The 144179-nt window shown below is 46.3% G+C and overlaps 2 protein-coding genes, 1 long non-coding RNA gene and 1 other non-coding gene across 4 annotated transcripts; 1 reads left to right on the forward strand and 3 right to left on the reverse strand.

Moving 5' to 3' along the window:
* The first annotated feature begins 9694 nt into the window (after positions 1 to 9694).
* On the forward strand, positions 9695 to 11420 carry LOC144165729 (homocysteine S-methyltransferase YbgG-like). The gene has a single exon (XM_077695525.1). It carries the CDS (start codon positions 9898 to 9900, stop codon positions 10846 to 10848), a length of 951 nt encoding a protein of 316 aa, XP_077551651.1. The 5' UTR covers positions 9695 to 9897; the 3' UTR covers positions 10849 to 11420.
* A 5815-nt stretch (positions 11421 to 17235) lies between these two features.
* LOC144165776 (signal recognition particle subunit SRP54) lies at positions 17236 to 77705 on the reverse strand. Its single transcript, XM_077695546.1, has 14 exons — positions 77542 to 77705; positions 76835 to 76926; positions 71859 to 71943; positions 68320 to 68424; positions 62904 to 63028; positions 58739 to 58889; positions 42116 to 42175; positions 38747 to 38835; positions 37673 to 37773; positions 34805 to 34965; positions 23946 to 24054; positions 21752 to 21922; positions 19445 to 19540; positions 17236 to 18169 (listed from the first exon to the last, which is right to left on the reverse strand). The coding sequence occupies exons 1-14, from the start codon at positions 77617 to 77619 to the stop codon at positions 18081 to 18083; spliced, it is 1512 nt and encodes a 503-aa protein (XP_077551672.1). The 5' UTR covers positions 77620 to 77705; the 3' UTR covers positions 17236 to 18080.
* A 4142-nt stretch (positions 77706 to 81847) lies between these two features.
* Positions 81848 to 88277, reverse strand: LOC144165730 (uncharacterized). The gene is made up of 4 exons (XR_013321492.1): positions 87692 to 88277; positions 85610 to 85680; positions 82502 to 82570; positions 81848 to 82435 (listed from the first exon to the last, which is right to left on the reverse strand). It is a non-coding gene; the product is annotated as an uncharacterized LOC144165730 (long non-coding RNA).
* Positions 88278 to 140493: 52216 nt separating this feature from the next.
* Positions 140494 to 140566, reverse strand: Trnan-auu (transfer RNA asparagine (anticodon AUU)). The gene has a single exon. It is a non-coding gene; the product is annotated as a tRNA-Asn (tRNA).
* Between the last annotated feature and the right edge of the window lie 3613 nt (positions 140567 to 144179).

The raw sequence follows: 144179 nt of genomic DNA on the forward strand, positions 1-144179 counted from the left end.
CCTTAATCGCTTCAGGCTGTAAGCAAGTAAATATTGTTGAATAAGGCGGACTTAGCCTTGCATAGCTAGCCGCAATTGCTCCGCCTAATCGTCCCCAATACCATATCAAAACTCTCAAATTCATCACATCTCACTTAGTTCTAAAATAACCTACACACAATGTCTGTGTGTCCCCATGCGTTGTATACTGTATATCCCATGCTGTGTACCCCATGCATTGCATATGCATGAGTATACATCCTGCTAATGCATATAGAAAACGGCATCAGCGCAGTTTCTAGTGAACGGTTGGTGAAATACAGTAGTTCAATAAATTAACTACAGCGTAATGAATCACGGAATCAATTATTTATGATACGTAGACCAGTCACTTCTATCGATAGCTAATCTCAATAATTAAACAGCGAGTTGAATGTATCTTTAAGGGATACTTCAGATTTTGCTAGTATTCAACACAGTATTCAAACAGCATTCAACCCCAGTGTGCAAACGTTGCCAGTATTAAACATGTTTATAAGCGTATCATTGCACAACCTGATAAAAGAGTAAGCCCTCATCTTCGTTCCAAAACAACTGTCTGCTTCACACATCAACACGTCTGGCATCACCTCTCAAGTGTAAGCAGTGAAACCTCGAAGTTTGCCTCATCCCTCAAGGTGACACGAGGCACAATCACGGGTTCCTGCAGCAGGAAAATAACTGAATTCTACGATTTTTTTAGTTCCATTCACCTTTATTTTTTAACACCTCTGCGGGATTGTAGTCCTTCAATCATTTTTGCGGTTGTTCTGGGGGATCACTGAGCAAAAAAGTCTGTACCCTATACACCTCCAATTGTTCAATTATTCTCATTAAATTGTAAACCTGCGTTTTCGAACGTGGCACAAAATGCCCAAAGAAAATCAAATTTGGTTATCCTCTGCGTTTCTTTCTTGTCTGGGCGTACAAGTTTGCTTGCTTCTTCTGCATCTGATCCCGCTTCATCAACCTGGCTGTTTTTCACCCTTATTAAAGCGAAGCTGTCTATTCTTCAGTGATGCTGTGGACACCAAAGCAAAGCGCCCTGCAGGAAAGCCCACTTTACGTACTAGTTTTCACAACACCATGATGGAGATAAACGAATCTTTCTTCAATGTTCCACTGATGGCACTGTCCCCTGTTAAGACGCTGTTAAGACCAGGGAACGCCAACTTCCACACCAGGTTTCCTCAAAGACACATGAAGCGCCTCGGGGAAAAAACGCTTCCCGGGGTCGGAATTGAACCTAGGTGCCTCGCGGTATGAAGCCGACGTATATGCGATTATGGCATTCCGACAGGTCAGAGAACTTTGGAGTTCCGACTTTTGCTTTGCGTCAGGGAACATAAAAGAGAGCATCGCGTTTTAACCTTCTTTCTTTTTAGAAGGGGGCATTGATTTTTTGCGAAAATACAGATTCTGATTTCCAACCAACGTCAAAAACATTTAAGCCGATATTATCAGATGAAGCTCCAGGTGTATGCACGACGCAACCTCTTTCTTCCCGAACAACCAAAGAACTTGACGAGCAGTTCTTTTGTACCGCTCGGTGACCGTGATAGCATAACTGTATAATTTATTTTCTTACAATGCGGACGGAAGCGTTCAAATTACTGCCCTTGTTACTATTGCAAGTTTAAGCTCTCAGTAACGGCCGGCTTCCTCTGGCTGAGACGCAAACGATAATCGTTCACGTAATCCTGCTTCACACAACACTCGAAGAAGAAAAGGCAGTGAAAAAAGGAGATCGCTTTTCCCACCTTTTCGGAGCGCTTGAATTGCCTCCACACCAAACAAAAAGGTTTTAAGCCAAACAGACTGCGACCTGGATGCGAATCTAAAGTGCCCTCATCATTTGCAAAATTGCACAGACAGCTTGGAAGCGTCTTGCACAGACGCTATCGATGCATTTCTCTCTGGTACACCGCGTGGCTATCAATCATTGCATGAAAACACGCCTCGCTGACATTAATCGCCATGGCAGGAGGCAATTCCGCAAGAAGTTTTTAGAGAGGATAGTCTTTCTTGGGGTTCTTACACCCGAAATATTTTTCCTGTTTCTGTCTGCCTGCCTGCACCGCGCATCAGCCGGTTGGCTAAAGGTTACAGGAATTTTTGAACGAGAAATCCACATATGCAAAACCTTTCCAAACCACTGCATTGGCTACCATATTTCATACTTGTCAAAAATGTTGAGCACAAAAAAAAACATTCCATATATTTGAGACAAACCTATAAACTGTACTACCAGTTTTCGTTCAATTAAATATTTATATGCCGTTCATATTCCAAATACCAATAAAAATACGCTGAAAAGAATATTTCTACTCAGAAATACAGAAAGAGCTTGCGCCCAGGCTAGGACCTATCGAAGCCCTTTCAATCAAACAGCAACGAAAGTTTCCAACAAAGAGCGCGTGTCATTGCGACTTCAGCCAAATTTAAGTGCTTTTATCAAACTTACGCAGTGTTTATCTCATAACAGCGGAGCAAGGTGCGATACGAAGAGCATTAGAAGTAAGTAGGAGCGAAAAGAGGGGCATTAGCGTGTCTGCGCCGGGAGGAGACCATCGTCTCAATATATTTGCAAAAATGTGAGAATACGCACGGCCAATATTTTACAGAAGATATGATCTTGACGAACCCTTTTTTAAGTGTCTGCGATTAGCATCGACTATTCAAGAAACCAACGCAACAAACTCTGCAAGAACCAATATTCCAATTTTTTCCCATGGATTCAATTGTACGGCCTCTCTGCCTTCCAAGGCTAATCAAACTTGTCCAAGGTTTTGTTGGCGGGTGGCTTTCCAGAAGGGTCCGCACTTGCCTGATACCCTGTAGTGCGCGCACGGGCTTGAGGCTCAGCGGGATCCACGTCGTTGCTCGCTGATGTCATAAGTTCCTCCTCGTATTCACCGCCCAGAGGCACGGACAGTGGTAGATCGGTGCTACCCTTTGGAAGTTCTTCTGCACCGAGCTTCTTCCGGTCGTCATGGAAGTAAAATTTTCTCGTATCGATGACGGTCGTGTTTAGGACGGTCACGTTAGCGTCGGGTGTAGTCGTGGAGTGACGTCGGCCGCGCCCGGAGATCTTGGTGATGATCGCGGCGAGAAGAACGAGGATTATAACCGCGGAAAAAGCAATTAAGACCTTCATGACGCAGACATCGCGCCTCTGTGCTCGAGCCTTCTCCAGATACTCCTTATCAAGACACTTATCCTCGTCGACCATCTGGTCATAGCGTCGCTGGACGCTTGCCATGGTGTCGTGAGCGGGCGGCACCGCTTCTTTCGTCGGGCTGGGGGAAACCATCGTCTTTGGTTCGGTGGGGAGAGAACGTTTGCTTGGGTGGTCGTCGTACTACGCCGACGCTGTTACCGTTGTTGTTGTTGTCTTCTTCAGCTCGTGGATTCAATGCACGTGGGGTTATTGGCTAAGAAAAGCGAGGCTTGAGAGGCTAATGGAGACGTTTCAATCCTAATGTTAAAACGAGTGCATAATAACACGCGATACTTGGAAAAAAAACCTTCCGTGACACAGGTTAGAAAAACATCAATGCAAACATTTTGGTACAGGCATATATGTACACTAGAGAAGTGGCTATCGGGATAAGCGCATGGCCTCAAAAACATACGCGTCAGGGGCTGCTGCCACGCATCTGGGAGATAATCCTGTGATTGTGGCCTCAAACGACCGCACGAGTGGCATGATAAGACTGTGTGTATAAGTAGTTATTTTAGAGCGGAATGCTAGCCTCGTCTCAAAGAGATAATCGTTGGAGATGCAAGAAAACTTTACCTATCTTTTAGTATGCACAACAAAAGAGAGCACGAAAGCAGTGGTAGGCAGCATTACGACAGTTTTGTTTAACCCAATGGGTAGCGTGGAGATATTCACACTTTAGGGTGGTTGGACGTCGCATTGCCTGCATTTAGAACTGACACTTCGAAAGTGCGGTGACGCTGTCAATGTAGAATCAGTGGTCAGCCGCGCGGGAAGCCCGATGAAACAAAGCGTTAGAACTTCAACCCATATTTTTAGGAGTCATGTATCTATCCCCAAGCCATCAACGCACTGCGACCCATACAGAAGCTGCCCTCTATCTACATCTTGTGGACACTACGCCACGCCAACCTATCAAGGAATGAGGCGCGCGCACGCCGCAGCAAAAGAATTACTATCAGGGCATTCCCAGAAGCCACAGAAGGCCAACCGGAACCCTTCAACGACCCCCCAATCCCACATCGTTGCAGTGACATACCACTACCGACGATATCGTCTCTTCTACCCCTTGCCTCATCCAACTCTCAACAGAAACGACCCACGGCTTTGGCGATGACTACACATCCAGACATGCCACAACAGAAAAATTCTACACAACGTATTACAAACCCTGTACCTCTACCAATGTCCATCCTATAAAACCCCAACACCACATACCCACATAGTAGGGGCTTTCCACTGCTATCCAAACCCTATCCCTTCCCCTTCCTTCTAGTAGTGGGAGTGCGAGCTGACAAGCTGTCCGCTACAGACGAACGTTAACCTTGGGTCTTGGACAAGAACGGCTGCCACGACTCGCGGCACCACGTACTAGGTAATCCACTCACAACAGCATTTCCCACTCCAACATACTTGTCTTTCCCCGTCCTTTTCTTCCTGAAAGAAATGCCATGAACCGCCATTCGTAACCTAAAGTTTTGTAATTTCGTCCATCCATCTCTGGATACACCTCTTCTGCAAGACTGTTTTGCATTCACAAATAAAAAACTTTGTTACCATACCATGAGCTTTGTTTGTTGCCATGAACTCAAGTATAATCAAATAAGAAGGTAAAACTGGGCCGAGGTAAGAAGTGGACCTACAGTAAACCTGGGGGAAGTTCCACCAATGTCCCATCCCTTTTCGCAAGCATGTTCCTCTTTACAGGGGATGTCACATACATCATTATAATCAGCACTTCCGTTCTTAAGGGAGTCTTTTGCAGATCGCTCACTGTTCCTGGAAGTGTACAGCGAAAGAAATTCGAGAAAATTCAATGCCCTCCGACTATATAAAGCAGGATGACCAGTGAACCTGAGCGCAGCATCAGGAGTGCACGAAATGAAACACGTTGCTTTGTAATTTGCAAATAACAATACGTCTGCTCCGGTTACCAATCACTCCTCCCCAATCTGCTGAACGCCGTACCCAATCCAAGTGAGATACACCCACTACACTAAACGAACCCAATTTTCTCGTTGCACTTGGGAGCTTTACTCTCAAGAATTGCCTCGCAAAGGTAATTTTGCCGGGGTCTACAACCCTATCTGTGCACTCAGGAACTCGTTATTCCTATTTAGGTTGTTCAAGCGACTACTGACCGCATGTCGCTCCCTCTTTTCCTTCGTCTCCCTCTTCCGGGCCCCAGGCACTCCTGGTGTTAATAAAGGACTTTTATTTACTTCTCGACAGTCAGTTCAATGAAACTTGGTTGGGCTGGAGCTTTATTCCACCGGGCAAACATTGGGATTAGCGTTTCCCATCCGTGTAATCGTAGGCATTTTGCTGTCTGAGTAACCCACCAACCCAAACCGTCGACCACGGAGGGCACCAGTGCTGGACAAATTGACTCGGGAGCTACAACGTTTAAATCTTCCACCAGCACAACGGGAATGTCACCGGTGAGGACATGAAGCCGAGCTGCGCGTACATACCCCCCTCCCCGCTTCGTCTACCCCGCCCATGGTGCATAAGCTGGCAATCGGTGCACGTGAGTGCTCAGACCTGGAAGCCAAAGGCGAAAATATTGCTCCGAAAGCCCTTCAAGCTGAACAAAGAATATTTGTCAAGACGGCGTTCCAATCGGCAAGTTCCTGTTCGTCCGGGAGGGATTCGCAGGTACCCGACGAGGTTAAACTTGAGGTGGCAACGGTGGCGGCTGCCCATTCTGCGTCAGCGGATTTCTATTGTTTTCGCACCCATTCGCGCTTCTGTGCGCACCGACAGTCCTTCAATGTCCAGTCTTTCCTCCGGCGGCAAAATACATGAGTCCGTCCCATTCGAGTTAATAGGGCAACTGCTGATAGCGGCGCCAGCGTGATATTCGAGTGATTGCGTAATTTGTGGAAGATGCGTACGCGTTGGCGAAGGTGAGCGGGAAAGCATTATGAGTAAACCAGCTTCACCGAAAGGAAAACGGGAGCGCTATACAATAAAGGTTCCCTGCAAAAAGTCGACGGAGTAGTTCATATTCGGCTACGCTTAGGGTGTTTTTAAGTTTGGTTTAGGTTTTGTATAGTTGATTATTTAGAGTGCTCACGCAGGAGCCCTGAAGAGGTACACCAGGCTGCGAGGTTAGATTTATTTATTTATTTATAGTTTTTATTTATTTATTTATTTATTTATTTATTTATTTATTTATTTATTTATTTATTTATTTATTTATTTATTTATTTATTTATTTATTTTAAATGCTGCCACTACATTTTAGAGACCAGAGAAGGTGGCCTACATGACTTTATAGGGACAATAACAGTAAAAATAATTCGGTAGGTAAAATAACAGTGGTGTTCAAGCATTCTCTATCTGATCGATATAAAACATGCAGGTTTTCTTTACACAGCTAGGTGTTCAATGACGAAAAGAAAATGAAAGTGCACGACGCATGTTTCAACACAACTATGATATAGCAGCACAAAAATGTTTTCACATATGTGAGTGGAGTGTTCAGAATAAATCCAAGAAGCAAAGATCAAGCAGGCGTGCCCAGCTAGTTATACGAAGTTGGATGTTAAAGAGAAATAAAATTAGATAAGTATTGTTAAAGAAGCATTAATAAACAGTCAAATACCTTGCAAAATCATATTGTGCAGATCAGGGACTGTACAGTGTGCAGAATGATGCAGCGTAACTTTCCGAACTATGCGTTGTGTCCAACTCTTCCGTAAGTTTGATTTCGAGCTTTCTAACTGCGTGGTGTTTTCGTGTTAGGCACTGATATTCGCGATTCTCGATAAGAATTCGGATAATGATTCCAATGACAGGCTTTGGCGGTTACACTCCTGAAAAGCGAGCGGGAAATGAAACAAGTCAGGATACGTGGACACAGCATTTTCAAACGCACGCTTTTTTCGTGAAACCGGTGGAGTACTCTCCACAAAACTAATGCATTTCTCCATAGACGGGTTGGTCGACCGAAGAGCTCTGATAAGATCTTTGAAGACCCGGCGCGGCCTATAAAACCGGGATTCCATTCTTTCAAGACGGTTACTTGAAAATCGAGGGTAATGGTTCTGGATAAGACAATGCAGGAATCGGTCATAAAGAGGAGCACAGCAGTATAGTTTTTTTCCCATAAATCACGTATCAGTATACATTTAGATCGTTCGCACATGCGTTCGCACATGCGTCTTTGAACATTTGACGATCGATTGGACGTACTTTCAGGGAACGTTGCACGCACTCTTAGCTTTCGCGCTTATCTCAGCTTTTTTAAAGAAGTTATGGTAAATTTATAGGTAGGTGGAATGACCTGAAAAAAGACTGCCCGATAGGGACGCACTTCTAGCTTTCGCGCTTCCCTAAACTTTTTTTTAGGAAGTGGTGGTAGGTAGGGGGAATGGCCTCAAATATGACTCTTCCAATAGGGATGCACTTTTACTTTAGCGCTTGTTTTAACTTTTTGGGGGGGAAGGGATGGTAATTTTACAGCTTGGGGGAATGAGATGAAAACAGACTGCCCGATTATGACGCACTTTTAGCTTTCCCGCTTTAGCTTTGCCGAAGTGGTCAGCATTGCGACCACTTCGCCATTATCTAAAACTTATCACAGGTAAATTGAGAATGGAGGCTAATGGAAGTAACATCGCAATGCCGAGACTCACAATCGGCACTTTGGAAGTACGCTCGCGCTGGAGATGTGGATTCAATAGTCAGCCTCGCGTGAAGCACAATGAAAAAAAGAGTGTTTCTACATGAACACATAATTTAGCGTGGTAATTTAGGCAAGCGTGGTAGAGGGCTGCATATAGTTAGATGGGCAGATGAGATCAAGAAGTTTGCGGGGATAAACTGGTCGCAGTTAGCACAGGACCTGGATAATTAGAGATCCATGGGAGAGGCTTTTGCCCTGCAGTGGGCGTAGATAGGCTGATGATGACGATGATGATGTCGAAAAAAATTCCACTGAAATTGGCCGCTCTGATAGCTGTCCAATGAAGCCGAGTTTTATTTCATCATCATCATCAACGACAGCCTATTTAGGCCCACTGCAGGACGAAGGCCTCACCATTGACCTCCACCCTTCGAAGCGAGCCCTGGGCATAACTATTGCTTTATCCAAACTATGTAAGAGAATTGGCGTAAAGACGAGTAACATTAAGCGGCCGAGTTTCATCTATATGCTATTCATAATTACGTATATTTCGCAATAGTGTTGTAAACCTGATGGAATTCTGAGCTGTCAATACATGAAACTGTCCTTGTTTTAGAGGAACCTGGGTGTTCTTGAAACATGTTTTGTTTTGTGAACACCTTTGACTGCGCCCCGTTAACGCATATTTTTTTATATGCGCCATTTTGCCACAGGGCATAGGTAACAGGAAAACAATGAACAAAACAGGACAGGGGTACGACACAGAATGAAAGCAAAAAAAAAAAAGAAAGACACACAATGTGAGGTGGGCGCACTACAGAAAACTATATATAGAGTCCAGTTTCGGAAATGAATTCCAACGCATATCTTTGCTCGAGCTTCACTTCTCATCCTTGATTATTTTTTTTTACATTACCTTAAAACGAATTGAGAAACCGAATGCGGTTTGTTCCGTTTAAGCGTTTGATCCGTTATCACTGGAAAATTTTGTGGCAAGAAAAAATACATATTGTGCCTTTTCTGTTCTCTGTGTTGTCTGCTCGACCGGGAAGTTAAATAAACGCGAATAATTTCTTCAAAACACCGCACGAGTGAATTTCTGCAAGCTTTCTCTGTCAGCAGGCGCTTATTTCCCCCGCCTTAGGCAGGCAAGAGTCGCCTGACACCCTCTTGACACTTTCAAGCCTGTCACAACGCGGCTTTTACTTCGATTTTCACTTGAACATCGGAAGAATTGATCCTTCAACTGTGCTATTATTTGTTGTTACTTTTCGTTCCCGTGTGCGTTAAAATGGTAATTGAAAGATACGAGCGATAAATCGTGATCGTCTGCAACCCATTGCAGACGATCACGCGGGTGCGTACGGTATGTTATTTTGCCACATGAACTTCGGTTGAGTTATACGAATCCATTCGGGTTTCATTTGGCCTTTTTCTTTGTTTTTCATTCGTGTACTTGTTAAATTCTAGATTGAAAGAAGCGAGCGATAATTACTTCAAATTGAACCGTTCGCAGACGATCATGGTTTCAGAGATCCCCGCGCGTATTTCAGTTTTTCTGCTCGAACTTCGGCCGATTGACGATTTCGTCCGTGCTTCGTTTAGTTTTGTTGTTGTTGTTGTTGTTGTTGTTTGCGTGTATGTTAAATAATTAATTGAAGGAACCGAACGATACTCACGTATACTTAAGCCGATCAATAGGGATCATGGTCGCAGAAGATTCGGGGGCGGGCGAGGAGGAATATCCAGGCTGCAGGCACCTAAGTTTTGTACTTGAACTTCGGCAGAATTAGATCCATTTTTGTTTCATTTCGCTTTTTTGTTTGTATATTCTTGTGTGTGCGTTAAATAATTGAAAGAATCGAGATAAATCGCTCGAACTGAAACCCATCGCAGACGATTTCGGCCGCGCACTATCCCGGTGCGCCTCTGACTTGACCAACTGCACGACCGCCAGGTAGGCATTCGTGCGGATATATTTCCCTGCAAACGTGAGAAATACGGTTCAGCTAGTCTTGACGAAATGGTGGCGACGGCATTCAGCAAACTTCCTGTTCACGGACTTGTGCTCGATGGTGGCGTCGGTTCCGAGCTCGAGAAGAAAGGTTTGATTTCGTCAGGCGATTCCCTCTGGAGTGCTCGTGTACTGCGCACCGGCTTTGCGGCGCTCGTGGATGTCCACAGGGAGTACATAACCAGCGGCGCGGACGTCATCATCACCTGCAGTTACCAGGCGAACGTCGACAACCTTCAGAGGAGCATGGGTATCAGCGCTAGCGATGCAGAGAGCCTGATCGCGCGTAGCTGCGAAGCCGCCATGAGAGCCCGCGAAGAGAGCCGTAGACCTAGCGTGCTTGTGGCTGGCTCCGTTGGATCCTACGGCGCCGCACGGTCGGACTTCTCTGAGTACACCGGTGCGTACGCCGACGAAATGAGCTTCGAGGAGTTCGTGGACTGGCACCGACCCCGCGTTCGCTGTCTCGTCGACGCCGGCGTCGACCTGCTCGCCTTCGAGACCATACCGGCGGCCCGAGAAGGTATGGCGCTGGTCCGTCTCATGCGCGAGTTCCCCGGCACCAGTGCGTGGTTGAGTTTTACCACTTCGAGAGACGCACCCGACTGCACGGCCAAGGGAGAATGCCTCGCCACGGTCATGAGCGCCTGCCACGCTGCTGACTCGTCTGGACAGATCTGCGCTGTCGGCGCCAACTGCTGCCCTCCCGAATCGCTAGAGGCGATATTCGAGAAGACTGGGCCGTTGCCCATTCCCTTCGTCGCCTATCCGAACAGTGGCGAAGTGTACAGCACCGTCTCCGGCTGGATGCCCGGCCTGCAGTCCCGGAAGCCACTTGCTGCGTACGTCTCCGACTGGATGAAGCTGAACGTCGGACTCATTGGGGGCTGCTGCAGGACCGGACCTGACGACATAAGGGACATCGCTGGGGTTATGAAGCGTAGTGACGTGGAGCCCTGAAGATAAGGTTCTCTTTAAGGAGACTGCTCTTGAGCGTTGTGTCGTTGCAATAGTCTGCTTTATAAACCCTGAGGTGGTAACCGCCGTTACCGAGAGTTCACTGCTGTTGGAATCGCCTGTCCTAGCGCAGCAGGACAGTGACGTCCGACGTTGTCTTTACGAAGGAGTTTAGTTTGCCGGTTTCGCAGAATTCTTATTTGTGCTTTGCGCATTGCTGTTATATTACCAAGTTTGCCGCCGTGTGCAGTTCTTGTACGTTCATGGCTCAATAAAAGTATTTCGTTGAAATCGTATAGAAATATATCAGGAGTACAATACAGTAACGTGATTATACAAGACAGAGGTGCCATGGTACGAAAATCTTAAGTACTTCAGGATTCAGTTAGAGCGGGTCGTTTGCTGTAATTTATTGGAGTGATGTAAGTGAGGCAGAACTTTGATTCGCCTCTTCCCTCGACCATAAGCCTATCTGGCACGAGGCAGAGCGCCGGTGTTAGTATAGTGGAGACAGGGCCGTACCCAGAGGGGGGTTTGGGGGTTCGAACTCCTCCCGAAATCTTTTCCAGGCAGCACGTAAGCAATACTTACTGTTGCTTTCAACAAAACTACCCCCTTCAGAAAATCCATAACCCCCCCGCCCAAAAAAAAAAAAAAAATTCTGGCTACGGCCCTGAGTGGAGACTATAGGGTTATGCATGGGACAATCGTGGCAGAGGGAAATGCGACGCAAGACAACTGAGGGCGTTGACGGGCGCAGTACGGAAAGCTGATGTTCAAAAGACGTCACATATGTTACGCTGCAACCATGAGGCAATAGTGCACGGGCGCCAGCTTCAAGGTCAACATCAAAACAGGGCTCAAGCATACTCGGGGGGACGGGGAGTGCACGAATAACGTCGAAAAGAGACGGAGGAGAACACCCGTCTTTACGGCCGGCGGAGCCCGACCACGTGACTGGTTCTAAGCCCCGCCCCCCGGCGCGGACGCACCGCGCTGAAAATGCGGACCTCTTTTCTCGCGCGCGTTCTTGTTTCGGAGCAAGGGCAGGAGAGCTACCCCACGGCGGCAGGATCGTCGTCGCCTCCCGATGGCCTGTTACGGGGCGGCGGCGGGAAAATTTCAAAATATACACCATCTTCCCGCGAGGGGAACCATGGGGTACGTGATGCGACGCATCGGGGGTTGCCGTTGCGTTTCCGTTATGTTAGCGTGTGGATTGCTGTTGTTGTGTGTCCTATTTACGCAGCATGTTCACCCCCGATGCGTCGCATCTACCGCATGGTTCCTCTCGCGGGAAGATGGTGTAAATTTTACGGTTGCGCCGATCGATATCAGGCCTGTTAGTCTCCATTTCAAATCATCGGCGTACCGGAGGATGTCATCGGAGGAGCGCCGGCGGAACGACTGAGCGGAGCGGCGCAGTTACCGCGTTTATATCTACGGTGAGGGGAATGAGAGAGATAGCAGCGCAGAGCAGCGCATGCGCATGTGTTAACCCGCACCCACGCACAGCTGGCACGACGACGGAGCGAGCGCAGCCGAGCGCTAATATCCCTGTATTTAAGCGCTAACACGCAGATGGCGCGGCAAGGTGAATGGGGGAGGGATGCGGACGCCGCCGGACTACGCCGAAGGGACAAGGCGGGTGAAAGAGATGCGTTGCATCTAAAACATTTCAAACAATTTTTAAAGCTGGAATCCCAAAATGTTGCATGTCCTTCATCGATAAGCATGATCGACTGGTTCGGTAGTTTTCTTAACGTCAATTGCTACATAAACGAACCATAAACTTAAAGCAAAAAAAATGTACATTGTTGCTAACATTTGTGACCACACAGATGCTGAAGAAAGTCAATTCAGAGTGACTATAACTTTGAAAAGTCAGGATTCACAGCTCCCCAGTTAGCCAGTGAAAGGGGAAAAAATGGCAGCGGCTTAGCTCGGCTAGACCAAGCGAACGTAGCCGAAGCAAATTTTTGCAACCGAACAATACGGCTAGTCGGATGTTCCGTACTGCGAGCACTCACTCCCGTCATTTCGTCCGAATGTCGAAGGCGAAGCATCGATTGCCGCCTCTAAAGCTCATCGCTACCGTCTTTCTGCATCCTTCTTCCGACGCTTAGCTCACCGCAGTTCCCGTTTTCCACTCGTTTCAGCCTGCCGCTTTGCACGCTCGTACTTATGCTTCCATTTTAACTCATTAGCAAGACGAGCGACGTCTGCAGGATGGTCCAACTAAAGCAACCTCTTTAGGTCTGACGCAGCCTGCCGCTTTCACCTGTGCGGCCACGCAGACAACACAAGTTCGGCACAGCTGGACCAGCGTCCTCACTCCCTTCTTCACGCCATGGCTGTACTGGCCCTCTTCCATTACGCCCTCCTCCTACCCTCCTTCCTACCATGGCGGCGTGAAGGGGGGGCGCCAAGTCACGTCTTATCACTTCAAGGTCAAAACGCTCACGCACAGCGAAACTTGGACTAGACCAATATTGCTTTCGCAATAAAATTCGCCACGGATTCTCCGTGGTTAAGGCGTTGCGCCCCTGAGCCTAAAGTGACAGGTTTAATGCCAGCCGCCGTAGCCATTTTCTGATGGAAGCAAAAAACGAAGACACCCAGAGATTTCGATGCAGGCTAAAGATTCCCTAATTGTCCACATCTGTGGCTGTCCAACATGCCGTGACTTACAGTCAAAGTATAGCTTCGGCCCAAAAAGCATCTCAAAGTTGGGCCTCACATTTTGCAAGTTGATTCTTTGCTCGCCACTGATACGGCGTCTGTGACTGGAAGTTGGTGTTCCTGGTTGTGATTGGTGTCCGCACAAGTGGTGGCGTTGCCTCAGCGTTGCCCAACACTCGCTGTTCCAGTGTGTTGCAGCGGTAATTTTGTTCTCTGACAGAAGATTTCTTCCTGACCAAATAATTGAATTTCAATTGATTGATTGTAGGGTTTGATGTGCCAACACAACACAGGCGATGAGGCACACCGGAGTGGAGGGATCGGGATTGATTTTGACCCCCTGGGGATCTGCAACGTGCAGCGAAATCTTGTATACAAGCGTTTTTGCTTTTCGCCTCCATCCGAAAAGCGACCTCCGTGGCCAGGAATCAAACCCGCGACTTCGTGCTCAGCAGCGCTACGCCTTAGCCGCTGAGCCACCACGGCGGGTAAATAATTGAACTAAAAACACACCTAATGCAACCGATACTGTTTCTTACCTAAATTCAAAAAAATAAAATTGGGAAATATTTTTGAGTTAACAATTTTCTATCACCCACACATCAACACCTGGCAAAAATGCAGGAACAAACATCAGTGAAAGTAACGTCTCAACGCTTTGTAGTGTTACCCCAACAGGTCGTTCATCACAGAGGGTTGAAGGCACAAAGAACGCTGAAAAACAAATGAGGCCATGTGGGTTTAATTAAGGCATCTTTTCAGTGTTGCAGGAAGGCGTTGCTGCTGGGAATGCCTGCAGTTATTCTTTTTGAAGGGCTGCTGGGACAAGTCTTGCCAGTGTCGTCGCGTTGGGTCGTACAGCCACGCCTCTCCGTGAGGCAATAGATAAGAACCCCTGGGAGTTTCTTAGTTTCTTCTTCTTTGAATGGTTCACTAGGCTGGCCTCAGTTTTCATTTCAAGGCATTTACTAGGTCCCCAAGTTTCTGCCACTTAAAGGGGCCATGCAGACAAAATACAAGTTTGTTTTATTCGAGAGGTTTTGTGTTTTACGGTGCCCCCAGTGCTTGTGCGGCAGCAAACGATGCCGTACTCACTGAGAAATTAATCAATTTAGGTTAAAATGTCCATTCTCCCACCCAATCGTGTGTTTTTGTGACGTCTGCCATGAAGTCATGAGGGCCGGTATTCAAACGAACTTCCAGTGCATCATTAGGCTCTGCAGCCTTGCTTATCGCCAGCCCTCCCAGATGGCGCTACCACAGTCGGCCATAGACCGTCGTCCGCCGCTGCTTTGTTTTTAGATGCGACGCATCTCTTGCTCTCGGGTATGTCCATCCGTTGTCGCGGCGTCCGCACGCTCACTGCACATGTGCAACTCTCCTCCGTTCTTCCCTCCGACAGCTGTGAGCAGCGCTCTTGCTCCGTCTCATTATCATAACAACAGCTGGTGTGCGCGCGCTTCACCTACGTTCGCGTCTGCTCCCGCGCGCAAGCGTGCGCGCGACTCTTCCCCCACCCCGGCTCCTCTCCTTTCCAAAGCGGGAATATAAGCGGGGGAGCGCACGGCGCCAGATCAGTCAATCGCTCCCTCTCACCCTTGACTTGACTTTGCTTGACGATACCTCCGTGCTTGACTTGAAGAAGATCTTCCGATGAAGACGTGATGGAAGCGGCAGTCCCTTCAGCGAGTGGACTGACGCAATCCAATACCAGCGATGGGTGGCCAGTGCCGCTGAAACACGTGTACTCTCTCATGTCGCGCATGCATGTGCATGAAAAGTAAACTAACGCCCATCTTCCCGTGTATGAGAACACCCGCATGTGATGGAAATGCACCATACCCGTTCACAACACGTTTCACGCGATTTAGATAATCAAGCCAAAGGAAACGCCAATTGAACCCCCCCGATGCGCCGCATCACATCAGGGTTCCCTCGCGGGAAGATGGGCGTAATTTTTTTTACTGTATTTGCACCTGGCTTGTTTTTGTTACGGTAGAAAGCAGTACCCTCGTGAAACATGGTGATTGCTCGACAAATATGGTCACGTAAGACAACGTCGCTGGCACCAATCGGCCAATGTCGTGTAAGACAACTCCAAAGCGCCGCAGTGCTGTGCAGCTAAACAAGCATAGTTGCGCCCTGTACCAAAAGCAGTATGCATTGGTATTTCTATGTCTACGAGTATTTTCGTGACTTTCATTGTTTGCCCCACCACTCTTACTGCTGCAAGATGAATATGCATTACATTTAAGCACAAATACCTCGTCGGGCAAACTTACAAGCCCTGCCTAATTTGCCTTTGCTTTTTCCGGCCTCCGCCAATCTCAGAGCAGTCTGGTACGACATCATAGGTTCTGTTGCAGGAGATGAGCCAGCGGGTCGCATGGCCATTCCCTTTTTTCCTAATTATGTGGCTTATTTGAGCGGCGTGCACGTTAAAAGTGGTGTCAGTACGATCCTAATGACGCAATCTTTCGAATGAACCAAACTTGAGTTTTGTCCACATGGCTAATTGAAGGAATCACTGGTACTACACACAAGTTCTGCACCTTCCCCTTTTAGTGACAAAGGTAACCTACAGTTCTTCACTTCGAAGTCCTAGCCGAATGCACCCCCATAGTCTCGATTTCCTTCTCATGTTTAGATTGGCACAAACAACTTGTCCAAGGCTGTTAAATTCATCGAGCTCTTGACTATTTCATGACAGCCAAGGCCCAAGGCGGCACTATCAGTACACCTAGCTAACATTCGCTTACATGGATCTTTGTCAAAGCTAAGCTTTCCCGGTAGATCAAATGTGTATGAGTGCATGCGTATCACACTATACATAAACAGTTGGACCCGCAACAACGTTCACTTACAGATTGGCCAAGAACTGACCTCTCATGATAGTCAGTCCCTGGTCTTAATAATCATTCATCAGTGCATGTCAACTTGCACAGCAGAAAGGAACCTTTGTATCGAACTGGCCAAACTGAAACCGGATAACTTAGTAACCCAAGCAAGTCACTTTTTCCTAATGTATCGCCGTTTAAAAGTAAAATCAGAGTCCTTCAATGCTTCTCTGGTCATGAAACTCCCGGCCAAGTTTCGTACGGGGACAAAGGCGACCGCGAGGGGCGCCACTGCAGATCGGAGGGCATCGGGCGGCCGCCGCTGCTCTGTAGCCAGACCGGCAGTCAGGAACACAGTAGCAGCATGCCCGTTCGCACCAAATTTTTTCGCCACTCACAAAATGACAAGTCAATTTGAGCAGCCCATGACACGTAAAGCGAAAGCGCACTGCTGATAAGGCGGCGAGCATCTGTTTTATCTTACTCCGTGGTCCGTTCCCTGCCAAACGCGCTCTGGCCACGCCCCCGGTTGCCCTCCGATCAACACCAGCGCCGCAGCGCGACCTTCCGGGGCAGCGTATGAAGCTTTCCCATAGCGTGACGGCGACATTTCATGACCAGAAAGGCATTGAAGGACTCTGGTAAAATGTTTGGATGTCCATGTTGCCAATTCTTTCCTAGAGGTTAACTGTGATTACCAAAACAGGTTTTCCCAGTCCTTTCGAGTTCGTTCTTACAGAATCTTACTGTATACAAATTGCTTCACGTACCTAATAAAGTGCAAACGATGCGGAAATTCTCACATTTCTATTTTACTTATTGTGACCTTCTTTCTCCAAACCTTTAGGATGCATCAAACGAAATGCACAGGTTTCAACCAGTAACCTTTATTTCACTTTTCTTCAAAAAAATTGTTCACGTCAGAGCAAAATTCGAATGTTTTTTGTACACGTCGAATGCACAAAAAAAAAAGAGAAAGAAAACCATCACTGAGCTTTCCACTGACGAGAGATAGGATCACGTTCCTGTACAAAAAGGTCCTTCCACCCCTCTCACCGCCGACAGTAACGCAAAGCACGAGGCAACATAAACGCTACGAGAATCGATGCCACAGAAACGGCGCGAGCCGACCAAAAAGACACTCGGCAGAACTAGAGCTCTCTCACAAACACTCTGACCCTTCAAACCCAATTTCGGGCAGTGGAGTTGGACCTCTGACAGGGTGCCAACAAACCCAGAAATTCATTCGTTGCACAAACCCGTACACATTGCTTGACTCCCTTTTCTCATAAACATACCAGAGTTAAGAGTACTCAAAAGTGACAGGCCTTTGAATTCATTGGCAGAATCCTCCATTTCCTCTCGCACTTCCGACAGTAGAATTGTATTAAAAATACAACGGTAAGAGGAACCTTATTAACGAGATATATAAATGGGGCTCAAACCCTCTTTCACGCACTCGAGCACATAGAAAGAAAGTAAACGGTCGGCTAGCGTTTTCTTTTTGTCGTCCGTAAGCCGCTCCTACAAAGTGGTCCGGACATCAACAATTCGAAGAAAGAAATCAAAAAGAATGAAAGGCAGCCCACAAGGAAAAAAAGCAGGGCGCGAGAACGGGCTGTACAGTCCTTCGCGCAGAGTGGGCGTGCTGCTCTTCCGTGGCTTTTGGACGCTCGTCGTTACAAAAAGGAGTTCCAGCTGCAGGGTCGCGCGACTTCATTTGCCCATGTTCATTAGGTTGTTGACGTTCCCGCTGGCCGCGCCCTGAAGCTGTCGCATCATGTTCTGCAGGCCGGAGAACCCACCTGCACCGCGGAAGATAACGTCATTGCAGTCGTTAAAAAAGTGCACCCCAAGGTGTGACTTTAATCACAGGGGTGGGACAGCTGAATCACATTTTGGGAGCAGTTTTTGGAGCAGCGAAATCTCGATTTTGGAGCAGAATAACCTTGATTTGGAGCAGAAGAACGGCATTTATTATGTCACCTTAGGAGCCTAAAAAAATCACATTTTTGGCAACTCACGGGGGAAAACTGCACTTTCTAATCGGTTTCGAACATACCGTATAATGCGGAATATAGGTCGAGATTTTTTACAGAAAAATTTGCCAAAAAGTAACCCCTCGACCTATATTGCAGTCACTGGCAGTTGTCATCTGTCGACCGGGCAGCCCATCGAGCCCATCCAAACCCCAAAGGCACCATCGCCACCACCATCAATCGGACGCGACGCCATCTTTGTTTTGTTGCTTCTCTCGCTAGCGGCGCATGTGTGCGAGCTATTTTCTTCTTGCTCAAAATGAGTTTAGGCACTTGGTGCCAGTTCACAGCAGCATTTAAAAGAAAAGTTGGGGGTTTTCCAACGCCAATGACGTGTCCGCCTTGCGCCAGTTCGGTATCGCCAAAAGAAGTGTTGCTAGCGGCGTTAGCTGAAGGGGCAGCTCTCGGTATGCAACGCTCGGAAGGCCTCATTTCATGGGCACTGCTCTGTGCACCTGTGCTGCTGTACAAAGGGGCGAATTTTGTCCGCTAGCGCCGTGCGGTGTCTCTACGAATGGATACCCCAAGATGTTTGCTGACCGCCTGCACAGACTGGCTGTCGCTCCGGTCTGCACACGAGTGTCCCATGCTTTGCGCTCGCTTCACGATGACATGGTCTTGCTGCATAAGCAATTTTCTGGACTGCACCGAGGACGACCTGCTGTGTGGGCGACAGCGAGCCAGAAGCAGTCGTCCGACGATACTCAGACAGTTTTAAATGAGTAATCTGAGACGAAAGAAGTTATAGTCTCAATAAAACGATGGTTGGTACCTAATTATTTTTTTTTGCATTTTTCGGCTACAAGGTAAGGGGGTCGACCTATATTCCGCCTCGACCTATATTCCGCATTATACGGTACACAACACTAAAACAGCCCTTTATTAATTACAGTTTTTTCTACCAGAGTATCACGAGGTACAAACTACACTACTTTTTTACACACCATTTTTAAATTTTTATGCTTTATACGGCGACATCCAAGACGCCAGCCACAACCCCATCTTTTCCCTTTCCCCCTCCCTTTCCCCAAGCTCTCTTACCCATCTGGTGGAGGACGCGGGGGTCCATCATCTTGGCCATCTGCTGGTTCAGCTTGTTCATCTGCGCCTGGTTCACGTTCTTCGCCATGTCCCCGCCTGCACCAGAAGCCGCCAAGGAAAAAGAACCGGGGGAGCATTACACGGGTCACATGTGCGCGTAGAAAGCACAGGGCGGCAGTATGGGAACACAAAACAGTGCTCCGAAACTTGGCAGTAGTACCGTAATTACCCGATTCTAACGCGCCCCCGAATGTAGTGCGCACCCGATTTTCCTGAACTTGTCCTCCGATTGTAACGCGCACGGAACTTTGTGAGCAAGAAAAACGAATGCGAGAGAAACCAGCGATTTATTTCCCGAAGTAATCTCACTCCTCGTCGCTCTCCGCTGACCACAACAACTCGTCCTTGGTGTCGTCAAGCGCGTTCGCGATGCCACACTTCTGAACGAACGTTCAACCATTGTCGATGGGATCGTAGCCCACGCTTCGCACACCCATCCCGCGAGCTTCTCCAGAGGTGCACGCTTCAGCCGACCGCTTGTTTTGAACGCGTGGGAGCCGCTGCTGCCATTGCTGTTATCAAGTGCGCAAGTGGAACGATTTGACAATTTGTGTGAACCCCGATAGAAAAGCCTAGGCGCCTATGCTTCCTGCGACCAAAAAATCGTTGCTAAAAGCTTTGGCGCCATCTTGAGATAGCGATGGGTGGGACAAAATTTCCGCTGTTTCGGCAGTTTTGATTCCGTATCCAATTCTGACGCGCATGTGATTTTTTGACCTATTTTTCCAGAAAAAAAGTGCACCTTAGAATCCGGTAATTACGGTAGCCTGCAAGTTCTGCATACTGCTGTAGAGCGTGCAGGTGGTGTAACAAAAATGCCCGCACACTGTCTACATCTTTCGCTTCTCAATGAACCACCAGCAAAACCCAGAAAAAAGAAAAAAAGGAAGATGAAGAAATGCAGTATTGCCACTCAGTCAGCAGTAAGCAGAAACAATTTCAACCATCTTCTCGAAGATTGTGGTGAAGCAGTCCGATTTATTCCCATTTTTCGATTACTTAAAGCGCATGCAAGAAATAATAGGCTACATTCTCCTCCATTGCTTTCTCTTTCCGGTAACAGCACAAGTTTGAGAGAGACGTGAACCAGGCTTTATCAACCTTTCCCCAGAAACCATTCTCATTTTTATATTAGCAGCATTACAAATAAAACTAAAATTTTGAAAAAAAAAAAAAAAAAAGTTAGAGAATGTATTTTAAGGGAGAGGTGAAAGAAATAAGTAAAAAGAATTTAGATTTGACAGGCATAAGGTTCTATGCAAAGAAATGCGGCATCTTTATTTAAAAAAAAAAAATGGACACAGGGCTTTTGTTATGCATGCAGTGAATAAGAATTGGGAATTAGGGCTTGTTGGATGAACACAGAACACATAGCAAGCAGTTAACAATGTCAAAAAAAGCATGGGGGAAGTAGTCAATCATTTTTTTCGAGCGAAAATGGCAAGGCTCTCAGTTCTGCCGCTTTTGGTGCCACATCCAGCAAAAGAGAGTTACCTGCTAGTCGACTACTGCTGATGAGTAGCAGCCACAGATTAGAAAGATGGTCCCGAGTTGTCAGAGTGGCGCTGGCTAACACCCCCCAAGCGCAGCAAACCATTACATCCTCACAAATGCCCAAGAAAGCGGAAGGGAGTCCAGCCTCCCTGGTAGTCTAGATAGTGTGGCATTGCAGCTGTTTGCGAAGGCCGTGGGTTACGGTCCCACTTGGGAAGCGTGTTTTTCTGCAATTTCGGTATCTTTCAAACTTATACAACATAGCATGAACTCCCGTTCTTTTGGTTCTTAGTTTTGTGTCAACTGCCTTCATTTTAGCGCATGTATGTAATTTATTGTCTTTAGACTCAGCTGTATAAAGTTTGCTGCTCTATTTTATATCAATGTAATGAGCCCAGTTTTAAACTAGCTCTGGCTACTGGCCCAATAGTTTATGCTACTTATTTTTGGAAAATTGGTGGTCAATAAAAACAAAAGAAAAACATGTCACTAAAATATAGCTACTTCGAGACAATAAGGGAAAATTTAGATTCATAGGTCAGGAGGAAAATTATTATTGCTTGCTGCAAAATAAACGTTTCTATCATTTGTCCAAGAATCGCACTTGGACGATTCCCCCCCTCCCGCAAATTATATAAAAAAAAAAAAAAAAGAAAAGAAAAGAAACAAGTGTGGCGCTAGAGCAGATTTTTGTGGACGTGCGATTCGAGTCGAACCCCCCTTCCAAGTGGCCAGTGCTCCAGTGCTGCTCACCCTTGAAGAGGCCCTTGATGCCGCCCATCTTCTTGACCATGGCGGCAAACTTGGTGTACTGGGCCAGCAGCTCCTGCACCTCCCGGGTGGTCACCCCGGCACCCCGGGCCACCCGCGTCACCCGGCCCGTCTGGCGCGAGAACAGCTTGGCCCCCTCCCGGTGGTCCAGCTCTGCGGGTGGACACACGACAGGGTCAGTCATCCGAAGCGGCCGTGCAACTTCAGCTCATGCAGGAGACCAGCGTGTTTCGAGCAACGACTGGGCTGGTTTTTAATCAATACAGTTTCTATGCTAAATACATACGATACCCTAAAAAAGCCTCACACTTATGTTTGCACGAGTTGCGTAGCATCGCGAACCACTAAAAACACACTGTTGGGCAAGTTGATGCAATGTAATGTGACTTTGTACTTTTTGTGGTGATGTGTTTGAGAAAATGTTATTGCTTGCCTTTTCTATACTTATAATTTGATTTTGTTAGCACCCATTCATGTTTTGTTTGTTTGATGTATCTGAATGCTCCCCGACCCCCTATGTAATACCCTCCTGCGGAGGGCCTTTAGGGGTACCTGAATAAAAAAAAAAAAAAATATTGGCCAAACGTTGTGCAAGTTGGACAAAGATGAGCACTTGTGTTTGTCATCTTTCTGTTGTCCTTGTTGAGTCGCGCTCTGACTTTTACCAAAAAAAAGTGTTACTTGGCATGGCTTGCAAGCAAGCTCAAAAGATGCCCGTAGCTGCGAAAACTGAAACTACGGTTCTCAAAATTAACGAGACCTCAAGTAAAGCTTTCTTGGTCACTGATGCCGGTGTTCCAACGAAAACGCACTGCAGGAAAGATAACTTTACACAATGCAATGCCACATGATGACGATGATGATGAAACAAGGGAAAAAAAAAAAAAACTTCCCACAGTCGGAATCAAACCTCAGTCCCTCTGCTTTGCACAGACACCAGCCGAAGCAAGCCCATTTCGACTCAGTTCACCACAAAAGGAACTGTGCAGCAGAATCAGCCTCTTTCAAGGTACGCGAACATGAACTAGCCTACAGAACTGGAGAAAAGAAAGGAAAAAAAAAAATCCCTCAGAACGGCGGTTTCGGACCTTAGCTGTCAGCAAGCACCCCCAAAAAAATCTACCTTTCAAGAACATCACTGTCAGAAAGTAGGGCATACTTTCCCTTGGCCAAACAGGCTGCGTTTACAAGTAGCAGATAATTGGAGTCACAATATCAACTTACAGCATTGACTACAGCTAAAATCTTTGTATCAATGAAAGATAGGGCCTCTAGTTTCAATTCCCTGCCAGAACTGCTACGTTTTCCCAATGCCCGTTAAAAGCGAAAAACTCGTTTTGGCTTCTTCTGCTCCTACTTCTCAGACTTTCTCATGCTTGTCTGTTTCACTTTCCCTTCATTGTCTTTCGGCACGAGTTACACTTCAACAGGCAGAGTGGCGCCAGTTGATGCCGCAGCTTCTAGGCTGCGCCTGTTCCATTCATCACGTTCAGCTGTCATCATGCAGCATGCACTAAGTTCACTTTTGTTCCACCGCTGACAACATGCAGGGATACCGCAATTTCATGCGTATAACCCGCACCAAAAATGCGAAAATTTTAGCGGTGAAGTAGATGTGTGGATTGTATGCGCAATGTGCGTTGGGCCGTGGTGCGCGCACACCAGTGATAGCAACTAAGCCACTGTTATCCTACTGACAGTGCTTATTTTGTACACACGGCTCAAGCTGCAAAAATGTATGCGGCAAGCCGTCTAGTTACGTAGTCAGCCAGGTGTGTTCTTTTGCATAAACAGATGCGCAATGTTGCTTGAGTAGTAGCTTTGGTTGATCCCTTTATGTATAAAATGTGCGGGCAATACGCGGGGATCTATTTTTCTGTTTTATTCGTCGATGCAAAGTGGGGGTGTGGGTTACATGCCGGGGCGGGTTATATGCACGAAAATACGGTAAATGCACTGGGCTTTTGCGCGTTTTGTTACGTACTCTGTACAATTTCAGCCATACCTTGTACCAGACAACACCAATGACAACGCTGGATGGGCTTCCGTCCCATGAGGCACTCTGGGAACAACTCCTCCCTCTAAGCTCGCACAGTGGTCAGAGAGAGAGGGAGGGAGAGAGGGGGGGAGAGAGAGAGAGAGAGGGAGGAAGGGAGGATGAGAGAGGCAAACGCACCGTGGTCGTTCATGCTGTCCATGATGGTCATGAGCTTCTTGAGCCTGCCCATGGACTCCTGCTCGTTGCCCTTGGTCATGAAGTCGCTGCTGAAGCCCGGAATCATGCCCTGCATACACCCGTGAGGAAGGAAGGAGCTCGGTCTCTAAATGCTGTCATCTTGAGGTGACCCAGACCCTTTTGAACATGCAGGTCAAAACAGCAAAACGAATGGTTTATATACAGTGCTGCAACGCGATCCACACACTCACTAATGCACCGGGCCTCACTTTACGGCCTCTCCTGCGAAGCAAAGCAGAGACTTGGTGAGTGAGGCGCACCAAACGAGCCCACCAAGTGCTTAATTAACAAAGTTTGTTTGCCAGTTTGCCCTTCAGGCTGGGCCTCAGTACAAACACTGCGTGTAAGACTGAAATGTAAAATTTGCAATTATCAACAACTGAACAAGTGCCGGTAAGATATAAGGAGCGATTTATTTTAAACAGCTGCTAACTTATAGAAGAAAGCAATAGCAGTAGCCCATATGGGCACACAGGCTTTACAACCTCATGGGCATTATTTCCACTGGAATACCGTATTTAGTCGAATGTAAGGCGAGGCTTTTTCCCCTAAATCCGCAGCCTCAAAGTCCTACTCCGACTTATATTCGAAACTCAGTATGTATCTATATGGCAATTTTTCTGACTCTCAGAACTGCACCCTCACCTTATAATCGTGACTGCCTTATAATCAAATAAATACGGCATGACTCGCTGCCAGAGGAATAACTTTAAACAATGCATTAACTTTTTAAATAGTGCCTTTAAGTATCCCGAAGATGCAGGCAAATAATAACCAAAAGTGGCACTGTTCTAAGAAATCCCGACCGTGGCTTGTGGTTGGGGATTCCATATCTGCAAAAGCTAGCTTCAGACAGTGGCGCGCGCAACATTGCGCGACTGAATGTAAACCCTCAAATAGGGCGCAAAACACTAACAATATCTCTAACCACAAGACAGACATCATTGAAGCGCATAGTTTTACAAGCTACTTGCCTCCACTTTCTCTTCATGAATGCGTGGCCCGAAAGTAGCAGTGAATAAAACGGTATTTATTCCTCTTTTCATGCTGGTTAAGCACTAAAAGTCACGTGTCCAAGAGCAAATATTGCCTTTCAAATGCGGGTAACAAGATTAGACTAAAACCCCATTCCTTCCCGAAATAGTTACCACTGGCAGACATTCACTATTACAACAAAATTGGGTTGTCTTCCAAAAATAGATACCCATTGAAACGTAAAATGGCCCTGAATAGGCAAAGGCTGCGTAGCATTCTCCAAGAAAGCCCAAAAAAGCATCACCGCAGCGATTCGAATAAGCAGGGAAACGCCACATGTGTTTCAATCCACGGTAAACTACAAATTAAAAAAATAATAAGACTGAGAGGACATCGAGAGAGACTTCAGAGAACTTTACCAGACATCTATCCTGCCAGTCCACAGCTGACATTATTCTCAATTAAAAATTCAAGAGGCTGTCAGCAGTGTAGGAAAAAAGGCGACTAACTTGTCCAAAATGCATGAAGAGATGGCGCAAGATTGTCCTCCTTGTTTTTTCCCTTGATGATAGTTTCGTAACATAGATTAACCCTTGCCAAGAGCTCTCTGAACCTAGGGTATTAGTGTAGGTCAGGGGTTCTCCGGCACGTTGGTACCAGGGAACCCTGCTAAGCTGCGTTAAGTGCCAAGAAACCTTCCCCCCGCCCCATTTTTCATTCCGTTCACGCTACATTCACGTGGAATAAATTCAAAAGGAAGCAAGCTTGCTTGCTTTTGAATTCATTGCACGTGAATGTTGACTTTACGCAAGCGCGTACGCTAGCAGCACCTACCTTCAAACAGGAGAAATGCGCATTGGGGTAATATAAGGCCAAGATTCAAGTGCAATAGTTTAACCATGCGGCCTGTTTTCAAAGTCTGGCTGGCTACCAGCTGCCGGCGGGATTTAGTGTGCAGCTCGTGCCTTTGTGTTATGCACTGAGATGTGCTTACTGACACTCGGGCATGAGTAATGAAGGTTCCTTAGATCGATCGCATGTAGGGTTCGCCATCTAAGTTTCTTAGCGAGTGCGGAACGAGGAAAAATTTATCAGCGCCTCGCGGAACTCCGAGGAGGGGCCTGCGGAACCCCTAGGTTCAACAGAACCCACTTTGAAAAAGAATGGTGTAGGTGAATAACATTCTTTGGTTCCCGAAAATAAAACCGATATTTCAAAAACAAAAAAGGACTTCTTAGATACTTGGAAGTGGAAGAGCAACTTGATGACCGTCCCACCAGCCCACAAGTCTAGGAAGGCTAAGCCACACGCTCGACAACAACTGGTCAATATCACTAACTTAATTACTCGGCAACATAGCAACGCTAAAAACACACTAACCCAGCCCTCAGTACAATCAGTTTAGAAAATTGAGACAGCTTAGAAACTGCTAAGAATTTTCTTATTTTTTCTTCTTTCTTTCTTTTGCTTTCCAACCAATCTTCATGACTGTACGACCTGATACTGTTCAAATATCAACTTTTGACAGAAACACCTGTGCAAACTAAGTAAAAAATGATACCTAAAAAATGCTTTTTCAAACATTTTTTTTTGGTCCCAAAGACGCATGTGCACCCTTGGCAACGATTCCCTATGGTCTGTACTGCATGGATTTATTTCTATGGTGCACGAATAGGTACGCTTTCCTGGTTGTATGTAACTAGAACTATTACTGTCTGCTTCAAACGAGGTACAGTGCAGGCGATTTACGTATAATGCTACTGGTTACACAGTGGAGCGGGATGTAATGCAGGCTTTTGTGACCCCCCCCCCCCATTTTCCTGCCACACAGGATAAATGCACAATAAGTATAACGCTTAAAACGCTGGTTCCGATTTATCGTGTGGGTTTTTTAGGCAGTTTGCTGATAGAACGAACCAGTGGGGTTGTCTATCCAGTGTTGGGAAATAAATAATGAAGGAATCGGCCGTCCAACAGAGCGTGCTCACCAGTGCCCTCTCTACCTTGGCTGTGGGAAAGAAAAAATATGGTATCCTTTCCCCAACGCCTTCCATCTGAAATCACACAATAGTGCCAACCCAGTCTTTCTTTCAGTTTGGACCTTTTTTTTCCCTAAACACTAGCCAGCCACCAAGAAAGAGTTTTCCGTACTCGGAAGCTATGTCGTTAAAGGAGTACTGACACGAAATTTCAAAGCTGAGATAACTATGTAAAACGCTTCCTTTTTATCAGGAGATATCTGCCAGCAAGTTTCAACAGCAACCGTTCAGCGAAACATAGTTAAAATCCATTTTAATCTTCGCCCACTCGAGAAAGCCCAGAGCGGGCCGACGTGACATCATCTGCTACGTGCCCCAAACTGCCGACGTCGGGGCTCCCGTGACGAAGCCGACGCGCTGGCTGTGGTTGGCGCGCGCTGCTCGGGCGTGTGTACACGTCATGGTTTTGGGACTGACGTCATGCTGCCCGGGCCTGTGGGGACGGCGAAGACCTCGGCCGGTCTGGGCGCGCGCGTGCGCTCGCTCACGCGCGCTTCCAGAGAGGCAGCGATACGGCAAGAATGGTGACGCCATGTGATACATGCTGTCATGGCGGCCGCTCGGCGTTTTTTTGTCGAAACCGAAACTGGCACGAATAAACGACGCCGTAAATGAATGTTTACAATGCGCTCGACCGTCTAATCTGTCATTCTATGATTAGTGGGCTGGTAGGCACGCATAGCAGCGAAAAAAACGTAACATAAAAATTTTGTGTCAGTGCTCCTTTAAGCAACCACCCCTCACATTGTGAATGAACGAGGGAGGGTGAAAAAGAAAGGGAGTTCATGTTCTTATCACATTGCGTGAAGGTACTGGCCAGGTTCTGGACGCCCAAAATTTGGCAAAAACAAAAAAATCAAGCTTAAACCGTGTCTGCAACTCACAAAACACTGTGCAGCAGCTGATGCAGAAGAAAAAAAAAAACCATTATGAACATTATGCCCAGTGTTTTTGAGCAGCATTTCTTTGAGCAGTGGTCAACGAAGAATGCTTCAATGGTAGGTTCCAATTTGGCTTGGTTTGCACACATTTTGGTTACAGCAAGGCACTGCTTACACTATAGTGTTGATTCTTGCATCTCCCTTCAGATACGTGATAAGTAGGGATGGGCCAATATTCGGTGTTGTCGAATATTCGATTGAATTGCTTTCTATTCGTTATTCGCTTCGATCCGAATGCGGGTACGGTATTTGATATTGTCGAGTTATTCGGCGCTCACGAACAGGCAGCCAAAAGTCAAGCTTTTCTGTCAAGCCTTTAGAGATGCCATACCAAGCTTGTCAGAAGGCCTCGCCAACGTGGACATTTCTATCATCAGTGCCAAGTTGTTGCCTTGCATACAGGTTTGATGACCTCTAGCTGCCATCACACTTTTCGTTCAAAGGCGGCAGTGAAACGACACTGCTACCAACATAGTGGCAGCAAGCCGGCGCACTTGTACTGCCGACTTGATGCGGAATTAGCGAGCACTGTTCAAAATGCAGCCTGTGACTCGAGCTTCGGCTCGCTACGGCCGGGGACACCACTGGCTACAATACTCTTTTTTTAGTGGAGCTTCTAGGTGGCAAATATGCAATGATGGAGAGGTTGGTCAAAGAACTCCGTGCCCCGATAGCGTTCAGTGGTGCCACTGATGAACGGTGATTTGGAGCAATTTTTGTATCAGCAAATTATTAATTTTGGAGCAATTTGGAGCACCTAAATGCCAGTTTTGGAGCACCTTGGAGCAACTAAACATCAACTGCTAGATGTGTCCAAAGCATCTCTCAACACTAAAGATTGACCAGTATCGTCCAGTAATTGACGTGTAGGTCGTCATGGAATGCGCTTCAAGGTGCTTTTCCCACATGCGATCACAAATGGACGGCACAGCTCAAGAATAATGGTCTTCTTGTCCCTACTAGGGGAAGTCTTTTTCAAGGAGTCACTGCAAACGCTTCATAGTTGGCAGGATCGAACATGCATTAAAAATAGCTTTCACAGTCAGCTCTCCCAATAGCCCAAGAATAGCGAAATAGCCAATAAAGAAAAGTTATACAACCACAAGAAAAAGTAGCCATATTTGGCTCTTTATAGCCCGAAATGTCATTCCTGGGGCAATGGGATTTTTTTTCCCACTTATTTCGAAACAGTTGCTAGAAGTCGCCAGAAGTTTGATGCAATTAAATCCCCAAGTATCCACGCAATAGCAAAAATGCAACAAAACATAATTTGCAAGGTATTTAGTTCCTTTCTGGTGTGGATAAAAGACAACATGCAACACGATAATGAATATTGAAATGGTTCGACAAACCTGCCTAGCAAAAAAAACAACGCGCCTCTTTTCTAGTTTATTCATTGTTGAGGCAAGCCCTCGTGTTTTACTTTTTCATTTTATTGGATGCAGGCGCTTGCTATCAGTCCCCGTGGGCATTTCCAAGCTAGCTGGAAATGTGCACGAGAAATGCGCATGGAGCACTTTTGCATGCGATTCGTGCGCGTCGGCGTTGCGCATGCGATTTTTTCACGCCTGCACGCGGCAGTTTCTACCACGCTCAGAAAATGACGTGCGCCGCGCGCACCAGAGGGAGGACCCTGGCGACTTGCGCCAATGGGGAGGCACGTGCCTCATGGCGGCGGTTTTGAAGCCCTCGAGACGGCCCGGTCACGGCCGGCTGGCTCTGTCGGCGGTTTTTAGGCTTACTAACCCGGCAGGTATTGCATGGACGTTTTCACTAGCGACGCGGATGATGTTTTATAGTAACTTCGTGCACGCCTTGAGCGGTGTTTTAGAGAGCACTTAAAAGTGGTCGCTCGAGCTCCCCACACCACTTCGCGGCCGAAGCCGCCGCCATGTTGTCACGCCGCGCGCAGAGTGCGGGTGCTTACGCGGCGCGTTTTCGCAAGCAGAAAACGCTCCATGAGGTTCGTGCTTTAGAGAGACTGGCTGTTTTTCACGGCCCGCTTCACTTGCGGCGGTCCCCTCCGCGAGCCCAACAAGCGAAGCGAGAGCTTGCAGCCGACCGCGTCACGCATGCCGCGAAACGGCGCTCCCGCTGGCTCTCAGAGCGGAGAGGGCCGGGGATAAACGCCACCTAAAACTACCTATTGTTATAGCAGGAATTATTGGAAACTACGACAAGAAGGAAAGTTTTTAACCGCGGTACGCCAGCGCTGCAATGACTTGCTAGAAAAAAACACTGTATCGGCGGTAGTGACGGCGCCAACCAAACTCACCGCGGAAAACACGATTACGGGTGCGAGGGAGTTCAAGTTATCAACCCGATTTAGTTATAGTACATGTCTAGAGACCACTGCGAAGTAGTGCTTGTAACAGGCTGCACGCGATTGGCGCGACACAAATTTTGGCGCACTTTTGGCGCACTTGCTTGCAAAATCGTGGTTTTTTATCAGGATGGTGCAGGATACCTCATTTGGCGCAAATTGGCGCATTTGGCGCAGGAGTGGCAGCACTGAGCGTTTGAACTGTGCGAGCCCGACATAGACGGCTAGTGCAGAAGAGTGGAAACTAATGGCTGCAGCTGTAAAAGTATTGCAGCCCCTGCAGCAAGCAATGACTGAGCCATGCACAGACCGGCACTCAACACTTTCCGAAGTAGCACCTCTCATCCATTCCACAGAAGTAATTCTGTGTGAGCACATTTCTGAACGGGATAAGGCAGCATCGTTCGCAAGGAGTCTTCTGTGGAGCCTGGCAACACGGTTTCCTGACCTCAAAACGGCGCGCCTGTTTTGGCAAAGGCCATTCTAGTTGACGCTCGATCCAAAGATGCGTGTTTCAGCGAACAAAGTTAAAACCAGTGGGCAAAAGCCACGCTTGTAGCTGCAGCGGATGCACTGGTGGCTGCCTCAGACAATTGCACCGGAACATCTGCTTGGCCAGATGTGGAGGAGCCTCAGGGTAACCCTCTGTGGGGCGTTTTAGGTGCGGAGCACCTTAGGACCGCACAATGTATGTCCCCGTCCGTGCGCACAGCATTTACAATCGCAAAGAATCACACAGGCACCGGCAGGATTCGAGCCTGCGTCTGGTAGACCAGACAGAGTTTGTGTCAGCCGTCTTACCCATTGGGCTACGACCACGAGTTAGTACGTGAGAGTCAAACGGCTTACCCCTCGCCTGTACGGGTGCGGAGTACCTTAGGACCTCCCAATGTCCGTCCGCGTCCATCTGTGCGCACACCACCATCAAGCGAAATTCGATTTCAGCTGTGAGTTGCAGTTTCGTTTAGGCAATAATCAAGGTGCAACTCACGGCTCAAATCGAATGACGGTTGGGGCGCAACTTGGGTGTCATTTCGAGTCCCCGTACTCCACACCCTCACCATCATCCATGCAGTGGAGATGCTGCGATTTTTTCCTTCCCGAGTTCCAATGCAAGGCAGCAGAGTGCACATGACAGCGTTCTTTGACAAGTGACAGACTACTGGACGCCCCTATCTCACAACACTCTTTACTGCTGGAGGAACCATGGCAGCCGGCTTTACCCAGCACTGCCAAAGGTGGCACGAAAGTACCTTTCAATTCCTGCCATGCAAACGAGGACTGAGAGGCCGTTCTCAACAGCAGAAAATGTTGTCAGCAGCCGGCGGGAGTTGCTTCTTTCAGAGCATGTGGAGCAACTAGCATTTCTTCACAAAAATTTGCGAATACAGTGAAGGAAAGCTGTGCTCGTAATTTCTTAACAAATACTCGACTGGTAACAGTTTCACAAAATGCTGTGACTAGCTAAGTTGTACTTCTTAGTCGGGCCACGGTTTGCTCATTTTTTCATTGTAGTTTGATTTGTGCACTAGTCGAAGCATTGGATTGGAAATTATTTGACCAAATCACTATTCGCTTTGGATTTAAAATTCACTATTCACCCATTGCTAGTGTACTGTGCTATCACAGAGCAGTTAGAGGGGTGGAAGCAGGGTCTAGCTTTTTGGAGCAGGCACGGGAGCAGCAAAAGTCTTATTTTGGAGCAGCTTTGGAGCAGCAAAAATCCCATTTTGGAGCAGGTTTGGAGCAATTTAGGGGCTACTTCGGAGCACTTTTGGAGCACACTGACGGCCTTATATAATGCGACTGAGCGCACTTTTAAGAGCAACTAATCCAAAAACTGCATGAAAAATAAGAATTGCCAGAATTATTTAGGAGCACAATAAATCGAAAAATGTTTTGCTCAACTTCATGAAATAAAAATGAAATGGCAGATACTAGAAAAAGTAGTTGCCTTAGATGGGCTAATACCGTAAAAGCCTGCGTATAATACAAGATTTTTTCCAAATTTTACTATGTAAAATTTGTGCCTCGTATTATATGTGGATCCCGAAGTTTTCAGACAAAAATTTGCACTTTCGGTTTTGGTTTCAGCGGAGGGTGCGCCATCTTGCGGTGGCGTCAGCTGGCTGCTGCTTCTCTCAGCCGGCAACATTTTGATTGTTTTGACCCCGCGAAGGATCGGCACGTTCACCGCAAGTCTATCACGATGTTGGGTGCACAAAAACAGTATTCGGCTGCAATTAAAAGAAACTTTGTTTTATGTGCCGAGACCATCAGGAATTGCGCCGCAGGACGGCAGTTCGGCGTCACCGAAGGCAGCATTCGCAGGTGGAGATAGCAACTGGTGCTTGACTGGATAAAATCTGTGTGGTGTCGGCGGCCTGGAGCACTGTTGGGGGTTCCCGTCAGTGCTCGTGTTGGATGCCTTTCGCTGCCACCTGGCTGATTCTGTGAAGAAGTTTTTGCGCGAACCCTGCACCAAACTCATTGTCATTCCAGGAGGAATGACATCCCAGCTGCAACCGCTAGACGTTTGCATCAACAAGCCTTTCAAAGACTGCATCAGGTCCTGCTACCAAGAGTGGATGAGGTCAGGAGACCCGTAAGTGACAGCTACCAGATGGCTGACGCGGGCTTCTCCAGCAGTGTCTTGTGGCTGGATCGCGGATGCGTGGGCCAGCATCCCAGAGGAGCTCGTCAGTTGCCCTATTAAGAAATGCGGCATCTCGAACGCCTTTGATGGCACTGAGGACCACTTCCTGTGGGAAGACATTTCCGACAAGGCGACTTCAGGAGACAGCGGCAGCGAACCTGACGATGACTGAACGGACGTCGGGAGACAGTGCCAGCGAAAACTGACAATGACTGAACGGTAACTGCAGTGCAAATAAATGTTTTCTGTGCTCTTTACCTCGCATTATATGCGGATTAAAATTTTTGTTCTGATTTTGATGTCCCCGAATTACACCTCGTATTATACGCGGGTTATTACGGTAATTTCAGTTGAAAACAGATGGAAAGCACAACATAACGGGGGAAAAGCTTTATGTGTATTAACCAAGCTGTTGCACTTCACTGCAACACCACTTACATAGATCACTACGACAATGTGCAAGAGTAAACACCAGTGCCAAAAGAACCGCAGGTGGCGATTGGCTTGCAGCACCTTGCCGCTAAGCACAAAAACACAACACAACCACGTAATGAGATCTGCACACAAACACCACTTTAAAAAGGATTCAGTCCGCCTTCATAGACTGAAGAGCCAAGTCAACTGTTTTGATTCGCTCAAGCACAGAGGGCAGTTTAGAGTTTACATCCCCCAGCAAAATATTGCCACTCTCCACTTTGTTCATGTCTTTGGCCGCCAGACCTTTGCTTATAAGCTCTTGTGAACTTGCAAGTAGAGCTTTGAGAGACGACAGTCAGTTTTTGAGGCTAGACTTCTCGATGATCAGCCATGAGGGAACCATAAGCGCACCGAACTGCCGTGGCTATGGATACGGCTGCGTCTATTGTGTAGCCAGCGCTCAGTGTTGCCCGGACGACGACAAGACTCAGCTAGATGGGCGTTGTATGCTCTCAATGGACAATAATAGCGCAAATTGCCGTTTCTGCGCAGCTTGGCGCAGCAGGGCAAATTGGCACACAATGGCGCAATCGGCGCAGCAGTTCCACCCCTGAGTTAGCATTGCTGTATTCTAGGACTAATTGCCCTCTTCTAGCTGTTTTCTTGTACGAAACTGGCAGTATCGTACATGAATAATACCCGTGCAACACATACCTGGAAGGTGACATTAAGTGCTTAATGCCTTTACTATTAATGCATTTAATTCACTGTACATGCAAAAATCAATTGCCATTCGGCAGAATGTCATTTTTGGTTTAAGGAGTTTCACACAACTCACTTGCCAACACAATGACCTGAAATCTGCCTACTGTCAAACACGATGAGCACCAAATAAAACCAACGAAACTCTCAGCACCAGAGTGTTGACGCAGAAACGTAGCTGAACTTCGAAATCAGACAATTTTTTGTGCACTTTTGGTGGCGAAGTTGTCGAGAAGACGGAATTCGCTAAAACAGCGGCAAGAGGGAAAACATTGTGTTACTCGATGTTTTGAATTTTTCGGATTTGGCTACCGCTGGCAGGCGACGGCTGGCAGTTGCTGAAACCACTTTTACAAACAGCTCACACCATATTTTAAAAGAAAAACGCCTTCTCTCATAACACTTTCATCCACAAGAAACATTTTTAACCCTTTTGAGACGTTTTCCTGAATAGTAAAAAACGCTAAAATATGCTTGCATTCCTCTTTTTGGTCATTATCCCCATCATGCCTAACACATTTAACGTCTCCGCGTTTTCACGTGTAGTGCGGCCCGCCCAAATAATGTCTTGCGGTATCTTAAGGCCTTAATAAGCCTCTAATGTCATCTTTCATGTACGTGTGGCCCGGGTACAAGTCCCCCCCGCCCCGTTCAACAAGCACAAGCAGCAGCAGTGGAGCGCCCACCATGATCTGGCTGAAGGGCCCCATCTTCATGATGTTCTGGAACTGCTCGTACATGTCGCGCAGCGTGAACTCGCCGTGCTTCAGCTTCTCAATCAGCTCCTCGTTGTCGTCCAGCTTCAGCTCGTTCACCTTGTCGATCAGGCCTTCGATGTCGCCCATGCCTGGCGTTGTTAGGACGAGACACCGTTGAACAACTCCCACACAGCGGAAGAAAACTCGTCTCATAACAGAGTTTTGCCACTTTCTTCATTCCTTTCGGAATTGATTTGTCCACGAACAGCATTGGAACCAAGTTGGGTGAGTGAGGGGTACCAAAGGCTACTTCTTTCAAGCCAAACAAGGGTGCACTATGTCTTCAGGGCCACGTTAAGGGGGAACATGGGTCTTAAACCAAAAAAGTTAATTTTTACAATTATGATAGTGAAAATTGGCGGCCATTAGTAGTTTTTCATTCTGACTGCAGACATAAAATTTATTTTTGTGTAAAACAACTGCACTCAAAGTTATTCGGGTTTTGATATTTTATTTTGTTACAGCCTTTGTAAAAAAACTGGTGGAGGAAACGGGCGCCAGCTGAAAAAGGTGCCAGTGAGCTGTGCACAAATCAAAAAGTGCAGTAAGACTAACAGTATCATTCTATCTGGTCTGTAGAAGAAGTTACAGCCATTTCAAGTTTGGGCGTGGAGGGCAAAATCAGTTTCTCTGGTTGCCACCGTTCGACGGCATTTCAGACAACCCAAACTAGTAACCTGAGACGAAACAAGTTATACAGTCTTTCGGTTACAACAGACCATTTCTGTTGGTTTGTCTGGTCCCCATGCATTTTAAATGGAGTCCACTCCGCTCACAACGGACCCAGCTAGAGCAGACTATCGGCCACAACAGACTAAATTTTAGGCGAAAATTGTTTCGACTGAACGTTTACAGCGGACTTCCGCGGGGCCGGCACCCGATGTGCTTTTTATTTGTTTATTTTGGCAAGAAAACTATTATGTCTGGCAACAGTGATGGCAGCCGGGTCGTTGGCGCAGCCAAGCCAGTGGCTTTTTTTTTTTTTTTTTTTTGCGACCAGCGGCATGAGCGGCAGGGTAGCTGATTTCACTATCGGATAAATTAAGCGTAATTAACGCGGTTGAACACGAGGAAAAACAGGCTGACATCGCCAAAAGTGCAGGCCTGTTTAACCAGAGTGTCCGCTCTACCGTCAAGAACAAGGCCGCTGCCTTGTTCTTGAAAACGGTGCCTTGTTCTTGAAGATTGAAAACGGGGCTATTGAATACTCAAAAGTTGTGCACCCAGCGGCGAGTCTGCCCTCGTCAGTTTTTTTATGTAATAAAAAATTCGGGTTCAGTGAAGTTTGGCTTTTATTATTCCCACGCATGCATCGTTCCCGTTTCGTTCGGTGAAAAAGGTAAGAAATGCCTCAAGTAGGGGTTGTTCCCCATCTATTGTGTGCAATCTGCCGGTGCTGGTAACCATGCGCAGTCCAATTGGTTTAACTTTCGATTTTACAGCTGCCCTTCATGAGATTATTTCATTACAGCTGTTTCAACGACCAGAATAAAATCGCTAGAAATGTGGAAGCTGCCTTGAGGGAACGTCAGGCAGCGATCAGATTTGTTTGACGAACGGTTTCGGGAAAACCTGCCTCGTCGTGAGGGGATTTAAAAGAGCCTAGCTAATGCTGATGGACACGACTGATGTTTTATAGCTGGTTTATAATTGCGCCTAGTTATGTTCTTGCTTTATTTGCTCAGCTTATCTTGCGTCTTTACACGCTTGACCGCATGCGCTAGGCCTTTTCGAAGTGCCGGTGCTAAGCTTTGGAAACGGTGTATACGCGATTCTTTGCCCTCGCACGAACACTGTGCAGAGGTGCTGCAGGAGTGTAGAAAGAACAAAGTATGTACTGTGCATGCAATATCAATCAAAGTACCCACTGTAAGGCTCATCCACCCCCCATTCCCCCCCTTCCTGTCGGATACTGCATACTTAGGCTACAGCGGACGTTTTTTTCCAGATTCAGAGGGTCCGTTGTAACGGGCGTAGACTGTAGACTCAATAAAACGACATTGTGTACCAAATTATTTTTTGCATTTTTCGGGTGCAAGGTAAGGGGTCGACCTAAATTTTCTGCATTATAAGGTATTACAGCTGAGTACACAACGTAATGGCGGCAAAAATCTACAGCAAAATCGTGAGAACAACAGTAACCCCCAAAAGTCCCCGATAGACCGATTTCACGCTAACTGCACACGGATGCGCGTTGCGAAACGGTCGACGGTGGCCGTAGTGCTTGCCGTTCTTCATCTAGATATTGGCACAGAACTTGGTACAAGCAGGCCTAAAACAAACAAAGTCTAAGCAAAACAGCGCAAAAAAAGACAAAGACAGAGAGAGATACCCGACAAGGACTGCGGTGAACTATCAACTGGTTTTATTGGTTTTTATGCGTCAGCACGGCCTCTATCACCTTGTCTGAGAAAGAACTAAATTTTCTACACATGTGCTGTAGATAAACCTTGTCATGGCTCTATATATTGTGTCTCTTTCGAAATAAAACCAGTTGATAGTTCAGCGCAGTCCTTGTCATGTATCTCTCTGTGTCTTTGTCTTTTCTACGCTGTCTTGCCTAAATTATGTACCAACACACCCAGCTTTCCACGTCAAACGAAGTCTATCAGGTTGACAACAAGCACAGCACCTGCCTTTGGCATATGCCAGACATTATTATCAGCACTCACAGGCTTTACTAGCGCTAAGTGGCACGAATGAAAAAACAGTGGAATCACCCTCTTGGAGGAGCTACACAACCAGCTTAGACAAATTCCGCGGCAGATAAGGCCAGGTCAAGACATTCTCACTCACCCAGGAGTTTGCTGATGAATGGCTTGACCTTGAAGGGCTCGAAGTCGTCTATGTGTTCTCCGGTACCTATGAAGATGATCGGACTGTGCGTCGCCGCCACCCTGCGCCACAGCAAATTTAAAACAAGAGGTGTCAACAATCCGAACATTAACTCCAACACATCAGTGATAGAGAAACTCCTTTCCCGACAGAAGCGTTTTCCATGACCTGCTTACGCACCCAAAGTCAGGAAAAATGATAAACAGGCAATAAATAAAAGAAACGAGAAGCGAGGTAAGTGGGACAGTCTCTACTGTTGGGTCCACATCACCTGTAGAGCCTGAAAACATTTAGAAGTTCCCAAAACCAGTTAATTAAGACGAAATGAAAACAGAAACATAATTATGCAGTACAACCTCGTTACAAGAGACACTCAAGGGACCCGGAAAACATGTCTCTTGTAACCACGGTCTCTTGTATGTGATGTCGTTACATGGCAAACGTAGGAGAAACAACCAAACCGTTTCCACTGAAATGTCTTTTATAACCAAGTGTCCCTTGTAATGAGGTTTTCCTAATTAATGCTTCCAGCTGTGAACTGTCCAAAGCAACTGAGTGCCACCCTTGTCCCAAATTAAAAGAGATGCTTGCCATTTCTTTGTGAACTGCACTAATTATGAGCAGCAGCTTATTGTAATACTATCAGGGAAACCACGTTGGGCAGGTTGTACTCAGGGAGTTAGGAACAATTACCCCCATGTGCTCTGTTAGACATTGCAACACGAGACATTAATTGTGCAACAGTGCTGGAGCACTGTCTAACAAGAGAAAGTTTTCTTACAACATTCTTGTTACACTCACAACTAACTCCACGTCAACACAAACCCTTCATTGTCTGGAGAAACTTTGGGGTACACATCAAAATGCAAGACAATTTCGTCACAAAATGCTTCGAGTGATTGAGAAACAATATATTGAAAGTTTTAAGCAGATTTAACAAGTTCGCTTTTCCTTTTCTCTTCCCTAAAACTAGCAAACGACAACAACAGAGGAACAATAATAAATAAATAAATAAATAGAAAAAAAAAGACTCACGCGCTCAATGCTCCACCACCCTTCGCATGGCCGTCGAGCTTCGTGACAATGACAGCTCCGACGTCGACTTTCTCTTTGAAGGCACGCGCCTGCATTGACAAGCATCAGGGCGCACTGAGGGCGCACTGAGGGCGCACTGAGGGCGCACTGACAGCACACTGTGGCAAGCAGGTGGAGTAGGCTAGTAAGGGCCAAATCGACCGAGTAGACCGACCAAATAGACGGTTGGTTTGAAGCCCCACCCCCATCATCACCATTATCAGCTTGTTTGTGTTCACTTCAGGACGAACACCTCTCCCAAAGATCCCAGATGGCACGTCTATTGAGTGCTAGCCGAGTTTACTGTTTCCCCACAATTTTCACAATTTATCACCTCTACGAAGTCCTTGGTCGACCGCTATTGCATTTACGATCGATTGGCACCCACTCCGTTAAACAGGTGGTCCACCTATTGTGCCTCAAGCCCATTTTCTTCACTTAATTTGAGCTAGATTGCCTTCCACACGAGTGTGTTCCCTACTTCAAGCAGCTGTTTTCTTATCCCAATTTCCTTTCCACAGTTGCGATGAGCACTTATGACTTCCCAAGACAGACGTAATCGCTTACTGTTTCCACGACTTTGTTACCACCCACGAAGTCACTTTCCTTGGCAAGCTTGTTGAACATAACTGTCGATTTCTTGGTGTTTATTTTTTTAATCCTGCAACCCAACTTTACGAGCACGGTTGGAGAAGCATGCTCTGTAATTTCCGACTGGTTTGGCAGAACAGGAAAATGTCAACACAAGACAAACCGTAGATGGCTTAGATATTACCCATCCATTCGCACCTCAGTTTTCCTCCACTCAGGCTTTGTGAACACAACCCCCCCAGACAGGCCGTAAATAATTGCGGATATAGAACACTGTCCCATTTTGAAAAAGGTTTAGAAATCGACACCTGCTGCTGCTGCAACGCAGCTTTCCCCCGTGTAAATAATGAATGAAATCACTGAATGAATTGATGAGCGAATGAAGGAATGAACCACAAGAGGTGAGGCACTACCAGTAAGCTTAAGTTCCCTCCCGCTAAGCCTGTTAGTGAAGACTCCAAACAGCTGGCTAATGCCCCTATCCTCATCGCACAAAGCGACTATAAGGGCAGGGAAAACAGAGAAACTGCAGTACTTCTTAGGGCTTCTCAAGGAGCTAACATGATATTACTTCTCTGTAGAAGAGAGCGTGAAAGCTCCAAGTGTCCGTTCATTGCTCCTACTGACCCCACACTTCAGCAAAGAACTTACTCAATCACAAATCCAATTCAATAACCGAAGGAGAAGCCCCAGCTGACTGAACAAATTACTGTTCCAAATCACTGCCCATCGACGAACTAGACTTTAAGCTCTTTTGAGCCTTTCCATTTGGTGTAATACATACCGCATTTACTCGCATAATGAACCCTCCCCCCACTTTTCTTGTTGAGAATTGACTTTTTTGTCACTGAATAAAAAATGCGGCGGTGATATGTTTTTATTTTAAGCATGGCAGCTGATGCTGTAGGCGATCGCAGTAACTTGCTACAGTGCTACAGTACGCGCAGAATTGCTAAAAATGCATTCCAAGAAAAACAAATCTCATCAGTAGCCGGAGACGTGAGCGCGAATGCCGTGGCTTAGAATTTAAAAATTGCGCGTTTGCGGTGCGCCACCTGTTGAATGCAAAACAAACCTTGCGCCATAAAAACGTTGCAGCGCGCGAACAAAGCACTAAACGTACTCCGCACTCCTCTGCTCTTGCTGTTACGCGACTTTGCTGACTTCGCCATTACGCTCCGTGGTTTTGTTGTTCAGCTGTGTTCCAACCTTTTTTGTGGTCCTGCTGCGCAGCGTTTTAAACTACAGTGGTAAAGCATGTGTTGCACATGAAAATGGCGCAGCTGTGTGGCCTTTCAGTGTTGACCCAGTGCGTGTAGGCTACGGGCGAAAACGAGAGGTTTTCGGGCGGTGAACAGGGGTCGTCGTGTGTTTCGTGGGCCCAAAGGAAATTTGCGGTGTCATAAAAGAAATTTTGGAGTGCCTTGACGGCACGGAAGACGGTGCCGACAACAAAAGTGCGGCCGCAAGCGACTTCAGTGAGGAGGGAAGCTCCATGGCGAAGGGGGACGATGGCGAGTTGCAAATAAAATATAAATTTCATTACGTAATCACCTACGTGTTTTTACGAAAATGGTAAGGCTCTGACAGCGCTTCTCCTAGCAACTTTATTGTACGAAATTTCAACTTTTAAAAATCTCTTGCAATTTTCTTCCCGCATAATGAACCCTCCCCCCAAATTCATGCCGAATTTTCTGGAAAAAAAAAGTGGGTTCATTACGCGAGTAAATACGGTAATCAACAGCATTTCTCACTATTTTCACTCTTTTATTTCCCAAATTTGCACTGTGAATTTTGATCACATTTATACAGTGTAGCTAACAAAAACGAAATTTATTAAGGGGTCACATGGGTCTTTGATCAAAAACTTTATTTTTACAGTTATGATGATGAAACTTTGGGGGCATATGTAGTTTTTCATTCTGATCGTAGATGTGAAATTTGTTTTTTTTTAGTAAAACGACAACATTCAAATTTATTGGGATTTCTGTATTGGATTTTCTGGCAGCTTTTGGAAAAATACCGCTGGAGGGATGCAGCTGAACCAGGTGCTAGTGAACTGTGCACAAATCAAGGAGTGCAATAAGACTAACATTGTTATTCTATCTGGTCTGGACCAGAAGTTACGACCGTTTGACGTCTGGGCTGGGAAGGTGGCAACCAAAAAAACCAATTTTGCCTTCCCAGCCCAGACGTCAAACGGTCGTAACTTCTGGTCCAGACCAGATAGAATAACAATGTTAGTCTTATTGCACTCCTTGATTTGTGCACAGTTCACTAGCACCTGGTTCAGCTGCATCCCTCCAGCAGTATTTTTACAAAAGCTGTCAGAAAATCAAATACAGAAATCCAAATAAATTTGAATGTTGTCGTTTTACTAAAAAAAAACAAATTTCACATCTACGATCAGAATGAAAAACTACATATGCCCCCAAAGTTTCATCATCATAACTGTAAAAATAAAGTTTTTGGTCAAAGACCCATGTGCACCCCCCCCCCCCCCCCCCGCCCCCCTAAGCACACCACTCACTTTTTTTAAAAGTATTTTCCTCTCGCCAGTAATTCAAATTCTTCAGGTCTCACACACCGAAACTACACATTGGCCACGACACGTGCCGTAGTAAAAAACACCGGGTTAATTCTGACCACCTGGGACTCTACAATGCGTTGTAACCTTGGCATGTGGGCCTGTTTTTTTTCTTCAGTCCGGTAGGAGGACCCCCCACTGAGTGAGCTTACCTGAGATTCGCAGGCTTGACCAATAGAGGCGTCCATGACGAAAATGATGTTGTCTGGGTTCTGCGAGGGGACACAAGAAAAAAACAAACAGGTGTCACAACAACGGGACGAAACCCATCGTGTCTTGCAAACAGTACCCCCAACCCAAAACTGGAAAAAAACGAAACAAAATGAAAAGGTGCAGGAGGACACTTGTTCACCGTATTTTCCGGTCTATAAGTTGCACCCCCCTCAAAACGGCAGTTTTTCCGGGGAAAAATGTGTATAACTCACACCGGTGTATAAGACGCACGGTGTACAAAACGCACTGGTGTACAAAGTGCACTTGTTAGTCGGATAAACCTATAGAGGATCAGTTCGTTAGAAAGTGCGGCGAAAGTACATGGTTGCGGCGGCCGCCGCCTCTGAATGCATCTTCCGGTAAGCAGTGCTAGACACGCGCATCTACCGTCCAAAGTCTAGACAGAACTAACTTCTCAAGAATGGTTCATTGATACACCCAGATGGCATGTACTTAACGACGGCGTTTAGGCAAAACCATCGAAGCCGTCTTCCTCCGACTCGCTAACAAATAATTCATTCATTTAGACCACAGCGCTGTGTGTCCCATCGTGCGCTGACATCCCGCAGCACACAGGCACCTTTTCGAGCGTGGACAACGCGCGGCCGCCAGGTACCAGATTTATTCTTTACGCAAGTCGCACCAACGAAAATTTCAGAAAAAAAGCGCGACTTATACACCGGAAAATAGGGTAATTTTTTTCAAGCTGCTTGTGCACAGCTTTTATCACACCGGCCCTTGCCATGTGATAAACACGTCTCGTCCGGTGTGTTGTGTCGTCGGCTGCACTCACAACTACAGAAACCCGTCAAGGGCTCCTAAGCCAATTCATTTCTGTCCGGTTCCATCACAACAGCAGTTTCTGCACCCCAATGAGAAGAGCGACACCACGATACAATTGGCTCGATGAGAGGGGGACAAACGCACATGTTTTACTGCAGTGTAGTCAAGGAAAAAAACACTGTGGGAGTTTACAAGTTTTTTTTTTTCATAACCGAAAAATTCATAACCAGAATTACATTTTTTTTTTCAAATCTTGTGCCTTCTGTTCCCCAGTACTGATGGCACAGGAGCCTGGGAGCAGATGCCGCACTTTTGCGTCTGTCTCTTGCGTTTCGTCAACAATCGGAGGAATGCAACTGCCACAGCCCTTCTCCCATTTTGTAGAAGAAAAAAGCTGGCACCTGAAGAGTGCTAAGCGCATTAAACAATGTAACTGCACATGGCAACGATGCGCGCGCTACAAAAGGACTTTCCCTACGTGGCCGTGCCGTCGGAAGACGACGACGAAAGGTTTGATGATGATTGCTACTGTGCGTACAGTCGAACTGCGTTATAACGCAGTAGTATCGGGACAGCAAATTAGTTCGTTATAATCGATATTTGATATAACAGTACAGGTGAAAATCAGCTATAACAATTCGACGATCTGGCTCGCGCAAATACACTTGATACAAAAATTCATTTTTTTTTTGTCTTTGAACCCGCTATACACAAGGTAACCCTTACCTTTCTCCTGGCTGCATTTCGAGTTCAGTGAACCGGAACATAAGTGCAATTACCACAGAACAGCGTTCACTTGACAAAGCAGGACTGCGTCCTTATTTATTTGATGAAGGATGTGACCTTCGTCTGGTGGATACTCACAGCACTGAGCAGGATGGAGTTTTTCATAGTGTCCCCAAACAAAGGGGCCTTTATACTTCTGCAGTTTACGACTACTGGGATTTTTCAAAGTACCTTCTCAGCCTCCTGGTCTAATATTTCTTCGTTATATCCGACATCGCGCGGTTATCACGATTTCAGTTTCATTACGAAAGAGTAAGTGCCGTTGAAATAGAGCGTGAGCAACCAAAGTTCGTATTTAGTTCGCTATAGCCAATAATTCGCCATATCAGTGTTCGTTGTAACGATGTTCAACTGTACTACATTAATGGTCTTTGCTTCTTTCCAGTGCCATCCAAAACGGCTCTGCAATGCTTGGTCCGGCTGTTCCCTCTCTCCTGGAACCCACTGTCCGTGAGGGAAGCTATATGTCGACCCCCAGCTCGGCGGTTTCTCCAGCCTTGCACTGGTAGTGCAAGCTGCGCCAATTTACTTTGTGTGTGTGCGTGCGCGCGTTTCCCTAGCACCAGATATTCCCTAGCACCTGGGTACCAGCTCACAAGAGGAATGCAAAAGGCAGAGGCAAGCTAACTTAAGGGGGCAGACTGGTCTTAGAGCTATTTTTTTTATTTACCAACGAATTTTAATGAAACTGCACTGCGTTATAGAGTTTTTTGAGCTGATTTCAAATCTGTCATTAGATTTTTTGTAAGTTGAATATATTTTGAGTTAATTAATGATTAATTGCCATTATTTTGGGTCAGTTACAAAATAACCACTCCATACAGAATGGCAATTACCATGTGGCTAGGCAGACAAATGACTAAAGAATACAACATTGGAAGAACTTTTTTGATTCAGCTATTCTTGGTTGTTTTACAACACAATGAACTTCGCTTCTCCCGCACTCTGCCAGAAATGGCTCGCAGGTGGTGCCAATTGAACCCAATAATAATTTTCCAAAGCCTCCATTTGAAAAATTTGTTTCCAACATTGTATTCTCCATACATTTCGGTATCAGAAGCAAAAAGAATTAAAGTTGTACCTGCTCCGGGTGCCAAGATATCGGAGGATGAAATGCTAGCTTTGCATTGCAAGAAAAGTGCCATTTCACCATCGAATTCTGCGCTAACTGAGCTGTAGAGTTCACTTTAAAACGCTATTATAATGTAATAACAACAAAATATGGTGCCTTTTGATGAGGAAATTTACAGACGGATAGAAAAATGGCCGTGGAGGCCAAAAATGCCATTTTTGAGAAAACGCTTTTTTTGACCCGTTTTTCGGCCCCAAAGACCCAACTGCCCCCTTAAGGGGGGCAACTGGTCTTAAAACTTGTCAGTCTCGCTGCTTCTTTCCCCGCTGATTTCAAATATGCAATTATTTTTCCAGTTGGTCAATTAGTAACCAAGATAATTAGAGATAATTAGACATTTTTTGGTGAAACAATAGACAAAGCAGTGTTGGTCATAATAACACTGCAATCTTTACGTTTTCCAATACCAAGAACGCCATTAATTCCAATATTCAAAGCAGTTTTTTGATGCATCGGTTGGAACCCATTTTACAGCTCAGTAAACTTCGGTGCTTGAAATGGGCACTCAGAACGGTTTCTTGCCTCTGGTGCCACCAAAGTTTAATGTGCTTTACTGTAAAATTAGTTCCAAGCGATGCACGAAAAAACTGCTTTGATTATGGGAATTAACGGGGTTCATACTATTGAAAAACATAAAGGTTACAGTTTTATGAGCAAACCTGCTTCGTCTATTGTTTCACCAAAAATGACTAATTATCTTGGAAACTAATTGACCACCAGAAAAAATATTGGCATATTTGAAATCAGTCGGAAAAAAGCAGCAAGAGTTACACGTTTCGCAGAGTTTACTTGAAAATTAAAAGAAGTTGTTTTAAGACCAGTGTGCACCCTTAACGACTTCTCAGGGAGTGTTTCAGGGGCAGAAAAAATAAGGGTCTTAGAGAACTGTGCACCAATTGTAGATATAAATTTTGCTCCCACGCAGGACCACTATTTTAGAAATTATCGAAATATTTGAATCTAATTCTGTGTCAGCCTCTAGAAAAGAAAAAAAGGAAAAAACCTCCGCAGAGCTGCAGCTGAACAAGGCGCCAGCGAACAATGCACAGCTCAGTGATCACAATGCGACTACCAGCGTCCCTCTACCTGTGAGGGAGAAACAGTTACTAGAGGTGTGCGCAGGCTTGGGTCTACCCAAAAGGCCAAGCAGTGGGGTTCGGGTAAAGTTCATCCCATTTCACAGGCGCTAGACCTCGATACACACACGTGTAACGCTTCCGCATGCCTACACAGAAAACTACAATGAGAGCCATCTGCAACTGCATTTCTCGGGACGAACTGAGAAACGCAGCACTTCGAGATGCAAACAAAATGAATGCCAAACCAGCGCGCCTTGTTTCCGGCTCTAAGATACCACGAAATAATTATCGAAGGCGGACGTTCCTAAAGCCGTGGCAAACTTTTTTCGCAGCAATTCGAAAACACTTTCTGCGTATAGTCCATCTGTGTGCGCACATGAACAAAAAATTCTAAAATATATTTTTGTGTGTATCTAACTGATTCTCGTCGTATTCTTCCACCAACAACTTTTAAATATTATCGTTACATAATTGGTCTGCTCATCACAGGAATATAAATATTTTTTAAACACAAAAAGTATCCTTTCATAATACTTTTTTGTGCTACCACAACCATGCCAGGCCTACTGCGATAAGGACGGATGCAGGCCTAAATTTCAGGCCTGTGCACAGCCTTTAAAGTTATGACTGTTTGAATATCAGGTGGAAGACAAACAAAAAAAATTTTCCTTAATTAGTATTTTTTTTTTTTTTTTTCAAGCGTGAAAGTCAAACACTTAGAACTTTTGCTCGGATGCAAGTAGAATGACGGTGTTAACCAAACACGTGTGCGGACAGCGATATGTTTCTGCACTTACTTTTTCCCTCTACAAAATTTCCCCCTACCAGAGAGAGAAAATGGGTGTGAACACGCGTCGTGCTTGGCCCTCAAGTCTTATTGCAATCCCTGAATTGTGCACAATTCCCTGCTGCCCTCTTCAGCTGCAGCTGTGTATCTGTGTTTCCTTTTTTTTTCAAGCAGCAGACACAGAAAGTAAATACACATGAAGTCCCAAAACAGGTTTTCTACACTTAAAGAGGCTGTGCAGACAAAATACAAGTTTGCTCCATTCGAAAGATTGACTCATGCTGACAGCACCTTTAACAAACACTTCGCTCAAATAAGCTACATAATTAGGAAAAGAGTGAATGGCCATGCGACACACTCGCTCATTTCCCGCAACAGAACCTAGATATCACATGTGCCCAGTTGTGCAATTGACTGAGGCCGGCAAAAGCAAACGCAAATTACGCAGGGCTTATAAGCTTGCCTATATGCTTGTTTTACCTGCAGAGCACTCCACTGCTGTGAAGTTGTCTTAAAGGAGCCATGAAGAGAAAACACAAGTTTGGTTCATTCGAAAGATTGCCTCGTTAGAACCATAACGACACCACTTATAACGCAAACTTCGCTCAAATAAGCTACATAATTAGGAAAAAAGGAAATGACCATGCGACCCACCAGCTCATTTTCCGCAACAGAACCTGTGATGTCACTTGGGAATGCTCTGCGATTGGCGGAGGCCGGCAAAAGCAAACGCATGTTAGGCAGGGCTTACAGCTTGCATAGCAAGCTAAATGCCCGTGAAACATACTGCACATTCTTTTTATGACAAAGAACGGTGGAGTAAACGGTTAAAGGTCTGAACGAACACGCAAGCGTGTGCGCCAATGCGTACGAAACTAGACGCCGGCCGAGCTCGACATCTCGCCCTCGCGCAGACGAATTTTCGGGTTCGAGGCTCTTCGGGGCCAACGAATCGTTCCAGCACGTACAGCCGCGACCTTGCTTGGTATCTTAATCCCTTGACAGGAGGTTGGCCGTCATATCGCCAACCGGCAAATGTAAAAATAGAAACGAGGGGAGTAAGGAACAGCAAGAAGCGACGAGATAGTGCCAGTCGTTGCATAAGTTTCGAATGGTGTTGGCTTGCTGCTGTCGTTACGAGCTCGTTTCCAGTTTACAACCGCTGAAAACTTCAGTTTGTTCGAGCACTTTACAATGAAATTTCGTTGCTGCGTTTTGAAATGCCCATGTAGTACGGGCAAATCGTCGAGGAAGTGCGACATCCCCGCCGGTGAGGAGATCTCCTTTCATGTGCTGCCCAACGACGAACCTCGGCGAAGCAAGTGGCTACGTTTTGTGAACTTTGCAAACGGAGGAGAAAGAGAGCTAAAGGAAGTACGAGCGTGCTCGCTTCATTTCCGAGGAAGTGATTACGGCAGGGACCCTTACGTTAGCTCACTCCTGGGACATGCTGGCGCTCGTCGCCGACTTCGTCAAATCGCTCTGACCTTGGGAAAAAAAAATGCCGTAAACACCGCGCATTGACGCTCGTATCTTTCTGGTCGAAGCAGAGAGCTCGCGCGAACGGCTTTCCATACACGACACCGGCCAACTGGCATAAGTGATACTGCTACTGAAATTGAACTATTATTAACCGTAATCAAAATACGGCACATACGTACCAGTCTATATTCGTCCGTCGCGACGGGGCTGACGAGGCAGCGGTGCCGACGGCTGGGCGTTCGTCTGTTGTGGCTATCGTGGAATGGTCGCTTTCCCGTCCACCGCGTATCCCACAACTCTTGCCGCTCGTGCACTTAGAAGCATTGAGCGTTCAAGTGGTGTGAGGTTGTTAAATGCAAGCCCGAGCTCCTCGGCGAGAGTTTTGTTCTCCGGATCAGGCGATTCCATGACTAGGGCTGCGGGTGCACTAGGTTTTACTAGTATTTTTAAAATGGCCGCCGTATCGATCGACTCCCGCGTGTGGGTGCTATATGGAGTCGACATACTAAGTATCTGTTTCATGGACCGGCTCTATGACGCCATTGTACACGTCATGGAATGTTCAATTTTAGCGGGAGATTTAAAATTTTGGCTTAAATTGCCTTATTTCTCAGTGAATAAAGCATCATTTGCTTCTGGGAAAGCGCTTGGGGTACTATAAAACACCTAATCTTTTGAATAAAACAAACTTTTGTTTTCTCTTCATGGCTCCTTTAATGGAGCCATGAAGAGAAAATACAACTTCGTTTAATTTGAAAGAACTAGGATTCAGCACGGCCTCCGCGATCGGCTGCCGGCGGCGCGCCGTTGCTCCGGCCGTCGCAATCGCCCAGAGAGAGTGTAATTCCGAAGAGGCCGTTTCGCCGTTTTCCGCCGCACCACGGCGCGCGGAGCCGATGGTTGAAACGAAAGCCGGGTATGCTGCAACGCTTCTCGAAATGGCGTTTCGTCAACTTTCGCGCTTCGTATCGCAATAAAAAGAAAGCATAGCTGATGTTATGGATGCAAAGCGACTCATAGAACCTGATAATAATTAATTTATTTCACCTACGATTGCAGCTATGCGACTTCTTTAACATGTGCCGCATGACGCCTTCGACACGCGGACAATATTCCCTACTGCCAATGAAAAATTTCTGGTGCTTAAATAACATTCGGTTAGCTAAAAGGTGATTATTTTTCAGGTATTTCTTATCCAGGCTTACGTACTATATATAATCTGCATGGTCAATGCAGTTCAGTAGAGCGCGGGGCGCGATCGCGTCATACGCACGACGGATGGCTGTGCTCTTATCTGGCCTTTGAATTAATGCCTGTTGGGTGGAAGCACCCGTCATATTTTTAGGATTAACACGTTTAAAGGGGTCCTGAAATGCCTTCCGCCGATGCATGGATGTACATGTAACCAAATAAAGCAATGTATTAGCAATCTCCTCCTGCAAGAATTTTGTTAAAGCGATGAGTATTAGCTGAGAAATCGTAAATCAAAAACCGCGAATTATCGTCGCGCCGTATTTCCTCCTCCTTTCAACTGTTTCTTCGCTGTTGGCCTCCCCTCCCATGATGCTCCGCTCCTCAGCGGTGACGTACTTCCGCTATTGCGCTCCCACAGACTGCCGTCTGCTACGGGCCAGCTCTTTCGGCTTTTTCATCTCTGTAGACACCATGGACACAGGCTGGAAAAGCGAACGAATGACCTGGCCGCATGTGTGCGGCCTGGCCTTGCCCTTTCGCGGTGTACGTAGCTGCAGGGGTGCAGTTGGTATCGGCGGTGAACTCGCAGCCGCGTGGGGAGAATCGTGCGCTCGTTCCCTTTGGTGCACCGCGCAGTGTTTATCCAAAAAGCGCGGTCTCAGATGTGGCCCCGCTGGTGCCGGGTGTTATTTTGCGGTGGTTGTAATTCCTACTACCTGCGGCATGTGAAAAAAGACATTTTCAACCGACACAGAACCCGTGCACAAAACGCGCCGGATCGGATCGCTTTATCAGCGGCGATGAACGTGAAGGCGAAGAGCAAACCAACGCTGCACTCGATCAGCGAGAACCCGTGTTCTGACAAGCTGCACCCATGTGTTGCATTCAACACTGACGGGAAAGCGTTTGTTTGCACTTGTTTGGATAGTCGTAAGATGTCCAAACACTCCGGCACTCCGCTAGCAGATCAGCCGGCGAGACATTTCGGAAAACATTTGACAGATGGCGCCGTATGCATTAGTGTGTCGCTACGCCAAACTGATGAGACGCTCTACTAAAACTCCCATCGCGGTGTCGCGTAGCGGGACGCAAAAATTTAGCGTTTAGCGTATGCAAAGGCCACAAACGCTGTACTAAAACTCTATTAGCAGCAAAATAGCATGCGTATGTGAAACCGCTTGCGTTTACAAAGCTGCACGCCGAGCGCGTACGTTTCAAACCTAGTGACATCGTTTAAATACACTGGCAAGCACAGTGTAACGTAGTCAGATATCAACCGTATGCTCAGGCGACAAGCAAGAGCTTGTTTTATGTGGGGCGGAGATTGCGCATAAAGGCACGTTCGCACTTGCGACGAAAGAGAGTGAGAGCGGCAGGAATTCCGTCGCTTTGTCGCGCGACGATCGTTTTTGTCGAATGGTCGGGACAAATTTTGGTTGCGCGACAGAATTCCCGTCGCTTTCGCTCGCTTTCGTCGCAAGCGGGAATGGAAAGTTCTGCCGCTGCCGTCTGCTACGCAGCTCGGAGGTAACCGCGCGATCTGCTCGGGCCGGATGAACGCGCACGCTCCCGCACGGCAGCGCCCCAAGCGGCAGACGGCCGCGTACATCGCTCCCGGCGCCCGCCTGGAGCCCGCCCTCGGCACACTAGCCAGTATATTTCAGGCACTATAATGGAGGAAAGATTTTTTGCTTCCGATGAACCTAGTTCTTTGCCCCTGTGTTTTTAAATACGTGAAGTGGTTAGCACGTCGTCCTCACGCAGCTCTGTATCGTCGTAGCATCGCTGATTGTCCGAACGAAGCTTGCAGCTAAGCCAATGCAGCGACCGAAGCTGTGTGTGTGTGTGTGTGCATCGCCTCCTGTGTGTTGTGGACGCGTTCGTTTCGCGATGAAATGCAACATTGTACTTCTGCGGGTGGATAGTGCTTCCCATGGTCTGGATTATCTTTCTCGAACGACGTACCACTCAACCTCGCATGGGGTATGTGCAGTGTGCCTGGCTAAAAGCCTTCTCGCTTGCGCGCCAGAATTGTGACTTGCTGCTCGTCCCCGCAAACCGGGTGTGAGGTGAGTGCCGAATTTACGACGGGCAGGAGGAGGCAACTCATCGTCTGTCAATCGCGGTTCAGACTTGCAACGCATGTTGTGACGTTGCGTTCGTTCGAAACGCATCTCTGGATTGTTTTGAAGTTGAATAAAATGTACGCGTCAAACCCGGGCATTCGGCTCAGGGCGTTCTCTGCGATTGCACCAAAGAAGTGCCACGGGACTTTCTTTATGGTACGTACTCACGTAAGATAAAATCCACGTCGTGTTATGGCCGTGTTGCATTCAATACAAACGGTTAAGCGTTTGTTTACACTTGTTTCGTTTGTCGTAAAATGTCAAAGCACTCCGGCACTCCGCTGGCAGATCAGCCGGCGAGCCGACGCTGAGCAGACGACTCATCTCTTTGCCGGAAGTGCGTGAAAAAGCCGCCCAATAGCAGGATGTCTAGCTCATGACGAACATCTGGGAATCGATGATGTAGACATGTGAAGATGGCGGCGTCCAAAAACACGAAGGAAAGGGTGAGAAAAAAGCGACAAACTTTGCAACAAAAGTGTGAGCTTTCCGCTGCGCGTAAAAGAGTAATACTTGGCACAGGTGACGTTGGCGACCCAATCTAGCGATTGCGCTAGTTCATTTAGTGTGCTCAAAATGCCTTTCAGGGCCCCTTTAAAGAGTATTACGTTGAGCGATAGCCTCAATAATATGGCAATCTGTTCTACACATGTGTGTTAAGCAAGTTACAGTTTCAATTTCAGTCGCAACAAATAAAACAACTTGAAGTCAGATGCGCCCCGATTTCATTGTATTCTTAAACGTATTTCGACCACAGGCAAGCCCAATTTCCCTATTTCGGACCCAAGACCGAAGCCTATCCATGTGTAAAGCAATGATGACATGTTTCGTGTTTGCTTTGGACATATGCAGCTGTTTTCAGAGGCCCGTGCTTCCACACGAAAATATGCGAGCCTTGTTCGTATGAAAAAAAAAAGGTGGCGACAACAGTGTTTGCAAAATCATTTTAGTGTGAGAGCGCACAACCTGCATAAAACTCCTTGTAAGATTTTCTGCGTTTTAGGCGGCAACCGAATGCTTGTAATGCACGCTTACTTTATATAGTGACAGTGTGTCTTTCGTTTAGAAAAAACTGCATAAAGAAGGAATAACACCATCGTAAACGGCGGCTCTTTGTTAGCTGAGTTGCACGCCGCAAAAAGCGAATATAAACTGAAATCTTGTAAATTAAAAAAAAGGCATGTGTAAAAGAATATAATCAATAGGCTGCATAACAGGTGTTCCTTGGACGAGGTATCAAGAAAAAATATACAAATGTTCAACTTCTAAAAATAACTGGCAAAATCAAACACGGCGCCAATATAAAAATGCAACCACTGTGCTCGATTGTTGTCTATAACCCACCCTATGCGGAAATAAAAATATAACTGCTGTTCCAACAAGCAAGCACCCGATAATTCTGTAGCCGAGAAGTTTTCGCACCCAAATATCCGCGCACCTGAATGTCCGCACGGAAATGTCCTGCACCGATCAAGCGCAGTAATCACAGCGCGATTAACGTTTCAGTGCTGTTCCTCGAAGCTTCTGAGACAAGCGGACTTCATGACCCGGTAGTTCGGTTAGTCAGCTCAACAAAAATAAAGCTGCAACACAGTTACGCGAATTCCAGCTGTGAAAACACGCAGCAACTCAGGCCCCACAAAGCCGGCCGGGGGAGTCGGTGCAAGCTGTCGAACCATCGGCTAACACCGCCACCTCGCGGCGCATTGCGGAGTTAGCCAAATTACATGTTTTTGCTGGGGGGCGCGCCGAATGGGACAGCCGGAGCAACGGCGCACCGCCGGCAGCCGATCGCGGAGGCCGTGGGTTTCAGTATCTCACTCAGCTCCATTACAACCACAAAAGATGTTTTTTTGGCGAAAAAAAAAAGCAAGAAGTATTTAAAAACTTTCAAACTTTGCGCCACAGTGACGTGTTATGAGCAAGAATGATGTCATACGGGCCAACAATAAAACATAATTCTCAGTGCGTTAACTGCACATTAGCATTCAAAGGTGATGCGGTCAAATGGAACTAGAGGCCCCATTACAGACGTCCAGTCATGTGTCGTCGCGACAGGTGAGTTAGGCGGCCACCAATCGCACAAACAAGGTTCCGTGACATCATAGAAAAGTTGCGGGAAATTGGCTAGGGGGTCGCGACTGCTTCACACGTTTTCTTCAATATCTCCGTTATTTGTTCCAAGATTGCGATGACATTGGTATCATTGTTATCGGGACTGAGCAGCCTTTCTAATAAACCCAACTTGTATTTTGCCTTCATGTCTCCTTTAAACGACACTAGCCGATTGGCATAAGCGACGTTGCCTTGCATGACCTTCTTTGTCGAGCATACACGATGTTTCCCGAAACGATTACTTTCTACCCAAAACAAAAACAATTTCAGGTGCAAATACGGTCAAAAACAAAGCAACGGTGGACAACGGTCGGTGGCTGATTATGGCAGCACCATCTTGGAGGACTGGCGGCAAGCAAGGCTGCAGAGCCGAATGACGCAGTGGAATTGAATACCCACCCTCGTGACTTCATTGTAGTCATCACCAAAACACACGATTCGGCGGGAGAATCAAAATTTCCCCCTAAATTGATTAATTTCTCAGTGAATACAGGCTCGTTTGCTGCCGGAGAAGCGCTGGGGGCACCATAAAACACAAAATCTTTCGAATAAAACATACTCGTATTGCATGGCTGGCCCCTTGAAGTGCGTAGGTGAGCTGCACTTCAGGAGGCGGGCCACCATTCATGCCCCACAGAGAGACGTTCCATTGTTACTTGGTACGGCTTGCCAACAGGCTAAAAAGTTGCCTGTGGCTACAAAAAAAATTTTTCAATGATTATTCAAACCCGCTTAATTATCAGAAAAAAATTTCTCCCACCTCCCCTCGCGGGAACCCCTGTGTAGATGCGACGCATAGGGGGTTCCGTTGTTGTTTCCGTTAGGTTGATTCTCCCATCGCGTGAAACGTGCCGTGAACCCCCTGCCGCGGCTATGACGCAACACAATCCACTTTAATCCAATCCAATCCAAGCCAAGCCAAGTTAACCTAATCGAATCCAATCCAACGCCCCTCGTGAGAGAGTGTTCGCTATCGGAGAGGACAGGGGGTGAGCGGCGGAGAGCGCAGCTCGCGCGGCGAGGAGAATGGGGGAGGGGTGTGGACGGACAACAACAACGCCGTATGGAGGGACAAGGCGAGTGAATGAGATGTAGTCGCATCTAAAATGGAGCGTCAATGGATTTCTACGTAACAGATCGTTTAGACCCTTGGTGTGAGACGAGCAAGGAAAAATAAATGCTACCCGTTTTCGTTGACCTTGGTTTCAACAGCAAAAAGAAGCCGCGCGGCTGGCCAAGCGAAGTGGGAAAGGCATGCTTGGAGTTGCTATGGCAGCGCCCACTTCAGCACATGACTGTAGCGAGTGATTTCGCTCGAGTGGACATCAGTAAGAAAACCTATGCTGCATAGATGCCAGCCAGCCCCTATCTGCAAAACTCGGGGACTGTACAGGGCGACCATGCCGGTCTTTTGAAGTTGCCTCGAGAATTGGGAAAAAATGGAGGGTGTCGTGAACGCCCTGCACACTGCATTACAGGCATGCAGCAAGCCCTGGCGTGGGCTTTGACGTGTCCCTCCAACGCATCGAAGAAGGAGAGTGGAGATGAAATGCAAGCGTGATACATGCAGGCGACACCAGGTGTTAGGCAGTTCTTTTGCCAAGGGCCTTCACACACCTTGGCCTTCAAATCAATCAACGGAAAAGTCTGCCTCTGCCATGGGAAGACAGTCCCTACGAGGGTATCTGGAAACTGTAAGGGGGTGAAATATGGGTGGAAGAAAGGATTAAGTAACTGGATGTCACCCTGATGGCGATCCTGGGCTACGTGGAGGGTCAAGAGGAAAAGCTGCGGCTGCAAGCACCAGAGGGCCAAGAAATGATGACCAGGCCAGGCGTAGAAGGACGGGAAGCAGGGCTTATCGGTAGAAGTTCGACATTTCAAAAGCGCTGTGCCGCTGTTTCATTCCTCTGTTGTCCATTTCCCTTGTGCTGCTTTTGAAAGTCACTGTGGCCCTTCAACTGGTTTGATGTACTGAAGGAACTCTTGTGGTAGAGAGTGATGGTGCCAGGCCTCCCTATGGCACGACAGAAGGCATCCAGGGAAAGCTTGGACCACCTTTCTTTGAAGCCACAGAGGCCATTGCCAAGCTCGGCGAGAAATGCGCCTTAAGCTTGCCCGAAGATGACGTCTGATGGGTCACGGAGCACCAAGCCACACAGACGGTGGTCCAAGCTGGCACGAAAACTGCGGTCTGTCTACGGGCTTACAACCCCGTGTTTTGTAGGCAGCCATATGATGCCATACGATGCCCCGAGGGGCTTAGTGAACCACCAGGAGGCAGAAAATTGGTGTGAAAAGGCAGGAAAGAAGGCCCCAATGCAGTTGTACTGCAGGGGAAAGCTGTGAATCAGAAATGCTGTGTGTTACGGAAACTCGTAAGACAGCAACCTTTCGCTGAAACTAGGCTGGGGGCCTCTATGCAACCGGCATATGGAGGAAGAAGGTCAGCGCTCCACAGCAGACCGAAGATGTGGCACGTGGAGAGATGTCAATTAGCTCCCCATGCGACAACAACGGAAGGGCTCAGTTTCAGAGCGTGCGGCACACACAAAATGTGGCTTGTGCCGACAACGGCCACACCGTCACGGCCAACAGGGTGACATCAGGAGGGGAGGTGACGACAAAAGCTGCAGCGCAAGTAATGCCATCACCCAGGGAGGACACGGTCAGGGCGTCAACTTGATGACTGGTGGAGCAAATGCCGGGCAAGTTGGACAGTGCCATCGACCCTGTTTCTGGCAGTGAAAGTCTTCTCTGTTTTCGTACCAGTCTTTAAATCCTTAACAACAAGGATGTTATAGGCATGGACCGAGAAAAGTTGCTCCCTTACTCTTCAGTTTGATCCACCCTTTTTCTTCAGCCCCCAATTTGCCTCTAGCGTTTAATATTTTCATATAAGATGGCGTACGCTGCCTTAGAAAAATGCCTTTCCAGCCAGCAAAGCGATCGTGTTCAGAGGTTGGCCCGACCTCAAGAAGATGAGTGTAAGGTTGCTCTTTGTAAGCGGGCTTTCCCACGTTGTGAGTTGAGGAGGGAAGCAGAAAAAACAGGCGACAACGAAAGCGAACACAGTGGGAGGAAACCGAGGATGGCGATCAGGCCGTGGACACCAAGTGTAAGCAAGATGCCGTTGGAAACCTGAATCAGTATAGCTACAATCCTGCTTAAAGGAGTCATGAAGAGAAAATGTAAGTTGGTTTTATTCGAAAGATTTCATGTTTTATAGTGCCCCCAGCGCTTGTCCGGATACAAACGGTGCTTTATTCACTGAGAAATTAAACAATTTAGGTTAAAATTTTATTTTCCCGCTCAATCGTGCGTTTTCGTGGTCGCAAATGACATCACAGGAACCGACCGCTCTGCAGCCTAGAGTACCTTCATTCACGCATCCGCCGTACAGGGTAGAGACACGTATACGCTGGCGCCGCCATTTTCGGTTGCTCACTCGCCGCCGAAGCAAGTCATTGTGTCAAAACCGCGCTAAAATCATCGCCGCAACGCGGTTTACAGAAGAAGTTTGAATCATATTGTCTGTTTCGCGTTGCTAGGTCTCGTGGGAAACGAAAAGAATAACGCGTTGAGCCCATTGGCCCAATTGCGGCGGCACGAGACCGTTCAAAGGTTGTCTCCACCCTGTACAGCGGTGTTGGTTTGTTCCCGCGTTTCTTTACGTTCCGTAACCTAGATGGCGCCACCATACCGTGGCAAGCGTTTGGTTTGTTTTTTCCCGCATTTAAACCTGGCTTGTTTTTGTTCTGGGAGAAAATATTCGTTCCCTGAAACAGTGCTCGCTCGACAAATGGGGTCACGTAAGACACCGTTGCTTGCGTCAATCGGCCAGTGTCGTCTGAGACAACCCCAAGCCCCGTAGTGCTGTGCAGCTAAACCAAGCATGCTGTGCGCAGTAGGAACAGCAGAACGCATCAGTACTTCTATGTTTACATGTGCTTTCGTAACTTCCACTGTTTGTTCCATCATTCTTATTGCTTTGTAAAGAATGTGCCCTAAATTTAAGCGCAAATCGCTCGTTCGTCTAGTTTGTAAGCTCTACCTAATTTGCGTCTGCTTCTCGCAGAGCTTAGAGCTTAGCTCATGTGACATCATAGGTTCTGTTGCGGGAAATGAGCTGGTGGGTCGCATGACCATTCCCGTTTTTCCTAATTATGTAGCTTATTTGAGCGAAGTTTACGTTAAAAGTGGTGTCAGTATGATTCTAATGAGACAATCTTTTGAATGAACCAAACCTGTGTTTTCTCTTCATGGCTCCTTTAATGCCTCCCCAGTGCGAAGGTGCCGTTTTAGCAGGAGTTTGTGGCCAACCCCTAACCTACAAACAGCGTCACTGGTCATCTGCGTTCACAGAGTGGAATGGCACTAGTGGGTTTTTTTGTTCTTTTTTCTTTCAACTGAGCAACAGGCAGTCCTTTGTTATAATAGCACCCCACCCCCTCCCCCCACCCCCACTATGAAGGTACAGCCACACCCACATCCACATAACCCCAGGGAAAAAAAATTAAAGCAGTTCCATTCAATGTGAAAGCTGTCGGAAGAGCAGAGCAGTGATTCGGCACAATGGGCTGTAGCACCGTCATCCACTCACTGCTACCACCCATAACAATTCAAATTTCCCACCTTCGCAGTGCTCGCACGCCCCCTGCCTGAAACTGCACCAGCGGGAGTCCTGTTCTCTTTGTGCTTGCTTTTCCTCCCGCACGTGCTGGTGTTGCACTGCCACATTTTGCATTAACTATCGTAAAAACCACCCTAACGAGCATTCTGAACTAAATGAAACCGGCCGCTGCCGGTTAGTTACATATACTTTGCCTCAAATGTACCTGCAGTTTTCTTTGCGCTAAACAACAGGGAGATGTATGACAACCGCCAGCAGTTCAAGAGTTTTGAACGCTTATGACCACACGAACCGCTTGGCTTTCGAAGCCTCTGGGTTACGCTGCGACGACGATGGAGCGCCGTCTGACTCTACTAGGGTCCACCAAGCGAACTACGCAACAAGGCGAGCCCCTAAAGTGCTCTGCACTCAAAATCAATCAAGCGATAGAAGAGGCACTACTCACGGTGGCATTGGAGACTTGCAACATCTCCTCAAAGAGCGAGTCCTCCTGCTTGTGGCGACCACTGGTGTCCACCACGATGATCTCAAAGCCCTCGCCCTTGAACTTGTCCACGCCCTCCTGGGCTATCACCACGGGGTCCACCTCCGTGTAGCTGCACATGCACACATACAAGGGGGGCAGAATTAACTTCACACATACAATTTCCAATCCAATCCAATCCAATTTCCCAATTAGATGGCCACATTGTTGCTTTAGCAGATAATCTGCCAAATTCAACCACATACCGATCCTTAAGTCGTCGGCCAATAAAACTACTCTGTGAAGAAAGCATCCCAGTCAACACAGGGTTCGTACAGGCTTGAAAAGCAAAAATTCAAGGGTTTTGAAGTACTTTCAAGGACCACAAAACACATTTTCAAGGTCCCCTATGGGATTATTTATAACTTTTCCAACACAATGCAAAAGTTTCTTATTGCACAATACCTAAGCACATTAGTGCACATTTAGATAGTTGCTAACGGGTTCGTAAATGCTTCCCCAGCTTTATTTTTTATTTTGTGGCTGGTATTTAGAGGTTTTTCTTTTTCCTTTGTGTTTGCTGAGGCTGCTTGATTTTAAAACTTAGTTAATGTTGCCTGCATCTCCTCCTTTATCAGCAAGAGTATCAGCTAAAATTAAATCCGCAAGTGTTGCTGCAAGGCAGGATGAACAATGTACACGTCCACCATTTGCACGAAAAAGCAAACGCAGATGGAGCGTATGAGGCACAGGAAACACGCAAGGAGCATGCATCCACAGACTATATGGAAGATGCAAGATAGAGAACAGAAGCTGGCTTTCACTGGATTGTATCGTGACATGGATTGGATTGACAAGTGTCTGCTCCCACCAAACTTGTAATTTCACGCAGTACACTGAAACTTGATTGTTACAATGTTTCTTTACATTTGTTAGCACCTAAAATCCACGACAAACACTTTAAATTCTTGTGAAAAGACAGGGCCATTGATTCTCTCCGGAAAAATCAAGGGTTTTCAAGGACCCTTTAAAAATTCCAGGACTTTCCAGGCCTTGAAATTGACACTTCTAAATTCAAGGGTTTTCAAGGTTTTCAAGGACCTGTGCGAACCCTGCAACAACAATGCAGGCTACCTTGCTGTCCAAACTCAAAAAACGATGCCAGCTCAACCTTTATGTGTTCTACTGCAACAACAAACCAATCTGTTCTTTGATTAAAATGTTTTGTGCAATTCAACCTCCATGCTTCCACTTTTATTTACACTTTTTAATTGCCTAATCTATTGTAATCATGTATTGGCCTTTACATTGGCGTCAGTGTGTTTGGAAAAAGGTATGGCGAGTTACCTGTCCCCTTTCACCGAGAATAACCAGAAAAATTCGAAAATTCGCGCATTTTTTTTAGGCAGATGCGTTTTTAAGTGTGAGCAACTATGTGCCACTGTTTCACGCGTTTCATCAACGCGTACTAAGACCACAAAAATTCATCAACTCCCCTGCACACAATTCCCCCCGAACTTACTTTGGCCATCAGCTCCTGTAAAGGTATTTTAAAAACTTTCGAAATTTACAAGATACCTGAGCACCAATTTAGGGAGACTTTCAGGTGAGTCGTAAAAATAAATTAAATGATTTATAGCGACAGAAAACTTTATGGCCGTGCACAAACTACAAAGGGAACAGGCATGCTTCAAGCAATCGACCACTCTTTACCAAGTGCAAATGGCGAAGAGTGACCAAGCTTACTACTTCAAGCTTCTTGATGGATTCACAGTAGTCACTTAAAATATTACTTCAAAGTGTGAGCTCATTTTATATGCAGAATACAAACAGCCAGTAAGCCATACATAATCAGACAACTTTTCAAAACGCTAAATATGCCATAGAACTAACTTCAATTTTCAAGCTGTTTCGTCCAGTCTAAGAAAGATATGCCGTCTTTTGTGAATACCTGTGTTTGCTTTACAAACTAGGTAACTTTTCTCTTTGGCAAAAGCGCTAACTGCGTTTGAACGTTTAAAGATGGGGGGAAAAAAATTACCGTACCGTATTTACACGATTGTAAGTTGACTCGAATGTAGGTCGACCCCCACAAAATTGCATCTCTCAAAAAAAAAAAAAGAAAATGCGAGTGCCACCTAGAAAATCGTATCACAAAGAGAAGCTCTATCGTCAACCCACACGGCGTCTCTACCCTACCATCAATGATCGATGCTCCCACAAGAGCCGTGCGCTTGCGGTATGCGCGGTAGATGTTAAAAAAAGAAAAGCTTTTGTAAAAGCACCCGGAATAACCATGCGCTGTGGGTTGAGCGGGAAGAGCACACCCGCTGTGAGATGACAACCATCGAAGCAACCGGCAGCGGCCACAGCCGCGCAATACCAAAACAAACAACATGGCGGCTGACGGAAGCGGCCGCGCGCGATTTACTAATCTCTCACCATCGCGTCGGCGTTGCGCGGGCAACTTTTTCACGCCGGTGTCGACGATTCCGCGCGCGTGGCAGCTTCTGCTGCTTTGAAGTTCTACCATTCTACCTCGGTATGACGCGTGACGAGCGCGGCAGTGGGAGCAGCCTGACGACTTGCCCCAGCCGGCTGGTGCCGCCAATGTTTAGGCTTACCACGGTGGCGGATATTTGATTGGTGCTGTCCCTAGCGGTGCGGATAATGCTTTATAGTGTCGTTTCGGACCACATTATCAGCTCCTTTCCTGCACAAACGTCTTCGTTTGTGCCTTCAGTGATATCTTAAAGAGCGGTTAAAAGCGGTCGCTGGAGCTACGCGCACCTGTTTGCGGCTGGTGACGCCGCCATGTTGCCACCTCCGATCGCGTAGCGCGCAGCATGCGGGTGGAATTCGCAGCAGCGTCAGCGCGGCACATTTCCGCGAGCAGAAAACGCCCCATGCGGTTCCCACTGTAGACCATAACCACGGGAACGAGGGTGCAAAGCTGTCCCCACCTCGGAGCACTCCCGATTTCTCGTTTCTCTTGCCGTTACTAGCGGCAGACGGTTCGACTTCGATTCTAAGTCGACCCCCCAACATTGGATTGTCAAATTTGAAAAAAAGGGTCGACCTACAATCGTGTAAATACGGTAGGTCGACCCCCACAAAAGTTCATCTCTCTCTCTCTCTCTCTCTCTCTCTCTCTCTCTCTCTCTCTCTCTCTCTCTCTCTCTCTCTCTCTCTCTCTCTCTCTCTCTCTCAAAAAAAAAAAAAAAAAAAAAAGAGTGCAGAAAGCAATTGTTTGAACGTTGCTGTGAATGAGCGCCGAGAGAGTTCTTCAGGCCCACAGGACTCATGAGAGATGGGATGATTCAGCACAACACAGATGTGACACAAGCACGCAGCAACGCGGCCGCCTAGAAAATCGTATTGCAAAGAGAAGCTCTTCGGTCAACCACTGGTACCCCCCCTACGGCGGCTTTTCCATCAATGATCGATGCTCCCACAAGAACCATACGCTTGTGGTGTGCGCAGTAGATGTTGAAAAAGAAACGCTTTTGTATAAGCACGTGGAATAACCATGCGCTGTGGGTTGAGCGGGAAACGTTATTCCCAATCATGAGAACACATTCGCTGCGAGATGGCAACCATCGAAGCTACCGGCAGCGGCTACTGCCGCGCGATATCAAACCAAACAACATGGCGGCTCACGGAAGCGGCCGCGCGCGATTTCTTTGAATTCGAGAGTAGGTTGGTAGGATTCAAGAAGCGTTTTGTTCGTCTCTAATAAACAAAATGAGTATTACAGAATCCCTTGAATCATTGCACGGCGCTGACGTAGGCACAATCATATCACGTTGTTCAGCACACTTCCAAACACATTGGTGGAAGGTTAGCCGCTCCAGGTACAGTGGACAAAGGGCACAGATCGGGAACTAACAACTTTCAAAGTCGGCATTGGTGCGAGAATGTATGCAATGGTAAATGCTACGCTTAGACCGTAACCATAGAAATGAGGGTGTTACACTTTCCCCAGCTTGTAGCACCCCTGATTTCTTGTTTCTCGTGCCGTTACAAGCGGCGGCACAAAGTTAGATTTCGATTCTAAGTCGACGCCCCAACGTTGGATTGTCAAACTTGAAAAAAAAAAAAAGGATCAACCTGCAATCGTGTAAATACCGGTAACTTCGCTGCTCACCTTCCGTAAAAAGGAATGCGTGCCTTGGTGGCGTTCTGCTTGAGCTGGTCAAAGGCGCCCGCCCGGAAGGTGTCCGCACACACCAGGCATGTCTTCCAGCCCTTCTTCAGGTAGTGGTAGGCCAGCTGCACAAAGAAGGGGGGGGAGAGAAACGGTTTCAAGAACAGGCCACACTTCGTAACAGGAGAAAGACACGGCCTTGCGGCTCTGTAGCTTTAGTTAACTCTTTCGTTACGGTGCCATAGGCCATCAGACACGGAGTTCCGATGACTTCAAACCTCCTGCGAGAACTCAAAACGGCGCCTTGCAGACTACTACCGCCATCTGGCATACTTATTGGCAATTCCTTTTGCAATTTCAGTTTCGTTTGTTTACTTCTTGAGAGCGGAGGCCGTGTTGTGAGCGAAATTTGAACCCAAGGTAACTGGCGGAACTGGTGTCCACTTCACGCCGCCACGCTCCCCAAAGGCTGTCTATTATCACTGGCACTTCGGCAGCTGCTGCTGCTGCATTTTCTAACACCAGCAGCAGTGATGACTGCAGCAATGATGTGGGATCATCATCGTCGTCATCATCATCATCATCAATGAGAGAGGCCTTTGACCTATAGTGGGCATAGAAAGGCTGATGATGATTATGGTGATGATGACGAAAAACAAGGAGGAGGACATTTGAGAGCAAGTGTCGCAAGGAGACACCTGTTTTTCGCTCCTGAATCCTGTACAACACCAGCCGAAAAGGATGGAGAAGAGAAGAAACTGCAAGATGTTCTATGGAAAACGAAGGCGCAAAGCAGAACCAATGTCTTTTGCTCCCCTTGCAATGTCCACCTTTGCTTTTGGCCAGCACGCCACTGCTTCACTGAGTGGCCTTCAAGGCTGCTAGATTGAAGGGCATTCCAAAATACAGAACACGATGTATAGGACTGGTATATATATGGAATGATAGCTAAGGAACATAGGAACAATTTGTACATTCCAGATTTCCTAAAATAATTTTCTGGCTGAGTACAGTCACATATTTCTGTCATGTTTATACTTTCTGTGTACTTTTCTTTTGTTTATTTCACAACCAAACTCTGAATAATTGTAATTCTCACAATACTGCTGCTATGCACCTGAAAGGGCAAAGTACCAAGCTACAATTTCATGTATGACAATGCTAAATGTGTCCAGTTGCTCGAGACAAAGCAATTTTTTTGTGAAAGCACCCAAAATTAGTCATTTTTTCTCACCGTAACGAAAGAGTTACGAAGTCCTTGTTGTTGCAAAAATATTTCTTGGGGCATTTAGAAAGGCGTTGAAGGTAAAGACCATATATACACGAGTGTAGGTCGACCCATTTCTCCAAATTTGAAAATATGATGTTGCGGGGTCGATTCACAATCAAAGCTGAAACTTCTACCGCCAGCAATGACAAGCAAAATGAGAAATCCGGGACGCAATGCCGTAGTTGCAACAGTGCATTTCCTTTCTGACTCTACCTGTTGCACATAGTAGCTATTCTGAACGAATGTTCGCACCAAACCCCTTGGGTACATCACTGCAATACTGCTAACAAGGCCATATTTTCCGCTTTATAGCTACAAAACAACAAAAATAGTGCGACATGTTTTTGATGTAGGTGATAGAGAGCAACCTTGGCTTTAGTTTGTTAAAGTTTGAAAAAAATCGAAGACGACCGCTTTTTTTACTTGCCTTTCAAAATATACCAAAATGTGTTGTTACCTTGATGCAGTGCAGGGCTTTTTCCATAGTGAAACGTCTTGACCACATAAACTAAAATTGGCTCGAAGATTAACAAGGAAAGAAGGATAACCCTAAAAAATTGCAACTACCTAAGTTGTTTAGATTCCAAGAAAAAAAAGGCACCACATTTGGGCAATTTTCAAAATTTTTCTCAACTTGGGAATTTTTAATAAAAGGAATTCGCTCTGCAAGCCAAAGACTGATACGTTCATTCATTTGAAAGTATGCAAAGTCTTCACATAAAATGAACTAGGGCGATAGCTGCAGACGTTTTTGTTTCACAGGGGTAAAAGTTTCCAATTTTCCGCGAGCCGCTCAACGCGCCAGCGACCCGAGTTGGCTTTGGAAATTTTTTTGAGAAAGGTGGTGGTGGTAAAAACGTTTATTTGAGCTTTAGGGGAGAGGGAAGGGGAAGTGGTCAGCCTCCCATGTCCAGGAGGCCGCGAGCCCGCGCCGATTCCAGAGCTCGTTTCACCAGGGCGAGCTGCTGCTCCGGTGACGAGCTGGTCAGAGCGGACTCCCACTGCTCAAGGGTGGGGGAGTGAAGGGGGGTTGGGTGCTGCGGGCAGGAGAAGACTAGGTGGAAGGTGGTAAGAGGAAGGTCACACGCTTGGCAGTTATGGGGGAATAGGGATGGGGATATGTGCGAGAGAATCGTGTGATTATAGAAAGTTTCCGTCTGAAGGCGGCGATAGACATAGGCTTCATGTGGGGTAAGGGATGGGTGGGGAGGAGGATACCTTCTTCTGTTGTTTGTGTAGTGGGAAAGGATGGAGCTATAGGTAGAGTCCAGCGGTGTTAAGGTGGTGCTTGCAGAATGTGGACGTCCTGTGGTATCTAGCCTTGCAGAGGGGAGTGCCCGGTTGTGGAGAGCGCGGGCTGCGGCATGGGCCGCTTCATTCCCAGCAAGACCAGAGTGGCCAGGGGTCCAAACTATTGTTATTTCTATTTCTTCGGGGAGACAGTGAAAGATGGGAAGAGCTTGAGGGGGTGCCAGGCCAGCTTGATACCATGGGAGTATGGGGAAAAATTTTTTTCCACAAAAGAACTTCACACGTGTTTTCCCCTGCGCATAAGGAGCCATATAAAAAAATGTTCGTCAAAATTAAAGACGTCGACCGGACATGCCTGTCCGATGTCTCGTGAGAACACCACCCAGGAGCAATTGCATGCCATATGTTTTGCCTTTCTCAATATCATTACTAATGGCTGCACTGGTGTGGTAGCAGCTTCGGTGAGCAATTCTCTCCACTGAACTTTTCCCTTGACACCAACACTTAGGGCATGGACACACTATACACTGCAAAAGCAAGAGCTAAACTAAAAAATTTCCACGAGCACTTCAGACTGCCTACACGCCTTGAGGTGAAGGCCTAGCAATTATCGGACACCTTCACTGCCACTCCCTAGTGTTAGTTCGTGTTAATGCTTGCGACGACAGCTACAGTCACTTTGGAAGTCTGATGAGACACTTCAAAGCCAACTGCACTCAAAATTTCGACCTCTTGAAAACACAATTTCCGTACAGTCTGCTTAAAAAGAAAGCAACGTGCAGAATACAACAGCTGAAATATGCGCGTGGACGCCGCAAGCGGCCAGCAAAAATCGGCGATTTTGAAACCAAAATCGAGAAGAGCGCGGCCATTGAAGTAACGTTGCAGTCGTCCAGCAAGCAACCGGACGGTAAGCAGCTTGGCAGCAAGCCTGTGCGCAAGCTCTACGCGTGCACGGAGCAGCAAAGGGGTGAAGCGTGCGCAGCAGAGCTCGACCGGTTCTCCAGCTGCGTGGCTGGCCAGAGGAAGAAGCCCCCGTCGGCTGGAACGTCACAGGCGCGTCATGGCTGTTTGCACGATCCGCCGGCAGGTGCAGCGTGGTCTCAGTGGCAGAGCTTTTGTAAACACTTCTGACTGATTGACGAGGCGTTTGACCACTCGTGTTCAGCTCCAGCTGACTTCGTGGTGCTTACTACGCATTAAAAGGACACTGAAGTGATTTGTAAACACTGCGGGATTACTAGCGCAAATTGTAGTCCGGAGTTACTAGCACAAATTGTAGTCGACCACTCTGAGCGCGTTTACGCGAATTTATTTAGTAGAAAAAGCAATTCGAAAATGCTGTCCTCCTCTCTGCAGTCTTGCCCATTTTTTGTGGCGTTTTCGTGTGATGTCACGAGGAGACGAGCTGGCAATTGGCTGCGCTACTGTACAGTTCGCCGACCTTCCGATCGAGTCGGTCGGCCCAGCGTTTAGTCCGCCGGCCGCCGACGGGTCGTTGCAATTCGCTCGCTCAATTGAAACTAAGCCACCACACGTTTGTGAATGAAAGAATGTGCCTTTCTTTACTTTGTTAGTTTGTGCACTGTATCTAGCTCCAAGTCGAGTCAAGGTCGCCTCACACAAGCACTGCACAAGGGCACATGTGACGCTTCGCTGACTTTACGCTAGTAGGAAAATCTAAGGCCACTTGAAGGCGGGAGAAGAGTCAACGAAGTCAATATTGGTACTAAGAAAATAAATCAACTGAAACTTTTATTGTACAGCACAAAACTAGGGAGCAGGAAGCACTTTTTTGTTCTGGGTGAACAAGCACAGCGGTCAGCAGCACGACCGCACATCTGCGAACGCTTTTCCATCCAAGAAAGGCAATTGCTAGACGTGAGATATTGTGGAAGTTTGGGGGACGCTTACTGCACGGGCGCTATACAACAAATAGTCGCCTAAGGTACTTCAAATTCTAAAAATAAATAAGTGTAAACTGGTTATATATTATATACCTTATATATCCAGCCTCGGCAGAGCTGGCCTGTGTCCGAGTGGTCTAAGGCGCTATATTATCGTTTTACAAGTCGCAAGTTCGAATCCCCGAGGGCGCATCGTTTTTTTTTTTTTTTGTTTTGTTTTTCTTTTTTGCCAGTTGATTTGTTAGTTTTTGGTTTATGTTTTCTAACCTGACGTTCACAGTTCCATAAGCGAGTTCGCAGAACGCGCGCAGACTTACACTGACGCGCTAGCCGGTTCTCGTTGGTGTGCTGTTGCCCCAAGCACGGACTGCTTGCGGGCAGTGGGCACAGGCCAGAATCAGCACACCCTTGGCCTGGTGCGAACACGCCTTTTACGATACAGACATGAGTGAGGCAAGCTCCGAATATGCGGGAAAAGCGCATGGCATTTCAGCGTCTGCGGTGACGCGGAGGTCGTTCATCTACTGCGTGGGCCTCGGCTAGTGATTGCTACAATTCCAAGCCGTCGTGGGATGCCTATCGTAGGCATTTTACAGCCGAAAGCATGGCAGAAGCGCGGTATGGCGATTATTGAGATATCGAAAATACCCATCAGATAACGTTGAATGTCAAGCATGTTGTTTTACAGAACCGAAACCGAAACTTGTTTGAATGCTAATCTTGGACATCATCCAATCACGATGCCATCTCCTTGCGACGTCACAGCTTTAGTTGGTGCGGCTGCCACAGACTGCGCATGGTAATAAAATAATTACCGACTTATCAACCGGATAAACTATGAAAAGTGTGTTCATTTGAGCCAGTCTACGCAGTGCAAGCAAAACCGGGAGCTTGACAAATTCACTTCAGTGTCCCTTTAAGGCTTTCACACTATCACAAATCCTGAAAGAGGACGCCTCATTGGAGGCAGGAGCGGGGATGGTGTCACCTTTGTGCAGGTGGTGGTCTTGCCGCTTCCCTGCAGGCCGACGAACATGATGACGTTGTTCTTGCCCTTGGTTGGCTGCCACGCCTTCACACCCGGGTCCACCAGCTGGAAGACGCACAGGGGGGAAAGGCAGTGGTTAGCTCTAGGGCACAGTTCACTGGTCAAGTGAACATCCAACACCAAAGGAAAAAAAAAAAAATCTCTGAAGACACCTATTGTGAAGTTCCGAGCGAACACCTACCGCCGAAGCCTTGCCTACCCCTCTTTAGAGGAGAAATATTAACTTCACTAAAAAAACCCCAAAGTTCGCCAACCCACTAAAATCGATGGCTTTACCGCAGATCAGTGAACAAAACAAACGTGAATCATCCATTCGTGAGTTCATATGGTCACCTATTTTATTTGTCCTTTCCATGATAGACCCGAAAGTTCGCCCATCTGATATTGTTTCATTATATCTCCGCAGTTTTGGTTAGCCGTGCGGCCACATTTTTCCGGTAAATTAATTACTTTCTCAGTAAATAAAGCATCATTTGCATTCGGACAAGCGCTGGGGACACTATAAAACACAACATCTTTCGAATAATGCAAACTTGTATTTTGTCTCCATGGCTCAACCTAATTACACTTAATGTCATCTTTCGTGTACATGTGGCACGTGTGTCTTTTGTAGTGAACAAAATGTGTATATCGTCTTCCCGGTCCCTTTGATGTGACAGACAAGCTATCAAACGTGCCGCGGCCAATGGGAGGTTTAGGAGACCTCTCTCACTGCCACGGACACAGCCCACCAGATTTTGTCCCATCAACGCGCCAGTTAACCGTTGGCAAGTGTTGGCAAAAATGCCTCTGTGTGTACGCAACACAGGGCGAGCGCTGGGAGGAGTTGTACAAATGATGACGATGATGCTTGAATGTTAATGGCGCAAGGCCAACTAGGGCAAAGAGCGCCAAGAAAGCATTCTGATGAATAGGTGACAACTAATATTGGTTAGAGGGAGTTGTACAGGGCGAAAAATACAAGTGCTAAGCACTCGCCAGTATATGCCTTTACAGGTATGTGCTACGTGTTGCCGTCCCTTGGACAGGAACACGTTTTTCACCTTTCTTGCTAATAGCCCTGAATTCCTTTTTTTTTTATATCTAGCAAAAAGCTTAAAGCTTTTCTGTGTGTGTTTTCTTTAATATTGGGACCCTATAGGCTTACAAACGAAGAACTGAGCTTGTGGTGCAAGTAAATAGCAATTTAGAGGTGTAACATTAAATAAGGTTACCGTACTTACCCAATTCTAACGCGCACTTTTTACCGGAAAAATAGGTCGAAAAATGGCATGCGCGTTAGAATCGGATACGAAACCGAAATTGCCGCAACAGCGGAAATTTCGTCCCACCCATCACCATCTCAAGATGGCACCAACGTTTTTAGCAACAATTTTTCGGACGCATGAAGCATAGGGGCCTGGGCTTTTCTATCGGCGTTCACACAAATCGTCAAATCGTTCCATTTGTGCGCTTGATAACAGCAATGGCAGCAGAGGCTCTCTCGCGTTCAAAACAAGCGGTCGGCTGATGGGTGCGCCTCTGAAGAAGCTCGCGGGATGGGCGTGCGAGGCGTGGGCCACGATCCCATCGACCATGGTTGAACGTTCGTTCAGAAGTGTGGCATCGCGAACGTGCTTGACGGCACTGAGTACGAGATGTTGTGGTCAGCGGAGAGCGACGAGGAGTGAGGTTACTTCGGGAAATAAATCGCCCGTTTCTCTCGCATTCGTTTTTCTGGCTCACAAAGTTCCGTGCGCGTTACAATGGGACGTGCAAGTTTTTTCGTTTCGTTTTTTTTTTTTTTTGACAGGAAAATCGGGTGCGCGTTAGAATCGGGGGCGCGTTAGAACTGGGTAATTACGGTATTAGGCAATTAAATTTTCAAATTCAATCAGAAAATGATTTTTTATTGTTTTCCTAAATTTTAGAACCAACTGAGCCCACACGCAAAGGATAAAGCCGGTGTTGCAAGTACTACTTTTAGATTCACAGCCGTGCAATCAAACTAGGTCTTCAGTCCTTAGGGTCACCCTGATGTCAAGTTTGGCCTTCACTACAATGCCTTCCTCTATCTAGCGTTCAACTTTGGCAAAAAATTAACAATGGTGATATGTATTGAAAGAAGCATCCTTTAAGAATCACTTCCCAGAAAACTAGCTGCTTTGGCTTTGTTCTCAAATTGGTAGAAGAATTTTGGTTAATGTCCTGAAGATAGGACAGCAGGGCCGAAAAGGTGAAATGCTTTCTCAAAAACCTTAGAAAGGGTAAAGGCAGAAAAGGTTAAAATCCAGCGAGTGACAATTTTCGATTCAATGTCTCCCCAAGCTTCGCTTCCTGCGTGTTTATTGTGTGACACTGACCAATTTTCGTCACTGTCGTGTGTACAATAAAAGAATGCCAACTTTTTTAAGCGACTGCTACAGCCTCCGCCCAAAAAAAAAAAGATGCCAAGAAAGAATAATTTCACTTGAGGCCACCGGCTGCCAGGCTATCAATGCCTAACACTTCAGACATCAGTGCACAACAGTGAAAAGGCAGCTGGACGCTTTGGGTGCGTGAGCACGCCTTGTGTTATCACAATTTCCAGTACAATACCGCAACTTGGAAGGGGACTGGCTGGCATTTCAGTGCGAACAATCCTGCTTGTTAAGCAGAAGATGAGACACAACTAATAAAAAAATTAAAGCAATCGGAAGTGCAGAGCAGTGACTCACCATAATGGGCTGTAGCGCCATTATCTGCTCACTGCTACCACCCAAGGCAATTCAAATTTCCCGCCTTCGCAGTGCTCGCGCACCCCCTGCCTGAAACTACGCCAGCGGGAGTTCTGTTCTTTTGGTACTTGCTTTTCCCCGCCCCATGTGCGAGCGTTGAACTGCCACTTTTTTTCGCTTCCTATCGTCAAAACAAACTCACCGAGTGTTCCTAACTAAATGAACACGGGCACTGCCAGTTAATCACGTCTGTTTTGCTTCAAATGTACCTGCACTTTTCTTTGCACTAAACAACAGGGAAATGTATGACAAGCGCCAGCGGGTCATGAGTTTCGAACGCTTATGACTATTTAACTTCACTTTCAACGACAGCCGCTACGACGAAACACCATGTGGCTCCACTTGGGTCCAGCAAGCGAGCTACGACGACAAGGCGAGCCCCTAAAGTGCTCTGCACTTAAAAAGAATACGCAGTGCAAGACAATGGAACACAAGAATCAGAGTATGAACAGACACAGCACCAACTCAATTAAAATTCTCCAACTGAACACAGTGCCGTTTTCTGGCTAGCAACCAGCCAAGATGACATCTAGCGCGCATCTAGTGCTGTTTATCCTTTTAAATGATGCACCAACTCGCCAAAACCTGTTTTAGGACTATCAGGTTCACGCACTGCAGACAAATGAAGCAAAGCACGCTTGTCTACAGCGAAGTCAAAGGGAATGAAGCAGGCTTGTCGTCTGTGCAGCAAACTCATCTGCCCTGCACAAGACGACCGCTCACCTTGATGAGCTCCTTGAAGACGGCAGACTGGATCATCCGGCGCTTGTTCAGCCCAGCGGCCATTTCGTCAATGTCGATGACGGATCTGCGCCATGCGTCAACACTCTATTATCACCTGAAACGACCTCTGCCCTTTAGTCACACGGTAACCATCCAATAGACGGGATTCAATGGCATTCGTACAGAGGAATTTTGCTCCGTAGTTATAAACATTTTTCGAGCCTGTTGGCTCTGCAGCATTCAAAGTCCAGCACCAGGATTCGCAAAAAAGAAATATCTGCAGCAGAACAGACCAAAACAATGTCTACGTTTCGCTAATTCTGCTCAAAGGCTGAAAACGACTTATTATACCAATGAATACATGCATGTAATCTGAATCCTGGACTTGAGCTAAATAATCAAATAATAAATAGCATCGATTGAAGACACATGCATGACTTCTACTAGTTGACCAACTTCTGGAATGTGGCCGAGTGTTTGTGTTTACTTTAAAATGTATATCCACGCCTTCAAACTCTCTACTAATATTTTCTTGAATTTCACATATTTTTAGAGACCCCACCCTCCCCCCTTCCCCGAAAAAAATGTGGCGGCAATGAGCAGCTTTAGGCACAACAATGTTTACATTGATTGATTGTAGGGTGTAACGCGCCGACGCAACGCAGGCGATGAGGCGCGCCGTAGTGGAGGGCTCCGGATTAATTTTGACCACCTGGGGATCTTTAACGTGCGCCGAAATCTCATACACACGGGCGTTTTTGCTTTTCGCCTCCATCAGAAAAGCGGCCGCCGCGGCCGGGAATCGAACCCGCAACCTCGTGCTCAGCATCGCAACGCCTTAGCCACTGAGCCACCGCGGCGGGTAGAGCACTGCACGGGCCTGATTTTAAGGCCCGAGCCCGATTCGTGAAGCCCGAGCCCGACCCGGGCCCGTAACACCTAGCCCGAGCCCGGTCCGGGCCCGGGCTTTCATAAGTGAGCCTGGCCAGAGCCCGGCTTGGGCCCGCCATGTCAAGCCCGGGCCCGGCCCGGCCCGGCCCGGTAATTTATTTTTTGGCCTAGGGAGGGCCCGCGCGTGTGTGACCAGGCCCGGTCTTTGACGCTAAAGAAAGTTTGTTTATCATATTCCGGGCGATCAGACGGAGTCTGTACAAGCACGTCATGAACTGAAACGCAAGAAATACGGGTTTAAAAGTGCACATAGTTTAGCTTGCACCGTCTGCTGTTCAGGCCACATCGGAGTAATAATAGCTCGTATTCTTACACGAGAGACATCATCACCTTTGATGACCAGACTCTTGGAAACTCACGTGGTTGCCTCGGCCACAAGTTGGCATTGCTGACTTTTTTCGATCCGCATTTGAGCCAACGAGTATGTACGCGCGTTGAAGTACTTCACATGCAGTGGTCGTTAAGCGGTGGTGTTTCTCTGGCGTGCGTGTTTGATTCCCGGCCACGGCAGCCGCATTTTGATTGGTGCGATATCTAAAACACACGTGTACATACATAGACATAGGTGCACAGCTCCAGAATGTCTGAAATAAGTCTTTCCCCTCTTGGGCATTCCTTGTAATCGTATCTTTGGTATGTTATACAACAAAATAGAAAATCCTGATGCTGTACAAGAAATGTCATTAAAATTGCAGTATAGTGACCATCAGACCCAGCAAAACACGTTTTTAAAATAATGCGTACAACTAACAGCAAGCGAGAGAGAAACACAGCGCGCAAAAATAAACTAAGAATATTCATTTTGATGCTCTTTTCTACACTTCACGTCGGACCTATTAACGGCCGTGCCTATGAATTCAAGCCCGCGCCCGGCCCGGGCCCATGGCGTCGAGCCCGAGCCCGGCCCGGGCCCACGACGTTGAGCCCGGGCCCGGCCCGGGCCCGCCAATAATCGACTTCGGGCGGCCCGGGCCCGTGCAGTGCTCTAGCGGCGGGTAACAATGTTTACATGCAAGGGAAAACATAACAAAATAAACTAGAACAAGAAATCAAACCGAGGAAACCAGCCTACAATATGCTTCTGGCAGAACATACCCACTACTCTAGCTTGAGTGAAACCTTGTCATTACGACATTTGTGAGTTGTGCAGGTTCTTCTATTTAAATTAAGCAACACTCATCATGCCAAGCGCCACCATGACACGCGCTTTACGTCCTTGTATTTTCCACTGTCCTTGCCATTAGCGGCCGGTATGAAAAATAAAAACAGGAGATTAAAACTGAGAAATACAGTTATACCCTAATCACCTGAAGCTTCCATAGTACAACTTGTAATGAGTAACAATGCAATCAACAAGCGTCGACAGGAGACACAGGAAGCCAAGATTTAGTGGGTTGTCGTGCTGCACAATTCGGACTACGAGACATCCCCGTTGAACCCAACTTTTTTTTTCTTTTTTTTTGGTCCACCCCATTCCGTGCAGGGTTTTCCGGTATTTGAAGTGCACAAGTTGAGTACAGTGCACAAATACGTCGAAAAGAAAACTTGCAATATTAGACAATTGTTCGGTTGAATTGAACACAAAGGACAGCTAGAAATCTGTCAAACTCCTCGCTGCAGTGGCTTCGATTCCCGGCCGCGGCAGCCGCTTTTCTGACAGACGCGAAAAGCAAAAACGAAAACGCCCCCGTGTACGAGATTTCGGCGCACGTTGAAGATCCCCTGCAGGTGGTCAAAATTCATCCAGAGCCATCCACTACGGCACGCCTCATCGCCTGCATTCCGTCGGCGCGTTAAACCCTATACAATCAGTCAACCACATCCGTAAAACTTGAAAAAATCGATGCTGCTTTAGTGTGATTCAAATCTCGGCGAAATGTTTGTTTTGATGGGCATGGCTACCCAACAGGAAAAAAAAAAAAAAAGAAAGTTATTCACAATTAATGAAAAAAATAAGGAGAAAATTAAAGCAAGAAAACTGAAGAAACAACACACCACTTCGAACACAAGGTAACAGTGGACAGGGTTGAATTCAATTTATTCATTCCCGAATATTTCACCATCATGACTTCTAAGATTGGTTGATTGATTGTTGGGTTTAACATGCCAAAACTCATCATCGTCATCTTACTCAGGTCAACTGCGGGACGAAGACGTCTCCCCCTGAACTCTAACCACCCCTGTGCTGCGCTGCTCGAGTCCACAGTTTACCCTCGAATTTCCTTCTTTCATCCCTCCATCGTGTTATTGGCCTCCCTATTCTTTGGACCCACCTCTTGGTATCCACTCTGTTAACCAAATTGTCAACCAGTCGTCGGCTCGTCTCAGCCCATGAACTGCCCAACCCCATTTCTTTTTCTTTACTTGAACTATGATATCGTGCACTCAAGTTTGTTCCCCAATCCAGGTAGCCCGTTTCCAGTCTCTGAGTGTAACTCCAAAGCTACACCAGGGCTATGGGGAGCACTGCGGAGGAGGGCACCGGATTAATTTTCGCCACCGACGCACACCATTTTTGCTCTTCACCTCCATCAGAAAACGAGCTACTACTGCCGGGAATCAAGCCAGCGTCTCTGAGCTCAGCAGCAAAATGCCTTAGACACTGAGCCGCCACAAGTGAAATTACCCATCAAAAGTAATAGGCTACCCCAACCCCTTCTACGTCCAAGTTGCAGTCCTGCATTGTAACGTCAAACAGCACAAGTGGGCCTACATTTGTGGGAGTAAAAGTACGTTGCCTTGCTACACACACATGAATGGTAATAAGGCAACGTCGGTGCCATTTGTACAAAGTATAGTTCAACAACAACACTATCAGCCTGGATCTAACGTGACTTTTCGTTTCACTCTGGCGGCTGTCCCCCCGTTTAAATGCTGATTCTATTTTGGGCGATTTTCGTTTCACCAGATGTCACTGCTATTCCAGAACCGACTGCATGATGTTTCTTCTAAGCCAGGGGCACACAATAAGAACATATAGATCAAAGGAGATGGAACACATGTTGCAGGGGCCACTGGCAAATGACCAGATAGCGTCACAGAGGAAACCAATGCGGACTACAAAGCTCCGTATCTGCAACGGTGAAGTAGAGGGTAGAGGAACATGACCGATGAAATGACCACAATTCATTTCACGGCTATGCAGTGAAATGATTGCAGTAGCTCGACAAATTTTGCTAGCTTAACGTAGGCCAAGCACTGCCGGGATTTATCTCGCCACCCTTAGGAAGCAACACTTCCCCTCCAGTCTTGTTCTAACTCCGTGACCGCAGGAAAGCCCGTACTGCAAGGGACTAAGCAATGGGCATTTGCTTCGGCAAGGCAACTGACAGACTGTTCCAGCTCACAAACCTGGCTCAGTTTGCAACTCCGCAATGTAACGCTTAGCGACTGTTTCAGCTCACAAACCTGGCTCAGTTTGCAATTCCACAATGTAACGCTTAGCGTCCTAACCACTTCAACGCCAAAAACAAGCCTGAACCAACCAGTTATATGTGCCTGTTTACAGCTTCGAGAGTTTTTAACCATTTATGCCTTGCGGAGTCATAAGAAAACGAAAAGACGTCTCGGAGATTTCTGTATGCGGAGAGTTGCTCCCAACGACGAGGCGAAAACGTAAATATGGTAATTTCTTTCAAGGATGACAGAATCCAAGCGTACCACTGCTGAGGTTACCACCCAAACAAAATTAAAATTACAAGCTACCGCTCTTGCCCGCGGCAGAAGATCAGGGTACGCAACGCCTTGCAAACTGGCCGCCAGAGCGGACATGGTCTCAAGAACGATCTAATGAACCCAGCACCCGCTCATGCCAGGTCAGGAAATCAGGTCAACCGCGCGGTTTTCGCAACCCAACCTTGAACCAGCATTACACAGCTTTTGTGTTGCCGAATAGTCTTTAAAGCGCATCCGATTCAATCACGGTAACTGCAAAAAAAAAAGTATTTGGTGGAACTAATTCACGCAGCAAAACAACCGTCTGCTTTTTGAGCAGGAGAGTTGTTTCGTGAGGCTCCCAGACTCACCTGACATTTTCTCTGAGTTGCTTGACGAGCTTGATGTTGATGTCGGCTTCTAGGAGAGCAGTGCATATCTCCTTGAGCATAGAATCAAGCACCTGAAACACGAAAACAGAGGAATCAGTTGCACGTGCAACTCCGATCGAAGTCACGTGTACGCACAGAGCGTGTGTACGCTGTGTCGCGCAATAAACGACGCGTTGACGTTCGCGATCAAGCACACACTAGCCACTCATTCGTGCGAGAAAACAACATTACTATTTGAATATGCGCTTACAGCAGCACAAGAAAGTCATATCGACCTTCAATGTTTCGTTGTTAGCGACGATCAACGCAGTTTAGACGCCAAAAACAGCTCGTTTGCATTCACTTTGCTGCGTTGTATTGAGACAGAAATAACAGATGTTTTGGCCTGATTAAAGAATTGTTTGCTTTTGCTCTTCTTAGTCCAGCGCTCTCTCGGGTATTCAAAACCGTTCGTATCAAAGCAGCTGTCAATTTCGTTTGCGTCGACGAGAGTGACGCCTGTTCGTTCGATGCCGCGGCATGCTCGCGAAATAACCACGACGTGTTGTTAACCAGACCCAGTCGCTCATAAATCGCGCATGTTGCTGACATCGAGTCGCGACAAACATGCCGAAGCCGACGTGACCGCGGCCGGCCCGAGAGAGTAGGCCTTGAGCGGGCAGAGTCGAGTCCGTGCGAGAACTCACCTCCTTGTTGATGATGGTCGCATTGCTGAGGGAACGCAACGCGTTGGTGATTTTGCGGCCTAAGTCGGCTAAGACCATGGTGCCGGTGTCGAGGCACTGCGCCCGCCGTCCAAAGTAAACGCTCTACAACGGCGTAAACAGCTGTCGGCCGCAGTCACTGAAAGCACAGAACAGGCTGAAAGACTGAAATTACTGAAATGCTGCGTGGAGCATCTCAAACGAGCCGCGCGCCGCCTGCCGTGTCAAGAAACGCACTAAATTAATTGTAAAAACTGCGTACAAAGTTAGCATTTGTACAATGTAGCTAAGAAATGCGCACAACGGCTGAACAAACTCGAATATTTATTGTAGTTGGTGCTTTTGCCGTCTAGTGCAGGTCTTTTTTATATTACTTTTGGTTTCGGTTTCTCAACTACTGTCTGACGCGTCTGGCGTTAGCGTAGAGTTTTTGGTTTCGGTTTCATAACTGCTGTCTGACTCGTATGGCGTTAGCATAGGGTTGGGCTAGTTTCATGCAGAATTTTTCTGGCTTCATCGTAGCAATGCAGCGCCGAGTTACTTTATATAGGAGTTGCCAATCTTTTCAGTCACCTTACGATTGTTCCCGTTTTGGATGGTGATGATGATGGTTAGTGGCTCTCCCTTTGAATCGGGGCATCAGTTGTTAGCGACTTGCCCGTTTTATTCTACTCATTTGCCCTACTCCTGGCTAACCTAATATATTTGCCTCCCCTTATCTCCCCCTCCCCCCTGTATTCACCCTGCAAGTGTTTTATATGCATTCAAAGAGTAGGCAAAAAGATGCGTCGTCGTTTGCGCATTGTCGTTTGCTGCACATTATCTGATGGGCCGTCCTCTGGCGGGAAAGCAAGAGTGAAAAATTCGCTTCGACAGCTTTACGCTTGCTTGAAAGGATGATTTAGAGTCACTTTATCAGCCACTGGATTTGTTTTGACATACAGTGTGCTGCAGGCAGAACGAAAACTCAAATTTATAGCGTCCTCAATAAAGAACACTAAGACATCCTCAAGACATCCTTAGGATCACATTTCGAGTACATTATGGCGTCCTGAGGACGCCTTCAAGAGGTCCTCAAAATATATTAAAAAATGTCGAGATGTCAGACCTCAGGACTTTCTCAAGTATACATCCTCAGGAGAGCATCCTTTTACCTTTTTATTCATTTTTAGGACATTAAAACAATATATATAAGCATAAAAATAAAGAGGAAACAAAGTATCCTTGTTATAAAATTTATTTGCGCTCTAGGAACTGGCCCCTCTCCTCTTTTTGCCATTGTGATGCTTCATTTGGAGACATACTCTTCAGGAATTACTCAACACGTATCAGCCCCTCTCCTCTTTGGGAATGAATTCTGGAAGAAATTTGAAAAGGCAGATATTGCCAATCAGATAAACCTGCCAAGGCCAACTAAAATGCATTTCTACCTGCTACGAAAAAGTAAATGAGTCATTATGTGACAACCCTGTTTCCCAAAACAACTATAGTGAAGAGTCCGTAAAAAAAAAGAACTTGAGAAACAAACGCAGAAAAGTGCAAAACATGGTGTGTTTGCACTAAAATTCAGTGATGGAATAGAAGAGCATGCTCCGCAGCTACCTTTGCAGTTATAGTATTTATCTGTAACCGTACATCATACCATGTACTTCAGCAGTTGGTTTTTGAGAAGGGTTTGGGAGCTTGCTGGCAATACTGACTGGCAACAAATAGAAATTTAATTAAGGTATGCACTTTTTGACTCGCAGATCCGTTTTTAAATATACCTGCATTTCTTTTTTTTTATTGCGATAGTATGCCCGTTGGCATAAATACTATGTCACAAGAAAAGATTAACTCCCGTTTCGTGAAGAAACGCAAGCAGGGAGCGATGGTGGGGTCCCCATATCCACCGATGAAGGTCAGGTGGTCTGCCTGCATTTCTTCAATCTCTTCACAAAATACTTGTCCATAGCCAGGACTGCATGTCTATTAAATTGCATGGCAGTACACCAGGGTGAAAATATTCGCCATACTGTGACCCTAACAAGATCTACATTTAAGAAAATTAACAAAACATGACTATATATATGGTACAACTCTCAAGAGTGTCTTATCCAGGTGCAGTAAGCAGACCAAATATGCATCCATGACAAACTGTCTCCCTGTTTCTACCTTCCACAGATATCATGAATACCAAATATTGGGCCACCTCACCCCTGCAGGTTGGCTTTTTAAAAACATGAAGTGCTGCTCACAGTTGCTGAGAGTCAGTGTTTTTTTTTTTTTTTTGAAGTGAGCTTAGCAGCATTGTAAAACCAGTAATTCACAAAGAACTTAGCACCTCGTGAGTGTCTACTCGCTTCTTTCATGTCTTAGCCCTTCTATTGTTCACCATGTTCCACCAAAAGGTCCAAACCAGCGCTCTGATAATTGACATTACCTCCATCTCGAGGTCTTCCCCCGTGAAAATGGAAAGAACATTTCTAGCAAGAAATCATAATTTCCAGATTAATTTCTGACTGGATTATTATATTTTAGCTGGGATCGACAGCTTCTGACTAGAAAAATTCTTAGTCTAGCTAAAGACGATTATTTCCAGCTTGCAGGGTTTTTTTTCTTCTAGGTGGACTGACAAATGCTAGCTGGAAGTAAATCTCAATCCAGCTAGATATTAAGTAGAAACTGGATTTCTAGCTAGAAATGCTGCTATTTCTAGCTAGAGGAAATTTCTGGTTCAATAATCCAGCTAGAAAAAAACATATTTTCACCTGGGTTGCTGCTCTCTCCCCAAGTTTCTTCAACTTTTCACCATAGTGGTGCAACCACGTCTTGATGACAGCCTCGACCTCGGCTTCTTTTGCGTCGGCAAAATTTTGTTTCACAGCCTCTGAAAAATCACTACCAAGGCAATAAGAGATTTACTTCACTTGTATTGCAAAATGAAGCAGAGGACGTCCACCAGGCTTGCAATAAAAAGGAATTAAATTTGTCCGTGTTTGAGCCGCAACCAGAAACACGTTATACGGGGTCCCAATAAGGCGATGAAAACAAAAGAAAGCGGCTTACTGATTATTAGGCTTACGACATTCAGTCAGCTGTACCGCACAGCAACTTCTCGGCTCACAATGGCCTCCAGGATTCGCCTGGTACTGGTGCTGTAGCTAAGCCGCCAAGGCCGGCCAATTACTTACCTCTATTTTAATTAATTTACCTCTCAATTATTTAGCTCTACCCCAAAGTATGCCTTACCAGAGATGCCTTAAGTCGTCCATTTGTGCCGAGCCCAGCATCAAACTTTTCAAAGTCCTCGATGTTCAGAAATGGCTGTTGCAACACTTCTTCATCCCTGTCTCCGGCAGGGTTTTGATGGTCGCTGTTGAGCTCACGTATGATGGAATCCAACTGTCTTCCATGTTGCTCACATCTTACTTCTATGGTGTTTATCGCCCTCATCAGCTGTGTTCAAACTCTGCAAAATGTTACCAAATCACAAAAAATGTGTGTTAACCCACCCTGTGAAGGTGGTTGGATAGCAAAGCTGTAAACCACACCCACAACGATTACCCATGCGACGTCACTTGTATTCACACACGTGGCTCTACAAAGAGTCAAACCACAGACCATTAAAAGCACTCAACCACACCCTTTATTACTTCAAAGAGATGTTCTTTGCTGAGGTTACATCAATGCATGATTTATGAACGGTGGTTGGTTGAGTTGTGTTGGTGAAGCACATGAGAGGAAACTTTTAGATGCGACTGCATCTCACTCGCCTTGTCCCTCCATACGGCGTTGTTGTTGTCCGTCCACACCCCTCCCCCATTCTCCTCGCCGCGCGAGCTGCGCTCTCCGCCGCTCAGCCCCTCTCCTCTCCGATAGCGAACACTCTCTCGCGAGGGTCATTGGATTGGATTCGATTGGATTGGCTTGTATTGAATTGGATTAAAGTGGACTGTGTTGGATTGTGTTGCGTCATAGCCGCGGCAGGGGGTTCACGGCACATTTCACGCGATGGGAGAATCAACCTAACGGAAACAACAACGGAACCCCCTATGCGTCGCATCTACACAGGAGTTCCCGCGAGGGGAGGTGGGAGAAATTTTTTTAATAAAAATTGAAGGAACCTCACACCAACGCATGGCCGCTCACTTCTCCTCCGTCTCTGCCGCTGCCGCTGGAGGTGATGAGATCGGCGGCAGAGACGGAGGAGAAGTGAGCGGCCATGCGTTGGTTTGATCTTCCTTTATTTTTACAACTTCTAGTGCATGCACAAGACGCGCACACGGCCAGTACACAAGTCGTGGGCAGGAGCGCACAGCAGCGCAAGAAGTCGCGTGAGGCTATCACGTGGCATTCAGTGAAAACGCAGGTGGTAAAAGCACAGATGTGATCGGTGAATGCACTGTCTGTCTCCCCAGTGTCCAATGGGCTCGTAGCTCAATCGGTAAGACAACAAGCTCTCACTCCGTTTCTCTACTCGTTTCACGTTTGATTGCTGGTAACTTCTTTTATTTGTTTTGCGGGAGTTTTCTGTTGAGATTAACGGTCGTGACAGAACCCTTGGAGGGTAGAGCTAAAAAGCTTTGCTTTGAAAATAATTACTTTTAGCCTACTCTGGTAAGTTTACACTTAGATTTAGCACAAGAATGACATCAAGAGCTACCAACCGAAACAGCTGAGAAAATGTTATATGTTGACAGAAGAGGCAGGCACAGGAAAACATTCTTACCAGAAGGCCTGAAGCTTCTGGCTGGAAAAATGTAAACAGAAAGATAAAGAAATCTTTTAAAATTCTTACCACGTAAATTGGTCCAATTTTGACGGCTTAAATGGGGCATGTATGCTGACTAAAATGGTGAAGTTTTTTCCACTCGTGCGCTCTGAATTCCGGGCCCTATTTAGAAAACAGGGTTAACTCAGGCCGAAATGTTTGAGAGAACGTCTGAAAACTCAAACTTACATTCTCCTCTGTCGGCACGCAAAAGATGTGCAGGCCTTTAAAAAGAGCTGCTGCAACTTTCAGCGTACCCTGCGACAAAATAAAAGAATGTCACTTCTTCCCGCAATTCCCTTTCTTACATACAGCTGACAGGAGTTGCAGGTGTCTGGTCTAGGACTGCCCCGTAACTCTACACAGGTGAAGTATGGGCCAACCAGTGCAGCAGTGTCCTGGGGGGATTAAAAGAAATACAGTCGAGTCCACTTATAACGATACCGTTTATAACAATATATTGGATATAACGATGAAAAGCTATGACACCATCAAGTTTTATATCCTTTCTATGGTAAAATAAACCGCTTATTACAATGCTCCAGAACCACGATATCGGATATAACGATTGAATCCGGTTATATTGTGCACCAAAAGTGCAACAGTGACGACTCTAATGATGCGGTTGCGCAGCCTACTCAGGTAGTGTCTTCGTAAGAGGCCCAATGCGTGACACAGTCCCTCGGGAACTTTGTTTCCGCCAAGGACATTTACCTCAGCTAGGTGAAGCACCTGTAGACGCTCTTGGAAAAAATTTGCGCTAGCTTCACACGCGGCAAACAAAGGTGACCGACTGTGGCTTCTTTCCCACAAATTACTAGTGGTACCAACTTGCTGGCATGCGAATAAAATGTTGTGAGCTCTGTTCCGTCTTTTTATTTCGCAACCCGCTTATAACAATCATCGGTTATAACGATGGGATTTCCTTGGCACTTGGATATTGGTACAAGTGGACTAGACTGTACGAACAACGGAGCACAGAGCCTCCGACGCATGCCGCACCGTCTGGCTGCACTGTCGGTAAACTGTGTGCATGCATAGTTCTTTCAGAGAATTTGAGAGCGCGGCCTACTGTTAGGAGAAATGCTTCATAAAGAAGCGATGCCGGCCATTTACTTTGAGGCGTCTTTTTATGCTCTGTCGCCACTGAGTATCCTCTTATCTACTACAGCCTGGAGCCAAGCTCACAGCAGGCTGATTGCAGCTATAGCATGATGCCCTTCAACGATCATCCTGCTCAGTGGTTAAGTAACGTGAAAAGGTGCCTCAAAATAAACGACCGGCGTCGCTTCTTGATCAAGCATTCCCCATGAATGTAGGCCACACTCTTAAGCACTTTTGAAGAAGTACGCATGTGCGCAGTTTATTGACTTTGCAGCCAGAGGGTGCGGCATTCGTCGGAGGCTGTGCGCTCCGTCGTTCACACTTCTTTTAATCCCCCCTGTACCTTAAAGAAACCAAGAAGACAAAATACAACCTTGTGTTATTTGAAAGCAGCTCATAGCTTATTAAAACTTTGTTCTACAAGATGCAAGCATTGCTGCCATTGCTGAATTAGTGTTTGTATGGCAGGATTTTATACTACCTCCCGCACAGTAAGATGCACCATACGACCTCTTGATGTGTTGGAGCAGCCATACAAGTCAGTGCACTCGGTGCTCATGGTGCATATTTTTGAATTACGTTCCCTTACAACATGTACGGTACTATTGAAGCTTACCACTGCAAAACAAAGCTGCTTCCAATTTTGAGCCCGACAAGTTAAACCTGCAAGCCCATTTTAACTTGTGCTCCACCCGTGAAAATGGAAGGAACATTTCTAGGAAGAAATCCTAATTTCCAGCTTCATTTTTGACTAGGTTTATAGATTCTAGCTGGAATCGACAGCTTCTAACTAGAAAATGTCTTAGCCTAGTTGGAGACGATTGTTTCCAGCTAGAATTTTTTTCTTCTTTCAGCTGGACTGACAAATGCTAGCTGGAAGTAATAGCTGCCAGCCATACAAAAAAAAAAAATCTCCATAGAGCTAGAAATGAGCTAGGAACTGAATCTCTAGCTATAAATCCTGTCTATTTATAGCTAGAAACATTTCTAGCAGGAAGAAATTTCTGGTTCAATGATCCAGCTAGAAAAAACACTATTTCTACCTGGGTTGTCAGCAGCCAATCGTGCAAATTAGCGTTATTAGGTCACAAGTCAAGTACAGGAAAGTAGCAGGCAATCTTTTTGAAAGAACCAAAGTTGTGCGTTGTCGTGCTTGTCTCTTTAAAGATTTAAGTGTATAAAATATAGCTTCACACCAAACTAATCCCGTAAAGGTAAAACATTTGCCTATCACTGAACATTTCGTTCAACCCTCCCTCAATTCAGAAATTAGCAGGGCAATTCTGCACCCACTCTGGTAACCACATGCTAACATTAAGGTGAGACATGGCTCTTAAAACAATTCCTTTTGATGTTTAACTAGAGTCTGTGAAACTTGTCAGTCTTGCTGGTTTTTTTGCAGTGATGTCACATATGCCATTACTTTTCAAGTAAGTCAATTAGTTACCATGATAGTTAGAGATAATTGTTCATTTTTTCAGGTACAATAGACAAAACAGTGTTAGCCATAAACCTGTAATCTTTATATTTTTCATTACTTTAAAGCCTGGTGAGTGCAATAAGAGAATCGTCTTTTTTGATTGATGCCCTGCTTGGAACTAATTTTACAGCTCATTAATTAAACTTTGGTGTTTGAACTCGTCATTCAAAATGGTTCCTTTCCACTAGTGCCACCAGAGTTTAATGAGCTGTAAAATTAGTTCCAAGCGGTGCACCGAAAAACCGATTCTCTTATTGCACTCACGAGGCTTTAAAGTAATGGAAAATATAAAGATTGCAGTTTTATGACCAACACTGTTTTGTCCATTGTTCCTCCAAAAATGGCTTCTTATCTCTAACTATCATGGTAACTAATCGACTTACTTATAAGTAATGGCATATCTTAGATCAGTGCAAAAAAACCAGCAAGACTGACAAGTTTCACAGACTTTACTTAAAAATTAAAAGAACTTGTTTTAAGAGCAGTACCCCCCCTTAAAATGATCTATAGCACTACAGAAAATTGCGGGTCACCTGTCCCTAAAGAAAGTTACTTAGGTTTATTCTGAAATCTGTACAGCTGCACATGAATGTGGCACCTAAAGCAAGGAAGAGGCAATTCCCTTTTTATCAGGTTGCAGCAGGCTTTCCTACATGCGTGGGAGGCCTGCGGTAGAAACACATTAAAAGCTGGTAGAAATCTAAGCTGCTTACCTTTAGCAGCGCTGCTAGCTGCTGCTCGCATGGGCTCTTGGTTAACGTCCGTCCCATCTGATCGCTTATTCCTATTTAATAGAAACAGCAAAAGCAAACTTTAGTTGGAAATGCAGCACAGTGGCTACATGCTAAGACGTGCACAAATTATTAGCAATAACAAGTCACAAGACATTTGCAGGTACTTCAAGCTATGGCGATACCTCGAGCTATCGAACTCCACATCCTGCTTTTGCGAAAACCCCTATTTAGACACGACATTGCAATCAAAGACATGAAAATATGAAAGCGAAATTTATTTTTTCTCATTTGGGTTACGAGTGCATATGTCTGAACCGCGTGTTGCTCTTGGGAGCAAGGGACTTGGTTACGTGAAGTAGTATCTGGTGTGCCAACCTACATTTTCTTTTAAGTGCAGGCCACTTTAGGGGCCCGCCTTGTCATCGTAGCTCACTCGCTGGACCCAGTAGAGCCACACAGCGTTCCATCGTAGCGGCGCTCGTTGCGGCGTAACCCAGAGGCTTCGAAAGCCAAGCAATTTATATAGTCATAAGCGGTTGAAACTGGTGAACCGCTGGCACTTGTCATACATCTCACCGTTGTTTAGCGCAAAGAAAACTGTAGTACATTAGAAGAAAAATATACGTAATTAACCGGCAGCGCCTGCGTTCATTTAGTTAGGAATGCTTGTTGGGTTGGTTTTTACGATAGTAAGCGAAACACAGTGGCACTGCAACGCTGGCCCGAGCGGTAGGAAAAGCAAGCACAAAGAGAACAGAACTTCCGCTGGTGCAGTTTCAGGCAGGGGGCATGCGAGCACTGCGGAGACAGGAAATCTGAAATGTGTTGGATGGTACCAGTGAGTGGATGACGGCGCTACAGACCATTATGGCAAATCACTGCTCTGCACTTCCCACAGCTTTCACGTAGAGTGGAACGGCTTTAATTAACTTTTTTTTTACTTGCGCAGTAGCGGTTTTCTCGTCACCCTTTATATCTGGATCAAAAATGCATGTATACAAATCGTAACAGGAAACTAAGATTTGTTTGTTATAGCCGCCATTTCGCTAGAACCGGGTTCACTGTAAGTGGCCTGTACTGCATAACATAAAGAGACAACACAAACTTGGTTGTAGGTTAAATGTTCATACCATGTTTCCTGCTTAAAAGACACAATCCGGTCGGAACAGTGAGGAGGCGTACCTCGGTCCTCTCCCCGAACGCGTTCTGTGCTAGCAATTTTTCCAGGAGCAATTTCCCCGGACCCTTTTTACCTACACCTCAAATTAGGCAATAGCGCAGTAAGGGTGAAGCTTTGTAATGACTAGTTAAACGAGACAATGGAAGAGGACCATTTATTCAGCTGAAATTAAAGAGCATGTGCAACCGAGGAGAGCGACAGCTTTTAGCAACTACCTTGAACAGCATATTGCTTTTGCAGGGCAACAGCAAAACTCACATCATTGTAGATTCGCCATCAAAAGATATGTCAGCTGCCATTTTAATTAACAAGGGTAAAAAGCAAACACAGTACAGTCTAGTCCACTTATAACAATATCCAAGTGCCAAGGAAATCGCATCGTTATAACCGATAATTGTTATAAGCGGGTTGCGAAATGAAAAGATGGAACAGAGAGCATTACATTTTATTCGCATGCCAGCAAGGTTGTACTACTACAAATTTGCGGAAAAGAAGCCACAGTCGGTCACCTTTGTTTACCGCGTGTGAAGCGAGCGCAAACCTTTTCCAAGAGGATCTATAGGTGCTTAACCTAGATGAGGTAAATGTCCTTGGCGGAAACAAAGTCCCCGAGGGACCGTGTCACGCACTGGGCCTCCTACGAAGACACTACCTGAGTGGGGTGCGCAACCGCGTCAATTTAGGCGCCACTGTTGCACTTTTGGTGCACAATATAACCGGATTCAATCGTTATATCCGATATCGTGGCACCGGAGCATTGTAATAAGCGGTTTATTTTACGATAGAAAAAATACAAAAGTTGACGGTGCCATAGCTATTCATCGTTATACCCGATATATTGTTATAAACGGTATCGGTATAAGTGGACTCGACTGTATTACCAAATGTCTGTAGTATGCGGCAGCACAACACCCTGCTCCAGTCAGGTCCCAGTGTGGCCCCTCCTTTCGGAAGACTTCTAACGTCTTTCATCCTCGGCGGCCACAAGCAGCCATCTTCTGTAAGCCACTTTCGATGCACAATGGCCACGAGGAAGTAGACACCACCTTAGTTAAGAGAAAAACGAGTAGGTTTATTATTCACAAAGGACTATATGAGTGGCAGTGACCAAGAAAAAAGTTGAACACAAGCAGCTATTTTGTACGCAAAAGAGGAAAAGTAACAGTTTTTCACTTAAAAACACGCTTCACACATTTCTGCACAACAACTTGCAGTGGGGAAAATCACAGGTTGTACAGTTGTGAGACAACATGGATCCCAAGCATTGATGATGGGAAAGGGGAGGAATATACCGTATTTAGTCGATTCTAAGCACCCCCTTTCTTCCACAACCGCAATACCGAAAGTGAGGGGGTCGCTTAGATCGGAAAAACCTAACACCCGTCAGCCGCCACGTTTTTCTGTAGCCGTATCTCGACGAAATTAAAGGGTGCCAAAAATAATGTTTCATTTTCTGAACACTCAAAATAAAAATAGGTACAGACTGTTAACCCACCCCTTACGAGTTTGATACTCAGTCGCCTTCACTAACATTCGGGTTCGTTGTGCCACTTGGGCCACGTACCGCTCGCAAGTATCCTCCAGCAGGTTGTCTTCTGTTCCGTTCGACTAAGGTTTGTAATTCAAAACTTCATAAATGACTTGGCCACAACACCAAATTGGGCCCACTTCCACACGTCTGAAATCCACCTTGCGATTGTTGCTTCGAGAAGGGAGTGCTACTTGGATTCGCGTGCAAACATTTTGTCAAATTTTATTCCCGAAAGTAGGGGAGGGTGCTTAGAATCGAGGGGGTGCTTATAGAAGGGCAAAAATACGGTAGGTCTTTGCGATGCAGGAACTTCCTTTCTATGACACAAGGCATGCCTTTGATGGCAGATGTGCAACATTCTCAATGACTGCCATGGAACCGGTTCGTCAGCAGGCACGCAAAAGCTGCTCTTCTTCCCAGCATGAAAAACAACACTGTCCGGTAGCTTAATTAACTTTCTGAAACTGCTGCCCTTGATAAGGGCCTGTAAGTGGCCCACAGCTATGTGGCCCAGTTTCCACAGCCTTCTCGAGCGATGATGCTTGTTCTGCCGCTCTGTTGCAGAGCTGCTCAAGTGGGAACTCTGGCTTTCAGACCGTCTTTTTCAGTATACCAATGTAGTTTTCGAATGGGAAAGCATTCCATGAATCTAATGGCCCAAGGTGTTCAATGGCAGCTGCAAGATGACTGAACACATGCACATCATGTGACACATGATGCTGGCCGTGGATACCAGCGAAGCGTACCACGGAAATGTCAACAAGCTGTCCAGCATACTGAACCTCACTTGGAGTGACACTACACATCGAGAGCAGGGTGACAGTTCATCGAAATTCTGTGGCCTTCCAAAAACGAAATTCTGTGGCCTTCCACCTATCTAGCTCTGCTAGGCTGCATGGTTGTTGGTTGAACTCGAATGGGACGATCTGTGATAGCGCAACATTGTGCTTTGAAAGCACTAGGCGCACTTTCTGTGAAGCCATGCTTTCTTTGGCCCATGAAACCAGAGCACAATCAACGTGTGCACGACACCCAAGCAGACAAGGTGCATGTAATCCAGAGGCACATCTTTCACACGAATGGAGATCTATAAATTGATTGATTGTAGGGTTCAACGGGCCAATACAAAGAAGGCGATGAGGCGCGCCATTGTGGAGGGCTTTGGATTAATTTTGATCACATGGGGATCTTTAACGTGCGCCAAAATCTCGCACACGCAAGCGTTTTCGCTTTTCGCCTCCAGCAGAAAAGCGGCCGCCATGGCCGGGAACGCAACCCGCGACTTCGTGTTCAGCAGCACAACGCTCACAAGATTTATCGGAAGTTTTGCTAGAATACTACACCCAGTGTGGTGCTGCCCCTGTGTCTAAATTTGCGCAGAACAGAGCGGTCTGTCCTCAATGCACTTTTTGTGCCAGGAAAGCAGACCCTTTTAATTCTTTCTGTAACGGCCTTTGACGGTGCCCTTCGGGCAGCTGTAATAGCCTGTATGATGCTTAATGCATAGCACAAAAGCTTTCGCACGCGCATCACACACTAGGGCATTCAGCTGTGCAAGGATCCCCGCCGTTCTGACAACAATGTCAGGACTACCAAGAACGTTAAGTTCCTCAACAAACTTACGCATGAACTTGTTCGCCTCAGTTGTGTCGCTGAAAAATGCGCTAATAACAAGTTCATCAAATCCCTCAAGTTCATCACAAGGCCAAGAATAAGACAAAAATGCCCCTTCGAACTCTTTGAGATGGGGAGGCCACCAATACTGACGTTGATGACAAGTTCTAGGCAGCTCTTTGCGGCTTTGCAACACTTGCCGTAGGCCTGCCTCCAAGTCAAAGTGATGGAACTTCCCTCCTGCCATGGTCGAAACATGAGTAGACTTCCGAGCTCGAGTGCTTGCGGAGCACTCCGAGAAATTATGTGACACTTTGTGCGAGGACTTGGCTACGCCGGAATTCGACAGCATGAACGTTGTGCTGTGCTTCGCCATTTGTAACATCACCCGATGCCCACATCTGTTCTAAACGGCCATCCCCTCAACCATGACCAGAACTCTGCACGTTTACGAAGGCGCTCTCTTCGTTGTCCTTTCTTTGTGTACATCGATCTCCACATGCGAAGCGGAATTTTCTCACACGCGCTGTCTTTTTGCATGGGGCAGACACTTCCCTGACAACACATCCGTGTTATTTTTTTTATAAGGGTACAGAGATCGAGCTTTATACATGCCTCAAGGCGCTGTTTTCTGGCGCGCACTGAAGGTGCCATGACGCCAAATACGAATGCCAGACTCCTTTTCTCCGTGCTTTTTTATCTTCATGCTTAAAAACGGGCGCAAGCATAAGGAAGTTGGATGGTCTTGGCTGGTCTTGGCATCAAATCAACTTCTCCACTTTTTTTTATTTGTCTCATTGGGTAGTTTATTTCGTGGTTTCCAGTGGGACCAATATTCCAGCACACAATTACTTCAAAATCAAAATCTGCAGAATTTATTTATTTAATCAGTATAAAAAGCGCTTCAAATCCAGTGGCCATGATCTTGGCTATGAAATCGAAACCGAAAGTCAGCAAAACCAGAAACCGAAATTCGACCGCTTTTCTCCATGCTCGAACGCTTGTTTACATCTGGCCAATCTGGCATTGCAAATGTCGTCGATCTGCCGCCGGTAATCGTCTTGCAGTGCACTCGTGCACTCCGGTTCTTTGGCCAGCGGGTTTACCGTGCACATGTACGAATCAGCGAACAGTGTGGGACTAATGCGCATAAATGTGTGTGGATTATTCCCCGTAGGCAGGTAGATTGATAGCGGGCAAAGAACAGAGGTGTTCTGGAGCAGTTCTGAGCAATTCAAAATGATAAAGCCAGCTACGCTATTCGGTGTTATGGGGGCGATTCTCGGTAGTGCGGTAGAACGAGCACAACATCGACCTACGCCTCTGATGATTGTGTTTTAACGAGTGCAGTGAAAGTAAAAATTGTTTTAAAGGCAGAAAATAAATTAAGCTTGTTCACCAACCCCTCCATGCCTCCCGAAAATAAATGGGCAGGAGCCCAAAGCACGTGGTAACACTTCATTCCTGAAAGCAAAGTAATGTCTATAAAAATTATTGATGAGGAGTTTTCCAGCATACGTCCCCGAAAAAACAGTTTGAGGACTATATATCGGCGTTATCATGCCCTGAACTTGTATGTGTTGAGTGTCGTGTAGTCTTGGATATTTTCAGCACTTTCTGGGGACGTTTCTGAACCCTTGAGGACGTTTTGGCATTTTGAGTACGCCCTGTGGACATCGAACGTTGTCTGGGGGGGGAGTCACCCCTGAAACCGGGTGCTCCGATTTGCATGTCTCGTGGAAACAATTTTAAATTGTCGTTTGTAGTTCCCCCGCCGCATGGGAACAATTCTGCAGTTTACACGCCGTTCCCCTCTCACCTTACTGGCAAAAAAGGTCACCTCTCCAGAGCTTTTCCACCAACTGAACTGTTCGTTTTCTCGCGTTAAAACACTCTTGTAGTTGCCCTCATGCATGCACATTTCAGGTGAAAGGTCGTTTCTGACTCAGTTGCTTGGCCAGCTTGTTTAAGTGGTTTGACATTTTAAGTGGCATTTTGTGTGTGTGCTCTTGGTTATTTTGCCCTTTTCAGGGTTTTGTTTTATTGCGTAAGGCATATGTAACAATCACTGTGTTGAACCGAAAAAAATATCAATTCGATTACGGTTTGGGAGAATTAATTTTATTTCGGTTCAGTTCCGGTTCGACAAAATCACAGTCCGAAGCAATTCGCGAACCGGCTCGGAAGCTTGAACCGGTTCAGTGATGTAAATTACTGCCGAAGTGTGAGAAAAATGGTTCAGTTCCGGTTCGGGTTCCACGTGCCCAAAAAATAACGGTTCGGGTTCGAATTCAGTTCCGGCAAAAATACCGGTTCGGTTCTGATTTTCCATTCGGTTCAACACACTGATAAAGATCCTTTAGGCCGTTCTGTGCCGCGGTTTGATTTTCTTTATGCGCAGGCTGTCTCTGCACCTGTTTGCAAGAAATGTCCCTCTGGACGATTCCTTTAGCGGAGGGGCGAGGGCCGTTTCTGTGGCTGGTTTTACAAAAAACAGAGCTAATTCAGTGCCTTGAATTCATCCGTCCACAAGAAGCTACAAAGTGTTTTAAAATATCTTTTAATCCTTGGGCTGAGATGTTTTGGCAGGGGTGGCGTTCTGTCCTCAGGGCATTCATTCCTCTCAACCTTGCATGCTGAAAAAAGTGTGTCGTGTGAGTTATAAACAACTGGAGGGGCTGCGCAGCTACAGAAAAGCAGGTTTCACTCTCTCTTTCACTTTTCTGGGACCACCTTCGCTTCAGACATTAAGGGCGGCGATACATTTCCGGGGGCATAGGTTAGACGCACAGACGTAGTGTTGTCGTAAACGTTTTTTTGATCAATAGAAGCAAGTGATATGGGAGAAGAAGCTGTAGGCAGCGGGTGCCCGTTTTAGTCCATTTGACTGTATGCTGCAGTCACCCGAGAGTTCATGGCCTGCTGGTCTTTGAGCTGGTAATGAAAAATTTTTTTCATTTGGTGCATTTATGTGGAGTGGCCATATGCCTCTGTGACTGTGAATGAACTGGCACCGTACTCTCTAAAACGGTGGCTGTCATTTTGATGTGATGCAGAATTGGAGCACAAATGCTCCATTCACGCAGTGCTTTTGCATTTATAGTGCACAGCAATGGAACATCAATGGCCGAATTTTCTAAAATGATGGGTGTCATTTTGAAGTGACGTGGCGTTAACGCGAACATGAGTTCCTGGGTCAGGGAACCTTGTAGAGGACCAGGAGACTGAGTGTGCATCATCTTGCGCATGGTAGCGAGACGCACTCTGTGATTTCTACAATCTCCCGCTCCTCCGCAAGACTTCCAATCTAAGGAACACATGTGCACATTACTGCCACGTCACTTCAAAATGACAACCATTTTTTGGAAAATTCGGCCAGTGAGATTCCATTAATGTGCACTATAAATGCGGAAGCACAGCTTGACTAGGCAGGCTGAAATCCGGCATTGTAACTGAGAAACAGCTGACAAAATGAATGATGGCCTGGTCACATACAATGCAGCCTCGATCTCTCCGATCTCCAAATGGTATATACTTTAAATAGGCTCATACTGTCAGGCTCAATTGTAACAACCAATAATAATAAAAATGACCATCGTAATTAATAAGTGGCTTATTTTACCATACAACATAAGGCAAAGTTGATGGTTCTGCTACTGTTCATTGTTACATCCAATATGTTGTTATAACCGGTATTGCTACAAGTGGGTTGGACTTTATAATGTTCCTGTGGGTCGTTTTCCTCGGCAGGCAGCAACTGGGCTGAATCAATTTACTACAGCACTCGCGTTTTTGTGGGTGCAAGATTCCGGTATATACTGTGTTTCTCGACTCATTCTGGCCGAGGCAATGCACATAACGAAAAGGCCAACATGAGCGGAAATCTTGCACTGCAAACTCACACAAAAGGTGGCACCATTTTCTCTGTTTTATTTGAGCAGGGTGAAATTGAACGCTTTACAGCACAACGACCACCGTTTAGGCAGTTATCAAAATGGTTATCCAAGAATGAAAACTGGCATCTTATTTGCAAAAAATGGATACTTTCAGCCACCTTTTAGAAGTGTAACTTTACGCAACATAGTAGGTAAACAAACGAATATCATTCGGAGTGAGTTTTCTGATAGAAAGTGCAACCGATGAGCTGGTAAGTCAAAAACCACACTTCAGTGAACCCTAACAATTAAAAATAAATGTCATATTTACACCCTGAAAAGAGAAAGGAATAAGGCAGGTGAAAATTGGGACCTTTTTCACGCCTGTGGTCCGTAATAGGCAAACACCACGGTGTTTGAAATAAGCAAGGAACGTTGGTGGCAAATCCAATGAACTCTCCTTGATCTGAAAAGTTGCTATGCCGCAAACGAATGTAGAATAGTCAGTGGCACGCGTAGACTAGTAAGCTTGTACTTTAGCTTGCACTGGAAACACAAGTCTCCACGGCAACAAAGAAATCGGTGAAAGTGAAGTTCCATTTACGAGTCCCCACTCGTGCTCTCTCCTTCAGGGCCGTTTGTCGACCCTTCGTATTTCCTCAGGGTTATCCTGGAAGGCAGCGGCAGCATGTTGGCTTCCCGCAGGAACCGATAGCCGGAGGGTGTCCGCTTGTGAAGCAGCTTGCATAGCTCGATCCACTTGTCGCTGTATCGCCTGCCGTTTTTGGATGCAACGCTCGTGGCCGCCAGGCACTCCGACAGAACCACGCGATACGTCTCCGGAATGTCCGCCGCTTGGACCACGTCGAAAATTTCGGCACTACTCAGGGCTTGGACTTTCTGCCGGCTCGCAACCAGTTCGGAGTGCAGCGCCCGGATCCTGTCTTCGAGTCGGCGCTTGTAGCACTGCCAGGCGTCTCGCTGGCGACAAAGCACCGCCAGCTTTCTTTTCTTTGACTTGCGAAGGAGTAGCCTCGCGTGTTTTTGCTCCTCCTGCTTCTTCTTCCGCGCCGTGTGAACACGCAGCGTGTTGCTCAACGACCTACAGTGCGCGCACTGAGTCTCCGCGTCGTCTACGCACAGTTTGCATTTGTTGTGCCTCCAGAAGCCGATCGCGTCGATGGACGCACACCTCAGTCGGATGTCCGGAAACTTGTCGCCAGCGGGTCCGCCGCGACAGACGGCCTCCTTGTCGAACGAGCGGAGCACGTCTGAAACGTACGATGCGTGCTGTGTTCGAGGTATGACCTGAACGACCGCACTGACCGCCGTACGGCCGAGAACACTCTTGGTTATCTTCAAACCGTCGGCGGTCACCTCGAGGTCCAGAGACTTGAAGACAAGAACGGGTGACGATGGTGACATTTTCCGGAGCTCGACGAAACAGAGGCTCCCAACGCCGTCCACGCTGATGTCTTGGTGCATCCATGCAGAGCTGGGCAAGATGACTTGCCGTGCCTCCGCAATCTTGCAGGCCTGTTCGTTTTCTCGAGACAAGCTTTCCTGAACAGGTTCCTCATTTCGTACAAAAGGAAGTTCACCCATAACAACCCCCGAAGACACAGGTGCTTGACAACTTGGCTCTAAGGGGACATCACACTCACCAGAAGTAGCATGCACGCAATTCTCACTGCACAATTCTGTAGAAGGTTCGCTTTTAATGACACAGGAATGCACAGGGTCTTGACAACTTGGCTTGAGAGGGGAAGTGGACGCTACCTGGGTACACGAACCACATTCATCTCTGCTGGGTTCTGTGGAAGGTTCACTCTCAACGACATTTAAGCACACAGAAGTTTGACAGCTGGACTCTAGGGGGAAATTGGAGGCAGCCGGGATAATAGGCTCGTAATCCTCGCTCGACCCTACGAAAGGCTCGCTTTTAACAACATCAGAACACGTTCCAGAGCTCCAATCTTCAGGGAAAGAGGCCTCAACAGTGGTGGCTGGGACGCACTCTTCATTACTAGGTTCCGTGGAGGGTTCACTTTTAACCACATTAGAACACACCGGACTTTGGGCGCTTGACTGTGTCGGGAAACTGATTTCACGGGAGCAGGAGAGGTTTGATTCCTCGCTCGCAACGTCACTCGACTGTGAAGGTAAGCGACAGCGCGATCGGTGAGGGAGGTATATTTTAGCAGGTCGCGGAGGCTCAGAGGTTTTGTCGCCACATTCAATCGACGTTGGCGGGCTGGCGTTGGGACCGGCCGCGCCACTGGGCTCGTCGCTCGAACCACGGCCCAGTAGTAGGTCACGAACTGAGCTGCCAAGCTTCGCTCTCTTGGCGGAGTTGCCGTGAGCGGCCGCTTTTCGAGGCGCTCTTCTCTCCTTCGCCAGTGGCGACGCTTCGGGGAAGACGCAGGGAACCGCTTGGGGGTGCAAAACAGGCTTCTTTGGAGCATCCAGCAGTACTTCGCCCCCAAGCTCGCTGTAGTACCTGCGCTTGACGATCATGTCGTCGGTGAAGTGCTTCTCGCATACGTAGTCGGCTGTCCTGAGCTCTCTGTCTTTGCGGCCAATGGCGTTGGCCCATGCTGCCAAGCGTTCAGGGTCGCTGGGTGCCATGAATGTGCACACTTTTTCCGCGGAAGATTTGGATCCGCTGGGACAATTTGGCACGAAGCATCTCCGCCCCATGTTTTCCTACACCATTAACAGAGTGGTTCAAACGCCCATAATTTTGATACATCAAAAGTGAAGCAAAAAACGGGTAAAATCCGTTAGGGGCGCTGCGATCGCAAGACTTCCAAAGGTGGCGCAGTGGTAGAATACTCGTTTCACACGTAAAAGACCGGGGTTCGATTCCCACCAGCGCCACGGTATATACCTTTCTTTTTTTAGTTCGGCACGACAGGCAATAGTTATACTTTAACAGCAAAATAAATATTCATGCTGCCTTGGAACAGACAATCATGGGCAAATTTGTAGTTTGACAAGAAAAAGCAGCACCGCAATTTTCATAGCGCCGATATTTACGCATAGAGTTTCATACAAACATTATCGTATGAAACTCTATGCATATACATGCTTTTATTCTACGCAACGTCACATTTGCTGAATCTCCGCCTCATAAGTGTGTGTTCATGCAGCGAGGTGCTTGTCAGAGCCCGGCAGCGCTTTTCACCAAACGGTAACAACCGAGGGTAGATTAGGCGAAGAAACGCATATTTGGCGAACTGATGCGCTACCGATTCATATTTTAAACGAGCGGAATACTCGCTTCACGCTGGTTTTTAACATGTATGCGCTGTATTCAAGCCACGGGGTGCAGTATCATGCGATGGTTCCGCGGCGCAGAAGTTCATGTAGCAGACGATGCGAGAGTTGTGGCTGGCCGCCGCATGACGACGCCACCATCGCAAGAATTCAATAATTTTCTCTTCACTTTCGCAGTATTAATCATAAAGTGCACTTATTTATGTAAATAATTATATGTGTGCTTGTATTTTTATAAAATTTTATGAATATTGATTTTGTGTTGTTTGTATTTAAATTACCACGCAGAAGCTCAAGTTGCCACTGACCACCATGTGGCGGCGAGACGATCGCAAGACTTCAGGGGAGGGTGTCCCTATTCGCACGCCCCGTAGAAACAATTATATATTTAGTTAGCACGCCAACAAAAAATAAAAATTGTTCGCACGCCTTTGAGCCTTCACCGGTTTCGCGAGCAGCGCGGCTTGCGCTGTCCCTTTCGAATCACTCTGGTCTCTGTTGGCATACCTCAAGCTTAGCAATGTCACGCTGCCCGCATAGCTGTTGGCTAATCTGTGTTAGTAAGTGGTTCAATGGTTTGTTAGTTGCAGCAATAAATTTGCCAAACACGTTGGTAAACGTTGGGTCCGCGGGGCCAAACGTCGAGTTGTTCTTGGTTGAATGCTTGAATTGTGTTTCGGTGAGTTCAGTGTTGAAGCTGACTTATCTCCGTCGTTTACTTTTTCTATTTTGTAATTCTGATAGGCATTCTGATGTTGCTACACCGGAAAATCTCTACCCCTGTAGTTTTTATGCGACCGATGAGCTCTCGGAGAACCATCGTGTGCAGCGGTTAAGTGCTGCTCATTCAAATATGCATATTTCTAGCAATAGAGCGCTTGATACTTTATGTGAGTACAGCAGGCACGTGCAAGATGCGGTGGTGAGGAAAAGCAGTGGTACATATTTATTTTACATACTGTGAGTGTTTTGTTTACCATATATGTCTTTTCGAGACACGAAATGCGGGGCGGAAATTTTTGCAGAACATGCACTTCTCGACGTTTTACAGCCACAGTTAGGTAGGATTAAATAGAAGAAACTTTGGAATGTGAAAGATGTATCAAAATTTTGTGGTTTTGGTGTCAGCTTGCTGAATCCAAATATGTATTGTGGTGATAGGAAATATTTTTAGTAAATAGAGGTTAGAATTTGGCAGGTTGTTTTCGCCAAGGAAGCACCGCTGTCGTCTCATTGCATTCAATATGGTAGAACCAACTGGAGCTGATGTATTTATACACAGCTAATACTTTATGCACAGAACCATTAGATTTCCGGATATCAACAGAGGGATAGGGGAACCTGGAAACCAGCATGGAGGAGCGGACCTGCACAGATTTTAGTGTGAGCAGTACTACACGGACAATAAATGGTATATTGTCTTTAGCAGCAGAGATCAAACAGGTTCGCGACGTTCATTTTCTTTTTCTGTCTTTGTTGAAATGTTTGAAATTGAGAGGGGCAGGCGCACAGTCAAGTTTGGTTTCTCTAGTGTTCCTATCTAATTTGCTTGTATTGCAAGTGCTTGGCGCAGAATTTTGACGCAATACTGCACTACAGCGCATTTGTTTTTGTGCTACATGCACATTTGTGACGAGATGGTGAGGCAGGAAGTGCTGCAACAAATGCAGTGTAGTTAAGACGTTAGGCCCCAGTGTTGTACCTGATGCTGCCGGTTGCACAACCTTCCATGTGTCTTCTAGGCGACACCATGGAAGGGCAGTGGCATAGGGTACCAGCAGCCAGATCTCATTGCGATGTCCTACCCAATGTCTACACCTGTCATTAGCAGTTGACCCATCTACCGCGTGTCTCAAACCAGTGAAGATTTGGCCCCTGCTTAAACTTTCTATTAATGATGATTCTTCCATGACGACATTGACCAGCTGTACTGCACTGTCACTACCATGTCAACTAAGGACAACTGCACCGCCCGAACTCTTCCAAGCCTTACCTTCTCCTTCACCACAATGGTTGCACCGAAATCACTGAAGACTTCACCTTTCCATCGTTACATGCTTTTAGGTATATAGCCCAATTACTGTTCTATTCCTCATTCCCAAGTTTGCACCCTGCACCTCCACATTGTTTCTAAAAAAACATTCAATTCTCAAAATTTTCTCTAATCGTAACTTTTTTTGCATTATGATTTGAAAAGATGGGTTTCAGCTTGGAATTAACTTTAAAAATGTGAAGAAAAAAACTGCTATGAAGGGAAGCTCTGCCTCAATGCCTGCCGGACACCAAACAAAAAGGAGCAGTAGGTTTGCATTACTTATGCATAGTTACAAGCATTGCCCAGTGCATCATCATGATCATTGTCGTTCTTGTCATTGTCTGAAGCCATTTTGCAATTAGAGAAAGTCGGACTCGCTCTCAGATACAAATTCAAGGTGTTACGCAGATGTCGCTGCCTAAAGTATTGCAAAAAAGCTGCTTTTTTTTCTAGAGACAACGCCACCACCATCATTCCTCATGTTTGACCCCATTTTTGTTACATTTGCCAAACAGGTTCTTTTCCAAAGTTCTGAAGGGTCCTTGGTACCAGAACTGATTACTGACCGTAAAATCACCATTGGTGCCGAGAAGCGCAGCATTGGCCGCAACGAGTGAGGCTGGCGATTAACTTTTATGACTTCTTTAATAATTATTCCTTATAACTGCTTCTAGTGACAGCTGCAAGATAGCTACAACAAGGGTTAGGCCACATGTGCTGCCTCACTGGGCAAATTGCATGAGGCCCAGACCATGTTTGTTACACAGCAGCGCCTCACAGAACTCATCCACAGTGTGTCGTCAGTTTCTGCGGCTGAGACTTCGCGTTTAGGAGAACTTTATTAACCACTGCACATTACACCACTCAGGAAGCCAGCCCTGCGTTCTACACAGCACCATGTCGCCTACGGGGTCCAGTTCTGCAAGTGCCTTGCCATGGTGAAGCTGGTGAAGGGGGTAGAGCTGTTCCAGGATCTGGTCCACTGTGCCACGTCACCAATGTCAAGCTGGACCAGAGGCTAGTAGAGCTGAAGGCGGCAGTGTTGAAAGTAGGGAAAAGTGCTCCAAGTCTCATTGCTGAATGGATGGCCTGCCAGCACACCGCGCTGCCTGCAGATGCCATGCCAACTGGCTAACAGGCAGGGATGAGCCGGATCGAGCATTGGCTCGGAGGTTTACCCACACGTAGCAAGCTCTGGGGTACCTTCCAAGCTGTCCAGAGGCCTCAAAGCAACTGGAACTCACTTGAAGTGATGTGGTTGGCCCCAGTCATTTTGAGCTGCTTGGGAGCAGCAATAAGTCTGTTTTGGAGAGAAAAAATAAGGGAGTTGCAGCAGCCAAAGGTTATTTCGAAGCAATAAAAACAACCCACAGGAAGATTATATATACTGTCCAACCCGCTTATAACATCATTGGACATAACAATGAAGTCACGGCACCATCAACTTCGCTATATGTTGTATGGTAAAATAAACCGCTTATTAATTACACTTATTCTTATTATTGGTTATAACAATTGAGCCTGACGGTACGAACCTATGTACAATATAGTATTTGGAGACCTGTGAAAGATCATGGGTGCATTGTGTGTATGACCAGGCTGACATGCATTGTGCCCACCATTTCTCTGTTGCGATGCCAGATTTCATCAGGGCATGAAGTCTCTAAAATTATGGCTGTAATTTTTAAGTAATGTGGCATTAATGTGCACGTTTTCCTTGGTAAGGGAATCATGTGGAGGAGCAGTAGAATCAGGGTGCATTGTTCTGCCTGTCGTTTTAATGTCGAGTAGACGTGCAGAGTAGCAAGACGTACTGTGCGATTTGTACAATCTTCCACTCCTCTGCGGGACTTCCAGCCAAGGAACACATGCGCTTGTGCACCAATACCGCATCACTTCAAAATGACGACCATTATTTTAGATAATCTGGTGTCAGTTCAGCTACAGTCAGATAGCTGCTTAACATAAATGCACCAATTGAAAACATCTCTCCTATTACCCGTTTAAAGACCAGAGGGCCCTGAACTCGGGCAACGGCAGCGTACAGTCAATCGAACTAAGATGGTCACTCGTTGCCCATAGCTTCTTCTCCCACATCACATTCCTCTATTGCTTCAATAAAAGTTTACAACACCCTGTCTGTATGTCTAATTTTTGCCCCTAGAAATATATAGCCGCCCTTTATCTCTGAAGTCTCAGCTAAAATGATGGTAACCATGCTGCAATGAGAAACTGAAACCTGTTCAGAGCAGCTGTGCGGTCCCTCCAGTTGTTTATAACGCACACCACACTTTTTCAGCATGCAAGGTTAAGAGGAAGGAATGCCCCAAGGACGAAATTCCACCTCTGCTGAAAAATATCACCTCAAAGATATTTTTAAACACTCAGTAGCTCCTTGTGAATGAATTGAGAGCGCCGAATGAGCTGTTTTTCATAAAACCAGCCACAACGATGGCCCTTGTGCCTTCGCTGAAGCAAACGTCGACAGGGACAGCCTGCATATGAAGAAAATTCAACCATGGCAAAGAACAGCACCCTAATGAGTTTATATATATATATATATATGCCTTACACAAGAAAACAAAAATCTTAAAGGAAAAAAAAAGAGTGCCCATACACAAAATGTTCAGCTAAATCACTTAAGCTGTCCAAGCAACAGGGTCAGAAACACTGATCTTTCACCTAAAATGTGCATGCATGCACGGCAACAATAAGAGTAGAGCAGGTCAACTAGTGGTAAATCTCTGGCAAGTTGATCTTTGTGTTGGTAGGTGGGAGGGGCAGAAAATTAAACACTTTCTAACGGTACAGCAGACATGCCCGCAAAATTTCTTAAGGATACGTCAGACATACCCAGCTTTCTCGCTCAAAATTCCGACCTTTCAGGAACATAGCAAAATAACTTCAAGAAAATGATATTTGGCACAAAGCAAAACGTCAACGTGAAGATGAAAACAGTAAAATAATTTTCCAGAATTCTGAATATCTTTTGTGTAATTCGCTGTCAAATCTTACTACCCATGCATTTCTATGGGATATTTTCCATGGCTCAGGAACCTAGTCGCGCAACGTGCGAGACTTGAAACTGTGCACAAAGCAAGTCCCCCCCTCCCCCCCCCCCCAATATTAGCTGCGCAAAAAAATTAACATTTCGCTAAATAACTACAGAGTAAACACTGTGGATAGGACTGCCATTAGCGGGAAAGCTGCACGCAAAATATTTTAAAGGTAGCGGCGTATTGAAGCGCAGCACAGACGAGGACAGGAACCCAGACGACGACACACAGGGCGCTAGCTTCCAACTTAAATGACACAAATAACCCAACCACCACATATATAGTGCTAATTATCAGGCAACATGCCTCATTTGAACCAACCAGGATGTAGTCAATATCCCAACAACACAAATCATGTGCAGCTTTTCCGCTCATGGCAGTCCCTTCAACAGTGATTACTCTGCAATTTTTTAGCGAAATAACTTCTTTTGCACAGCAAATATTTGGGGTGAATACTTGCTTTGTGCACAGTTTCAAGTCGCGCACATTGCGCGACTGGGTTCCTGAGCCATGGGAACTATCCCATAAAACTGCATGGGGAGTTAGATATGACCGCGAATTACACAAACAAATATTCAGAAACCTGAAATGTTCTTTTAGTGTTTTAATCTTCACGTTGACTTCTAGCTTTATGCCAAATATCACTTTCCTAAAGTGGTTTTTCTAGGTTCCCGAGAGGTTGTAATTTTGAGCGAGAAAGCTGGGTATGAAAAGTGCAGAGAAGTTTAACATTGTCAAAAGACGATAGAAGTATACGACGCAAGTACGCCGATAAAAACCGATAAAAAAGAACGAAAGAACTTTACAAATGGGAAGCTGCCAAATTCACGCAAGGGCAACCAGAAGACGCATGCGCGAAAGAGAAACGCTCTGCGCAAGAATTCACGGGTTTGACCTTAAAAATTCTAACTCTTTTACCCCCAGAGCTACCGACAGCTTCGAAATGCAATTATCCCCCAAATCAGCAATGGTTTTCGCCTCCAAAAGTTCGCGTGTAAGGGCCAAAACACACTTCTCAAAGAGGGGAGGGGAACAGCCACATGTTTTGCAGTGCATATCGAGAAAGCCTCCGTTCTTAGTACGAACATTGTAGCTGTGCTCCTTTAAGCGTTCGTTCAGGCACCTGCCCGATTGGCCCACGTACACCTTGCCGCAACGTAGCGGAATCTGGTACACGACACGCTCAGTGCACTTAACGAATTTATTCCTGTGCTTTGTCTTGCATGAGGGCTTTGCCGAGCTATTAGCCTTTGTCAACCGGCTGAGCTTACCTAGCTTCTCGGGAGCAGAAAAAACTACTTTTATGTTGGAGCGAGCGACTATCTTGAGATTATGGGACAAGCGATGCAGGTACGGGATCACCGCCACCTTGCTTCTCACCGTTGGCGTTTGCGCATCATCACGTTTTTTCATGCGAGACTTCCTGAGTATGCACTCAGTCACCGATACCATAACATGAGTTGGGTACCCTGCTTCTGCCAGGCAGACCGTCTGCTTTCCGAAGCGTAGGCCCATTTCGTGCTTGCAATACTTCTTCAAGGCGTTGGTAAAGCACAGGTTGACGATACCTTGTTCAACAAGTTTCGAGTGGGCAGAGTGATAAGGGAGCAACGGCTTATTGGCTCTAGGTTCGTACCTCGAGCAAATGTGATTATCATGAAAGGAAAAACATAGGTCAAGGAAGCGGATTTGATTCTGGACAGGTATAGCTCAAACGTAATTTCGAGGGGTGCTAGTCTTGTCTTCATCATAGCTAGAATTTTGTTGGCATCAGGTTGGAACTCACCAGCGGAGGACTCTAGGAGGAACAGGTAATCATCGACGTATCGGAATACTTTTCTGATTTTTGTGCCTGCGAGGGAGTTTGGTATGCTGGTATCCATTTTAGCTAAGCACAAATCACTGAGGATGGGTGCTATGCACGAGCCCATGCAGATCCCGTTTCTTTGTCAGTGGGGCCTGCCTTCCCAAGCAATGAAGGTGGACCTACGGTAAAAACTCAAAAGTTCCAAGAAGCCACCACATGAGATACCGGCATTATTTTGGAAGGGCACAGCACCAAAACTGTCAATACCGTCCTCGACACAGGTCAGCAGTCCGTAATGAGGTACCGAATAAAACAAGTCAGTAATGTCTACGGAGAAGGCCTTCAGGCACTGGTCAGACTGGGAGCTGACAAAGTCCAGAACTTATTCCTCCGAACTTCTTACAAGAAAGGGGTCACATATGGCCAATAGGTTGAGCTTTGATTGTAGGTACAAAACAAGTGCCTTTTGCCACGTACCATCCTCGGAGACAATAACCCTCAATGGCATGTCTATCTTGTGGGTCTTTGCACAGAAAAATACATCCAAGCACTCTTTTGTAATAGCTATACTTAATGCCCGCTTTACAATTCACATAGTGAGAGCAGTCGGTCTTGATTTTTACACAACCGGCCAAACCGCTATTGCTCACTGAAGCTAAGCTGACGTAGCCGTCGCAAGAGTTACGTCCAATCATCTGTTTTTATTAATAACAGTGGGTCAGGCTAGTCAGTGAATGGAAGCGGTTTGGACAGTTGGGTAAAATCATTGCAGACAGCTCTTGCTTTGTATTGTGAAATGGGCTTAGGGTAGCAGCTTGGAGTTGCACCGGGATTAAGCCAGAGCTAGTCCAATCATCAGTAATAACAATGATTAGTAATTAACAGGGAGTCTGGCTAGTCAGTGAGGAGACGCATTTTGGCAGTTTGAGTGAATATCAAGAAAAACTGCTGTTGCATGTTGTGAAGCGGGCATAGGGTAGCGGTTTGGAGTGCCGTTTGGACTGAGCTAGAGTTGGTCCAATTATTTTTACAGTTGAACCTTATTATAATGAACACTAATATAGCAAATTATTGGCTATAATGAACTAAATACAAACTTTGGTTGGTCACGCATCATTTCAGTGCCGAAAAGTGGAACTGCAAGAGCGGCACGCGATATCGGCTGTAATGAAGAAAAAACTCCCGACGCCCAAAATTGTAGAAGTAGAAAAGGCCCTTTTGTGCGTGGTCATTGCGGAAACCTTCATCCTGTTCGGTGTTATGAAAAGCCACCGTACAAAGATCACGTCTTCCGTCAAATAAATAATAATGCAGGCCTGTTCTGTCAAATGATCTTTGCCCTCTTGTGATTTCACGTTCTCATGTTTGGGTCCATTTAGTTTGAAATGCCTCAAGGAGACAGCTAAGGATTTACTCGTTTACAGCCAGTTCAAAGCCTAGAATAATGCGTTTTTGCGGCTAGGATTTTTCCACTAGCCAGATTACCGATTCGTTAGAGCCAAGTTTTACCTCTACCATTACAACGCCTATAGGGTACAATAAACTAATTTAGTGCCACGAAACTACTTTGTTATAATGAGGTTCGACTGTAATTATTAGTATTGAATAATAATTAGCAGTGATTATGGCTTGTCAGTGCGCCGAAAGGGCTTGGCTGGTTGAGTAAAGGCAACGAAGACTGCTCCCACCATGTGTAGTGTTTTCCTTGACAGAACTTTACTGACAGCTGGCGTTCTGTCTGGACAGAACTGTACGGAAAGCATCGAACTGTACAAGTTGATCACGTGGCATTAGAACAATTATGACCAGGCCGGTGTCTCAAGTGGCTTAAAGCTCCAGGATCAGCCCGCTAAAGTGGCAAACCCGCTTGGTTGATAATTGATAAGTGGTTGATAATCGAAGAGGTCGAGAGCAGTCCAGTGCGCCAAATAAAAATTAAAAAAAAATTTTGCCGATACGTCCGCCGTATCGCTAAGAAATTTGGGTACGTCCGAGTACCTTTAGATACAGCAAAAATTAAAAGGAGTGACAATTGATCACGGTAATCAGTACAAACAGCATTCAGTGCTGTGCTCATGCGCGTATTTGCGGATCAGCCCGCAGGTACAGTTATGAGAGGAGAGGGGAAGGACGCTTTTCTAGGGTCCCATCCTGCAGAGCTATCAAAAAGTCTGTTTTTACGCAATGAGCTAGTTATAATACTGCCCTCGAATGGGAAATATACAGGGTGTTGCAGTACAGTTTATATGTTGCAACACCCTGCAACATACATGAAAGGGTTGCACCACAGATGAAAAAAAAAAGTTTTCCCATTATCTTCCAAATTTTGCACACATGTCACATTTCAGTAATATATGCTGTTGGTCTAGATGGTGCATATGGCCTGATAAAACACACGACACAAAAACAATAACATTTCAGATCACAACAACCACGAAGCGACCACATTTCAGATTAGTTAAGAAACAGGCCAGGCAACAGGACCACTTGGTTATTTCTTGGCGCCGAAAAGGCACTTTTGAAAGTGCAACGAGGATGATGAAGGCCAGACATTAGTATACTCGAAACACTCGAAAGTGGCCATTTTAAGTTGTTTTTCTACATCCTTTTTTTTTACTGTCTCACTTGCCTCCAATGCAACTGACGCATTTTTAGGAGGCGTTGACAGAACTTACGTAGGCAGCCGATTTGCCCACCGCGTCAAGCTGGCACATGCGCGGAGAAAACGACACGCCCTGGGCACGTAACACGAACGCACACTTGAGACGACGCAAACCTTCGCGGGACAACAAACATCGGTACCGTTCGCCGCCGCCACAAATTCACCCGCCAAACTGAGACAGACCTCTGAGCACTGCTTGAATGTATCACAAGTAGCGTTGCAATACAGTCACAAAGGCGCCGATACAATTAACTAGCACTTCTTTAAGTGCTAGGTTATTCTTTTCCTTCCCGTAGCACGTGTAGCCAACGTTACTAGAATAAACTCTAGCAACGTTGCCTGTAGCAGCACAAACACGAGGTCTCCCACATTTCCAGAGTCGTCAGCTGGACGGCTGTGAACCATGTGAACTGGCTGGGTGGACGGGACGTGTATTCCTCCTCTCCCTTTCAGTTGCGTGCGAACTAGAAATAAAAATTGTTGGCACGCGGCGTGCGAACTAAAAATAAAAATTGTTCTCACGCGGTGTGTGAACTAAAAATAAAAATTGTTCCCAGGGGCGTGCGAATCGGGACACCCTTCAGGGGATTCCCCTTCCGACATAGAGTTTCTTACAATTTACTTACTGAGAAACTCTATGCCTTCCGATCCCTGTTTTTGCTTCATTTTTGGCAGCTCGTTTGAACCACTCTGTGTTCTAGTTCACTCTAACCATACGGGCGGAGCGACTAAAAGCAAATTGCGAAGCCTAGTGATGAAAAATAAAAAGGAAAAACTGATGGGAGATGTACCCCTCACGCGACAGGGAAGCGGTAGTTCTTGGCGCCTCATGCGGCCGTCCGCCCGCCCACGCTGCGTGCGTCGTTCCGTTCCGTTCGGTTTCCGGGCCGTCCAGGTATTCGGGTTTCGACGACGAGTTCCCGTACTGGCGTTGCGCGCAGCGCTGCCTGCAACCCGAAACGCGCCGCGGGCTGATCGTGCAGGCAAAGCGGTCGGACGGGAGAGGCAGAAAACGTCTTTATTTATTGAGCTTTGGGATCCGTCGAAGTTCACGCCGCCGTCGAGTGTTGTGTGCCGCCGCTGTGTAAAAAGGGAGATGACAGAGTACGGCATCCGTGCCTTATATTAGATGCAGAGCATCTGATTCACTCGCCTTGTCCCTCCGGCGTCGTCGTCGTCGTTGTCGTCGACGTTGTCCACCCCTCCCCCATTCTCCTCGCCGCGCCAGCTGCGCTCTCCGCCGCTCACCCCCTCTCCTCTCCGATAGCGAACACTCTCTCGCGAGGGGCATTGGATTGGATTCGATTGGATTGGCTTGGACTGGCTTGGCTTGGCTTGGATTGGATTTGGATTGGATTTGATTAAAGTGGATTGTGTTGCGTTATAGCCGCGGCAGACGCGCTGGGGCCGGCGCATGTGCAGTACTCTCTCTTCCGCGGTTTCCTCTCCTTCGGGCGCGCTGCGCATATAACCGGTGTGCTGTTCTCCGGCGAAGCAACAGCCACGCTTGGCTCAAACGCCTAGAGTCCACGCCGCTTTACAAGTACGCCAACGTCGTCATCGACTGGGACCGGCTTACGCAGTCCCCTCAACGTTATGCGCGCTATAAAACGCGGTCCCTTCGGCGCTCCGCCTATGCGTCGAATCTACACAGGGGTTCCCGCGAGGGGAGGTGGGAGTTTTGTTTTATTTCACAAAACACACAGCACTTTCTTGGTTCTGGTAATGTTAGCCTTTCACCGCCCAGGCGTAATTTAGCATTCGTTACCCATATACCTATCGCACGGATTGAGCAGTCTTTGCATGGTAAACGAGCCCGCGTACTGCCTGCGACGCGAGGCGGAAGATGATCCGTTCTTTCTGCGCCCGCACCCAAACTCAGTGCTGCTGCACCTTTTGTTTTCTAATGCACTGAAGGAGACAGCAACGTAACATAGACGTCACGTACAACGAGACACCATGCCAGAGCACCGATAAGGCGAGCGTATGCAAATGAGCACGCAAGCAAAACCAAAGCTTTTCGCACCACCTCTCAGCTGACTGGACACTCGTTACAAGTCTATGATGTAAAGGGAAGGTGGCGCGATAACTCCAAGCAGAATTCCAAACGCAATCGTCAAAGCACACCTGGCAAACACCACGCACCCGTGAGCCGCTCCATGCTTGCTAATGTTAACAGCGGCGCGTTCGAGCAAAGCCGGTTCTGGTTCAAGCGGTAAGCGTCAAGTTCGGCTCGCAGCTCGTGAAGGTGTTTCCTGAGTGCTTCCATGGCGTCAGAGGAGGTTGGCTTGCCTAAGCTGGGCCGCCTGATGACATGCTCCCTCCTAACATTTTTCTTCCTCCCCTCCATGCTAAAACTCAACTGACGTTCAGGAACGGTGGACGAGCCTTACTGCGCATGCGCCAACTAGACATCAAAAAGGGCCCATCTCCCCGCGAGGGGGACTCGAGTAAATGCGTCGCATAGGGGGTGGGTGTATTGCGTTAACGTTTAGTGTTTGGGGAGTTGGTGGTAGTGAATGCGTTGTATCAGCAGCTTCTTGACATAGTTTGAATGAGTCAAGGATATAAGGCGCGTTCGTAGCCTTTCATTCTGTGTCGGTTTTGTGGCGCAGTGGGAAGAGCACCATGTACCTCGCGTTCCGCCCACAGGTAGTGAATGCGTTGTATCAGCAGCTTCTTGACGTAGTTTGAATGAGTCAAGGATATAAGGCGCGTTCGTAGCCTTTCATTCTGTGTCGGCTTTGTGGCGCAGTGGGTAGAGCAACCATGTACCTTGCGTTCCGGCCGCAGGGTCGTGGGATCGAAACCAGGCGCCGGTAAGTATTATTTTTTTATATAGTGTAGGGGGAGGGGTGCGGACCTGTTGTTGAGAGCGAGGAGGGTAGCGTGATGCGGGAGAGGAGGAGTGGGGGAGAGGGCGCACCTGCGCGCTGAGCTGTTGCGGACGCACGGCGGACGCTACATGTGAGTTAAAGAATTGCTCTGCATTTAAAACAAACAAAGCGACCTTTTTTTTGGTACTGACTACACTCTTAAAAAAAAGGTCGGAGCATTCACTAATGGAATACTAACAAGTTACTTGTCCCAATATACACTAGGTACTTAGTAACTGGAGGTAGTAAATGTAGCACTTGTCAGAACTACTAACCGAAGCAGGCAGTAAGCACCACTACCCCCACTATATAAAAAAAATTCAATTAAATTAAAATTTAATTTAATGAAATTAATTTTATATTAAAATTAAATTAAATTAAAATTAAATTAAATTTAATTTTAAATATAAATTAAATTAAAATTTTAATTAAAAATTAAATTAAAGTAAATTCCCAGCGATAGCACTGTTCTGAGCTACATGCGTTTACTAACTGCCCATGCACAACCTAGTCATAAGCACGACCTTAATCTAGTGCTACCACTTCCTACACTCAGTTAATTTACTAACCATGCAGTTGTTAGTGCCAGAGCCTACGTTCAAAACCGCGGGGTAGTAAGGTTCGTAAGGAGTTAGTAAATACGGCCGTTACTACCTTTTTACGACCTTTTTTTATTAAGAGTGTACAGTGACGGGGCCCTTCGGTTTAAAATCTGCACTACAGTGACGGGCCCCCTCAATATAACAAAATCAAATCCAGCCGATTAGCCGCTGTTTCTCGTTTTGGGATTTGGTGTAGCGGAAACTGCGCAATGACACAGTAGCCCCGTGGGCAATCTCTCTTGCTTAAGTTTCACAAACGCCCTGTGACTTCGCGGGCAATATTCCTCGATTGGCTTACAGTTACTTGGCAAAGCATTCTGACCCTCTTCTCGCATGATAGCCGATCGCCTCCTGTTTATGTTTAAGTTACGCCATGTTCTGATGTGCTCGGAAACCACTGTAATCACTGCATACGGCTCTGTATATATTTGTAAATAAAGTTATTGTTACCAAAAAAAAAAGTGGTTCTGCCGCTGACTCCGGACGTTGTAGTCCGTGGTGCGATTCTCGCACCGTATTTTTTTTTGTGTGTGTGTCCGCGTGGTTAGTCATGGTTTAAGAAAAAATGGCAGCTGTTGTGCGGTTACTTCGCTTCGCTCTTCTCGTCGTGATTTTTGTCTGCCGTTGCAGCGGTGCAGAGGTGTTTGGCTTGCGATTGTGATGAGGGCGCTCTCAAAGAACTTCTGGAGAGCACTTGCGGTGGTGTGCAACGTGTGATTGGGACGCTGAGTGTGTGCGACTGCCTAATTTGCGCGTAGTACGTTGCGACGGTGACCACGGGCGCTCTGCATGAGTTCAGCCGCCTCGATTTGCGAGAGTGATGAGTGCGTTCCCGACGAACGTCTGCGCTGTGTTTTATTAGAGCGCCGTGTTGAGGCCGCTGGGCGTTTCGTCGCCTACGTGTCGTGGCGAGAGGCAGCAACGCCAGTCACACGACGGCACTGGGACGGCGCATGACCACTCCCATCGTAACCAAGCTAGCCACTGCAAACGATTCTGCGCGCACAACTTATTTCGCACCGGACTGCTACGTAGACCACAGGGCTGTGTTTTTATAACGGAGTTAACCTGTGCGACGTAAGGTTTAATTGTCTCTTCGGAGTCGTGAGGCAGGCAGGTAATGTTCACCATTGCGAAGGTGTAGTAACTACCATGCTGAATAATCTGTCTGCTAATCACTTCGTTGGTCTGAAACCTTAAGCTAACTGATAATAGGACATGCAGCCCTGTGGGAGGTAGGGCTGCGCACAGGACAAAGTTTTTTTGTTGTTGTTGTTACCAGCTGTAGGAACCAAGCCCAATACTGGGAAGCATGGTGGTAGAGGTGAGTGTGACAGGCATCAAGGGTTCCTCATGAGTCATTAATGGCAGATGTTCCTGAGTTTTGTGCATAAATATGCATCAAAACAGTGAACTGAATGAAGGTGGCTATGCAGGCTATAGTTGGGACTTCATCGTATAAATTTTGGTCAAATGTCAAGCATGACTCAAGGAAAGGAGTAAAGAGCTTGAAGCTTCATTTCCCTCTGAGAGTGATTACAAAGTAAACAAAACCCTCATGTGACACTGGTTTAACACCACATGTAAAAAGCAATTACAGCTGCTGCACAATTCACACTAATAATTCAGTAATCTATAGTGCATCTGTCTCCCATCTTTATCACATAGGCCTCAAAGATTTCTCGTTCCTCTTTTGTGCCATAAAACTTCAGCACTCTCGTCGTATCAAATTCTGGCATGCAGCCACCTGGCGTGCATTGAGTCTTGGAGTGGAGCTCCAAATCAGTTTGTGTTCCATTCGTCAGCAATGCGGCATGCTCCCACTACTGCCTGTTAGGGCAGTGCCTCGTCTGCCCTGTGTACCATCAAGATACATTGAAATACGAACAACAAAGCATGTGAATTTCAGTACATGCTGTGCATCATGGTGACGGGCTGTGTAGCCACAGTAGGAACAAGTTACAAGAATTAGTGTCCAACGTTTCTGTGTAAACAGCATTTGAGAATGTTAACTGCCGCATTTGGTGCGGGGTCCCGCTACGGTGATCAAACTCTGTCGCTGTGTAGGATCATGCAGAATACGATGAAGGCTGCTGAACTCGGTGACAACTTAAAGGAGCACTGACACGAAAATTTTGTTACACTTTTATTGCTTTTATTGATGCTTAATGGTCTGGCCAACCTGAAACAGCACTTCAAATACTTCAGCGCGCGATAGTTAATTACATTGAACGGCCTGAAAATCGTTTAATCGTTTGTTTCAAATTCCCGCGCTTTCATCCCAAACGGCGCATATGACAGACTCCCTGCCTGACCTCACCGCTTTGTGCAGACGTCACCGGCGCCCGCTTGAGAGGGTGTTGCGCCCGCTCGCCGCTCGTTGGGCCGCGCGCGTGAAGTGACATCACGAGTTTTTGGTGAGCGCTGTCGGGTCACTTCTTTTTCCTCTCTTGGAGTGATGTCACGCTGATGTCCATTTGCTGAGTGCCGCTCCGCGCGCTGCTTCGTCGGCGCGATAAATGAGATCCAATTGAACTATGTTTTTCGCGTCGCAGGCCGCTCATATTTCAGCCAGGGTATTCTGTTGAGTGAAGGAAGCGAACTGTGCAATAATATTAACGCCGAAAATTGGTGTCAGTGCTCCTTTAAGAACGGCACCGGAAGTTGCCGCTGTGCCTTATCACTGTAGCTGGATGTTTCTCCGCGCGGCGCAAGTAGGGCGTTAGTTGGAATATTTTGAACATGGTGTGAGCCGTTCCCATGATTTTTTGGACTTAATATGCTTATAAACTACTCCAGTGACGACAAGCAAACTGCGTGAGACAAGGCAGACGATATCACGCATTCATAGCAAACCCCTTTTAAAACGCGCGCGCACTGACATCACGGGTCCGGCGCTTTGGCGGAGTGATACACTACATGAGGTGGTGCCGTTCTTGAGTTGTAACCGAGTATAGCAGAAGCATTAACGGGCACCAAATATGGTGGTGGGCGAAATCAATCAACAATATATAAACAATCAATCAACGATATATAAACAGACCAACCAATTTATAACCATATGGATTACAACAATGAAGTGACGGCACCACCAACTTTGTTATATGTTGTATGGTAAAATAAACTGCTTAATTTTTACACCTCTTTTTCTTATTGATTTTAACAATTGAGCCTGACGGTACGAGCCTACGTAAAATATAGTATTTGGACATCTCTGAAAGACTATGGGTGCATTCTGCGTTACCAGGCTGTCATCCATTTTGCCTACCATTTGTCTGTTGCGATGCCTGATTTTAGCCTACCGAGTCAAGCAGTGCTTTCACATTTATAATGCACACCAATGGAACATCAGACATCAGGGGCCGAATTCTCTAAAACCGTGGCTGTAATTTTTAAGTTATGTGGCATTAAAGGGGCCCTGAAAGGCGTTTTGAGCACACTAAATGAACTAGCGCAATCGTTAGATTGGGTCGTCAACGCCATCTGTGCCAAGTATTACTCTTAGGCGCAGCGGAAAGCTCACACGTTTGTTGCAAAGTTTGTTGCTTTTTTCTCACCCTTCCCTTCGTGTTTTTGGACCCCGCCATCTTCACATGTCTACGTCATCGATTCCCAGATGCTCGCCATGAGCTTGACATTCTGTTATTGGGCGGCTTTTTCACACACTTCCGGCAAAGAGATGAGTCGTCTGCTCAACGTCGGCTCGCTGGCTAATCTGCCAGCGCAGTGCCGGAGTGCTTGGACATTTTACGACAAAGGAAACAAGTGTAAACAAATGCTTAACCGTTTGTATTGAATGCAACATGGCCATAACACGACATGGATATTCTCTTACCTGAATATGTTCCATAAAGAAAGCGCTGAAGACCCGTGGCACTTATTTCGTGCAATCGCGGAGAACGCCCTGAGCCGAATGCCCGGGTTTGACGCATGCATTTTATTCAACTTCAAAACAATCCAGAGATGCGTTTCGAACGAACACAACGTCACAACATGCGTTGCAAGTCTGAACTGCGATTCACAGACGACGGGTTGCCTTCTTCTGCCCGTCGTAATTAAATTCGGCACTCACCTGCACGAGGTTTGCGGGGACGAACAGCAAGTCACTTAGATCTGGCGCACAAGCCGAGATGGCTTTTGGCCACGCACACTGCACATACCCCATGCGAGGTTGAGTCGTACGTCGCTCGAGAAGGATAATCCAGACCATGGGAAGAACTATCCACCCGCAGAAGCACAATTGCGCATTTCATCGCGAAACAAAGGCGTCCACAACACACACACCATCGCCTCCTGTAATTCCAAACGCATCTCGCACTTCCCAATGGGAGTGAGTGGTACGCCTGCAGTGCCAACATGCCGCAAGGTTGGGCCCCGAGCTGAACCGGCATCATGCAACCGTAACTGACTTCTGGAGCGGTTTGTGCCTTGTTGCCAAAGCAACCGATGTTTGAGATTGTCAAAGAAATGGCGCTCGCTCCAGCGCTAGAAAGCTCAGAGCCGTGGCGGAGCATGTTTTGCCAACGTTGCCACTCTCCACCACGTGTCACCCCAAGCTGAACTGGTCACATGATTGAAGCGTTTTGTGCACGGGTTCTGTATCGGTTTAAAATGTCTTTTTCACATGCAGCCGGCAGGAATTACCACCGCCGCAAAATAAGACCCGGCACCAGCGGGGCCACATCTGATACGGCGCTTTTGGATAAACAGTGCGCGGTGCATCAAAGGGAACGAGCGCACGATTCTCCCCGTGCGGCTGCGAGTTCGCGGACAAGCATATCGGGTCAGCAGACGCGGTACCCTGATTGGTCCGTTAAAATGACGTCACGCAGATTAACCAGATGTGACGTTTGATTTTTTTCTCTCGGCAGGGCAGTCATTTGGCAGAGTGAGTTCAGAGGACGGTTCTCTGTTCTGTGGTTCATCCTTTGTGCAACGCCAGGCAGCCAGGTTCGAGTGATGTCGTTACGCGGAGTTTTAGTTGGCGACAGCCAACTCAAATTCATGTGCAGGTTGCGGCTGCGCTTTTTGCCGTTTGTGGAGGCCTGTACATTTAGCTTTGGTGGCCACAACGCACCGCGGCTGTCAGAAGCAGTGTCACGCTAGCGTTGCCGGCCGGCAGATTTCGCTGTTCTGTATGTTGGGGGGAACGTCACGTGCCCGCCACGGGAACTTCACGTTGGGGGGGAAAAGTCACGTGCCGCCGATAGCAACTGCAGCAACGTACACCGCGAAAGGGCAAGGCCAGGCCGCCGCACACATGCGGCCAGATTTTTATTATTCCAGCCTTGAGCGGAGTGCGGGATTCATGATGTCAACAAAGCTTGCCCGTAGCAGACGGCAGTCTGAGGAGCGCAATAGCGGAATTACGTCACCGCTGAGGAGCCCAGCGTCATGGGAGGGAAGGCTGGCGCGCCGTCAACAGCGAAGAGTAAGTTGAAAGGAGAAGGAAACGCGGCGCGACGATAATGCGCGGTTTTTGATTTACGATTTCTCAGCTAATACTCATCGCCTTAACAAAATTCTTGCGGGAGAAGATTGCTAATACATTGCTTTATTTGGTTACATGTACACCCAGCGTCAAAATAAGCCGGGGCACGCGAGCGCGTGGCAAAATGCATTGCCGCGACATCTGACGTTGCACTTCTACTGTCAAGACATCGATGTGCGCGTGCGCGTCCAACCGCGCGCGCTAGCCTGTCTTTTACTTCGCTTCAAACGGTAGCGCTGATCACATTGAGAGCTTGACGACAGGGGTCACTTTCTTTGCTCAACATGTATTGCTCGTACACGCTTCAGCGGCCGAGGGTGAGAGTGAAGATGCGTTGCTCTCCCTGACCTGCTATGACAGATAACTAATCTTGCCCGTCTCGTGGTGACAAAATTGTGTCCCACACATGCTCTCCAACTTCGGTATTTCTAACAGCGACGTTGTTCTTGGGCTGGGCTTGACTACAGCCTGTGCTTGTATCGTTTTACGCTCCCTTCGGAGTTCCCAGCAAAGCGTTTGTGTTTACAGGTAAAGCCGACTTTAGGAAGATCGGTGGAAGCTTGGTCTTTGTAAGCTGGTCTTCCGACACTGCCTGTTGCGCAGCGAAGCATGGAAATCTACGGAGCGAGTATAATAAAAAAAAACGGCTTTAACTCGTGTGTTATTAAATGTATCCAAAAACAAGTTCTGTGAAACTATGCTGATAGGACGATTATACCGCTATGCCGAGTTTCGTTTACTTGTCGTTATTAGGTAGTGAAGTTGTAAACGTTGGAGAATTAGTTTGTTGTCATTATAACGCAATCTACGGAGAGAGATTGCCATGTATTGGAGAAAACGGTCGTAACTGCGGCTCCGCGCTGTTTCAGTAGATATCAATCACAATCGGGGGAACGAGTTTTAATATTTTTCTCGTAAAACATACAATTGGTCGTTAAATAGGAATGAGCACACAAACAGAATATGAACTGAAGCGAGAAATAATCTATTTTATGAAAATGTGATGAGACTTCACCTTGCACACGTTCTGAAACTATTAAATAACGGAAAATGGGAGAAAAGTTCGGCGTGGTCCTGGGTTTGACAAAAAGTAACAAAAAATTCAGTGCCCTTCCACTCTGTGAAGAAGGAAGACCATCAAAGCTGTGGTGCCGAGCCTCAACGAGAGCTTTCAGTGGGTTCAAGGGGTGCACGAAGCAAAACACGTTTGTTTGTAATTTGCGATTCAGCATATATAGTTACTGGTTAATTGACTGAATAAACTTTTGATTAACTAGAGTTTTCTTCCGGTGGACAAACATGGGGCTGTCCGTTTACCTCTCGTAGAATACCCTATGTACTGACAGCGGAGGAGAATTACACAATATTTACAATTTCACTGTGAACCATGCAATTTTGAAAAATATAAAACCCGGCTTTGTGTTAGATTCGTCTTAGCGGCTAATTGTCACATAATTTGTTTCAGTATAGTTTCAATAAAACAAGCGTTAGAGCCACTTTCTGTGATGGTATTCCCTCCGAAGATTGACTTGATTCACTGTTCAACAGTCGATGTGGGAAAGCCATCTTACAAAGATCAAGCTTACAACGATCCCCTTAATGTCTGCTTCACCTCCTAACAGAAGTGAATTGCTGGGAAGACATTTTAGGGAACAGCCCTTTGGCACCCTTCTCAGGGCTCAAACGCGTCGGCGTCGTCGCGACCTAGCGAACGATGGGAAGACCGACGAGTGAAGGAAAGCAAAGGGAGAGACTGTCGCGTAATTGGGAGGGGAGTGGGTTCGCAGTGGTGGCGCGAGCCAGCACTCTCCGAAAGTGTGCGGTGGGGGAAGGGAAGGGGCAGTATGCTGTGTCCGCACGAGGCGCTCGACGCTTGGAGAAAACATGAGGAGGGCGTTCACGCGACAATGATGTGCGTTCGCTTAATGCTATGTTCAGACTAAATACGTAACAGCCGTATCGTGCGCTATGGACGTAAAAACGGCGTTTTACACAGTTCGGTTGGCTGAGACGTCAAATGACGTTATTACTTAAAGGGACAGACAACCAATTTTTGTCGACTATTTATTTTCTATCCCAAATGAAGGGCATCACTTAAAGCACCTTGACGAGAAACGGTTTTGCTGATACGCCCTAGTACTTTTTAAATTGAAATTTTTAGACCTACAAGCCGTATGTGTCCCTCCCAAAATAATGCTGGCAACCATGACATAGAGTAGCTCGGCAACATACTTTTGTCTGTATGCGAAATGAAAAACGATATTTAAAAAGTTGTCCCCAGCCAAAAAAGTTTGAATCGCAGGCTTTCCTGTCCCTTTATGCGTGTTTTTAATGCAACGGTCTATTTTGTACGAATGCGCATCTGTTGGGATAGACGATAGGTAGAATCTGGCTTCACGTTGTGGAGGTGGGAAGTTCGATTCACCCCGGGCGTGGCGTTTTTTTTAAAGCAGCCGTTGGCGCATTTGGAAACTGAAATAAAATATTTTGGCAGAACAAACGCCCCTGACTCAGGCAGAATCGTCAAAGCTCCTTCACTGGGTCTGTTTACTGAACGCTGCCGTTGATTTTGGGCATGGAGGCTCAGTTAGCCACACTGAGAGCACTCCAGCGATGGTGGGCGGCGTGTTTTTAAAATTTTCAAAATAATGTTTAGAAATACATATGAAATTTAACTTTGTACAAATACTTGCATTAAAAGGTTTTCAATACTGAAATAAACGTTTCAGCAGTTACAGTAGCTGCTAGGTTTGCAGGTCACATGACAGGGACACATATTGTAGTGTCAAGTTTCGACTCTACGAACCGCCACCCTTCCGGTTTCAGGAAGTTGGCTGCCAAATTAAAATTATTTTCCCCAATTTGTTTAGAAATTGCTTGGGGTTACCGGGCTATATAAAACGCTGGCTTTCATATGAGCTAGAGAACATATAAGCGACAAAAATCGGTTGTCTGTCCCTTTAAAGATATTACGCCAATTGCGACAACACTCTGAACCGGGCCTAAGACACAGTTCTTGTCTACATCTTGTCTACATTCTTGTCTACATTGCTCTATTACCGGATACTATTTGCTGGATCCTAGCCATAGACAGCTTTCCTGTAAAAAAAGAATGCAGTATTTAAAACTAAGCAGTCCCGTTTCCATGTATCCTTTGTCAGAGCAGCGCAGAGTGAGCAACGCATCTTCACTCTCGCCCTCGGCCGCGGAAGCGTGTGCGAGCAAGAGGGGTTGCCCAAAGAAAGTGTCCCCTGGCGTCAAGCGCTGAATGTGACAAGCGTTGTCGTTTGAAGCGAATGAAAAGACAGGCTAGCGAGCGTGGTTGGACGCGCACGCGCACATCGGTGTCTCGACACCAGATGTGCAACATCAGATGTTGCGGCGATGCATTTTGCCGCGCGATCACATGCCCCGGCTTATTTTGACGCCGGGTGTACAACCATGCATCGGCGGAAGGTATTTCAGGACCCCTTTAATGTGCACGTCTTCCTTGGTTAGGGAATCCTCTGGAGGAGCAGGCGAATGAGGGTGCATTGTTTTGCCGTTCGTTTTAAGGTCGAGTAGACGTGCACAGTAGCAAGACGCGCTGTGGGATTTCTACAATCCTCGGCTCCTCTGTGGGACTTCCAACCAAGGCACACATGCATTTGTGCCTCAATACCGCATCACTTCAAAATGGCGACCATCATTTTAGAAAATCTGGTGTCAGTTCAGCCACAGTCAGAGGAAGATAGCTGCTTAGCAAAAATGCACCAATACAAAACTCTCCCATCACCGGCTCAGAGACCAGAAGGCCCTGAACTCGAGCTACTGCAGCATACTGTCAATCGGACTAAGATTGCCACCCGCTGTCCATAGCTTCTTCTCCAATACCATGTTCCTATACTGCCTCAATAAAAGTTTACAACACCCTGTGTGTACGTGTAATCTTTGCCTCTAGAAATATATAGCTGCTCTTTGTCTCGTAAAGTCCCAGCTAAAGTGATGGTCACCATGCTGCAATGAGAAACTGAAGCCTGTTCTGAACAGCTGTGCAGTCCCTCTGGTTTTTTATAATGCACACCACACTTTTTCAGCATGCAAGGTTGAGAGGAATGAATGCCTTGAGGACAGGATGCCACCTCTGCCGAAACATCTCTCCTCAAAGATAATTTTAAGACACTCAGTAGCTTCTTGTGAATGAATTGAGGGCACCGCATTAGCTCTGTTTTTCATAAAACCAGCTACAAAGTTGGTCCTCGTACCTTTGCTGAAGCAGACGTCCCCAGGGATAGCCTGCATATGATGAAAATCCAACCATGGCAAAGAACAGCAGCCTACAGAATTTATATATGTGCCTTACACAAGAAAGCGCAGATCTGAAACGAAAAAAAAACAATATGAGCGCCCACACACAAAATGTTCAGCCAAACCACTTAATGAATGAAAGAACAACTTTATTTAGAAAATAGGCCTGAGGCCCTTGGGGGTTATTGGAAGATGACGGAAGGGTAGTCTTAAGCTCTCAAAGCAACTGGGTCAGAAACACCAATCTTTCACCTAAAATGTGCATGCATGCAGGGCAACAATGAATATTTTAATGGAAGAAAACAAGCGGGAAAACCAGTGGAAACGCTCTGGCAAGTTGATCTTTGTGGCGGTAGGTGGGAGGTGCGGAAAATTAAACTCTTTTTAAAGGTGCGTCAGACATACCCATAAGATACGTTGGTTGTACCCGCAAAACTTCTCAAGGATACATCAGATAAATACGCAAAATTTCTTAAATGTGCTTAGGAGCACTAGGTTGAACTCGGATGGATTCGAATCTTCACCAGTTTTCCTTTTTGTGTGTTCGTGCCTGTGTATAGCCTTTTTTATATAGCTATACTTAATGCCCGCTTTACAATTCACGTAGTGAGAGCAGTCGGTCAAGATTTTTACACAACTGGCCAAACCGCTATTGCTCACTGAAGCCAAGGCGTACATAGCCATCGCTAGAGTTACGTCCAATCATGTTTTTATCAATAGTGATTAATAACAGTAGCTAAGGCTAGTCAGTGAATGGAAGCGGTTTGGCTAGTTGGGTAAATTAAGGCAGACATCTCTTGCTTTGTATTGTGAAATTGGCGTAGGGTAGCAGCTTGGAGCTAATCTAAAGTTAGTCCAATCATCAGTAATAACAGTGATTAATAATTAACAGAGATTCTGGCTAGTCAGTTAGGAGACGCATTTTGGCAGTTTGAGTGAATATCAAGAACAACTGCTGTTGCTGTATGTTGTGAAGCGGGCATGGGGTAACGGCTCGGAGTTCCGTTCGGACTGAGCGAGAGTTAATCATCTGTACAGTTGAACCTCGTTATAACAAACACTGATATAGCGAAATATCGGCTACAATGAACTAAATACAAACTTTGGTTGCTCATGCTTCATTTCAGTGCACGAAGCTGGAACTGCATGAGCTGCACGCGATATCGGCTGCAATGAAGGAAAAACTCCCGACGCCCAAAACTGCAGAAGTACAAAAGGCGTGCGTGGTCACTGCGGAAACCTTTATCCTCTTCAGTGCTATGAAAAGCCACCGTACGAAGATCACATCCTCTTTCAAATAAATAAGAACGCAGGCCTGTTTTGTCAAATGAACTTTGTCCTGTTGTAATTGCCCGTAGCTCGTGTTCGGGTACATTTAGTTTGAAATGCCACAAGGAGACAGCTAAGGAGTAACTCGCTTACAGTAGGTTCGAAGCCTAGAATAATGTGTTTTTGCGTCTAGGATTTTTGCGCGAGCCAGATTGCCTATTTCTTAAAGCTAGTTAAAGCCGAGTTTTACCTCCACTGTTACCAGCACATATCGGGTACAACAAACTAATTTAATGCTCCGAAACTACTTTGTTATGACAAGGTTCGACTGTAATTATTGATAGTGAATAACAATTAACAGTGATTCTGGCTTGTCATTGAGCCAAAGTGGTTTAGCTGGTTGGGTAAAAATAAAGACTGCTCCCACCAGAGCCACAGCCACAAATTTTTTTCGGAGGGAGTTATGGGTTATCGGAAGAGAAAAGATTTGCTAAAAGGAACACTAACACACTGCCTGGAAACATTTTTGGCGTTGGTTCGAACCCCCAAATCCCCCCTCTGGCTACGTCCCTGGCTCCCACGGCAAGTTGTGTTTCCTCTGAACAAATCTTTACTGACAGCTGTCGTTCCGTCTTGACAGAACTGCATGGAAAGCACCAAACTCAACGAGACGACCTGGTGGCGTTAGAACAATTGTGACCAGATTGGTGTCTCGAGTGGCTTAAAGCTCCCGGATAAGCTCACTAAGGTGGCACTGAAGAGGCCAAGTGCAACCAAGTGCACCGAAGTACCCTTAAAAAACTTTGCCGATATGTCCGGCGTATAGTTAAGAAATTTTGCGGGTACGTCCGACATACCTTAGATACAGCAAAAATTAAAAGTAATGCGTATATAGGACCCCAATGAGTACAAACATGCACGTATTTGCAGATCAGCCCGCAGGTATAGTTTTGAGAGGAGAGGGCAAGGGCGCTCGTCTAGGGTCCCATCCTGCCGGGCTACCCAAAAGTCTGCTTTATGCTCAATAATCTACAGTTATAATACTGCCCTCTAATGAGAAATATACAGGGTGTTGCAATACAGTTTACTGCTGCAACACCCTGCAACATACATGAAAAAAAAATGTTTTCAGCGAAGCCACTCCTCCAATTACCGCTCAAAATTTTCACGAATGTCACATTTCAGATTAGTTAAAAAACGGACCAGAAAAGTTCCTTCTTGGCGCCGAAAGGCACCTATGAAGTGCAAATTCGATGGCCAGATGTCAGTACACTTGAACGCCCAAAAATGGCCTTCTTAAGGTTTTTTTTAACAGTACCCTTTTACATAACTTGCGAATAATTAAAATGCCTTGTCATGGGTGGCCTGGGCAGCCCGTTTGCCGACCGAGTAAAGCTGGTTGCGGGAAGAAACGCACGCAGAAAGCGGTACTCCCTGGGCACGTAACACGAACGCACACTTCCCCCTCATTGATGGGAATAGTACGCAGCCGTAAAACCTTCGCGAGAAATGGTACCGTTAACCGTTGTCACGAATTGACCCGCCGAAGTGAGACACACTGGGGCTCTTCGATTTACAGTATCGGACTCGCCGCGGAATCCCTGAGAAGCAGTCCGGCATTCGATTTTCCCATGCATCCCTATGGCTTCGGGGAATCCTCGGAATACCCTCGGTGAGTCGGAGAGTGTAAATCGAAGAGCCCCTACTGCTTGAATGTATCACAAGTGGCGTTGGAATAGAGTCACAAAGGTGCCGATAACATTTAACTCATACTCACACGTTGTCGGCCAGGCAAATACAAATGCTTGTTTTTCTCCATGTAGCAGTCCGAACATGATGCCCCCAACACAAGGCGATGGCTAGGTGTGCATTCGTCCTCTCCATTTCAGTTGCGTGCGAACTCGAAATAAAAATGGTTCCTACGCGGCGTGCGAACTAAAAATAAAAATTGTTCCCACGTGACGTGCGAATAAAAACACCTGTCCTGTCAAGTTTGGCTGTCCCTATCCGTACGCCTCGCGCGGATAATTTTTAAAACTGTCCGCACGCCTCGCGCGGATAATTTTTAAAATTGTCCGCACGCTTCGCGCGGATATCTTTTAAAATTGTCTGCACCCCTCGGCCCTCGTCGGACGACGAGAAACGGCGACCACGATGACACCGATCCATCTCCTGAAGAATGGAGGGCGAAGTTTGCCATCGTTCGTTCTGGCACTTCTTCTCTTACAAGTTACGTTGCCATCACCAATAACATGCAACAATGTGCCAGAGATCACCACACGAACAAATGCCGTGCTGTGATATGGCGAATACTGTGAGGTGAAGCGGTGAAGATGATTGTTCCCATCGGGCGTAGAGCTCGACGTACTACCAAATTCGGCTTGTGACTGCGGCGACGGTGAAGTACATGATAAATGCGCGAATAAGGTGTGGTCGAGTGCAGGGTGTGTTCTCTGTGCTATCGCCCTTCATGTCGGCGCATTCGGCGGCTAAGTGCGATGCTTGCACGGGCAGCGATTGTTACAGGCAGCCGTTGCGACCAGTGTGCGGTTGCGCTAGTCAGCTACGATCGCCTTGGCGTTTGTTTAGCACCCGAGATTCTTTCTTTCAACGTAGCTGCTACCGGTGTAACATTGATGGGGGGAAAAACGCGATAATCACAGGGCAGTGACCACCTGGGCGTTGGTTCAGTTAAACAGCGTCATCAGACCTTGGGTTCTTAGTAGTGTTCTGCGGGTGCTTGCGCTACTGCGCGTATTAATTTTTGGGCTCGAGGAAAAGGCACACTGCGAAAGCGATACTGAATGAAGTGTTTTAATGCATTGGTTTAAAAACAACATGAGGGTACGTAGAATAATGCTCACAACACAAAATGAAAACAACTCATGGAAAAGGAGAACAAAGAAGCGCTGTTTGCTGTCATTCAATCTGCCTGTTATTTCTATTGTGAGCATTATGGTTTACCAACTAGCTGGCCCCCTGATGTTCTAGCTATGCTAGAGGGGGTGAGGTGCCAAAGACCCTTCGAAAACACTGCATACGAAAAATCAGTCTTAGAGTCGACTTCATAGCTACAAAAATTTGGTTTGACATTACAAGCGCTCCATGTTAAAGCACTCGCTTTCATGGAAACTGCTGTTGTATGAAGCGAGTCTGATGCATTTCAACAACACACAGCATTGCCTCATTCTTTCTGAGTAGTAACACATTGTATGCTCTGCTGTTATGAGCGTGCTAAAGCATTATAAATGTGGTATTTATGCCTTGAGAGAGAGTGAAAAAAACTACTATCTAGGCAGCCCTAGTCCAGGCTGGCTGGCCGTCTCCTAATCTTCATTAGGAGACGGCCACTTCGCAAATCTCCCGGGGTCCCTCATTAACCCTAAGGCAGTGGGCTGCCAGACGTTCTTGCATCGACTTCTCGTTCATTATCTGATCCACCAGTTTTCCGAGGAAGTGATGTGGTAGCTTTGGTGCGGCGGCAAGTATGGTGGATAGCACTCCCAGTAAAGGGATGGGAGTGTGACTGATCGAGTGCGAAGGGCAGTTGCGTGTAGGGCAACCGGGGCAGGAAGATCCTATTTATATAGTGGACACAGGGTGAGGCAAGAACGAAAGAGATTTGTGCATTTCGGACTATAGATGCGGCTTCCTACGATAGGGTGGGGTGTGGACTAGAAAACAATGCCTACTGGCCCTAGCACATGTGCAATATTGGGCCTTGGCTATACAAAGCTTCTCAACAAAATTGTATATAACTCAAGGTCTGCTATGATGCCAAAGAGGGTACTGGCAAGCATTTCATCCCACGAGTGGTGGGTGTGTCACATTTTTCGTTGTCGTTGTTGCAGTTACGCTGTTTTTTTTCTGTTGTGCAGAACCAACACACTGCCACTGTTGTACATTTTATCACATAATGTGATATGTGTTGACCCCTAGCCGAAAATTCTGCGTGTGTGCACCATGTGTATGTCAAAAACTTTTCTGTTCAATGTACTCTATATGGTAATGGTGGAGCTATAGCCAAAAGCAAACAGTTCAATGATAATTCTAACCTGTGCCGCCAGTGTATTATTCACTCTTGAGAAGGGGAATTATATCGTAGTCATCACACTGTGTGCCTTTGAGAGTTCTTTCCAGAGAGGATTTATCCGTTAATCTTTTTTATTATGCGTGCATGAAACGGCACACATATTAAAAGAGTAGTTATTCACAATGTTTGTTTCTCCCTACGAGATTGAACTGGACTTAAGACCATAGGCAGTGCAAGTGTCTCAAGATATATACTCTCTCATGCTGTGGTGTTTATCATTTTTTTTCTTGGGTTGGTCGTTTACTTTATATTTTGATTGAGAGTTTACATTAATGATTTTGTTAAAATGTACTTTTTACGTCCGGAGTCTGCTAGCAGCATTTCCTTGTTTCTCGTTTTTAGCGTTTCTTGTTTGTCTTCTCCCTGCTGTACCCCTAATGTCCATCATTCACCACTCATTGTAGTCTGGCATTGCAAGCCCATCTGGCGTAGGAAGCCTTGTCACTAGCAGGGCTGACCTCACTAGTTCACACTACAGAGCCCCCTCTATCTCTCTCTTGGTGATCATGGCGTACATCAGATGACGCGTCTCTTAAAGTGTCTCTCTCGTGTTTTGAATACGCACGAAGATTGAAATTGAAACTGAAAGAATACATACACAAGAAGCTATTTGTATAGTTTCAAAAATTGGAAACTTAATGTCAGTAGTCCTTTAAGGGCAAAGGGTAAGCCGAATTTTTTAAAAAACGGTGGCTTTTCTTGTCTGCAATTAGAGAAAAAAGGCGACTTTTTGTCTTTGCAATTACGGAAGTTCACCTCCTTATGCACATTTCCGAGCTTGTACGCACATTTTCCAAGGATGTATTTATGGCTAAAAAACAGTTTTTTCGTGAGCAAGCAAAAAGTGACCATGGCCGATTTTAGAATGGGCACCGTGTTTATTGTCATTTTTTACATCAAGAAACTCCCAGCTCCAGATCAAAACGCTAGTCTGGAACCAGCTGTATCAAGAAGTTGCTTGGCAGCCAATGCATAGCCGATGTTTTAGCTACGGCAATCCAAAGACGCTGTGCATGTTTTTACCACATTTGTGCTTCAAAGCCGCGCACCAATAAATGTCTTTATTTGGCTTCACCCTATCAAGATTGCAACATTGGGTGCTGCTCTTTCATTCAGTGATGGTTGAACCCATTGATTGAAACCCAGTGATGGTTGAACCCATTCAGTAATGTGGAAAATAATTCGGAATGAACCCTGAGCGCAACAGCACCAGCAAGTGGCTTAAAGAGGTTGACTCTGTTCGCAAAGATACCTACTTTGTGAACAGAGCTGCACAACAGCCGACTAAATTGGCGAGGCAGGACAGACGACTGGCTGAAAAGTGAAAACATGATTTCGACGGTGATTGCGAAGCTGGTGCTTAAGAAATAAATGAGTTGAGTGGTGTTTGTGGCAAAAAAGTAGTTTTTCACCTCATTTCTTAATGTAAACTTAATTACCTCAAAACTGTTTTTCACGAAGGTACCATTATTTCCTATATCTTCCAGGACAACCGGCTGAATATTTTTTCCTGTCATCTACATGTTGTGACATCTACTGTGCCAGTATTGAAAATATGAACCCAATGATTTTCTTGTTACAAAATTTTTAATATGTAAAGAAAGCCGAAATTTCGATATCGGTGGAAAAAAATTTATAAAAATTGTAATTTTATTCTGATTTGAGCAATTCTGGTACAGTTAAAACAGCCCCAAATTTGAAAGAAAATCATCATGTAAGCAATATGTAGATGCCTTTAGTACATTCCGAGAAAAATGAACCTCAAAATGGCCAAAAATGCATGGGAAGTATGGGGCTTACCTTGTGAACTTAAATCGCCTTTACTCTTCACAGACGCAAGAAAGATGAGAACGGGCCGAATTTTCTAAACGACGGTGCGTTGCTTTGAAACGACGGGGTGGCGCCATGCAATGCAAATGCACGTGTTCTGGGGTCGGGGCCGTCGCTTTGGGGAGCTGAGCAAGGAGTGTGAGCCTAAGAAAAGCACTGTGGCAAGCGCGAAGTGACATCGCTGAGCACTGTGGCAAGGGCGCAAAGCGACGGCCACTGTCCCCCGTCGTTTCACTTGTCGTTTCGCCCCTTGCCACAGGGCTGAGCGATGTCGCTTCGCGTTTGCCACACTCCTTGATCAGCTCCCCAAAGCGACAGTCCCGACCCCAGAACACGTGTATTTGCATGGCGCTACCCCGTCGTTTCAAAGGGACGCCCGTTTTTTAGAGAATTCGGCCGGAGGACTGCTTTCGACATAGGTGCCTCAGTAACACCACTCTTCAATCAGCACAAAGGAAAAACTAAACACAAAGTTTCGTTGCAGGGTGCTATAAAAGCACCATTACCTTGTTCATAATTTTGTAATGAAAAGGGAAATAGGCGACATCGGGGCCAGAGAAAGGTGCCCAGAGGTGTTTTTCATTCATGTCAAGTGCAATTAGAATGCAGTAGTTTTTAGTGGTATTATGCAAAAGGAGGGTAGTAATGTGGAGTGATATGTGATTGTTAATCGCATGATTGTTGCATTTTATTGAGTGCAGGAATCGCCACATTGAAACACCTTGCATTATACAATTTCAATGTCGAGGCAGTGCTGTTGCCCAACTCACCGTGCTTGCGATGTCAGATTGTGAAATGAGAGCAGCTTTAGTAAAACTTTACTGAAAGAAATGCTCAAGATAGACTAATCTCTGAAATCTGCTTTCACTCCCTACTAACTTTTTTCTGCGGGAAGTTGAGCACAATAAGGTTTTTCAACAGCCTCACGTCGTTTTCAAAATTTTTTTGTGGATCATGCTCCTCACCTTTTCCCCCATAGATGTTAACTCCGGTTGGGTGCTGTTAGCCTCAACTGTAGTTGAGTTTTAATTTTAGGTGAAGCTGTGCAGACATTTAGAGGGTGTTTTTTGGATTGAATTAGTGCAAACGAAACGAAAAGAGGAAAAGAAACATAAGGATGGCCGCTGGCCTAACAACTCATGCTACACATGTTGGATTTATCAGACAGCCATAGCATTACCCATGAAAAACATTCTGGCTTTTGCGTGCATGACAAACTGCCCCCTGCACTATAACTAACCTGAAGTTGATATTGAAATGTGTTTGGTATCTTTCAGCAGGCTATTCGATCGAAAATGGTACACTGGAATCTGCCAGAGGCAGCGAGTCCATACATAGTTTCAGTAAGCCTGCCAGTGCAGAAGGAGGCCAAATGTGAAAATATGCAAGTTTTTCAAGTGAGAAATATCATCTCATCTCATCTATATCCACTAAGTTGACTATATTCCTGAACCATATACTGGGTCTTTACAGTGACATTTCACCTGGTGTCCACGGGTAGTCACAAGATTCTCCACACCACAGGAATACTTGCTTGCTTGCATGTATATGCAAGCAAGAAATGTCAGATTGCCTCTCGGGGAGTTCGTAGAGAGCCCAAGGCTGATAATTGAAAACCCCTACCGTTGTCGTATAACGACTTCTGTTGAGCACTATTTGGCTTCCAAGTTTTTTGTACTCGCCCTACCCATTTTTTTCTTCCTTCACAGGTTGCCTTTTAGTGTAAAAACGGAGACCTAGAAGGGATTGAGAAAAAAGTGAGCAAAGGGTAGAAATGGTGGTAAAGGAAAGGACAGTGAAGAGTAATGATAGCGGGAACGGTGGAGTATATGCAGTGCTATTAGCGGTCCCTCACACAGGCCAACAATCAATAGACTACCTTCACTGCACCACACACTGCCAAAAATAGCCTTGGTCTCACGGTGGAGGATCAGCACCCTCCACAGCCATAGGTCGGTCGGTCTAGACTGCATTGGTGTAGGAGAAGCTTCCTCCTGTTGGAAACAGTGCAATGACAGTTACTTGGAAAGGATTCTGATAAGGCGAAGGGAAAATGTGGTCAGCAAAGTGGTTACAAACATTCAGCCTGTGCTCTTGCAACTACTGTATAAAGATCTTGAACTGCGGCCACGGATATGCTGGCAGGCTCAAAGCATCATCCTGTTACTTCAAGTGCTTCACTGTGTTGATTGAACTAGCATTCATGTTATCCTGTGTTGTATAGTGCTTGCAGCATTGACAGCAGGATGTTCGTCTTAGAGAATGAGTACAGGTGACTTGACGTCTGGATGGGTGAGGCTTGCAAAGGTGATTCACCCTCCTCTCAGTGGAATGGCTGCTTCTGTGTGCAACGCAAAGTGGGCCTGAGAAATAGTAGCAATGGCTGTATAACACCACAAGGGAAGGCGTTACTGTCAGAGGAGGCTCGCCATGAAAATGAATATAGTACCAAGGCCACTCGCAACTGGAGGAACTTTGCTCTTTTTTGCTCTCATTTACAAAGTCCGTGATAGTGCTCAGTTGGGTGTGTTCCTGCACAACGAAATAGACGGACACCAGGGGATCGTGTTTGGGTTTGGACACCCCTCCGACGACACGGACTAAGTGAGAAGCTTCTGCGACGGTATTTGGGACCCTACCAGATTCTACGACATGTCGGCCAACTTACCTACGAGGTGATCCACGATGGTGATTCCGGAACATCAGGATGACGCACGCTGCCCGAAATCGTCCACCTGGTTCGCTTGAAACCTGACTATGCAAGATGACGGACTTTTTTGTTGTTGTTGTTGGGACTGTCTTTTATTTTACCATCGGGTCGATGCACTCTTAGAGGGGGGTAATGCCGGGAACCATGTATAGGTTTTTATTTGTTTTTGCTGCACGGCTATGCCCGGCTCTGTTATCTGTGTCCCAAGCAAAGCGCGTTTTCTATTGTTTATTTTTATGACGCATGGGCTAACCCATTCAGATAAGCAGACTGTCTCGCCCTAACTTCATTACTAAACAGCGCAACAAAAACACGAACTATAGCTGAGGTACACAGGACGAGCGCTGGCAGCGCGAGAGATTTCTAGAACAGTTCGCTCTTGTAATAAACTGGTGACGCGGAGCTCCCGGGTCTGCCTCTTGCTTACGGCGTGCACCTGCGACCGTCCTTAAAACATGGTGTCGGAAGATGAGTGAGAGCATCGCCACAAACCCAGCCTGCAAGGATCACGGTAAACTGGGCATTGCCCAGCAAGCCACGACGGACCGCCGCAACACCGCGCGAGTTAGGCCTTGCGGCCTTTGCCTCCATCAAGAGGAGTGACTGCAAAACCACGGAAAACAGGCCACACCGACCAACAGAAACGCCTTCAGTTGCTTTTCCAAGTATGTCGTCGTTCATTATTCAGCCTCCCGATCCCTTTTGCTTTTCTTCACCCAACGAGTGGCCCAAATGGCGAAGAAGGTTTGAACGCTTCTACACGACGTCAGGCCTAAGCGCGAAGCCGGAAGAACACCAAGTAGATGCCTTGCTCTACATCATGGGGGACAAGGCTGAGGACATCTTCAGCACATTTGAGCTCGCCCCAGACGAAGCAAAGAAATTTAGCATCGTGATGGACCGCTTCGAGAAATACTTCATTCCTCGCCGCAACGTGATCTACGAGCGAGCACGCTTCAACACGCGGGTGCAAGAAGAAGGGGGTCTGCCGAAGACTTTGCGACGGCGCTTCACGCACTGTCCCAGCATTGTGAGTACGGCAGCCTTCAGGAGCAACTGATCCGTGACCGCTTAGTCGTGGGTATTCGTGACAAGAAGTTGTCTGCCAGACTGCAGCTCGACCCCGACCTAACGCTTCAGAAAGCCCTGGAATCAGCACGCCAGCTCGAAACGGTCAGGCAACAGCAGGCAGAGCTTCACCCCGACCTGCCAACCGTGAACAAGGTGGGCGCTACACGTCGTGCACAGCGGCAAGACACACGCAAACCAGCTTCTGACTCGAGTCAAGGCAGACCCACGGCTAACACATCTCAGGTCCCTAGGCCTTGCCGTTGGTGTGGTAGAGGTTCGCACTCCCGATCTACCTGCCCAGCAAAGGACGCAAAATGCAACTCGTGTCACAAAAAGGGATACTTTTCGTCCGTATGCCTCTCCAAAAGGGTGGACATTGTTCAAGGCGCCGATCAGGAATCCAAATGTGCGTTTCTTGGCACCGTGAGTTCACCTGGCATCCACAACTGGGAAACTACCATCATGGTACAAGGACAACCTTTGAAATTTAAAATAGACACGGGCGCAGATGAAACTGTACTCTCTTCAGAAGCCTTCGAACGACTTCAACACCGCCCCACTTTGGCCAAGTCTCAATGGAAGCTCCACGGGCCAGATGGACGGTCGTTGTCTGTACGGGGCGTAGCACGACTGCAACTAGCGTTCCAAGATCAACAGACCACCGAAGATGTCTACGTTTTCGAGGAAGTGCGCTGCCCTCTCCTCGGCAAGCCAGCAATTGAAAAACTCCAGCTGATCACCTGCCTCAACTATGTCAGCCACACGGTCAACCCTAAAAAGGAGTTTCCGTCACTTTTCACTGGCCTAGGCACTCTACAAGGGAAGTACGTCATTCGCCTTCAAGATGGAGCGACACCATTTGCACTGTGCTCACCCCGACGCATTCCCATTCCCGTTTATGAGAAGACAAAAAAGGAACTGGAACGAATGGAACAAACAGGCGTCATTTCTCGAGCAGATGAGCCAACACAGTGGTGCGCTCCAATGGTGCCGGTGGTGAAGCCCACAGGAGCCATACGTGTGTGTGTGGACTTCACAGAACTCAACCGGTTTGTGCTAAGGGAATGGCACCCGATTCCTTCGGTTGAGCACACTTTAGGACTTCTCTCTGGAGCAAGAATTTTTTCAAAACTGGATGCCAATTCAGGTTTCTGGCAGATGAAGCTCGCGGAATCAAGCAGGAAGCTAACGACATTTATCACACCATTTGGAAGTTTTCACTTCAATCGCCTCCCATTTGGCATTGCCTCAGCCCCTGAGATATTTCAGAGACAGATGAACACCATCTTGGAAGGAATACCACGGGTCTTTTGTCACATGGATGACATTCTCGTTTGGGGAGCTACCACAGATGAGCACAACGATACTCTTCGTACAGTTCTACAACGCCTCGCCCACGCGGGAGTCACGCTCAATGAGGCCAAGTGCGTGTTAAACGTCCGAGAGCTTATCTACTTGGGACACAAAATCGACCAGGAAGGCATTCGACCGGATGAAGCCAAAATCAAGGCAATCACAGAGATGAAAGCTCCGACCAACAGAACAGAGTTGCAAAGAGTACTAGGTATGGCAACATACCTAGCTCGGTTTGTTCCCAACCTTGCGGAGGTGTTACAACCTCTCACTCTGCTCCTGTCCAAGAAACAAGAGTTTGTCTGGGATTCATATCAACAAACCGCTTTTGACAAGTGGAAGCAGCTTCTAACAACAAGCCCAGTCCTCGCTGTCTATGACCCTGCCAAGGAAACAGTCGTAACAGCAGATGCTTCTTCATTTGGAGTTGGAGCCGTTCTTCGCCAACAACAGGCTAAAGGGAACTACGCAGTTATTGCCTACGCTTCTCGCCTGTTGACGGACACAGAAAGACGTTACGCGCAGGTCGAGAAAGAAGCTCTAGCGCTCGTCTGGGCTTCTGAGAAGTTCTCAGACTACCTCGTCGGTAAACAGTTCCGTTTGGAAAGCGATCACAAGCCGCTCATTCCAATCTTCACCTCCAAAGCATTGGATGGTCTCACGCCAAGGCTGCAGCGTCTGCGAATGCGCATGATGCGCTACTCCTACGACATAACGTACGTGCCAGGGAAAGAACGTCTTGCTGCAGACGCATTGTCACGTGCACCGCTCACGGCTGCAGATCCCCGGGATCTAGCGGAAGAAGTCGAGACCTTCGTACGTTTCGTGACATCGAGTGTGCCCATCAAAGCGCCATGCCTGCAATGGCTTAAGGAATGTCAACAGGAAGACAGTTTGTGCATACAACTAAGGACGTTTTGTAGCAAACAGTGGTCACCTAGAAGAGACCTGTGTCCGGAGGCCAAGCAGTTCTTCCAGTTCCGTCACGAGCTGTTTCATGAGGATGACATTCTTTGGTATGGCACCCGAGTAGTAGTTCCTAACTCATGCCGACCAGCTATCCTGCGGCTACTGCATGAGGGACATTTCGGAATAACGAAGACGCTGGCAAAAGCAACAGATACAGTCTGGTGGCCTGGAATTTCACGGGACATCGAAGACGTCGTTAAGCGTTGACATAAATGCGCCGAAACCACCCTCAACAGGAAAATGCCGCTCAAACAAACACCATTTCCAGAATGACCCTGGCAGCGGATAGCAATGGATCTTTACTTCCAACACAACAAGTGGTGGCTGATCATCACAGATTATTACTCCAGATATCCGGAGATCGCACGTCTTGATCAGCTATCGGCAGCGACGGTGATAACCCACTGCAAGTCAATCTTCGCTCGCCATGGGATAGCCGAAGTTCACAGACAATGGACCTCAGTTCTCCAGAGTTTCCAGGTCAGAATTCGCCACCTTTGCTCGTGACTACCGGTTTCAGCACGTCACCTCAAGCCCTCACTACCCTCAGAGTAATTGAATGGCAGAATCAGCCGTGAAGATCATTAAGGCATCGACTTCGAAGACGAGAGACGTCTACACCACTCTTCTGGCTTACCGGACAACACCGCTTAGAAACGGCTACAGTCCAGCCCAACTACTGATGGGACGCCGCTTGCGTACTAAGCTACCCATGACGTCCAAGCTGCTGGTTCCTGAGCTGCCCGACGTCCAAAGTGTCCAAAAGTTCGAACAAGCGGATAAGGAACGCCAGCGTAAAGCGTACGATCGACGCCACGGCACACGAGACCTTCCCGACCTTTTCGACGGAGATGATGTGTGGATCGCAGACCTTAAGAAAAAGGGGCCAGTGGTACAGGCTGCAGCCGAGCCGCGATCGTACATCGTCGACACGAAAGATAGAGTTGTGCGTAGGAATCGAACGCACCTTGTTCCTCTCCCTCAAGATGACCCTGGGTCAACTCATGAAGCACAAGGAACTTCACTACAAGATGGAACCACTAGGGAGGAAGGTGCAACGAGATGCCAGGATACATCACATAGCCATAGCCGCTGTGGACGCTGTGTCATTCGGCCGAAGAAGTATACGGCCTGAACCTCCCTGGCTCGTTTATTTCGGAGGGAGATGTTGTATGGTCAACCTCCAATGTCGATTGGCATCCGCAGCAACATCGCGGGCAATGCGCGTGAACTGGCAGCGCGAGAGATTTCTAGAACAGTTCGCTCTTGTAATAAACTGGTGACGCGGAGCTCCCGGGTCTGCCTCTTGCTTACGGCGTGCACCTGCGACCGTCCTTAAAACACTTCCAACGCGTATCCTGTTCAGGACAGTACACTAACGCTTTCATGCAACACAAAACATCCTGTGAAAAGAAATCTTTGTATGATAATAATGTCTTACACCTCGTATAACTGCCCCTTTTCTTTCATGAGCTGAAGATAGCTCTCGGCTCTTGTAAGCCTTCAGCTCCAGGTGCAGACAAAATTACGTACACGATGTTGCAACACCTACACGCAGACGCACTTGAAACACTCCCAGATCTCTACAACGAAATATGGCTTTTGGGGAACATTTCAAAGTACTGGAGGTAGGGCATAGCAGTGGCTTTCCTAAAGGAGGGTAAGGACCCAACCTTTCCTGCCAGTTATCGACCCATCGTCCTCCCAAGGGGGCTGTGCAAGCTCCTTGAGATGATGATAAACAGGAGACTTGTGTACTTTATTTAGTACAATGGTCTTCTCGAGAGCTGCCAGGCTGGCTTCAGGGCGGGGCGACCCACAAACGGACAACTTGTCGCCCTTGAGTCATACATAAAGGATGGTTTTACGCATCAACAATTTTGCGCAACAGTGTTTTTTGACCTTGAGAAGGCCTATGACACCGCTTGGCGTTACGGGATCCTCAGTGACGTGAAGTCATTCGGTGCCTCGGGGCATATGTAAACACCCTTGCTAGTTACATGGTTGAAGGAACGTTTGGCGTAAGAGTTGGTAGTGCACTGTTTAGGGTTCACGTGCTAGAAAACGGCATGCCGGAATGTGGAACATCAAGCTTCACTCTGTTTATAATCCAGCTTGGTTTAAAAAAAAAACTTGCCGGCTGGGCAGACAAAAATGATATAAAACTCAATCCACGAGAAAAGTTCTTGTATTGTGTTCTCTAGGAAGCGCGGGATCCATCCGTACCCAGGTAATAATGTTAAAGGCATTTCAATTCCTGTTAAAAAGGAACACAAGTTTGTGGCATAACAGTTGATAACAAACTAAGATTTGTTCCATACTTGAAGCATCTTAAGCCAAAATACGGAAAAACTATCAACATTCTTAAATTTCTGTTCCAACTACTCCTGCGTGTTTGTAGCGCTTGTGGAATCTCGCTTAAACTACGGCCGTGTCGGGCATGGGTGTGCAACAAAAAGGGCACTAAAAATGCTTGATCCAGTGCGGCATTTGGGGCTATGCCTAGCATGTGGTGAACAGTACCCTACACTAACCTCGAGCCACACATAAGACAACCCCTTCGTAAGACATGGCAAGAGGAGTGGAGGGAACAGACAGACAACAAATTACACGTAATAAAACCACGCTTTAAATCATACACCAGTGAAACACCCAACTGATAACCATAAGTCGTTTTGGCTAGGCTACGGATAGGGCACACACAGACAACGCACTCTTATCTGCTCACGGGACCTTCAAGACCCCAGTGCAGCACGTTCGGAGAGGCCCTATCCGTAGTTCACATACTCATTCAATGCAAGGCAGTCGACAGCACACGACGCAAAGATTTTCCTGAACTGTACAGACAACACATCTCGCTAAACCCATGACACTTTTTAGCCGACCATCGAATGTTTCCTATTAAGCGTGTTTTCAGTTCGTATCAGATGTCAAATTTTTACAGCTTCTTTCATACGATGCATAATCATCCTTGCCCTATACACCAGCCATCTTCATGGATTTTTGAGTCGCTTCAGTTTGTTTTATTTATTTTTAGGTCGCTTTGTTTTTTCTGAGATAATTTAGTATTTAGCCACAGGAGAACCCTGGCTATCAACCTGGAGAATTTTAACGTTCCAGGAAAAGATTATCTGGTTTAAACACGGATAGAAACACTTTATTCATCTTTCTCTAAACTTGATTTTCTGCACTTTTTTCTTTGGTGAGAAGTTGTAACTTCAAAAGGAATAATCATTTTTCAATGAAACTTGGCCGCCTTTTCGCTTAATTACCATTCTGTGCAATGAACTAAAATTTTTAAAAACGGATGATAAGTTTTATTGTAAGCATTATTTATATTAAGGAATACCGACAAAAATGACGCATTTACCCTGTTTTCTTTGTTTTTTTTTCTTATAAGAAATTTGATTTCATATTATCGGATTGGAATGATCCTAGTTAGTGCCAGTACGGTTGGCCACCATTGTACGGAACATTTGCTAATGAAGGAATTCCATGTAATAATTATGACTGTTCGCGGGACGCTCAAGTTTCCTGAAATGTTTGTCAATAACTAGTATCAACTAAGTTATTTTTACTATTTTTTACTTGTAAATTTCCTACAAGACAGTCCTTTATAAGGTCCACAGGACAAAACCATTCACCAATCGTTATTTAAACCTGGAATTCATGTGAGAAGTATGATAGCTCAGTAAAGATGAATTTACGCTAACTTGAAATTAACAAAAAAAAAGAGACAAAATTTGTTGAACTGCAAAACATAACAAGTGCTTTGGACATCATCACTTTTTAGAGATGTATTCTTCAAAGCAGCGAATGTGAAATACTAAATTTTACGTTGTTGTATAACAAATGATACAGAGCAATGTTTTGGTCTTTGTAAATGTAAACAAAACTACAACAAAATAGTTTCTTACTAAACTTAATCACCGCAGTTGCCATTTGCCTTTGATTTTCTTGCTGCATAAAAAATGCAAAGTTTTATTAGTTCCTTTTTACAAAAATCTTGTAGTGTGCTTAATTTTAACAAGACCTCTGTGTTACGCATCGTCTGCGCCTTAGCAGAGTAGTATTTTTTTAGCAAAACATTGAAACATGGTGGCCGCAAGGAGCGAAGAGGGTGTCGTTTCCGAAGAATATTTGCGGGGCAACATTTTTGGGCTACAGACAAAACCGTCATTGTTAGTGAGCACAAAAAGAAATTGCCGCTCATTGCTGCGTGCGCTCCACAGCATTCGCTATCATTATTAAAATGTTTTGTGCGTGAATACAATACCCCAATTTTGATCTTTTCGGCCCACAGTTTCATTCATTTGTGTTGTTTTTTTACTATACTGCGGATCAACATAATGCACCTGTTATTATAAAAAGCATCAGAATTGTGAAAATGTGTGATTTCTCAAACACATGTACGGCGGTAGTCTTGCTAGTCATTAGAGGATAGTCGAGAATGTCAGGGTTTCTTGGGGACGCACTCATTATAGTTGTTATTCGAACAAATGGTTACGTACACGTTCATCTTAATGTTATTTCCACAGTATGAGCAGCCTTTCGAAACTACGAGTTTCGAAAATATTCTGCAAATGAGCCAGTTACATATTCGCAGACACCAGCTGCCGATCAGTAAGGGTAATATATGTGTGACTGTAGGGCAAAAAGAAACGATGCATTAACAATTGCATCATTTAGTTTACAACACAGAATATACATTGCTAAAGCTGACTGAAATCTTGAAGTTTCAGAAACAATCCAAACTCTGCGTTACGGCGTATTGACAGGAGGCGCACAAACCGTGGGGTTTCAAGTAGTAACCGGCTTGGAGTAATCGATACAGATCTGAAGTGTTGGGTTCAACCAGAGTTACTCAACGCTTTTCTGACCACGAAACTCTGGCCGCACGTGCATACAAGGATAAAATCTGTCCCTAGGGTCGCCGCTGCAAGGGAGAGGGGATTCAGCACCCGCGCCACCCGGGCTCACAGCACACCGGTGAAGCTGCTGCCCGTTCAATGCAGTCAACAGTGCCGAGAATATTCAGCTACCGCTCTTGTTTATTTCGACATAAAATGGGGTATCTGCCCTCGCATGTGAAAACAATTTTCTTCGTTTACTTTTGCAAGATATCAACGCTTCCGTGGAGCCAGTCATGCTTACGCAGCCATTGTGCGTGCAGGCGTGGTTGCAGCAGTTTTTTTATCTCGCGCAAGGCAGCGTAAGGTTGTGAGTTATTTAACCGAAGTTTATTTTCTTGCGTTCCTCACACTGGCGACGGCCCAGAATACGAAAGTGGCAAATCTGAGACGCGCAGCGAGTCCTGCGGCGACGTCGATAGCGCGAGTTACTTGTGATCCGACAATGACGCGTCCGGTGTTCGCCGTGGCTGCGGTATCAAGAATAAAGCTATGGATTTCCCGTGGTAACAGTTTACTGACGTTTCTTCAGTACTGCGAGCTTATCGCACAGACAATCGGAAAACTTTCAAAGCGTGAGCGATAAATCTTTCGTCGCGTGAACACAGGGCGATATTTAGGATTTTAACCCATCTTAACTTCGAGCTCGAAGATACCTCTGCTAATTTTGAAAAAAACCATCAACTGGATAATGTTACCTAAACTCAGCACGAGCACAAGGGCGCCTCAAGTAATATTGTGGCGCCGCTCAACATCGTTCTGTAAGCTCCAATTCCCACATGTGCTCCGTTACCATAAATGTCCCCCCCTGGGAAAATACAACTCCCACTTCGATGTTGTGCGCGAAGTCACAGTCAGTCTGCTCTGTTCCCATTTTTCAAGAGAGGCACATTGCATTCCTTTGAAAACGGCTGACATGCCCTGTCTTGTTGAAGTCTTTCCGTTCACCGGTGTGTCGTGTCTGCCGGCAGAATCACCGGCAGCTGCCTTGTTGTCGTTTGATAGTCTGCGTACCTTCTTGTTGCCTGCCGGGATGACGTGTTTGATGGGCGCCAGAAGCATTTTCGGTAGAGCTTTTCACGAGTCATCTTTTGTATGGGAAAGCAGCTATGCGCATGAAGCCGATAAAAATAATCCCCTGCCGGAGGAGGTTGTCAATGTCATTTGCGGTGAGCCGTGCCTTTGTCGTCTTAGGTCCTTGCGGCTGCGACGCTATCATGTGACGGCGGCGGAATCTGTAGTTGCCGGGGTAACTATGTAAAGTACGGGTGCCTTCTGGTGGCTGGAGTTGCGCTTGATGCGGCGTCATTCCTGGGACCACAGATGAAGAAGGAAAGGCGCGCCGCGGCGCCTGAAAAAGTTATTCAGTAAGACGTATGCCGTGAGGTTCAAATTTGTTATGGGCCTCTAGATTCATCACAACGGCGTGTATATATATATATATATATATATATATATATATATATATCTATATATCTATATATATATATATCTATATCTATATATCTATATATATATATATATATATATATATATATATATATATATATATATATATATATATATATCTATATATATATATATATATATATATATATATATATATATATATATATATATATATATATATATATATCTATATATATATATATATATATATATATATATATATATATATATATATATATATATATATATATATATATATATATAAATATATATATATATATATATATATATATATATATAGTAAGGCAAACGTTGAGGAAATACAGAAAGATAGGTCAGCAGTCTACAACGCCAAAGGAGGCATAAGGGTGTGGTTAGGCTCTTTTCTTTTGCACTACGGTTAATTAAGTAAACATTCTTTTTTTTTAATTATGCAGAAGAAAGAAAGAAAGAAAAACACGCGCCCAGAGTGGGGACCGAACCCACGCCTTTCGATTACATGTCGAATGCCTTACCAATTCTTTTCTTTCTTTCTTTCTTCTGTATAATTAAAAAAAAAGAATGTTTACTTAATTAACCGTAGTGAAAAAGAAAAGAGCCTAACCACACCCTTATGCCTCCTTTGGCGTTGTAGACTGCTGACCTATCTTTCTTCTTTCTGTATATATATATATATATATATATATATATATATATATATATATATATATATATATATATATATATATATATATATATATACGGGAAAAACGGGAAACGTGTCAGTCGACTTCTTTCACATATATATATATATATATATATATAACAGAAATAAGGGTTGGCCGTCAAGAAAGCCTCGGAAAGCAATGGGGAGGATGTGGTAGGTCATTGAAACAGATAAAGAATTTGGAAAGAAAGAAAGTGGAGAAAAAATGCCCGCCAGGTGGGATCTGAACCCACAACCTCCAGAATAATGGTCTGGTGCGATAACCGCTACGCTACCGGCGGGGCGATTTTCCCCAACACTTTCTGGGGTATTTATGTTTTAGGTATTTTTGTTTCCTGTGCTTAGGGGTGGTAGCCAGCGCCACTCGGACTACTCGGAGTGAAGGGGACCTTCTTTTTAACCCCCGGGCCGTGACTCCAGTGTCTACAACATGTCGAGAGTGGTCGACCAGCGTTGAACCCTCTTAAGCTTCCTATGGCACCAAGACTGCCAGAACAGAGGCCCTCGCTATGCATGTAGCGAATCAGATTAGGATATTGGGGCTCGTTGAAAATAACACAGAAACAAGGATTGGCAGTCAAGAAAACCTCGGAAAGCAAAGGGGAGGATGTGGTAGGTCATTGAAACAGATAAAAAATTTGGAAAGAAAGAAAGAAAGTGGAGAAAAAATGCCCGCCAGGTGGGATCCCAACACACGAGGTCCTGGCGGGCATTTTTTCTCAAATTTCGTTCTTTCTTTCCAAATTCTTTATCTGTTTCAATGACCTACCACATCCTCCACTTTGCTTTCCGAGGTTTTCTTGACTGCCAACCCTTATTTCTGTATTATTTTCAACGAGCCCCTCATTTCCTATTCTGATTCGCTTTATATATATATATATATATATATATATATATATATATATATATATGACGAGAGACTGACAGCTTAATGTGTAATGCACGCCGTGTCACAAGGGCAGGAATTTCATCGGCACAGAACGCAATTTCAGAGCCCGCCTTAGGAAGACCTCTTTAGAGAGGCCGTAGAACGGTCGATGGTCAGCGCTTAGAGTGGCCTTCAGTCGGTTAGTTATTATTAGTGATGTGCTTGCGGTTTGATGAATACCTTGGTGTTTGATTGAGAGTGAGGGTGGATCAAATTATCGCATCAGTATAAACCTTTGGTTTATCAGGCCAATAATACCCCAGTGTGTGATTTCGTAGTTCCTTCTCACACTCTTTTGAAGGCATGGTTTAGTGATATAAAAATGAAGTGTTTTAGGGTGGATCTAAAGAAGCTTCAGACGTAGGTCAGCCGACAGAACGAGAACAAACAAAGGGAGACGCCGAGAGACCCTCGCGACCTAAATATGCTTTGCCAAGTGCATTAACATATTTCTTGGCTTTCATTTCAATTGGGAACATTTGCTTATTGCTATGGCTTCAATTGTAACAAAATGTCGCTGCCTGTAGATAGAAATACAGGACCTCATAGCTATTTCGCACTCCATCGCTGTATTAGAGTTCTTGAGTTTCCATCAGTGTCCGAACAACATGACCAAAAACGTCAAGTACGTGAAATAGCGAAAACGACCTGACGATGCCACCGGATTTCTGGTGAGCCTAGATTATCGTACGCACCACGCAGGTCTCGTCTCCCCCTCCGTAGTCCCCAACGTTGCCCCACGGCGGCTCCGTGGACATAGCAAACTCCTCCCATCGTGTAACGGCGGAGCTCCTGTCCTTAAAGAGCATTGAAGGACTCGGGTTCAACTAATTAGATACTCAGTATTAGGCAATCGCATTGTAACCGCAGCGAAGGGTAGTTTCATTTCTTTCGGATAGAAGAGGGCTATGAACTGCTGAATATTTAGGTACATCACATCAAGCGTACTAAAATAACTACGCCCAAAGGATGAGACTACTGCCTATAAACTAAAATATACGCGCAGTAATTGCTGTGGGGTTGTTGTTACGCAGCACGCATTCTTCATAATTTGTTTTAATTGCACCTACTTTCGCGCTGCCCTTTCCTACTCCGCGGGCTGCAACTTGGAGATGCAAGCAAAAAACAGGCATCAAATATCCGCTCCACACCGGCCCTGGGAAGTTAAAAGCAGAACCTTTGGGAACCGTACGATCATTTGCAATTCTCAGTGCAGACCCTTCGCCGTAGCCCTCGTGCGGGCGTCAATCCGACAGCCACAGCACAGTAAATTTTAAACAACGATTGTTCTTCCAAAATTAGGCGCTGCTCATTATGTTGATCCGCTGCATTTTTAGAGTGTTTTTTTTCATTGTATACATACGCAAGTATTTATATACACCCCTATTTTTACTGACGTGATACATTTGCATCAAATAGAGCGCGAAATAAATACAGTGAAATCTCGATATAACGAACTTCAGCGGACCGTGGAAAATTGCTCGTTATTCTGAAAGGTCGTTATAGTGAAAATCGAAAAATTTAAGAAAAGAAATAGTATTTCAATGCCTAAAACGACCTACGTGTACAGCAGTGCATCCTTGGAGTCATGTTTCACAAAAAAATGCACTAGTGATCATGAAGCAATGCACGTTCATTTAAAGTGTTTGGCGATTTTCATCTAGCGCGAGTAGCACAAGCTTCCTAGCACGAAGGACTCAAACTCTTACACATTCCTAGGAAGTGAATCAGTGGCCGTGCGGTTTTTCCCCGGACATGTGCGGAGTTTTTGTATGCTGTCCACCACATCCACAGTCGTCGCGTGCTCGTCGTAGTCTTCGAGTGCTACTGCGGCACCCTCAGAGGCATCGTTGTTCATGCCATCCTCGCTGTCATCTTCACTTCTTCATCCTGAACGCTCACGGTCTGGGCAATGTCCTCTGTTGTCAGCTCCGCTGATGTCCGTGAAGATTCAGCAAGCCACGTGAGCAGCGGCGGAACGTAGAAAAAGTTGGGGTGAGCGCGAATAGCGCGGCCGCGGCTTTCGGGACGGAGAAGGCTACCCATGCTCCATTTTTTCTCTTCTCCTCACCTTTTTTCTCCCTCTTGCATCGGCTGCCGCATTCCGCGGAGCAAGTTGCAAGACGTCCTCTTCTTCGCTGCGCTTTGCCGTGTCGTCTACTAGCACACTGCCCCCGTTGCCGCGATTGTTGAATGGACTTCTAAAAGTCTCCGGCCTTGAAAATATGAGTTCGTAGTACTGAGGTGTTGTTAACATTGCACGGAAATAAATAAAACGATCGTTATTTTGAAACGTTCGCTATTCTGAAGTACGTTGTAGTGAAATAATTTTACATTAAAACTATAAGCAGTCGGCGTGGGATTACTTAAACGCTCGTTAATCTGAAAAGTTCGTTAATGTGGTGTTCGTTGTACCGAGGTTTGACTGTACTACTAAATGAACTGAATCTAAGAACGTCTTTATATTACGCAACTTCCTATCATTATATTTACTCCGTTGAATTAAAAAATCACCTAAAGAAACTCATATTGTCATTTCAGAGTAGTGTAAATGCGTAAAGAAGTGGGTGCAAGGTTAAAAATATGCTCAACTTCTCGGATGCGTGCGAACGTAATACAGTAGCTGTTTTGCACCTTGCAACATCTAGCTATAGGAAAAGCGGCGTTTTCGATTCCGGCATGTTCGAACCATCCCCTGAAGCACTTCAAATCAGTGACTATGACGGCAACGTGTCTTATTTCAAAGTGTATATTGTGCAAGGAGGAGAATTCCGAACGCCGGACTAATATTATTTCCTTAGATGTGAATCACGGAACCACTCTATCGGATTTTAAGTAAAGTCTCGCAAGAATGCTCTCGCCATTTTTTTCAGTATTCTGTTTGGAACGTTCCATACCAATTCAAATAAGTACTACTGCCCGAATAACTCAGGTAATAGCGTCTCTATTTGTGGTAACTGCGATTT

Source organism: Haemaphysalis longicornis, unplaced genomic scaffold (assembly GCF_048455015.1).
Source record: "Haemaphysalis longicornis isolate Haplotype H1 unplaced genomic scaffold, Haemaphysalis longicornis Haplotype H1 scaffold_15, whole genome shotgun sequence".
NCBI lineage: Eukaryota > Metazoa > Arthropoda > Arachnida > Ixodida > Ixodidae > Haemaphysalis > Haemaphysalis longicornis.

Excerpts from the sequence above, each read along its gene's own strand:
- LOC144165729 (XM_077695525.1), top strand. The coding sequence starts at position 9,898 with ATGGTGGCGACGGCATTCAGCAAACTTCCTGTTCACGGACTTGTGCTC.
- LOC144165776 (XM_077695546.1), bottom strand. The coding sequence starts at position 77,619 with ATGGTCTTAGCCGACTTAGGCCGCAAAATCACCAACGCGTTGCGTTCC. Across the intron at positions 19,541-21,751 it reads CATCAAGGGCCTCTTCAAGG|GCGGGGACATGGCGAAGAAC; the intron begins GTGAGCAGCACT and ends CTTCTGGTGCAG. Across the intron at positions 18,170-19,444 it reads CCGCGTCCTCCACCAGATGG|GTGGGTTCTCCGGCCTGCAG; the intron begins GTAAGAGAGCTT and ends TCCGCGGTGCAG.